General features: G+C 51.9%; 1 protein-coding gene and 2 long non-coding RNA genes across 7 annotated transcripts; all 3 read left to right on the top strand.

Moving 5' to 3' along the window:
* Positions 1-13,252: 13,252 nt before the first annotated feature.
* On the top strand, positions 13,253-121,434 carry LOC123350248 (deleted in malignant brain tumors 1 protein-like). 5 transcript variants are annotated; one of them, XM_044988733.1, is made up of 15 exons: positions 13,260-13,486; positions 20,861-20,887; positions 21,948-22,277; positions 23,011-23,340; positions 24,493-24,822; positions 25,598-25,927; positions 90,040-90,369; positions 92,947-93,276; positions 97,730-98,059; positions 98,865-99,194; positions 100,047-100,376; positions 100,992-101,321; positions 114,271-114,600; positions 115,533-115,646; positions 116,615-121,434. In XM_044988733.1, the coding sequence occupies exons 1-15, from the start codon at positions 13,366-13,368 to the stop codon at positions 116,743-116,745; spliced, it is 4,023 nt and encodes a 1,340-aa protein (XP_044844668.1). In that variant the 5' UTR covers positions 13,260-13,365; the 3' UTR covers positions 116,746-121,434. The 5 variants fall into 5 exon arrangements, with proteins under 5 accessions (XP_044844669.1, XP_044844671.1, XP_044844670.1 ...); XM_044988735.1 differs by lacking the exon at positions 100,047-100,376 and having other exon boundaries at positions 13,259-13,486; XM_044988734.1 differs by lacking the exons at positions 90,040-90,369; positions 92,947-93,276; positions 97,730-98,059; ... (4 more) ...; positions 115,533-115,646; positions 116,615-121,434 and adding exons at positions 26,635-26,964; positions 29,542-29,871; positions 34,340-34,669; ... (2 more) ...; positions 37,605-37,934; positions 46,818-47,811 and having other exon boundaries at positions 13,253-13,486.
* On the top strand, positions 55,701-58,966 carry LOC123350263. Its single transcript, XR_006573736.1, has 3 exons — positions 55,701-55,727; positions 57,037-57,150; positions 58,119-58,966. It is a non-coding gene; the product is annotated as an uncharacterized LOC123350263 (long non-coding RNA).
* On the top strand, positions 72,490-83,676 carry LOC123350266. The gene is made up of 3 exons (XR_006573739.1): positions 72,490-74,521; positions 82,530-82,556; positions 83,594-83,676. It is a non-coding gene; the product is annotated as an uncharacterized LOC123350266 (long non-coding RNA).
* Positions 121,435-124,890: the final 3,456 nt, after the last annotated feature.

Here is a 124,890-nt window from a genome sequence, read left to right as displayed (position 1 = left end):
CCCCCATCACATCGAGCCCTCAATGTGCCCCTCATCCACAAATCCCTCCTAGCCCCTCCCAGAATGTGCCCCCCACCCCCAGCCCCAAATCACCAACGGCCTTCATCATTGTCCATTTCCCCCATGACCCCTAGGTCCTCACTGTGATAACGCCCCAGATTGCCCTTCTCCCCCATCCCAGCGCCCTGCCCCCACCTCCAACTCACTCACAAAATAAGGTCTTTTGTCTCAGGTGTTTTATTCCTCACAAGGGGTTTGGATGAGCATTTGGGGCCAGCTCACAGTGACGGGGGACTCCCAGCCCCACACACCCCATGGGGGCGGCATGGCTCCTGCCAGGCTGGTGTGCCAGGGTGGCCATAGGGGCTGGAACTAGGGATGCTGGAGGGAGGGGCTGCTGCACCCCCTGGCTTGAAGTGCCTTGAGCCAAAATATCGGGACAAATGGCGTCCCAACCACTCACCCGTCGGGACGTGGGACAAACAACTAACAACTGATTATCGGGACGCCTGGTCACCCTAGTATCACTTACCTTGGTGTGGGCTGCGGCAGCTGAAAGCACTGGGCTGTACCGCTGGAATGACACCCACTCCCCATCCCCTGAAACAGCCAGTCCCCCATCTGAGGTGGGATCAGAGCCAGCGCCCCCTAGAAGGGAAAGGCTCCATGTCCCAGGGCCAGGGCTATATGGAACAGCTATGACCAGGGGCGGCTCTACAAATTTGGCCGCCCCAAGCAGTCATGCCCGGGAGGCGCCCCCGAGCCGCGGGAGCAGCGGACCTCTCGCGGGCATGACTGCGGAGGGTCCGCTGGTCGCGCGGCTCGGCTGGACCTCCCGCAGCTGCGGACGGTTCGCAGGTCCGGTGGCTCCGGTTGAGCTGCCGCAGGCATGCCTGCGGGAGGTCCAGCCGAGCCGCGGGACCAGCAAACCATCCGCAGTCATGCCTGCGGGAGGTCCACTGGAGCCGCCGGCCGAGCGTCCCCTCCGCAGTCATGCCTGCGGCAGGTCCGCTGCTCCCGGGGCTCCGGTGGACCTCCCGCAGGCATGACTGCGGCAGGTCCGCCGGCCCAGCCTGCCGCCCCCCCGGGAAAGGGCCGCCCCAGGCGGGTGCTTGCCCCGCTGGGCTCTGGAGCCGGCCCTGGCTATGACTGGAATGATTAATAACTATGGATTCCTTCTGGGCCTCTAAAATGAGAGCGGCTGCACAGCTCTGGTTATCACAAAACTGGATCCACCTATGACAACAATAATAGAATTGCTCATATCAGGTGAGATGCTTTGTCTAAGGCCTCACGGATCAGCCATGGTCAGGCGTGTCCCTCCCTCAGAACAGAAACCAGGGCCAGGTCTACATGACAGACGTCGTGTGAAACCCCCTGAGCGACATAGTTATACGGACTTAACCCCCTGTGTGGACAGCGCTGTGTGAATGGGAGGAGCTCACAGAAGGGGATTAACTAGACCAACAGGAGAAGCTCTCCAGTCAGCATAGTAGCATCTTCATTAAGCGCTACTGTGATGCAGCTGTGCCACTGTAGCGCGGTGTGTGAAAACAAGCCCTACAGCGGCTAAATGAGAGTATTGTTAATCCCCTGGGCCAGAATATCTCCTAATTAGTGTATGGATAAAACCTCTCTCCCTCTCAACCTAGCTAACAAGAACTCCAAGTTAGCAATGCTTTCCTATGCAAAGGGTCCCACTGCACATTGTGAGTGGATCAAGTGATGGGTGGGGATGCTGCCAGTTAAACAAACTCAAAATGCGACTGTAAAATTGAAGGTCAAATAGGGCAAACTACCCGTTCTCCTAGAAATCAAAGCCACGTGTTCCCACCCCAAATTATAAACTATACATAAATTCACCAGGAATCACAATCATAGAATATCAGGGTTGGAAGAGACCTCAGGAGTCCAACCCCCTGCTCAAAGCAGGACCAATCCTCAGACAAATTTTTGCCTCATATTCCTAAGTGGCCCCCTCAAGGATTGAACTCAGAACCCTGTGTTTAGCAGACTAATGCTCAAACCACTGAGCTATCCCTGATCTTTCACCTGAAATTTGAAGCTTCGCTTTTGTTTGCCTTGTGAGTCAGCGCAACATCCCTCGATATGTGGGAAAAGTCTCTTGCGCTGTTATAAATCCTAAATTATGTGAAATGCTTATGTATAATCAAAGAACACAGGGAGTCTGTCCTCCAGATTTAGAAGATTATAAGGATTTTCATTGATTTTCATTGTAAATAATTGTTGCATTCTAGAAGTAATAGGAATGGCCTGGCCACAGTCCTTGAAATTAGTCAAACTTAAAAAGCCTTCAATGCAAAAAAGATTGAAGAAATTTGTTATATGCCATCACCACCTCCTGGATACCAGTGGAAGCAGCAAAGAAACTGAAAGAACTAAAACCTAAGTACTCACTTGGCAAGTGTTCCAGAGGAATCCGAGGGGGCCCCCTTCTATGTGCCCTGAAACAAAGTCACCACGTGTTCAAGAGAATTGACTGAATGCAACACAAGAAGCTGCAGAATCCTAAATGCAATTGATGCTCGGATTAGCCATGTGAAAAGGATTCAGCCCCATCCCAGCATTAAAAGAATAAGAAGAAGTGGTGAGATTTCATTGCAAAGTTTGTATTTCCCCTTCTGTTCTTTAATATAAATAACTATAGTTATCTTGCTGAGTCTACACTCACTAGAGAGACCTCAAGTAACCACATTTCTGATGTAAGTCCAAGCAAATTGAAAGAGACTGAAAATAATTGTTTTAAGCAATTGCTTTTAATATGGCAAACTTGTCCCCTTTGGATAAGGATAAGTCCACTCAAAGAATAGTAGCCACTCTCTTAAAAGGTGTGTTAAAGACAAGTGCATCCTTGGAAGTGTGGTAAACGTATTAGGAATGGAAAATATATGATCATAAGTAAATGTAATAAGAAAACTTGGTAATTTGTATTGTTCCTTGATATAATTGCTGAGCCTCAGCTCTAGGGTGATGATTGCTTGCAAAACAATATGGTACTCACAATTGGTTGTGTCTACATTTGTGTGGTGAACAGTTGATTGTATACTAAGGTGGTTCTGGGTAAATGAATGAATTGTTGGTTGGTTAAGAATGAGCAAGAGTCCTGAGTAGAAAAATACTATTCAAGTTAAAAGTTGACCGGAAAATAACCCAGCATAAAATTAGTAAATTAATGCTCCCTGGACTCAAAAAAGGGGTGAGCCTATTGGGTTCTGTTATATATTGGCAAACCTAGTTTGATTTCAGTTTGAAAATCAAACTGGCATGATGGCAAATTCATAAATTGACCCCTTTTCATGCGTACAAAATTCCCCGCCCCCCCTTATCCAGCCAGTCCTCTACAAATTGGGGTGGATCAGAACTGGTGCTACCTGCAGGCAGGGGCAGAAACTGGCCTCAGCAGCTGGGCTCGGGTGACCAAATAGCAAGTGTGAAAAATCATGGCAGAGGTGGGGGGTAATAGGCACCTATATAAGAAAAAGGCCCAAATATCAGGACTGTCCCTATAAAATGGGGCCATCTGGGCACCCTAAGCTGGGCACCTCCATCCCCCACCCCAAGGAAATCAGTAACCGGGAAGTGATTCTGGGTTATTATGCAGGTGCTGTACCAGGGAAAGCCCCTCTGGATGAGCCTCCCCCATGAGCTGGGTCACATCTCCACCAGACCAGGGGGCAACAGGGGTCACCAGGATGCAGTGCCCATCTATTGAAGAGAAATGACCTGGGGACAGTGGGTTTGCTGGAGCGGAGAGAAGATACTGTCTGAAGGGAAGGGGCCATGGAGAACAGTGAGATGTAACCAACACAGGAAGAAGAGATGGAGCAAAGCAAACAGTTCTACAAGGATTCACAGGGGAAGACTCACGAGAGCCACCAGGGAACAGACAGCACTGGGGAGGAAAGAGGAAGGGACAGCTCAGGGCATAGCAGGCCAGCTGGGCTAGGGAAGGCCCTGTGTTTTAGATCACAAACCATGCATGGTGGCAGAAGGACCCTGGGCAGCTTCAGACAACTGTGGTTTAAGCATGGGCCTGCTAAACCCCAGGTTGTGAGTTCAATCCTTGAGGGAGCCACTTAGAAATCTGGGGCAAAAATCTGTCTGGGGATTAGTCCTGCTTTGAGCAGTGGGTTGGACTAGATGACCTCCTGAGGTCCCTTCCAACTCTGTGATTTATCCTTATTGTTGCAGTCACAGCGACTCTCTGCCCAGCTGTCCTGACCCCAGCATCCCCTGGAGCATCCCACCCTTTAGGTTGGAGCCTCAGAAACGAGTGAAATGCATCATGGTGACCACCCCCAACCACAGTAAAATAGCAATAAAGCAAACAAAATACCCTGGAGCCAATCTCATGACTTTGGGCACCCAACTTGTGACACCTTAAAGGGGCAGTTGCTCAGCACTTTAAAAGAGCCTGATCTTCAACAAGCACTAAGTGTTAGGCCTCTCAAGAGGTCATCCAAAATCCGTCATCACTTTTGAGACTCCTGGCCTGGATTTTTTTCCTTGGCCACAAGAGCACTTGTAAAGTACTGGTGTCTCCAAACAACACTGAATGCTCTGGCTCTGCTTTAGGCTTAACACTTTCCTCCCGTGGGGACAAATTCTCCTCCAGTTTACACCAGGGCAGCACAATGAGAAGAACTTGTCTTTAGCATCAAAACCCTCTAATTGCTCTCCTAACTAAGCTCTCACCATGACGCTGGCCATGGTACCAGTAGGTGTTTCTGTCTCTCACAGATTCCAGCAGCGTCAACGGAAAAGCTACAAGTGCAAATGCTTCCCTGCTTCTAACTGTCCTCGATGATCTGCATGGCCCACTCTGGTGCTCCGCTACTGACAGCTATGACCGGGACCACCAGTGGGTATTCTCTCCTGCCTGATGCAGGTGAAGGAGGAGAAGAGGCAATGGGACTTTGGCGCCACCTCAATGACTGCAATTGGATTCCATCCAGATTCTGATCCCAGTATTTATTACTAAGGCTAAGATTTTGTCATGCATATTTTTAATAAAAGTCACGGGCAATAAAGAAAAATTCATGGATGCCTGTGACCTAGCCATGACTTTTACTAAAAATATGCATGACAACGTGGGGAGCTACAAGCTCCCCACACCATCCGGGGGGGCCTGGCTCAGAGCTGCAGGGTCCCCTCACCACCTGTGGCGGCTAGGAGCTCTGGTGCACACTGGCAGCCCACAGTGGCTGGGATCTCTGGGGCACCCCTGCCACCCATGGAGGCTCCATGCTCCTGGGCACCCCTGCTGCCCACAGCGGTTGGAAGCTCCAGGGATCCCCTGTTCCCGGCTGCCTGGGAGCTCTGGGGCACTCCTGCCCCCCGCCCCAGCTCGGAGATGCAGGGCACCCCTGTAGCCCTCTGAAGCTGGGAGCTTGGCCCCACAGTTCCCAGCTGCCAGGGGTGGTGGGGGACCCTAAACTCCCAAGCACTGGGGGCTGAAGTCACTAATTCCATGACTTCTGTGACCAAATCGTAGCCTTATTTATTATTAGCATCACACTGAGATCAGGTCTCCATTGTACCAGGCGATCCACAACCCCAACCAAGATCAGGACCCCCTTTATGTCCAGTGCTGCACAGACCCTGAATTAGATCAGGATCTCAGTGGGCCCCGTTGTGCCGGGTGCTGCCCAGACCCCTACCGAGATCCAGGCCCCGTTGTGCCAGGCGCTGCCCAGATGCAGATTGAAAGACAGGTGATAGCTCAGAGAGCTCAAAGTTAAAATAGATGAACCAGATGAAGGACTGGAGGGGAAACTGAGGCACAGGGAAACAAAATGACTTACCCTGGTTTATAAAGCAAGTCATTATCTGAGAGATGTAAACCCCAGGTGTCCTTAATCCCAGACCAGAGCCCTAGTAACTGTTGCAAAGAAGGGACAGAAACTGGCAAAATTTAAAAATAAACCCTGAGGATCCTGACATTCTCCAGTCTCTGAAGATGTGACTCTTCCTCCAGCCCTGGCCCTGCCTGCTGCTAGAACAGGTTTATCAGCAGCCAGCTAAGGTTCTCTCTTGTCTTTTCCCCACTCCTCTCTTTTTTGTCTCTTTTTACATTTTCTGTATTTTCACAGGGTTTGTTTTCTATTTTCCATTCACAAGCCTGTTTACTCTCCCCCACACGATTCCCCCACCCTACAGCCCCTTCCACATGCACTCCATCCAGTCTTACCTCTAAAATGTGTTCTTTCTATTTGCTCCCCATTAAATCTGCTGCAGATGGTGTAACAGCACAACGATGTAACAGTTAATGATAGGAATGATTGTACCTGCCTAGGCTGGGAGATTCAGAAATGCCTCTGTGACTGAGATGTTCATGTCCCATGGAAAGTCACCTACCCTTGATTATTACAAACTCTCTGAAACTTCCTAAATTACCTCCTACCCACTGTGTAGCATGTACCAGACACAGAATGCTGGGGGTTGAAACTTTTGTCAGCATAAATTTACAATGGAAAACATTAACCCCTCCTTTTCCTTTCCGGAATAATGTAGCCAAATCAAACTCAGGTGCACTTGCTCTGTAACCTGGGGTTTCTGTAATGCTTTGCTGCTGTAGCTTGCAACCTGGCTCGCTCACAAACAGCCACCAACATGCAGATGCCCCTAAGTGTCTGTATGTAACTGCAGGCTGCCAGCCACACACTGGTTACACTCTGGCTTTCACCAGCTTCACTTACTACTGCAGGGTGAACCCACCTCACTCCCAGTCATGTATTTAGTCCCACAATGTGGGTTTGCATTGTGCAGCCCTCTCCTAGACAGTCCAGATGTACCAAGTCTATAAGAACATAATAACGGCCATACTGGGTCAGACCAAAGGTCCATCTAGCCCAGTATCCTGTCTGCCAACAGTGACCAATGTCCAGTACCCCAGAGGGAATGAGCCCGGAGACTATGTGATGCTGGGATGAGTTGTTGTCTGGTAGTTTGCTTGTTGTGTGCTTCCTGGATTGAAGTTCTAGTGTGGACTCTTTTGGGGGCAGCAAATGAGAGTTTTGCAAGGACATGTGACAGTCAGATACATCTAACAAAGTTGCTGTAAACATAGATCAATAGTCCCCCCCCCACACAAAAAAAATCCAAAAAACCAAAGAACTAACAAACAAAAAACCCTGCAGGAATCAAAATAATGCAGGCAGAAGTCCAGCAGCAGAGAGGGGACTATGCATCTTTTTGCACTGAATGCAGCATGTACGATGACCTGCCTGGTGGGCCCGGTGCCATACGCGTGCACTCAGTGCAAGCAACTCATGGCCCTCAAAAACCTAGTGTCAGCTCTTGAGGCCAGAGTGGCTGAACTGGGGAAGCTAAGGGGGAGAGAGAGAGAGAGAGGTAGATGGAGGAGACTTTCCGGGACACAATAGAATGGTCCCCTCCCAGTCTGAAACCCTATTTGCTGCTGAGGAGGATGAAAGTCTCAGGGAAGGAGGACATCAAGCTGGAGCTGAGGGAAAGAATCCCTTAGTTGAGACCCTCCTTTCAGATCTGAAGGTGTCCTCCCACACTAAGGATACCCCTCTGAGGGAAGGGACCCTAGTTATTAGGAAGAGACAGGCAGTAGTAATGGGGGATTTGATTATTAGAAATACAGATACTTGGGTTTGTGATAACTGAGAAAATCGCATGGTGAATTATGGGCCAAATGTGAAGGGTTTGGATGTACAAGACATCCAGAGAGAATTATCTGCAGTGCTGAGAAGGAGCTGCTGATGGTACATGTAACAACAATGACAAAATTAAATACATCAGAAGTGGAAGTCTGCCACATAAGCAGTGGGAACACTGAATGATTGAGGTGCTAAAGGTGCACTCAAGGAACACAAGGCCATTGTGAAGAAGCTAAATGAATTTGTTGCATCAGTCTTCACTGATAACCAATAACAATGAAAGTTGGTAGAAAGGGTAGGAAAAGGAGACAAAGACTGGATTAGTCCAAACAAAAATAGCTACTGATACAACCAAATGTCTGTGTTAGCGTAGTGACTGATAAATAAGGGAAGGATAGGGACTGGAAATCAATGGACCAAAGTTGGTGTCTCAGAAATTAGGCCTCATTGGTGAATGAAATAATGACTGGATGGGCTTGTAACATGGGCAATATCTTGGATAAACCTTACTGAAGTAAGTTACAGCTTATTGAATTAATTTTAATACCTTTGGGGTTCATTGTATTCCAAATGCAATTGTTTCATGTGTTGTAGAATTATATGTAACTTTTCTAGGAGACGTGACTAATGTAAACCTTGTGCAAATGTTAAACACTTCAAAGAACTGGCTGTAACAATATGTCTGAAGTGGGTTTCATAGCAGGCACATGGGAGGCCTTTTGAAGCTATGCCCTGGGGAGAAAAGCCCTCTCTCTGCTGATTACCTGCACCTGGGAACTCCAGAGCCAAGACCCCTGAACTGTATAAAGGATGGTCTAAACTTTGCATGAGTGTGATAGTTCTGATCTGAGGCTGTTAGGAACTTGTGACCACAGAAGTGATTCCTTGGTGGGTTTGAAAGACAAATCACCTGCCAGAGCCCACGCTGCAGTTGGGGTGATCTCAGGGAAGATTACTAGCATGTGTGTAGGTTCTGTTATTGTTTTAATATGTTTTCTCGGTAATGCTTTTACCCTGCGAGTTAATGTGCTTGCTTAGAAAGAGCTGGATGCTAACTTATCAGTGTGCAATGACACTGCTGTTAGTCTCCGAAGAGAAGGCAAAAAGCAGCAAAGGCAGCCTGGAAACACCCCAGTCCGGAGGGAGAGAGACATGGGAGATGACAGCTGGGGAGCTGGAGCCTTGATTGGGTGCCCTTGCTGGACAGTAGAGAGGGGAACACATGAGAGAATGCAGTTGCCCTGAACTGTGACAGGATTATTCCACTCTTCTATCTTTGCCTGTTTGGAGCTTTAAAAAGGGAGATTTGGGGTACCAAAATGGCAGAGCAGAGCCCTGGGATTCCCTGGGGAAAGTCTGACAGCTGCTGCTTCACTCCAGAGACTCTGACTTTGTTGGTGAGCTTCAGTCACTGGGATGTCCAGGCCAGCACTCCAGTGAAGAAAACCATCCTCAAAGCTGGATCATGAAGACCCCAGCTGCATGCACATGAGATCCTGCCCTGTCTTCCCTTCCCTCCTGTGCTCCTTTCCAGCCCTCACCATCTTCCTCCCATCCTCCCCCTCTCTCGCCGCTCTTTTCCTGAGCCGTTTTGCAAGAGCCACATTCCTAGATTGCAAGGCCAGCAGGGACTCTTGTGACCATCCAGTCTGACCTCCTGCATAGCACAGACCGGAGACCCTCCCCAGGCAAGCCCTGCATCTAACCCCTAGCTTGTGGCTGGGCTGGAGGCTGCCATAGAAACACATCCAAGATTGCCCAGTCCCCTGCAGGAAGCCGCCTTCTTGTGTCTCTGCATGGCCCTTCCTCAGCTTCCTCCCCACTGGGACCCTCCATCACTTGTGTGACCCTGTGACAAAGTAGGGGGTTTTCTTGGGTTTTCTGTGTTTTCCAGTGGGTTGCATGCAGAGGGAGGGGGAGTCAGTGTCCCCGGGTGTTACTGGTTTAACGAGGTGTGGGAGAGGGAGTTTATTGTTACAGAGGACCGGAGAGGGAACTTGGGACCCCAGCCGATGGCCTGGAGGATGGAGACCCTGACTGGTAACCTGGTGACCTGGAGATGCAGCTGAGGAGTCACAGCCGGTTGTGGCCAGTGGGAGGACAATGGGCTGTGAAGAGAGGACCCCGGTGACCTGACCAGCCGCTTCCAGCCAGAGGGGCCAGAGGAGGGCTGAGAGGAGAGGAGGTCCAGGCCACCCTGTTTACAACCCTGTTTACCTGGAGAGAAGACAACGGACAGAGGGGGTTTGGGGCCGGGGATATCGGAGGCCCAGCTGGGAAGCAGTGGGGATCTGGGCTGGAGAGGGGGAGCAGACAGAGCCCACCTGGATGCAGGGGGACTGGGATGTGCTGTGCTGAGGGAGGCCAGGTCTGAGGCCCTGAGAGTTTCCTGTGCTGTGTTCAACTCTCAATAAACCCTCCTGTTTTCTACTGGCTGAGAGTCACTCCGGTCTAGAGAACAGGGTTGCATCAACCCCTTCAGGGGTGAGGAGGCCCCGGGGGTCCAGAGTGCGTGGACTCCCTGAGGGGGCCCATGTTGAGAGACAGACGTGCTAAGGCTCAGAGAGGTGCGGCTCCAGGAGGTGGAGGGGCCTGACCCTGAGAGAGAGTGGACCCCCGAGAAGGGCTGTCGCACTGAAAGGGGCACCCTGCCCACGGACCGCACGGGGCCAAGAGTGGGCACGATCTGTGAGTCCGTGACAGACCCCAAACTGATACTGGCCATTCCTGGCCAGACAGACCCCAAACAGCCAATTCCATCCCCCAGCTCCCAAACCGCCAATCACATTCTGGCCATCCCCACAGCTCAGAGAATGGACGGCTGCACGCACCCAATGGGGGGCAGTAAGCAGAGCTGGGCAGTGTGGGGCTGAGCCCATCTCCTGCATGCAGCAGAGGAGCAGCTTGGTCAGTGGGTGGCACTGCAAAACTGTGCAAGGTCTCCTGCTCCCCATGCTGGCTCCTCTCCATCCCCCACCTACACAGGCTCCGGCTCTGTCCTATGCCTCCCCACTCCAGTTACCGCCTCCCTTGGTGGAGGGAGCCACCCGCCATCACTGCCAGGAGTGGGAGTTGCCCAGAATGGGGCTGGCTCCCAGCTCCAAACACTCAGTCAGTGAGGAGGTGTAACTGGAGCAGGGGGGAGGGGAGCTGGAGCCTGTGTTGATGGGGCGGCGGAGCCTGGGGAGCCCTATGAGGCAGCAGCTTTGCAAGCAGCCTGCACCCCTTGGTGACCTGGCTCACACACACACACTGTGAGCTCGGAGCAGCACGGCCCTGGCTGGGGTCACATGCCTGGCACAGACCAGGAGGAAAGATGCCTCCTGAGGGGGCTGAGCCAGCCAAACCAGCCTGGCCCATGTCACAGGGAGGGAAGAGAGAGTGAAGCAGCTCCCCCAGGCTGGGGTTTGGGACAGTCTGATTCGGCCCTCAGTACAGCTGCCCCCGCCTGACCCCTGGGTTATATGCAGGAGCCAGCTGGTTTGCAGGGACCTAGGGTCAGTGTGGATCTCCCCTTCTCTGCCTCATGGGAAGCACACGAGCTCCCATTTCTGTCCCAGCCGATGCTGCGGGTCCCTCTGGCCCATCCCACAGACCTGCCCCCTCCCTACAGTAACCAGCCCCAGCCGTTCAGTCCCCCCACAGAAGAGCCCCCTCCCCCAGCTCTAACCATCTTCACCCGCCGGCCCTGACCCCTCAGCTCTGCTGGAGATTATTGCTGATGGGAGCTCGGCACTGGTGGGGAGAGGGGGGCGCACTGTTCACCATCTCCAGGGGGCGCCCCATGGCTCTATCCAAAGACAGGGCAGGTTCTCACGGGGCCCCAGCCCGGCCTTGTGCACCCAGCGCTGTGCCCATGACCCTGCTAGGCACTGAGCCCTGGTTTCCATGGAGCTGCCCATGCGCCTGTCCCTGTGCTGTGACAGTTTGTGCAGACTCAGGGGATGAGGGTGACGGCTTCAGATGGCTCCCCCCAGCCTCAGGGCAACCGACCATTTACCAGCCTCCTGCCTCCCCGCCATTGTGCTGCCCATCCCCCAGCCCACTCCCATCCCTGGACTCCCTCAGTAGCTCTGTGTCATCTGCACCGATCTCCCCTTCCCCCACTCACCCTGCTCCCAGTGGGGGAATAAATGTGTGAAACACCCACCCCAGGGTGGGCCCAGCCCCGTATCTCCCAGCTGCCAGGGGCAGAGTCACCACTGGGGGCTCCTCTTTGGCCCTGTCCACACTAGGCCAGTAGCTGCGGTTGGAGGCTGGGCAGCTAAGACATTAACTAGCCCGGCTGTAAACCCTCGTGCAGGCCGCACAGAGCCCTTTAAACGTGTGTGAGCTGGGCGAGGCCAGGCCCGGGGGCAGCACATGCGGTGCAGGGTGAGTTGTCAGAGCGCTGCCTGCACCAGGCTTTGGAACGGGCTGGGTGGGGTGTTGGAGTGAACACCTCTGAACAGCCGCAGGCCCTGGCAGCCGCACACCTCGGCTACACAGACGGGCACCGGCTCCATTCAGACTGGGGGTAAAGCTCATATTAGCCCTTTTCCCCAGGGGAATGTTCTCAGTTCTTGTCACTTTTGTGAGCTGCTCCATGTGCAGGGGCAAGACCATATCAGCAGTGAGGACCTTGGAAGCCGAACCCAGCACCCGCCTCCATCAACTCTCGGTTCAGTTTCGGGACAGGAGACCAATGAATTACAAAGCGTGTTTACCAATGAAATCTGCTAGGCAGACAGTGATCACCAAGATACCAAACACTTCCCTGTTCTGCTGAGATCAGCAAGGATGGGCATAGACCAAAAATCCACCCCGAGCCTTCAGGAGCTAGCCAGAGACTGAGCCGCGTAATGCTCGATCTGCAAGGAGGCAGCATCCTTTCGGGATTTGCTGAGATGATAACATGGGAATGTGGCTTGGGCATAATCTCAGGTGCGAATGGACCTGCTCTAGGTACACGGGGGTGACCCCACGGGGAGAGGCCAGTGCAGTGATGCCCCTTCTTTGGGCAGACAAGTGCTGTGTCTACACCACAACTGCAGCAGTGGCACAGATCAGTGCTGCAGCTACGCCGCTGTGGTGTCGTGATGCAGATTTTACAGCAATGGAAGGGGCTTCGCCATTGCCATAGTTAATCCATCCCTCCAAGCTGGGTGAACCTAAGCTTTATGTGTCGACCAGACCAAGCCTCAGACTCGTTCAACTGGAGTAAAGACGTTCACATGGACCTCAGCTCACTTTAACTGCATGGGCTCATGCTCGCACGCTCAGTCCAACAAGTGCACCTGCCCTGTGTCCACCAGGCCTCCGTGGATCAGTTCTGCTGACTCCCTGTGCACCAGCTCCAGGAACAGCCCCTCCACCCCATGTGCCCCAGAACCAGCTATTCCGAGGGGGTTTGTTTGCTCATCATGTTCCAGGAACATATATTTCACAATCCAATGATTTCAATAAAGCCACAGCGCAGGGCACAAAGGTCACTTCTCCGCTGTGGGCTCAGTTGCACACACCCACTGGGTCGCTGCAGGGAAGCGAGGAGGGAGGGGTCTCTGCAGTGAGAGGCCCGTCACACATCCTGTCCCCTTGGGTCCCTGCCCCCTTGGGTGCCTGCCCCATCTCCCCAGCCTCCCAGCCTGTGACCATCATAGCTAGCTCAGCCTGCCACTCTCACAAGGACGATCGCCTGCCCTAACGCCTGGCCACACTGCCCCACAAGGACTGTGCTATGAACATGGCGTTTCCCGGGTGCCTCTTGCTCCCAGCAGGGCACCCCCTTGGCAGGAGCTCGGCTGCCTGCACTGGAGCTGGGAACACAAAGATCCCCATCCTCCTGGCCTGGTTTTGGGGTGAGTGGCCTTTTCCCTTTTCTCTGGCTTTGAATAGCCCTGGGGGCAATCTGTGATTCTCCAGCCCCACCCATCAGACACGGCATAGCTGTGTCCTGGGAGCCAGGACTCCTGGGGTCTAGTCTGTCTTGGGAAGTGGAATGGGGTCTAGTGGATAGAGCAGAGGGGCTGGGAGCCAGGACATCTAGGGTATATTGCTGCCTTGGGAATGAGAGTGGGGTCTAGTGGATAGAGCGGGGGGTGGGGGGGGTGATACCAGGATCTCTCTAGCTGGATGTATGATTTTACAATACAATTTATTTAACTTTTGTTAAGTGTTAAAAGAGTAAAAAGAAACTGGCATGTCTCTGAATCCTGGAGGTGTTTCCCAGCCACCCTGGGCTGGTCTCTTTAGGAACACGGGACACAGAGTGCGTCATATAATCCTAGTCACACACTTATCAAGCGCCATCTTCACATGAGTTAGCACATTCTCCCCTCACCCATTAGGAGGGGATTCCTGAACCTTCTTCTCATTTCCAGCCCCACTTGTTCTTGTGCCAACAATTTCCTTTGGCTTTATTTGGAATTAGTCCTGCTTTGAACAGGGGTCTGGACTAGATGACCTCCTGAGGTCTCTTCCAACCCTAATCTTCCATGTTTCTATGATTCCATGAGTAGCTCTTCTCACTCCCTGGGGTTCCCGTGATGGATTCATACAGAGCAACCAGATCCCTGCTCAGCCTCTGCTGTGCCAGCTAAACCAGCCAAGCCCCTCTTGTCTGACCAGCCTCCATGCCCTGACCGTCCTAGCAGCCCTTCTCTGCACCTGGTCCCATCTGAATCCATCTGTCTTGCATGCAGGTGACCAGAACTGCACACAGGATTCCAGATGATCGCCCGAAATGACCTAATTCCTGCCCTGCTCTCACTGTGTTTATTCAAAGTTTAAGGCTCCATTTCTTAAACATTATTTATTATGCAAACACAAGAATTCATGTTACGGCAGCACAGTAGGCCGAGCTCAGGGCCCTGTGGTGCTGGGCTCTGCACTGGCAGGCGACAGGCAGTCTCTGCGCCCAAGAGCTCAGTCTAAATGGACAGGAAAGAGAGGGGCAACAGGGGTACACAGAGGGGATGTGATAGCAGCTGTTGGGAACAGAGCCCTGGTCTCATCACTCCCAGCCCAGTGCCCCTCGGCACTGCCGCTGTGCTTGGTGCTGTACAACGCACAACCAGAGATAGCCATTGGGCTCACAGTCAGCTATGAAATGTGCTGTCCCCAGACACAGCCCGTCTCAGACTCAGGTAGGCACTGACAGAGCCTGTGGGACAAGGACAAGTTAATATTACAAATCTCAGCTCCCTCTCAGCATCCACCAGCATTTCCAGAGGGCCAGCAATCCACTTTGTAAGCCCCAATATAGAGACGATGGCTCTGTTGCCGGACACTAAAAGAAGAGCTCATCACTGAGAAAGTTTGCAGATGACACAATTGGGGGAGTGTTAAATAATGAAGAGGACACGTCATTGGTGAGAGATCTGGGCAATTTGTAAACTGGGTGCAAGTGAACAACATGCATTTTAATAGAGCTACATGCAAATGTATAAATCTAGGGACCAAGAACATGGGCCATACTTACATGGTGAACTCTCTCCTAGGAAGCAATGACTGTGAAAAAGATTTGGGGTCACAATGGATGAACATGAGCTCCCAGTGCGACACTGTGGCCAAAAGATCTGCTGTGATCATAGGATGCATGACCAAGGGAATTTCTAGGACAAGCAGATAGCTTATTTTACCTCCGCATTCGTCACTGGTGTGACCAATGCTGGAATCCTGTGTCCAGTTCTGGTGTCCCCAGTTCAAGAAAGAGGTTGAAGAATTGGAGGGCTCAGAGGAGAGCCATGAGAATGAGGGAAGGACTAGAAAACCTGCTTTATAATGATGGATTCAAAGAGCTCAATCTTAACAAAGAGATGGTTAAGGAGTGACTCTATCACAGTCTGTGAGTATCTACTCAGGGAACAAGTATTTCATAATGGGTTCTTCAATCTAGCAGAGAAAGGGAGAACAGGATCCAATACCTGGAAGTTGAAGCTAGACAAATTGAGGCTGGAAATGACTCATTTATCAAGGGTCGAGGTGGAGTCTCCATCACTGTCAGCTTTTAACTCACAATTGGATGTTTTTCTAAACAATCCGCTCTAGGAATGATTTCAGTGCAGGTCTCTGGCCTGTGCTATACAGGACTCAGACTAGATGATCACAGTGGTCCCTTTTGACCTTGGAATCTATGAATCTGTAAACCCCCCTGAGTCAGCCTGAAACTTTCTACCATCCTACCACACTGGGCTGGGTGTCGGGGGCTGGGGCAGGTTTTGTGGAGCCCATAGGATCTCACAAAGGCGCTGAAACACTTTGCATTCAAAGTTTCTCCCTTGATTTGAGAGGAGCGCTGCTGGGACCCCACTGGGATTACAAGTCTTGTAAAGAATTCATTCACTAGAATGAGTGTAGCACATCGGTTCATTACTTACTTATTAGCCATAATGGATCATAGAATCATAGAAGATTAGGGTTGTAAGAGAACTCAGAAGGTCCTGTAATCCAACCCTCTGCTCAAAGCAGGACCAACACCAACTAAATCATCCCAGCCAGGGCTTTGTGAAGCCGGGCCTTAAAAACCTCTAAGGATGGAGATTCCACCTCCTCCCTAGGTAACCCATTCCAGTGCTTCACCACCCTACTAGGAAAATATATTTCCTAATATCCAACCTCGACCTCCCACTGCAACTTGAGACCATTGCTCCTTGTTATATCATCTGCTACCATTGAGAACAGCCGAGCTCCATCCTCTTTGGAACCCCCCTTCAGGTAGTTGAAGGCTGTTATCAAATCCCCCCCTCCACACTCTTCTCTTCTGCAGACTAAATAAGACCTGTTCCCTCAGCCTCTCCTCATAAATCATATGTCCCAGCCCCCAAGCATTTCCGTTGACCTCCACTGGACTCTCTCCAATTTGTCCACATCCTTTCTGTAGTGGGGCCCCCAAAACTGGACACAATACTCCAGATGTGGCCTCACCAGTGCTGAAAAGAGGGGAATAATCACTTCCCTCAATATGGTAATTGGGTTGCAGCTTTAAACCCAATCCCAGGATGTTCTGGGCTCCCAGTGGGTAAATTGCTTGGTAACTTGGGGGAAGAAGGTCACCTGGAGTTACTAGTGTCCCTCCCCTTCCCAAAGAAAGTGCATCATGCCTAGCCTGTTCCTCAGGGCAACAGTAGGGTTGGTGAGAGATGGGTTGCTTCTTAACGAGATAACTTAGGGTGGAGTAGGGTCCCATTTTACAATAACCCGCCCCTAATGACATTACAATAAACTCAGTTTGTCCTTTTTATCAGATTTGGTGAATCTCTTCATGTCTGGCCCCTTCGGAGATAGGTTCTTTTCTAAATTTGGACTAGCCATCCTGAGTTGTTTTCCCATCAAGAGTTGTGCTATCAGTGTTGACCTGTAAGTCAGGAGAGCAAGGAATGGGTCTTCCTGCTGTAGGATTTTCTTGGCTGTCTGTAAAGATATTTCAGCTTCTCCGTTCACTTGGGGTTATGTGGGAGGCTCACGATAAGATCAAAATCATATTTAGTTTGGAATGACAAATTCTGCTGCAGTGAATTGTGTTCTGTTGTCTGTCACTAGTAGCTCTGGAATACCAAAGTGAGCAAAAGTGCACTTCAGTTTCTCTATAACACTGTGACATGTCTTTCAAGTACATTATCTCTATATACCTCGAAAAATAGTCCATGATGACCAGGTAATGACGGCCTCTGAATTTCCATAAATCTGCAGCTAGTCTCTTCAAGGTCTCTCTGGTAGAAATATTTGTACACTGTTCAGTACAGCAATGTCTCTTAAGTTGATTTGTACTGGATCTCCTTTCAAAAGCCCAATATCATAAGAACATAAGAACAGCCATACTAGATCAGAGCAATGGTCCATCTAGCCCAGAATCTTGTCTTCCAACAGTGGCCAGTGCCAGGTGCCCCAGAGAGAATGAATAGAACAGGTAATCATCAAGTGATCCTTCCCCTGTCACCAATTCCCAGCTTCTGGCAAAAAGAGGCTATGGATACCATCCCTCCCCATCCTGGCTAATAGTCTTTGGTGGACCTATCCTCCATGAACTTCTCTACCTCTCTTTTGAACCCTGTTATAGTTTGGGCCTTCACAACATCCCCTGGCAAAGAGTTCCGCAGGTTGATTTTGTGTTATATCATCAAATCTTCCAGTGAGTTCTTCCACCTTTCTCACTAGGCCCATCGTGGCTGACAGGCTGCTGCTGAGAAGATTGATGGTCTGTAGTTCTTTGATCACATGCACTCCGAATGCAAAGCTTTTGTCTTAGTAAGTTGTTTCTGTGGTGAACTGTCCCAAGCACTGAAGAGTACCTCCAGGGCTAGTCACAGCCCTCAGGTGACTTCAGCTATGGGAGGATGTGAAAGGCTGCACTCACCCTGAACTGGCTGGGGAAGGGTTAATTCCTCACTGTGGGCGGAAGAGGCCACGGCCCCATGTCCCTACCAGACATGCACCAAGAGTAGCACTTCTATAAAAGGGAACAGCACAGGTCAGTCAGGGCAGACCGCTGGAGAGGAAGGACTCACACCCAGGCTCCAGCCTGGGAGCTCTCAAAGCTCCAGACTGTGGGACCCTGAGTCAGTTTTACAGTCAAGTGTCTTGGCATGAACATTCAGTTTCACTCTCCAGCTAGGTTCCATGTCATCACAAGTGATGGATCCCAGAAACAACGGCTCTTGATTGTCTGTAATCTGAATCGGCTCCCTAACTGTTCTGGTGCTGCAAACAGCTGCAAAATGTCCATATTTCATGCAAATATTACCCCATGTGCCTCTGGCTGGACATGTATCAACTCTTGGGATAGGACCTTTTCCACATCTGATGTATCTAGTCTGTCCCTCTTAGCCTGGGTATTCTCTCTCCCTGCCTCAGGTGTTTTATGGTAATGACCTTTAATACTCAAGTATCTGTTTATAGCTTCTAAGAGCTACACCAGAGAGTTTACAGCAAGGTAAGGCAGCTGTGCCAAGCTCTCTAATGTAACCACTTTGAGCTGACGGGAGAGCTCTCCACTTGGCTTAACTACTCCAACCCCGTGAGCGGCAGTAGCTACATCGGTGGGAGAGCTTCTTCTGCCCACATAGCGCTGTCCACACCGGTGCTTAGGTCGGTGTAACTTACATCGCTCGGGGGGGGGCTTTTTACACCCCTAAGCGCCATAAGTTATACCACAGCAAGTGCTAGTGTAGATATTGCCTAAGCTAAGCCATAGCTAGTTTCAGGTTTATCAATTTGCTTCTGCCTTTGGTCCTGTTGTTTGACTAATTCAGACTGGTTTGCTATTTGAACAGCTGGGGCTAGAGTTAAATCTCTCTTCAGATGTAGCTGCTGTGAAATTTTTGTATCTGTTAGCCCACACAGGCAGGCTATTGGGTTATTTTCAACCTTTGCATCCCCAAAATCACAGTTTCACGCAATATATGTGGAGCTTTTATAAAACATTCCAAACTTGCCCCTGGTTCTTGAGTTCTCTGCTGGAAAGAAGCTTCCTCATAAGCCACATTTCTCCGAGGTATAAAGTATGAATCAAACAGCCAGACCCTTTCATAGTCACTTTTGTGACCATCTTCAGTAAAGTCAAAGGATTTAAAGATGTGCTTCGCCTCCTTCCTGTAGCCTACATTAAAGACAACACCTGCATGTCTCCAGTTTCCTCGTGCAGCTTGGCAGCAATGTGAAATCTTGTTTCCAGTGTGTCCATGGTGAAGTTTGTGAAAGCTGAAGTTCTCTGGGGCACTGAAGAGTGGCCTGGTGACGAGATCCTGCATCCTGTGTAGCTTTGTTCCTTCTGTTTATGTTCTTAATTTACTCCACTCGCCATGTCCTGTTCCTCTGTACCAGACATGGACTGGTCACAGAGCTTGCTTTTACACACCACGATCCTTCAATGCTCTGCCAGACATGGCTGATATCAGCTTAAAACAGGGGCAGGCAAACTTTTTGGCCTGAGGGCCACATCGGGTGGCGGAAATTGTATGGAGGGCCGGTAAGCGGAGGCTGTGCCTCCTCAAACAGCCAGACATAGCCCAGCCCCCGCCCCTATCTGCCCCCCCTCCCCCCGCTTCTCACACCCTGACGGCCCCCCTGGGACCCCTGCCCCATCCACACACACACCCACTCCCTCTCCCCTGACTGCCCCCGGAACCCCCACCCCTGACTGCCCCCTGCTGTCACATCCAGCCCCTCCTCACATTCCTGACTGCTCCCCCCCCGGCACCCCGCCCCATCCAACCACCCCTTTTCCCTGTCCCCTGATTGCCCCTGGAACCCCTGCCCCTGACTGCCCCTGCCACCTCATCCAACCCCACCCCTCCTTCCTGACTGCCCTCCGGGACCCCGTCCCCAAGCAACCCCGCTGTTCCCTGCTCTCTGACCGCCCCGACCCCTATCCTCACCCCTACCCTCTGCCCACCAGCCTGAGCTCCCCTGCCCTCTATCCAAACCCCCCACTCCCTGCCCCCTTACCCTGCTGCCCGGAGCACTGGAGGCTGCTCATGCCACCGCGCAGCACAAAGCACCGGGTCAGGCTGGGCTCTGCAGCTGCGCTGCCCCAGGAGCTCGCAGCCCCGCCACCCAGAGCATTGCGCTGCCGGCGGGGCGAGCTGAGGCTGCGGGGGAGGGGAAACAGCAGGGCAGGGGCCGGGGCAGGAGCTCAGGGGCCGGCAGGAGGGTCCCATGGGCCGGATGTGGCCTGCAGGCCGTAGTTTTCCCACCTCTGGCTTAAAATAAGGTATTTTATGCACAACACCACCTAGTGGCTGAGCAGCATAATACACTTTTGCATTCCATGACAGGGCTTGTGGGGCTGTCACACACCAGGGTGTGGGGAGACTAGCCCCAGCCAGGCCTGAGGGGAGCAGGGTGTGTGGGCCCTTCAGCGATGCAGGCAGTGTGAAAGCAGGTGGCTCGGTTTGGAAGGGCTGGTGCAGTGTCATTGGTTCTGATGTCATTCACCACGTCTTGTATTTTGCCGGCTACTTAGGGCTCATATGCACTGGAAACATTACAGTGTAGATGCTACCAATGCCGATGGGAGAGGTTCTCCCATTGGTGTAGGCAATGCAGCTCCCTGAGAGTCAGTAACTAGGGTCACTGAAATATGACCTGCAGCTGAGACCTTTTCTCCTAGTGCATCAACAGATGGCAGGGGAGAGCTCATTCAGGCCACTGCTTACGTCAGCCAGTGTTTGGAGATCCCTGAAGTGTCCAGTCATAGAGATAGAGACTTACCTCATGTCTTTGCTTTCTTTCAGCTTCCATGACAGGACTCCCCATGGCAGGTAAATACGAGCAGAGGGTGCGGGGTGTGTGTGGGGTGCACGTTGCAGAGTGCAGCTCTGTGTGCAGCTATCTCATAAATATGGGGTGGGGAAGGGCAGAGTTAAGATTATTTAAACTAGTGGTTCAAATGTAGAACTGGAGACCTGGGTTCAAATCCTGCCTCTGCCAGACTCACCCTGTGGACTCAGCCTCACTACGTGCCTCAGTTTTCCCCACCAGTGAATTGTTAGCAAGGCAGACTGTCACCACAGGAGGGTACTCAGTTCAGCACGGGGCCGGCCCTGTCCGTCTGGACGCTGTGGAATACAGAGGAGCCGAGTCAGCCCCAGTCAGGGCCAGTGGAGGCTTTGGGGGAGCACAACTACAGCTCTGTGAGGCTGCTGCTGTTGGCTCTGGCCAGGCAGGGTCATTGGAGTGCAAACGGGGAGGGAGCCCAGGCAGGGGCAAAGGGCAATTTGGTCTCCTGACCAGTTTTGCCCTTTGCCCCTCGGCTGGGAGCCGCTCAGACTGAGGGCTGGCCTGGCCTGCACACACCTGTCCTGTCATGGAGGGGAATTAACCCCAGCAGCTCATTTCACATTTTGGGCATCAGAGAGCTGCAGTGGCTGCAACTTCCACTCACTACCAGCTTGGACCCAGGGCCCCAGATGTGAAAGCCCAGTGCCTGTTCCCCCCACGCCAGCCACTGCCCCGGCCTGAGCTGGGGTCAAATGGGAACTGGTGCCCTCCAGGGGAAAAGCTCCAGGTCTCCTTCCCCCAGTGCACTGAATCAACTCATCCCCCTTGCACTAACTGTACTGGAGCCGGCGTCCCCTGGAGAGAAAGACCCTGTGTCCCATTCTCCATCCCATGAGTAAGCCATTCCCCCCTGCCTGGGGCTGGATCAGAGCTGCTGACCTCCCGAGAGGAACCCCGCAGTGTCCCATTCCCAGCCCCGCTGAGCCAGCCAGTCTGCCACACGGAAACTGAATGGGAGCCAGAGTAAATGGTAGGAGAAAAGCCCCATGTTCCTTTCCTCTAGCCCATCCCTGAGTGTTTATTCCCTTGGGGTGTTTGCAGACTCAGGCATCCCAGAACTAACTCAGCTCCAACTGGTGAACGGCCCGAGTCGCTGCGCTGGGAGAGTCGAGGTGCTTCACAACCAGCAGTGGGGAACCGTGTGTGATGACAACTGGGATTTAACTGAGGCCAGAGTCGTGTGCAGGCAGCTGGGCTGTGGGACGGCGTTATCAGCCCCACGTGAGTCTCGGTTTGGACAGGGAACTGACCGTATCTGGCTGCATGAGGTAAACTGCACAGGGACAGAAGCCGCCCTCTCCGAATGCAGAGCTAGGCCTTGGGGAGAGCATAAGTGTAATCACGTAGAAGATGCTGGTGTTGTGTGCTCAGGTAAGCCTCATGTCTTCTGTCACGGTGGGTGCTGTAGGGAGTGGATTGGGAAGCTTTCAGCTCAGTCCCTGCTTCCCCGTCTGAGATCCCGTGCCCCAGCATTGTGCCATGGGCCTGTACTGAAGGGAGCAGGTTGGGAACACAGTAGTGGGTGCAGTCTGGGCTCACCCCAGTCCACCTGCTGTCTGATAAAAGGTCTGTGCTGCAGGGTATGGGGCTCTCTCCTCACAGTCAGTGACACTCACAATTCTCCAGAGCTGAGCTAGGGAGCACGCGCTACAGAGGGTGCTGTGTGGGGCACGGTGAGAGGCCCTCTGCCTGCTCTGATCGCTCTGATCCCCCACCCCTCCCTGGCACAATGGGGCGCTGGGTAAGCATGGATCCCAGCTGTGGGACTTGGTGTTAAACCGAGCTTGTAGCTGCTCCTGGGGACTACAAACCCAGGTCACTTTGTTGGGCTCCTAGCTCAACCATGATGGATAATCTGCACCACAGATAATTACCCCTGAACCTACTTCCTGTCATGCACAGTCACCATATTTCTGTGCCCTGACTCTCAGCTGCCCTATCCCATTCCGAAGTGGCAGCATGTCAGTGATGGGGACTGAGCCCTTGACATGCAGTGGCTGTGGGAGGAGGCCAGTCACTCCCATCAGCGGTAGGTGATACAGTCATCAGAATTGCTTGTGATCAGCCGCACAGGAATCTTCTTGAGTGTTTACTGCATTTGCAGACTCCAACATTCCAGACCCAGGTCCTCTCCAGCTGGTGAACGGCCCCAATCGCTGTGCTGGGAGAGTCGAGGTGCTTCACAACCACCAGTGGGGAACCGTGTGTGATGATGGCTGGGACTTAACTGATGCTGGAGTCGTGTGCAGGCAGCTGGGCTGTGGGACGGCGTTATCAGCCCCGGGGGAGGCTCACTTTGGGAGAGGTTCTGACACCATCTGGCTGGATGAGGTTAACTGCACAGGGACAGAAGCTGCCCTCGCCGAATGCAGGGCTCGGCCTTGGGGAAAAAATAACTGTCACCATGGAGAAGATGCCGGTGTTGTGTGCTCAGGTAACCCTCCTCAATCACATCACTGGGACTGCTGCCTGGAACAGGCTGGGAAGCTTTCAGCACAGTCCCTGCTTTCCTGTCTGAGCCAGTGCTGACTATAATGTCTCAGTGAGGTGCTGGGTTGCTGTGCTGCAGGGAGAGGTGTATGTGTCCCTGTGAGAGTCCTTCCCCCATCTCTGCTTGCTCCAGTCCCAGTGACAAGCTATGGCACAGTCTGACACTCTGTGGCCATTGGTGCCACCGGTCACATTCAGTGTCAGCTGGAGCCTGTAGCTGTTCACTGGGAACCGTGGTCACTTTACCAAGCATCAGGCTCCTGACCCCAGTGTCCTGGGAAATTGGCAATTTAGCTATATGTTACCCTTGGCGTAGATGGGATTGGACAGTGTCAGGGCCAGTAAAACGGTGGTGTGGCCTAGTTGTCAAAGACAAGGTGGCACAGGATCACGGTTGGAAATCACAGAAAATATGAAAGACAGAAACAGAGTCTGAAGCCTTGTCCAAGGTCAAGCCACAGTCAGAGTTGGTCTCTGGAGTTAGGGTGAGGAAGCAGGAACGAGGGGCAGTAATGGGAGCAAGGAGCAGGCACAGGGCCAGGCAGCAGGAGCCAGGAACTAGGGGTGGTAACGTGAGCAAGGAGCAGGAACCGGGCGAGGAAGCAGGAACCTGGTCCCTGGGGTCTGGCCAGCAGCAGCCTTAACAACGAGTTGCTCAGACAAGGGGTAGGATGGGAACAGGAAGTTTTACACCTGGAGGTGTCCAATCAGCAGTTTGCTTCTAGTCATCTGCACATGGTGGGTGGGTCTCTGCTGGTGGGCGATTAGCTACTATTCCCTCATTTCACCGTGATGTGACAGGTAAGGCTGTAGTTCGGCAACCTCTCGTGGACCTGGGTTTGAGACCTGTAGTGCATGGGAGATAACTAATTCTTTCCCATTTCCTGCATAAACAGCTGGGCCAACTTTGCCTAGCATGTCTCTCAGCTGTCCTGATTCACCCCAGAGGTGGCAGCATGTCAGTGGTGGGGAGTGAGCCCTTGATGGGTATCTGTTATGCGGACCTGTAAGTGGGAAGCGCTACATTCTCCAGTGTCACTAGTGATCACATGCACAGGAACCTCCCTGAATGTTTATTCCCTTGGGGTGTTTGCAGACTCAGGCATTTCAGTAGTGACTCAACTCCGACTTGTGAATGGCCCAAGTCGCTGCGCTGGGAGAGTCGAAGTGCTTCACAACCAGCAATGGGGAACTGTGTGTGATGACAGCTGGGATTTAACTGAGGCCAGAGTCGTTTGCAGGCAGCTGGGCTGTGGGACGGCGTTATCAGCCCCACGTGGCTCTCGGTTTGGACAGGGAAATGACCGTATCTGGCTGCATAAGGTAAACTGCACAGGGACAGAAGCCATCCTCTCCGAATGCAGAGCTAGGCCTTGGGGAGAGCATAACTGTAACCACGTAGAAGATGCTGGTGTTGTGTGCTCAGGTAAGCTTCATGTTTTCTGTCACGGTGGGTGCTGCAGGGAGTGGACTGGGAAGCTTTCAGCATAGTCCCTGGTTCCCCATCTGAGTTCCCGTGCCCCAGCATTGTGCCATGGGCCTGTACTGAAGGAAGCAGGTTGGGAACACAGTAGTGGGTGCAGTCTGGGCTCACCCCAATCCTCCCGCTGGCTGACAAAAGGTCTGTGCTGCAGGGTATAGGGCTCTCTCCACACAGTCAGTGACACTCACAATTCCCCAGAGCTGAGCTAGGGAGCACGCGCTGCAGAGGGTGATGTGTGGGGTACAGTGAGAGGCCCTCTCCCCGCTCTGATCGCTCTGATCCCCCACCCCTCCCTGGCACAATGGGGCGCTGGGTAAGCATGGATCCCAGCTGTGGGACTTGGTGTCAAACCGAGCTTACAGCTGCTCCTGGGGGCTACAAACCCAGGTCATTTTGTTGGGCTCCTAGCTCAACCATGCTGGATAATCTGCACCACAGATAATTACCCCTGAACCTGTGATGTCCCCCACAGCTCTAACTGGATGAACATTTCCCCCTACTTCCTGTCATGCACAGTCACCATATTTCTGTGCCCTGACTCTCAGCTGCCCTGTCCCATCCTGAAGTGGCAGCATGTCAGTGGTGGGGACTGAGCCCTTGGCATGCAGTGGCTGTGGGAGGAGGCCAGTCACTCCCATCAGTGGTAGGTGATACAGTCATCAGCATCGCTTGTGATCAGATGCACAGGAATCTTCTTGAGTGTTTATTGCATTTGCAGACTCAAACATTCCAGACCCAGGTCCTCTCCAGCTGGTGAACGGCCCCAATCGCTGTGCTGGGAGAGTCGAGGTGCTTCACAACCATCAGTGGGGGACCGTGTGTGATGATGGCTGGGACTTAACTGATGCTGGAGTTGTGTGCAGGCAGCTGGGCTGTGGGACGGCGTTATCAGCCCTAGCGGGGGCTCACTTTGGGAGAGGATCTGACACCATCTGGATGGATGACATTAACTGCACAGGGACAGAAGCTGCCCTCGCCGATTGCCGGGCTCGGCCTTGGGGAAACAATAACTGTCACCATGGAGAAGATGCCGGTGTTGTTTGCTCAGGTAACCTGCCTCTCTCACATATCTGGGGGTGCTGCGTTGAACAGGCTGGGAAGCTTTCAGCACAGTCCCTGCTTTCCTGTTTGGGTCAGTGCTGACCCCAGTGTCCTAGTGAGGTGCTGGGGGGCTGTGCTGTTTCCCTGTGAGATATACAGGACTCCCTGGGCCAGGCAACAGGCGTCAGCAGCAAGGAACAGTAACTGGGCAAGGAAGCAGGAGTCAGGAACAAGAATCAGGAACTTAGGCAGGTCCCAGGGGTCTGGCCAGCAGCCGGCCTAGCAACTGGTTGTTCAGATAAGGGGTAAGACAGGACCAGGAATCTTTATACCTGGAGGTGTCCAATCAACAGTCTGCTGCTAGTCACCTGACCATGATGAGTCAGCAAGTGTGGCCTCTGGTGGTGGGACATTGACACTCTAGTTGGACAATCTCGTAGGCCTAAGTTTCAGACCGGCAGTATCTGAGAGAGACATAATTCTTCCCCACTTCCTGCCTAAACTACTAGGCCATCTTTCCGTAGCCTGTCTCTCGGCTGCACTGTTCCACCCCAGAAGTAGTAGCATGTCTGTGGTGAGGAGTGAGCCCTTGATGGTCAGTCACTGTGTGCTGAGGCTGTTTAGACCTGTCAGTGGGAGGCGTTGCATTTCCCAGCATTGCTAGTGATAAGATGCACAGGAATCTCTCTGTCTACTCCCTTGGGGTGTTTGCAGACTCAACCCTTCCACATCTGGCTCAGGTGCGATTGCTGAACAGCCCAAGTCGCTGCGCTGGGAGAGTCGAGGTGATTCGTAACCAGCAGTGGGGAACCGTGTGTGATGACGGCTGGGACTTACAGGACGCCGGAGTCGTGTGCAGGCAGCTGGGCTGTGGGACGGCGTTATCAGCCCCAGGAGGGGCTCGATTTGGACAAGGATATGGGCCAATTTTGCTGGATGAGGTTAACTGCACAGGGACCGAAGCTGCCCTCTCCGAATGCAGGGCTAAGCCTTGGGGGGATCATAATTGTCACCACAGAGAAGATGCCGGTGTTGTGTGCTCAGGTAACTCTCCTTCATCATGACCATGTGAAAAGCAGTTCGGGGATTCATTGGGGCGCTCTCCCCTCACAGTGAGTCCTGACCCTCCTGCACCATCTGATGCAAAAGACTGTGCTGCAGGGAGTGGGGCTGGGGAAAGCGGAGGCTGCTCTCCCTGCAGATTTACGCGTAACCACAAGGCCCCAGGTCACCTCTAAGGGCCTTGCTGCAGGGAGCAGGGTGGGGACCACAGGAGGGGGCTGCCCTCTCTCAGAGTCAGTGCTGATCCCAATGCCCCCGCGTGGTGCCAGGGCACCCTGCTGCAGGCTGAGATGTATACGCCACCTCTGCTCAATCTGATCCCCCCACCCAACTACAGCACTGTGGGCGCTCTGTGACCAGTGAGTTCTAGTCAGACTCGCTTGGTGTCTTATTCCGATGAGATGGGAGGGAATAGCCTTGATGTGCTTAGACATCTGCCATTTTTGTATGCAGTGTAGTTGCAGCCATGTCGGTCCCAGGATACGAGAGAGACAAGGTGGGTGAGGAAATGTCTATTATTGGACTAACTTCTGATGGTGAGAGAGACAAGCTTTCCAACCACACCGAGCCCAGACCTGAAGAAGAGCTCTGTGTGAGCTCCAAAGCTTGTCAGGAGAGGGGGTTGGGGTGCAGGTGGGGTGTGGGATGCAGCAGGGGGCTCAGCTCAGGGGGTTGGGGTGCAGGATGCAGGAGGGGTTCGGAGTGCGGGCTCTGGCCCGGCACTGCTTACCTGGAGCGGCTTCGGAGTGCCAGCGGCCTGGCACCACTAAGGCAGGTTCCTTGCCTGCCCTGGGCCCACACAGCTCCTGGGAATGGGGAACTGTGGCCAATGGGAGCTTTGGGTGTGGAACCCACAGGCCAGGGCTGCGCACGGAGCCCTCAGACCCCCTACCCTCACCTGGCCGCTTCGAGGAGCAGCACGGTACCCACGGCGCCACTGGGGTGGCAATCCCACAGGCCGGATCCAAAGCCCTGAGGGGACGGATCCTGCCTGCGGGCTGCAGTTTGCACACTACTGCTCTAGATTCCCGTAAGGCATTCAACTTGGCACTGCACAAGAACAATGCTAAATTGACATTGTACATGATAAATCAATTAAAAACTGGCCAACTTCCTGATCTCAAAATGTAATTGTGAATGGGGACTCATCATCAGTCAAATGTCTTTGATTGGGGTCCTGCAGGATCACTTCTTGCCTCTACACTATTTAACAATTTTATCAAGAGACTGGAGGAAAACATAAAAACATCACTTAGAAAGTTTGCTGATGACACAAAATTTGAGAGACTGGTAAATAGTGAAGAGGACCGGTCACTGACACAGAGTGATCTCAATCACTAGGTAATCTGGGTGCAAGCAAACAAGATGCCTTTTAACATGACCGAATGTAAAATTATACATCTAAAACCACAGAATGCAGGCCGTAGTTACAGGAGGGGGACTCTCTCCTGGGAAGCAGTGACTCTAGAAAGATTTCGGGGTGGGGGGGTGGATAATCATCTGAACAGGAGCTCTCAGTGTGACTCTGTGACCAAAATGGCTAATGCAGTCCTGGGATGCTCACACAGGGGAATCTCAAGTAGCTGTAGAAAGGTTATTTTACCTCTGTAGTTGGTGCTGGTGCGAACGCTGCTGGAATCTTGTGTCCAGTTCTGGTGCCCACAATTCAAGAAAGATGTCGATAAATTTAAGAAGGTTCAGCAAAGAGCCATGAGAATGATCAGAGGATTAGAAAACCTGCCTTGTGGTGATAGACCCAAGCAGCTCAGTCTGTTTAGTTTAACAAAGAAAAGGTGAAGGGGTCACTTGAGCACAGTCTGTAATTACCATCATGGGGAACAGAAATGTGATAATAAAGGACACTTCAATCTTACAGGCAAGTGATTAATAAGATCCAGTGGCTGGAAGTTCAAGAGAGACAAATTTAGATGACAGATAAAGTGCAAATTTGTATCGATGAGGATTCATAGCTGTTGGAACATCTTATCAAGGGCTGTGGGGGATCCTCCCTCACTGGCAATTTTTAAATCAAGATTGGACATTTCTGAAAGATCTGCCCTAGGAATTACCCTGGGGCAGGTCTCTGGCCCATGCTACACAGGAGGTCAGACTAGGTGGTCACAGTGGGCACTTTGGGCCTTGGGACTCTATGAATCCCGCTGATCAGATTCAGTGTCAGATGGAGCCTGCAGCCATTCCCAAGGAGTAGGGACCTTGGGTCACTTTGTCAAGCATCAGGCTCCTAAACCCATTGCCCCGGCCAATTAGCATCTTAGCTGATGAGCCATGAACCTTTAACATTTGGCACCGTTTTGACTGGCTGCAGAATTCTTCCCCCCGTCCTGCCTAAATAACTGGGCCAGATTTCTCTTCCCTGTTTTTCAGCTGCACCCTAGTGGTGGCTGCATATCAGTGGTGGGGAGTGAGACCCTGATAGGCGGTAGCTATGTGAGGAGGCTATTCAGACCCATCAGTGGTAGGTGCTACTTTCCCCGGCATCACAACTGATTAGATGCACAGGAACCTCCCTGAGTGTTTATTCCCTTGGGGTGTTTGCAGGCTCAGGCATCTCAGAAGTGGCTCAGCTCCGACTGGTGAATGGCCCAAGTCGCTGCGCTGGGAGAGTCGAGGTGCTTCACAACCAGCAGTGGGGAACCGTGTGTGATGACAACTGGGACATAATTGATGCTGGAATCGTGTGCAGGCAGCTGGGCTGTGGGACAGCGCTATCAGCCCCAGGAGCGGGTCGATTTGGGCGAGGATCAGACCCTATCTGGCTGGACGATGTTCAGTGCAAAGGGACAGAAATTGGCCTTTCCGAATGCAGGGCTCGGCCTTGGGGAGACAATAACTGTCACCACGGAGAAGATGCCGGTGTTATTTGCACAGGTAACCCTCATCCATCACTGTGCCTGTTGCAGGGAGCAGTGTGGGAAGCTCATTACAGGGCATTGTCTCCTCAAACCCATTACTAATCCCAGCACGGTGCTTAGGGCCTATGCTTCAGGGAGCTATATGGCGGTTCCAGTAGGGAGCGCTCTCCTCTCACAAGCCCTGGTGACCCTAATTCCCCTGTGCAGATCTATAGGCCTGTGCTGCAGGGAGCGGCATGGGGGCTCAGTAGGGGGCACTCTCCCCTTGAAGTCAATGCTGGCCCCTGCGCCCCAGTGTGGGGATGAGGGCCCTGTGCTGCAGGGAGGAGGGCTGGGTGTCAGTAGGGGGTGCTCTCCCCTTACAATTGTGGTGGTCCTAAGGCCCCAGTGCGGTGCCATGGGCCCCTAGTATGAGGAAGCCTTGTCTGTGCCCGCTGCGGGGCAGTTCTCCAACTCCCTCGGCCACAGGCCACACAAGCCATTCCCTCTAGGCCTCGTGGGGTGGCCTCTCTCCAGGTTGGCAATAGGCACACTCCAGCCCCCAGCCCTCCGAGTGTTCCCCTGCAGCTCCCAGCCCCTGTCCCACTGGGCATTCACAGCAGTCACAGATCTGCTGCTCCCAAAGGAACAGAGCCCTCAGCTGACCAGTTCCACCTCCCATCTCTGCCCTAATCGACACACATCCCTAGTTCACTTCATAGTCACACCAAGGACAAGTGATTTCACAGAGTGTAGAGATTCGAGGGGTAGCAAGGAGAAGGGTTGGAAAGAAATGGTTCCATGGCCAATAAAATCATACCACGCTGACTAGAGCCTAGACTCACTGAACAAGATACTTTTCTGTCTGGTAGAGCAACGCTCACCCCACAGTCCTTCCAGGGTTTTACTCCAGGCTTGGCTGTGATCTCCTGTTCCTGAGACAAACGCTGTCAGCTGCCTCCTGGGTGAAAGGGAGCTCTTGTCCCCTCTCCTCTTTCTTTGTAGGTACAGGCCATTGTCTCTTCCCAGAGAAGGTCTCTCTTCAGAGACTTATCCTGGGGGTCTTTATCCTTGTAAATTCTCAGGCCCCCACAGGGCCCAGACAGTGAATATAGCCTGTCTCCACGGCTGTGCTTTGTTCTATGTGCTGATTGGCCCAGCCGAAGGGATTGCCATGGCGCAGGTGACAAGCTTCACTTCAGCACTTCTGGAGCCTCATATTCTACATTTTACATCTCTCTTCAACTATGTCCCATCCAAACATCTTGCTCCCATTAGGTCGACCTCACATGCCACCTTTGGTGAACTATTGTGCATATATCTCACCCAGGGGATCCCGATATAAGTCTAAGTATCCCTGTGCCCTCTGCCAGTTGGCATTTAATTATCCCTGGGCCAGACCCCTCTGCTGCACAAGGAGGGGCTGGGTAACTATAACTTCCACTAGTTAGATTTGGTGTCAATGGAGCCTGCAGCCGCTCACTCAACTAAAAATCCAGGGCCAATTTCTCAAGAGTCCGGTTCCCAATCACCGTGTTCCGGCGGATTTGCATTTCAGGAAATTATCCCTGAACCTGTAACTTCCCCGACAGCTGGACATAGGACACTTCCTGTCCTACACAGCCTAAATATTTCCCTGTCCTGTTTCTCAGTTGCCCTGTCCTACCCCAGAAGTGGCTGCATCTCAGTGGGGGGAAATGTCGTCTTTTGCATATTTCACAAGTCGATATCTAGGTAACCCTTCTGGCAGGTGGAGTCGGCAGCGACCAGGGCTGGATTCAATATCTAGGATTCTAGGGGTCCTTTTCAGCAATACCACAGAACTTGCTCGAGCACCCACCCAGTAACTTGGGAAAATTACACACCACCCCCTGGGTGCTTCTACGAGGCAAAGCTTCCCCTCTTGGAAGCACAGAGTCTCAGTGCAGAAAAGAAACTTTTAAATAAAACCCAGCATTAACTTGGGAAAACACCGGAAATAGATAAAACCATGAGCAAAACACCTATCCCAGAGTACACTGGGCAGTGTCTTGCCTCAGCTTCTAGAGTCCAGCAACCCAAAGTTCCTTTAAGGTGCCTCTCCCTTCTTTCTCCACCACATCCCACTCACAGTGGTTGTCCTTGGTTAGTGAAGACCCAGAGTTCAGAGGTGCACCTGTGTGAGCTCAGCTCCCACCATGGGGGCAGGGAGGAGAGCGCCTGGCTCGCTCTTCCGCCTGCTCTGGTGGCAGCTGCCCTGAGAGCCACTCACTACCCTGCTCACTCTCACCTTCTGCTGCCCCCGGCCTCTACACTGTGACCTCTGCAGGTCGCTCTCCTGAAGCTCCACCCAGCTCTCAGTGACTGTCAGCTCCTAGTGGGGAACCCTCAGTGCTGAAGCAGCTGGGCAGAAACAGTGTCTCACAGCAGGTGTTTTCAGCTCTAGTGATCACTGAAACCAAAAAACCTCCTAATGGAGGTTCATTAACTCTATCTTTGAAGAGTGGTGAGGGGCAGATTGAACCATGGCTAAACCCCTTACACAGAGCCCACACCCCTCAGCAGGAACACCCATCTCCACCCCCTCTCACTCTTGATAGGGGTCTGGAGTCTGAGCGCCCTGGTTAGTGAGTTCAGTTCAGTTGTGGGTGACCCCCTCAGTCAGGGCAGGCTAAGCACAGTTCTGCTGCTCTTTACTCAGACAATCAGGACAACATTTCACTACCCTGCATTCAAGTACTACAGTGATTTGTAACCCACCACCAGCCAACACAGCTCTGTCTGCTGGACACCTGCTGGATACCTAGGTAGAGTGGGTGTGTTCATGTAAATAGTGTCTGGTCCTGAAGCCTTTTCCACTCCCCAGCTCATCACTCGCTGTCAGGGGAGAGCTCATTCCAACCTTACTCACCTCTAGTTCAGGGATCGGCAACCTTTGGCACATGGCCCATCAGTGAAATCCGCTGGCGGGCCAGAACACTTCGTTTACCCGCAGTGTCCACAGGTTCGACCAATTGCAGCTCCCACTGGCCGCGGTTCACCACTCCAGGCCAATGGGGGCTGTGGGAAGCACCGGCCAGCACATCCCTCAGTCTGTGCCACTTCCTGCAGCCCCCATATCAAAAGCTTTGTTAAAGTCAAGGAATAACATGTTCATTGCTTTCCTTTCTTCCACACAGCCAGTTATCTTATCATAGAAGGCAATTAGATTGGTCAGGCATGACTTGTCCTTGGTGAATCCATGCTGACTGTTCCTGACCACTTTCCTCTCCTCGAAGTGCTTCAAAATTGATTCTTTGAGGACCTGCTTCATGATTTTTCCAGGACTGAGGCGAGGCTGACTGGTCTGTAGTTCCCCAGATCCTCCTTCTTCGCTTTTTTAAAGATGGGCACTACAGTAGCCTTTTTCCAGTCATCCGGGACCTCTCCCAATCACCATGAGTTTTCAAAGATAATGGCCAATGGCTCTGCAATCATACCTGCCAATTCCTTTAGCACCCTGGGATGCAGCGCATCCGGCCCCATGGACTTCTGCTCGTCCAGCTTTTCTAAATAGTCCTGAACCACTTCTTTCTCCACAGAGGGCTGGTCACCGCCTTCCCATGCTGTGCTGCCCAGTTCAGCAGTCTGGGAGCTGGCCTTGTTCGTGAAGAAAGAGACAAAAAAGCATTGAGTACATTAGCTTTTTCCACATCCTCTTTCACTAGGTTGCCTCCCCCATTCAGTAAGGGGCCCACACTTTCCCTGACCTTCTTCTTGTTGCTAACATACCTGTAGAAACCTTTCTTGTTACTCTTAACATCCCTTGCTAGCTTCAACTCCAATTGTGATTTGGCCTTCCTGATTTCACTCCTGCGTGGTTGAGCAATATTTTGTACCTCTTCCTGGTTATTTGTCCAGTCTTCCACTTCTTGTAAGCTTCTTTTTTGTGTTTAAGATCAGCAAGGATTTCACTGTTAAGCCAAGCTGGTCGCCTGCCATATTTACTATTCTTACTACACATCGGAATGGTTTGTTCCTGGACTCTGGGTGACGTTTTCAAGGAGCTATGGAGCCAATACATGTAAATTCAGTGCTGATGTCAGGCTAAGGCAACCATTAATAACTGGGGTGACTGTGTTCAGCTGCCAATCACCAAGATGCTTATGCCAGCATCTGGCCTGCAGCACTGCACAGTATCGCACTGAAGTGAATACCAGCACCAGGAGTGAGGGTGTAAATCTCCTCCTCAGGAGGTTCCTGCCAGCAGTGCAGGGGGTGATCTTTTTAAGTGCTCTAGTGGAAGCAGTGGGTCAGACTGCCGTCCAATCTGCCTAACTAGGTGACAGCTGGCTGGGAGGGGAATGAACAGACTTCAACATTACCCAAGTGATTAGCCTGCTCAGTGGTGGGGAGCCCTTGACAGGCAGTTGCTGTGTGCAGAGACTGGTCAGACCCATCAGCGGGAGACGCTCCGTTCCCCAGTGACACGAGAGATCAGAGGCCCAGGAACCTCCCTGAGTGCTTATTCCGTTGGGTGTTTGCAGACACCAGCATCTCCGAAGTGACTCAGCTGCGACTGGTGAACGGTTCGAGTAGCTGCGCTGGGAGAGTCGAAGTGTTTCATAACAAGAAGTGGGGAACTGTGTGTAATGACAGCTGGGACCTACAGGATGCTGGAGTCGTGTGCAGGCAGCTGGGCTGTGGGACGGCACTATCAACCCCTACTGGAGCTCACTTTGGGCGAGGATCTGACCATATCTGGCTGGGTAATGTCAACTGCACAGGGACAGAAGCTGCCCTCTCCCAATGCAGGTCTAGGCCCTGGGGAGACAGTAACTGCACCCATGAAGAAGATGCCAGTGTTGTGTGCTCAGGTAACCCTCCTCCATCACTTCACTGTGGGTGGTGCAGAGATCGGGTGGGAAGCTTTCAGCACAGACCCAGCTCTCCTGTCTGAGTCAGCACTGACTCCAGTGCCCCAGCATGGAGCTAAGGGCCTGTACTGCAGGGAGCCCGTTGGGGATCACAGAAAATGTTGCTCTTCCCATGGTGTCAGCACTGACCCCATTTCCCCACACAGTTCTACAGGCCTGTGCTGCAGGGAGCGGGATGGGGGCTCAGTAGGGGACGCTCTCTCCTCGCAGTCAGTGCTGAGCCCAGTGCCCCAGCACAGCACTTAGGTCCTGCGCTGCAGGGAGCAGTAACATGCGCCTCTGTGAGAGACCCTCCCCATCGCTGATTGCTCTAATCCCCCTGCCCCACTACAGCACAATGGGGCTCTGGGTAACCGTAGATCCCATTTGTGGGATTTGGGGTTGAATGGATCCTGTAACAACTCAGGGATACCTTTATGAAGTGTGGGGTTCCTATCCCCATCACTCCGGGTGATTTACATCTCAACTAATTTGCCTGAACCTGTAACATCCCCCACAGCTGTGACTGGAGACAGGGTTCTTCCTCAATTCCTCTCCTACACAGCCCATGAATTTCTGTGTCCTGTCTCTCAGCTGCCTTGTTCCACCTCAGAGATGGCTGCATACCAGAGGTGGGGAGTGAGTCCTTGATAGGCAGGCGCTCTGTTCAGAGGCTGTTCAGACCTGTCAGTGGGAGGTGCTAAGTTCCCCAGTATTAGTAGCAATCAGATGTACAGGAACCTACCTGAGTGTTTATTCCATTGGGGTATTTGCAGACTCAGGCATTTCAGAGCAGACTTCGCTCCGTCTGGCGAATGGCCCAAGTCGCTGCGCTGGGAGGGTCGAGGTGTTTCACAACCAGCAGTGGGGAACCGTGTGTGATGACAGCTGGGACATAACTGATGCTGGAGTCGTGTGCAGGCAGCTCGGCTGTGGGACGGCGTCATCAGCCCCAGGAGGGGCTCGATTTGGGCGAGGATCTGACCCTATCTGGCTGGATGACGTTCACTGCACAGGGACAGAAGCTGCCCTCTCTGATTGCAGGGCTCGGCCTTGGGGAAACAGTAACTGTCACCATGGAGAAGATGCCGGTGTTGTGTGCTCAGGTAACCCTCCTCCATCCCGGTAGATGCTGCAGGGAGTGGGGTAGGAGATCACTAGGGGGCGGTCAGTTCAGAGCCCAATGTAACCGCACTGTGCTAGGGGCCCGTGCTGCAGTTACAGCGTGCGGGCTCCTGAGGAACTGCTCTGCCCTTGCAGTCAGTGCTGACCCCCATGTGGGTGAAGGGACTGTGCTGTAGGGAGCAGTTTGGGGACCACACAAGGGGCCTTTCCCCCTGCAGTTAGTGCTGACCCCAGTGTTCCAGGGTGGTGACGGCTGTAGGAGGCAGGGTGGTGGTTTCAATAATAATGCCCTCCCCTTGCAGGCAGGGCTGGCCCCAGCACAGCACTTAGGGCCTGCACTGCAGGGAGCAGTACGTGCGCCTCAGTGAGAGACCCTCCCCGTCGCTGATCGCTCTGATCCCCCTCCCCCACTACAACCCAATGGGATGCTGGGTAACCGTAGATCCCATTTGTGGGATTTGGGGTTGAATGGAGCCTGCAGCTGCTCAGGGGCAGTAGAAACCTGGGATCCCTTTATGAAGTGTGGGGCTTCTCCCCCACACACTCTGGGTGATTTCCATGTCAGCTAATTACCCTTGAACCTGTAATATCCCCAAAGCTGTGACTGTTGACAGGGTTCTTCCTCACTCCCTCTCCTGCACAGCCCATGAGTTTCTGGGCCTGGTCTCTCAGCTGCCCTGTCCTCCTCCAGAGGTGCCGGAATGTCAGTGGTGGGGAGTGAACCCCTGAGAGGCTGTTCACAGCCATTAATGGCAGGTGCTACTTTCCCCAGGGTCACTAGTGATCAGATGCAGTGAGTGTTTATTTCCTTGGGGCATTTGCAGACTCAGGCATTTCAGAGCAGACTCAGCTTCGACTGGTGAACGGCCCGAATCGCTGCACTGGGAGAGTCGAGGTGCTTCACAGCCAGCTGTGGGGAACTGTGTGTGATGACAGCTGGGATTTAGCTGAGGCCAGAGTCGTGTGCAGGCAGCTGGGCTGTGGGACAGCGTTATCAGCCCCAGGAGGGGCTCGATTTGGACGAGGCACTGATCCCATCTGGCTGGATAACCTTCACTGCACAGGGGCAGAAGCTGCCCTCTCCGACTGCAGGGCTCGGCCTTGGGGAATCCATAACTGTAACCACGGAGAAGATGCCAGTGTTGTGTGCTCAGGTAACGCTCCTCCATCACTGTGGGTGTTGTGCGAAGCAGGAAGGGGGCTCAGTAGGGGGCGCTCTCCCCTTGCAGTCAGTGCTGAGCCCAGTGCCCCAGCACAGCACTTAGGGCCTGCGCTGCAGGGAGCAGTACGTGCGCCTCAGTGAGAGACCCTCCCCCATCACTGATCGCTCTGATCCCCCTGCCCCACTACAGCACAATGGGGCGCAGGGTAACTGTAGATCCCCTTTGTGGGATTTGGGGTCAAATGGAGCCTGCAGCCGCTCAGAGGCAATATAAACCCTGGGTCCCTTTATGAAGTGTGGGGCTCCTACCCCATTATAGTGATTTTAATCTCAGCTAATTACCCCGGAACCTGTAACATCCCCCACTGCTGTGACTGGAGACGGGGTTCTTCCTCACTTCCCCTCCTACACAGCCTGCGTGTTTTCATGGCCTGTCTCTCAGCTGCCCCTTCACACCCCAGAGGTTGCCGTATATTAGCAGGGGGGAATGAACCTGTGTCAGGCAATTGTAGAGACTGATCAGATCTGAGGTGCTATGTTCCCCAATGTCACTAGTGATCAGAGGCAAAGGAATTTCCCTGAGTGTTTATTCCCTTGGCGCATTTGCAGACTCATCCATTCCAGAGCGGGCTTCAATCCGACTGGTTGATGGTTCGAGTCGCTGCGCTGGGAGAGTCGAGGTGTTTCACAACCAGCAGTGGGGAACCGTGTGTGATGACAGCTGGGACATAACAGATGCTGGAGTTGTGTGCAGGGAGCTGGGCTGTGGGACGGCGTTATCAGCCCTAGCGGGGGCTCACTTTGGGCAAGGATCTGACAATATCTGGCTGGATGATGTTCAGTGCACAGGGACAGAAGCTGCCCTCGCCGAATGCAGGGCTCTGCCTTGGGGAGACAATAACTGTCACCATGGAGAAGATGCCGGTGTTGTGTGCTCAGGTAACCCTCTTCCATCACGTCACTGTGGGTGGTGCTGGGAAGCTTTCAGCACAGACCCAGCTCTCCTGTCTGAGTCAGCACTGACCCCAGTGCCCCAGCATGGTGCTAAGGGCCTGTACTGCAGGGATCCAGCTCGGGGTCACAGTAAGTGTCCCTCTTCCCGTGGTATCAGCACTGACCCCATTTCCCCACGCAGTTCTACATTCCTGTGCTGCAGGGAGCAGGATGGGGGCTCAGTAGGGGTCGATCTTCCCTCACAGTCAGTGCTGAGCCCAGTGCCCCAGCACAGCACTTAGGGCCTGCGCTGCAGGGAGCAGTACGTGCGCCTCTGTGAGAGACCCTCCCCGTCGCTGATCGCTCTGATCCCCCTGCCCCACAACAGCACAATGGGGGATCCCATTTGCAGGATTTGGGGTCGAATGTAGTCTGCAGCCACTCAGAGGCAGTAGAAACCTGGGATCCCTTTATGAAGTGTGGGGCTCCTCCCCCCGTCATTCCGGGTGATTTCCATCTCAGCTAATTACTCCTGAACCTGTAACATCCCCTAGAGCTGTGACTGGAGACACGGTTCTTCCTCACTCCCTCTCCTACACAGCCCATGAGTTTCTGTGCCTGTTCTCTCAGCTGCCTTGTTCCACCCCAGAGGTGGCTGCATGTCAGGGGTGGGGAGTGAGTCCTTGATAGGCAGGTGCTGTGTTTAGAGGCTGTTCAGACCTGTCAGCGGGAGGCGGTAAATTCCCCAGCGTCACTAGCGATCAGAGATTACCAATTTGGTTGATAAAGGTAATAGTGTGGATGAAATAGACTGAGACTTCTGTAAGGTACCGCACAACATTTTGATTAAAAAAACTATAACCGTATAAAATTAACATGGCACACGTGGCAGGGAGTGATTCTTGGACCTATGATATTTAACATTTTTATCAATGACTTAAAATAAAATATAAATTCATAGGTGTTAAAATTTGCAGATGATACAAAGATTGGGGGAGTGGTAAATAATGAAGTTCACAGGTCACTGAATCAGCCTGATCTGGATTGCTTGGTAAACTAGGTGCAAGCAAACAATGTACATTTAAATGTAAATATCTACGTCTAGGAACAAAGAATGCAGATCATGTTTACATGATGGGGGATTATTGTTGCATCTCAGTGCGTCTCGTGCGGGCATGGACAAAGCCCAACAACCAATGTGATTGGTAGCAGAGTCGTTTATTTCTCTCCAGCATACTTCTTATATACAATTATGGCAAGCAATCAAGCAGTTGCTAATTGGTTAATAAGGTACACACAGGCACAGCTGTAACTTCATTGGATAATTGTCATCCTGTACAACTTTCTGATTTATTATCCTGTTTACTGCCTACTAGCAGATGAGAACGAAGCCAAGGCCAGCATCTCACTACACAGCTCACAGCCTAATTAGCCCGTCCTTGAAGCCTAAACACCTCAGCTTCTCACATTCCCATCTGCCGAGTTAGCAAAACATTCCCACATCTCCCCCCTCTTCTCAAAATCAAAAAAGGGAAGGCATAGCAAAACATTCCCAGCTCTTAGCATTACATTATATAAACTTCTCCATATTAGCAAACGTCAGACACACCAACATCACATTGCTGCTGATTGGTTCTTTGTCTAATACACACACTTTTCACACGCATGGCCATTTGCTTACTGATTTCCCATTTCCCCAACTTATCTAATCCCAGCTAGGCCACCTGGCATTTGCCTCCCTCTGGCAGTTCCCTGCTTTCTCATAGCAACTTATCTCATCCCTCTGTTCTTGTGACCACGCTGCTGTAACTTTCCACCAAGGCAGCATAGGGAAGATGCAACCCCACATCTCCCCCCTATTCTTAAAAAACAAGACATCCAATAAACTGCTCCAGACTTCATAGCAAAAGGCATGCAAAACAGAGCAAAAAAAACCAACAGTGACCGGTTAAACAAAACCAAACCAGAAACAAATAGTATTTCCTTAAGCTATAGGGCTCACCTATAACCATGCAATTCTTAACATAAAACACCAACAGCACCAAACAAAACAAACATAAAATAACAAGGGTAAAACAGATAGATGGTGTAAATTCTGCAGGATTCCCCCATTCTCTATTGCTCACCAAACTGTGACAAAATTTCTGTTACCAATTCATCCCTCATATGTCAGGTGATCAAACTGACACTGAGGGGGGCGGGGGAATAGAGAAAACACACCATGTAACCACAATATAAATCTTCATTAAAATAATACAACAACAATTCTGGCCACAAGACAAACACCACAAGACAGAACATAAAACACAAAACATAAATTGTACTCTGTTAGTAAATGCATGGTACATTAAATGCTATGCAGCTAGCATCAATTTTCTTTAATATCTAAAAAACAAAAACAAATCTACCCCTACTGGGCAATCAATCATTACTTAAAATATACAAATACCCTTATTAATTTCAGGCAAAACAGGGGAATCACTTCATCAGTTAAATCATTTACATTAATGCAATCGCTTCCTGGCTTGCTTCTGGATTCAAAGCTATTCACAGCTTAAAATTTCTTACTTTCAACTTCTGCATTTAAACACTGAAGGAAAACATCACCACTTATATGCCCATAGGACCTAATACAATCTCAATCACATAGCACTATATACATTCTTCAGCTAATGCAACAAAATTATTTATAGCCAAACAATTGCAAACTAATTTCTTTGCCTAAATTATTACAAACATTTCAAAGACACCAAGAACTTTTCTCTTAGCATCTTTACAAAATTCAACTGCTATTTTCTTAAAATCACTTGCTGTCTTTCAACAGCCACTTGCCAATTCAAATCACCATTTCAAATATCCTCCCGAATATTTGAAATTCCCAAGCTTGTGCGTAATTACCTTTTCTATCCACTACACCCTCAAAAGTTTCCAACCTGCTTTCCAAGCCTCTCCGTCTGTTACCTGTCCGCCTGGGCCCGATCCTTTTTTCCTCTTGCTAAACCGTTCCTATCATGGACACTAACTTATTCCACTATCAATTTAGCTAGGAGGGTGTACTTTTTAACTAGCCCTTACCCTTCTGGTATTCTGTGAACAGTTATCTGTACTTTCCCACCGTGGGGGCTACATTCTCATGCATATAACTTTAATTACATCATCTGCATTCAGCCTATCTATGTTAATATAGGATACATCTAGTATCAAGCAGTCTTACAACTGCCAATAATCAGCACATAACACAAAATTTACAAAAATCTAATAAGGCTAACAAAAGCACTTTACATAAAGGTACTTTGGGTCACATAGGCCCAAAGCCATTCTTCCAAATTACCTAAATTTATGCCTAGTAACACCATCAACTCCCCCCTTTGAGAATACTCAACAAACTTTTTGGCTGAGTTTTCTCAAACCTTGAAAACAAGTAAGGGGGGGGTAATATCACTTACAATCCAATTAGGGAGGGCAATACATGCTAAAAAAAAAATTTTATCCAAAACACAGGGCGCAGCCTGTAGAATAAATCCCAAAATCCAATTAATATCACATTTCTCAGCAGGAGTCCCAAATTTCTTCCTGCCAGTGTACAATTCTTTGTTTCTTCACCAGGGTCAGTTCTTAATGGTCTTTTAGTCAGGAATTTCTGGACTTTGGCAATGTCAATGATGTAAGTGTTTTTTCTTCTTTTTTCACCACCGTCGTGGTTCAGCTTCTACGGAGAAAATTACCAGGACATCATCCTATAGATGGCTTTGCGTCTTCAAAAAAAAAAAAATCCAATAACACAATGGGGGCTGCAGCGGACTAGCACGTCACCTTGTCCCTTTTTCCTGCTGTTTAGAAGCACAATGGAGCTAAAAAAAAAAATAGGCCAATCATCAGTAGGAAAATTCTCCTGATGTGAAGGGGTCTTTGTGCAATAAGAATCATGGGTCCAGGCAGTCAGTCTCCTGGTTTCAAGAAGCGGCAGGGCTGCTAGGATCTTTGGGCAGCTCTTCCATACCTGTGAGAAGAGACAGCTAACACATTCCGTTAGTGCCTGGCAGGGTTTTGCAGCTCTCACAGCTTTTTGGGCCCAGTCAAGCCTCCCTTTTCCTTGGCTGTCCACCAAGTCTTAGCTGTGAGTGGTGTGTCCTTGACCGGGGCGAGAAAAGAATGAGCTTTCTTCGGTTAACTCATTCTGTTCTTTTTCCTTCCCTGCTTGGCTTCTTTTAATCTGTGAATCCTGTGTCAGAACACCCAGCTGTTGCTGCTCATACCGGAGAAGCATAACGGTTTTCTCGGCATTGTCCCAGGCTTAGACCAGCCAGCGTAGGACGCCTTCTCCAGGCTCCTGCCAAAACAACTTACTTGCTTGTAGGTCCAAACAACCTCTGGGGCCACGGCACGAGCCTCTGCCTGCACCGTGCACTCCAACGTCTTCCCGTCCAGGGCTCGCTTCCAGCAGAGCACCTCCTCGTCCTGTGCCCGAAGGGCGGTCAGGAGGAGCCTCCCCAGCTCCCCCTCTTTTCCTAATAAGTGAGTCAGTGCAGCAGGGGAGATTCTTTCCCCCTGTCGGTTCATAATGTTCAATAAAGGCTTCTGTGTTATCTTTTCTTCAGCTGATACAGCGGTACTCATAACTTAGCCAGCCGTTTTCCTGTGAGCTCAAACACCTGTGAGCTCAAACACGCCTGTCTCGGAGGGCCGCCTGCACTCCTGCCTCGGCTGCGAGAGTTTCTACTATCTTCCTTGTTTTATTCCATACTTGACTCAGGGAGAAGGCTTCCTTATCGCCCTGAGTCACCGACTCCCAAAGCTCGGAGCCTAGCCGCTCCCAGACAGTTTTATCAAAAATTGTACTCGGCTTAACGAAAAGTCCCCTTCTCTGTCCCCACCATAGCAGGCGGGGTAACGTATCAGAGGGGAGCTTTTCTCCCTGCCGTTCCGCGATGCGTATCAAATATTCATGCACCGTTTTTTCTTCCGCTGATGCAGCGGTACCCATATTAGCCGCTCACCTCTGAGCTCAGATGCGCCTCTCTCGGACGCCCGGGGGCTGGCCCTTCTCCAGCACTCCCGGCCGCGGCTCTTCCGCCTGGGTCAGGCCAACGACACAATTCGATTCGAATCACGTCGGGGTCACCATTTGTTGCATCTCAGTGCGTCTCGTGCGGGCATGGACAAAGCCCAACAAACAATGTGATTGGTAGCAGAGTCATTTATTTCTCTCCAGCACACTTCTTATATACAATTATGGCAAGCAATCAAGCAGTTGCTAATTGGTTAATAAGGTACACACAGGCACAGCTGTAACTTTCCACCAAGGCAGCATAGGGAAGATGCAACCCCACAGATTATATCCTGGGAAACAGTGACTCCGAAACAGATTTCCAGGTTGAGGTAGACAATCCAGCATGAGCTCCCACTGAGACTCTGTGGTCAAAAGGGCTAATGCAATCCTGGGATGTATAAAGAGAGGAATCATGAGCAGGAGCAGAGAGGATATTTTACCTCTATGTTTGACACTGCTGTGGCCATTGCAGGAAAACTGTATTCAGTTCTGCTGCCCACAATCCAGGAAGGATGTTGATAAATTGGAGAGGGTCATAGAAGAGCCACAAGAATGATTAAAGGATAAGAAAACCTGCCTTACAGCGATAGGCTCAAGGAGCTCAATCTGTTAACAAAGAGAAGGGTGAGAGGTGACGTGATCACAGTCTACAAGAATCTACCTGGGGAATAAATATTTAATACTGGGCTCTTCAGTCTAGCAGAGGACGGTAGATCAGCATCCAATGGCTGAAGGTTGAAGCTAGACATATTCAGAATGGAAATGAGGCATACATTTAGAATGGTGAGGGTAATTCACCATGGCACAAATGACCATGGGTGGTGGTGCTTGAGTCAAGAATGGATGTTTCTGTAAAAGCTCTGCTCTAGGATCAAACTAGATGCTCAAAAAGGTACGTTCTAGCCTTGGAGTCGATGACTCTATGATCACCTGCCCTGCTATGGCACAATGGGGCACGGTGTAATCACAGGCCCCACTGGTTTGGTATGGTGTTCAATTGAGCCCGTAGCCAATTACATGGACTAGAAATGAGGGTCACTTTGTCAAGAGAGGTCTGGTATCCCCATTCTTGTGGCCAACTTGCATCTTAGTTAATTAATCCTGAACATGTAATGTTCTTTGGGAGCTATGATTGGACACAGGCTGCTTCCTCGCTTCCTGTTCTAAACAGCTGGGCCATATTTCCCTGTCCTGTTTCTCAGCTGCCTGGCCCACCCAAGAGGTGGCTTCATTTCAATGGTGAGAAGAGATCCTGTTCTCCCATTCTCATGCAGTTTCTGTGTCTGGAGCCTGTTCAGACTAACAGAGTTTAAGGCTGGAAGGGAGCGTTTTGAGCATTGAGTCAGGCCATCAGCAAAACTTGGCGAGAGACTCTCTCTTGTGCCAAGGCCACAACTTCTGTTTGAGTTATCACAGATTTTTAAGAAAAACGCCCAGTCTTCTTCTTCCTGTATAGACTTAAAGTGTCAGAGGATCTCACGTGTCCCTAGATACCTTGTTCCAGTAATTAATTAACCTCACTGGTATCAATGCCCTGATATTTCTGAAGATATCTAGCTTCAGTCACTGGATCGCGTTCTGTTTTTGCCTGCTGGATTCGAGAGCCCTCTGTGTCCTCTGATAGGTACTGATAGAGTGTAATCAAGTCATCTCTTAACTTTCTCTAAATTAAACTAAATAGGATGAATGGACTAAAAGGTGGATGAAAGAAAGCTGTCTAGATCGACGGGCTCAACGGGTAGTGATCAACAGCTCAATGTCTAGTTGGCAGCTGGAATCAAGAGGACAACAAGGCATCCGGTGGCACCTTAAAGACTAACAGTTTTATTTGGGCATAAGGTTTTGTGGGTAAAAAAACCACTTCTTCAGATGCATGGAGTGAAAATTACAGATTCAGGCATTATATACTGACACATGAAGAGAAGGGAGTTACCTCACAAGTGGAGAACCAGTGTTGACAGGGCCAATTCCATCAGGGTGGATGTAGTCCACTCCCAATAATTGATGAGGAGGTGTCAATTCCAGGAGGGGGAAAGCTGCTTTTGTAGTGAGCCAGCCACTCCCAGTCCCTATTCAAGCCCTAATTAACGGTGTTAAATTTGAAAATCAAGAAGAAGACATCAGGACATCAGGAATGGCCACATACAAAAGCCAGTAGGAGAACACTTCAGTCTTCTATAGACATTCTAGAACAGATTTAAAAGTAGCCATACTTGGACAAAAAAAACTTCAGAAACAGACTTCAAAAAGAAACTGCAGAACTAAAATTCATTTGCAAATTTTCAGTGGATTGTTTCTGTTCAAAGGAGAGATTGAAGATGCTGTCGCTAAGTGGGCAAACATGATCCTGCAATGTATAAGTGGGGGTGTCATGGGATCTCACCCCCACTTTGAGCTTGTGGGTTCAAAGATGGGGACCCGCATGTATTCTGCCACCACCCTAACCCTTAGGGTGGGGTTCCTTCTCGCTGCCACCACTCAATCAAGAAATGTGGATTGAGACACAGTCCTTCCCCAAAATCCTAGGGGATTCCAAAAGCCCCAAATCCATGGAGTTCTCACACCCATGAGAAACAAACCATTCCCCCTGCTTCCTCCCCCCCCCTCCCTTTTCCTAGGAGAGATACTACAGAGGGATACCTCCCCCTCCCCCTCCCCTTTCCCTGAGAATCCACCCAAGGAAAGACCAACAAGTCCTTAATAGAAAAGAATTTATTAAAGAATAAAAAGAAAATACAGAATCTCTATGAGCCCAAGCTGGACACTCATAGGGTATAACCTTATCAATCTCTGGAGAGAATCCCCTCTCCCCCTTTTCTCAGTAAAAGCAATATCAGCAAACAGGAATAAAGCATTTCCTTTAGCAAACACACAATTGCAAATATAGAAATCAAATCATAAGACTAATTCGCCTTTCTAATTAATACTCACTATTAATTAGTAGAAACTACTCCAGGAGAACTTGGAGACATGACTGTCCTCTGTTAGATCCAAAAACAGTTCTCACACAGACAAAGGCTTCCCTCCACAGAGATTTGAAAAAATCTTATCTCTGATTGGTCCTCTGGTCAGGTGGTCACCAGGTACTACATGTTAACCCTTTACAGGTAAAACAGACCTTAACTCTTAACTATCTGTTTATGACAGGGGGAATATCAAGTAAGAGGAGGGAGACAGTTATTGACATTGCTGGATTTCTGCAACGCAGTCCTGGTTATTTACAAAGCACGTACAAAGTCCCGTCTGGCTGAACACAGCAGAAATCAAACAAAAGGAGAGAGTTTCGTTGCTCACAGTTCAAAGTCTCTTTCAGCCCATCCTGACCCCAAAGCGCTTAGCATTTTTCCGAAGCTCACATGATCAGCGATTCTCTGGCTGTGTCTGGACTTCTTTGCTCCTTCTCTGAATCACTCTCTGTAGCTTAAGACTAAGATAAAGATTCAGCATCAGCCCCGTCTGTTGGTATTGGTGCTGTCTGCACTGATCACTAGAGCTTTCCCCTCCCCCCTGCCAGTTAAATGAGAATTTAAAACAATAACTTCCTAGGAACCCAGGTACTCTGCCACCCACACAGGTTTCCTTGTCACTCTGCATGCTCGAGTCCTATATTCACTCATGGAGACATCAGTGGTAGTTGGATCTAGATTATCAGTGAGTTCAGGGTTCATGCCCTGTCGGTGAGGCCTATCTGTTGTGGACAGGCTGTCTGTAGAAGATGGCAATGTGGCGAGGGAAGCTGCATGCACTTGCTTTTGGTATCAGCAAGGATAAGTTGTTCAGCTTTTAATGACCATGTAAAGTCCCCTCCAAAAAGGAGTAAGTTTGGGATTCTTTTCCAGGATGCTTTTTCCAGTTGTGTAGCCGCTGCTGCAGCTTCTGTCCTTCCTGCACGGGCATTCCATTCTCCTCTCTCCTGGCGTCTCGTGTCTGGCAAGCTCCCTTCCGGCTCATCTTTTCCTCCACCTGCTGGAATGCTGTCCTCAGGCCACTGAGATACGGCCAGGGTTACGCTACACAATTACTTTGGTATAGCCACGTTGCTCAGGGCTGTGAAAAATCCACACCCCTGAGTGACGTAGTTATACCGACCTCAACTCCTCATGTAGAAAGTGCTATGCTGGCAGGAGAGCGTCTCCCGTGGACACAGCTACTGCCTCTCATGGAGATAATAAGCTGACCAGAGAGCTCTCCCCTCAGCTTAGAGCAGTGGTTTTCAATCTGTGGTCCGCGAGCCCCGGGGGTTTGCAGACTATGCCTAAGGGGTCAATAAAAGGTTGTCGTTACCATAGAACCGTGGTTTTCAGTCTGTGGTTCCTGAACCCCTGGGGGTCCACAAACTATGTCTGAGATTTTCACCTCCATTTGAAACATTTCAAGGTCCGCAAATGAAAAAAATTCGAAACCCCCTGGCTTAGAGCATCTTCATCAGAAGAGCTACAGCAGCTGGTGCAAGTTTGTAATGTCGACCTGCCCTAAGAGTCCACTGTATTTCTGACCTGTATGGGTGCCAGGGACCTGGCCAGTTCTTGCTGCTGAACATCAAGTCACTGGGAGGCCTGGGTTTGCAGGGTCCACAAATTATCCCAGAAGCAGAGTAAGGGATAGTTGCTTGGTGGCTGTGCTAAGATAACAAACAATACCTTCGTTTCCCAGTCTTGTTGGTCTTCATCGACTCAGGCTGTAAGAATGGAACCAATGCTATGGTTTACTCTCTCCACTGCCCCTTTACTCACAGTACAGGCAACACTGGTTCTCACCTTGGTTATCTGGAGTTCTCAGCAAACCTCGTGTAGTAACCGTGATACAAATTCATTCTCCTCATAACTGCAGACGTAGCCTGGTGGGATGAATTGCAACCCTACCTGTCTCATCAATGCAGTCATAACTGTTTCAGTCATTTTACTCTTCAGTCACTGCAGCACCACATGCTTTGGGAAAGTGTACTCACCTTGTACTGGAAGGGGACGGGTTAACTCCCTGCTGTGAGCTGAGGAAGTCACAACCCCACTTCCCTACTGGGCATGCTCCAGGTGCAGCACTAGTATAAAAGGGAGCAGCCAGGCTCAGTTTGGGCTGACCACCGAGGAGGAAAGATGTTGTTTGCTGGCTCCTGCCCAGGAGCAGCTGGAACCCCTGACTGTGGATGCCGGAGGCACCGAGACCTAGAGATATGCCCAAGTGCATGCGGACGCACAAGAGGGATCAGAGTCACTGGGAACCACATGCACCGAGAAGCCTGGAGATCTCAACGGCAGCTCCAAGAGACATGGTAGGAAGTGGCCCATGGGGAACTAGCTATAGTCCTGTGGGAAGTTGATGAGTTTCAGTTGAAGCCCCGCTGACTCTGTGGCAGAGAACTCCGCCACTGATAGGGCCCTGGGCTGGGACCCATTGGAGCAGGGTGGGCCTGGGTCCCCCTACCATGGCCGCCACATACGCACACCACAGATGGCGGCCCATTGGCACTGACTGCAAGGCTTTACTGCCCTGAAGATTAGGGTGACTCTACTGCCCTGCGAGTGAGGGCAACTCTGCTGACTCTGGCCATTGGGCCACACAGCCCTGAGACATGGGCAGTCCTATTGGCTCTGGCCTTTGGGTCATCCAGCCCTGAGGGAGAGGGCCTCTGTATAGGCCCTTACCTTTAGGTTTTCTACCCCTGAGGACAAGGGCAGACTAATTGACTCTGACCACTAGGCCATACCATCCCAGAGGCAGAGGCAGTTATATCGACTGTAGCCATTTGGCCACACTGTGCTGAGGCTGAGGGCAGCTCAAAGTATGGGGTGCACTCACCCTGCACTGGTTGTTGTTCCCCCACCCCATCACACATGGTACAGAATGTGGGCACCGATCGAAGCCTGCTGATAGGCTTACACTAGGAAACCTGACAGAGGGACGGGTTTTCCCCCTGTTTGTTGTAGTGATTTGCATTGGGAGAATATTAGAATGAGAAGTGGAGTCTGATAAAGTCTCGCAGTGGTTACTTGAGAGCCAGCAACAACAAGCACCTCAGCAACTGCAGCACCAGGCGGAGCTGATGCAACCGATTGCTCACTAGCAACAGCAATTGATGAGTGAACTATCCATGCAGCAACAGGCCCAGCAGGAAAGGCTGGTTCAGCAGATGGCAATGTTACTATGGCCTGGAGGGGCTTTGAGTGTCACCCCAACAGAGTCCAACCCAGGGTCCGTCCATGCTGCCTGGCCTCCCACTGCAGCTTGCCAAGATGTGGCCTTCCATGGCCACTCAGTGACCTCCAGAACACTGGGCTACCCATCTAGCCCCATACCTGATGGGGCCAGCCCAGCTGGCTTACCGAAAATTGGATCACCAGGATGCCTTGGATTATGTCAAGGTGAAGGCGGCCATCCTTGACCAGACCGGTATTAGCCCAGAAACATACCAACAGTGGTCCCGTCGTGAGCGGTACCCCACCGGGGCTGGACTGAGGGCAGTAGCCCAGTGCCTCAGAGCTTATGCCTGGAGGTGGCTGGAGCCCAACAAGGGGTCTGGAGCCCAGGTGGCAGAGGCTGTAACCCTCGAGCAGTTCACCCAAGTCCTCCTGTCTGGAGGGAAGGAATGGGTACAGTGATACCAGCCTGTGACACTTGTGGATGCCATTGTACTGCTGGAAGATGACTTAGCGGCCGAAAGTGTGGAGCAATTTCACACGACTGATGAGTTGGGGGGAAGAGATAAGCCAGTCAGGGGAAGTACACACCAGACTGAACCTGGAGGGCCATGACATTTGTCTGGGGGCTCAGGCATTACCTCAGACCTGACCCGGAGTTTGATGGCCACCCGAGTCTCAACTCGGCAGGAGGAAGACCCCTGAACAGAGACCAGCTTGGTAAAAGCAGATCCATCAGCTGAGGAAGCCTGGGATGGTTCTTGTAAGTGCAGCCAAGAGGGACATTTCCTGTGGGATTGTCACTATATGGATAGTAACTATGGACAGGTATGGGTATCCAGCCCATGCACTTGAAAGAGGACCCCGGAAAAGCTACCAAGCTGTGACACTGGTTCCAACAGATGATTTCCTAACAAAGAAGGATCGAGGGGTCCCAGCACACCCCAGTGCTGCCCCCTTTTCTCGAGAAACTTCCACTCCAATGTGATCACCAGGATTCGCTATTCACAAGGATTTGAATCTGTGGCCCCTGTCGTAGTCCCTCTTCTGCTGAGTTTTCTATTCATCTTCCTTCTCCTGAACTCTCTGGAACTCAGGCCAGCAACTTTCTGGTTAGGATCATTTTGGGGTCGTTCTGATAGTTGGCTGACCCTCAGCCCTACCAGGAGCCTCTCTCTGATACGTTCTTCGCTCACCTCCCCATAGCCACAGTGTTCGATTAGGTTCTACTGGGCTCTTATAACTCATTCCCTGGCTCCCCCTTCTCTGGCTGGCATAAGTGAAATCGTACCTGCTCAGACACCACAGTGCAGCGTGGCACGAAATGCTCATCCCGTTCTTCTTTCACTGTCTTGAACGGTTTCATCTGAGCAGCCGTGAGGCTTCTGGGAGGGACAACGACTCTGCTGCAGGCCCATTGTACAGTGCAGGGCATTCCCTTGTTTCTCCTCTGATTGCTGAGCTCAGAAAGACTTCCACCCGAGGGAACTTCTGCAATCTGCCTACCCTGAGTGGGCACCCCGCAGGATGCTGTCAATCACATTCTGCAGGGTTGGCATTTGGAAAAGGCTGGGTCAGAATGAGCCATTTCTGCTGTTTTACCAGACTATAGACTCCTCCCCTTTTTCTGTGTTGCCTTTGTGTAGCCTAAGGTGATGTGGCCCAGTAAGGAAGCAGACAGATGTGGCTGTGGGTCTCATCTAGGGTTGCCAACAGTCCCGTATTACAAGGTATGTCCCTTATTTAAACAGAAATTTGCCTGTTCCGTACTGAGTCAGCGCAGGACACCTTTTATCCCATATTTCAACAGCAGGGCTAGTACTCATGGGTGCATCTTTCCACTCCCCTCCTGACCCTTCAGTGCTTCTCAGAGAAAGCAGATGGGGCTGCGCTCAGGGGCCGGAGAGGAGTGGAAAGAGGCACCTGTGAATACTGGCCCCCTGCTGCTCAGGGCCCCCCGCTGACTCCAGCCCTTGAGCACGGCCCCAGCACAGGCTCCGTCTGGCAGGGGAAGTGGACGGGGCTGTGTGCCCTGGAGCTGCGCTGAAGGGCCAGGCTCAGGAAGGGGCTCTGTCTGGCAGGGGGGTCAGTACTCCCGGGAAGTACCGTAGCCTCCCAACTCGCACAGTCTCTGCCGACGCCCCCTGTAGGGTGCACAGCCTTGCAGCAGGCAAAGACTAGCAACTGCAGCCTCCAGCTCGGCTCCTGGCGCCCACCTGCAGCAGCTGCCGACCCAGCAACTGAGCCCCTGGGTTCTCCGCAGCATCTGGAGCTGGAGAGAGAGAAGATGATCTCCTGAGGTACCTTCCAACCCTGATATTCTATGATTCTAAGCCCTAGGAAGTGTGGGGGGGAGGGACTTGCCCCCAGGGTTTCAAGTCAAGACTGGGGACATCTGAGGTCTGGCCTGTGTTTTTTAAATACCATGTTGGCAACCCTCATCTTAGCTTCTGCATCTCTTACTCGCCCACCCTCACTCCCTGCTGCAGCCTGGACCCACCACAGCCCGTCTCTCTGGGCCCTCTGTGCATTTAGGCCTCTTCTCCGTCTGCTCAGCTGCTACCTCTGCAGCTTTTGGCTGTTCTGGCTGGGCTGGCCGGCCAGCTGGGCTGTTTTCCTTTCCCCCTGAGGGGGTGCTCTGTGATCTGTTGGGCTCTTCTTCCATCCCACCCCTCACACCCTGTAGAGATGACACAGACCCAGGGCTGTCTTCAGTTCCTGGTTACACACAGAGACTCTTACCTCTTTGCTCTGTGCCCCTAGTGACCGCTCTGAACACTGCAACCCCCACCAGCCCCAGCATAACCGTACTGACGTGCACTGGCCATAGGTTATATACACTTGGAACCCTTCTGCCCCTCTGAGTTGGCAGCAACAAGGGCTGGGTTTGGTATCTAGGGGTTCTGTTTCAATAACTCAATGCAAAATGGGCTCGAGCCCCCACCCCCCCAGTGACCTGGGAAAATTACATACCACCCCCCAGGCACCTCTAAGAGGCAATGCTTCCCCTCTCGCAAGCACAGACTCTGAGTATAGCAAAATCCTTTTAATAAAGGAGGGAAACAATGCGGCATTATGTTGGGGAAACACCACAAACAGGATTCATAACACAAACCATGAGCAAAAGCCCCACCCCCAAGTAAGTTTGGCAGTGTCCTTTTCCCCTCGGGGTCTTAAGTCCAAAAACCCAAAAATCTCTGTCCCTGGTCAGTGCAGCCCCAAAGTTCAAAAGTTTATCTGCAGAGTTTTACCTGCCCAGCCTGGGTGGAAATGTGTGGGGGGGGGTGCACGGGGTGTTAAGGGGCAACTTACGTGGTCCGAGGGGGTTCTGCTGCTGCCTTCACCATGAGCCGCTCCACTCCACCAGCCGTCCGTCCCGTGAGCCGCTCCAGCCGTCCCATGAACTGCTCCGCTCTGCCCCGCTTCACTCCACTCACCATCCTGTGGGCTGCTCCAACCACCCTACAAACTGCTCTCCTTTGCCAGCCACTTAGCAATAGTTCTTCAGGCTCCCCCCACTAGTTAACACAGCACTCGCTGATTCTGCCTGCAGCTGATTGTGGAAGACCCCTCGAGGCAACCCCTGGCGGTCTGAACTCAGTGCTCTTCTCTTCCAGCAGGGCAGTCTGTTAGGGCAGGGGGTGCTGAAGAGCTGGGGCATCCAGCAGTGGGCAGCAAACCTCTGGTTCACCCCATCACTTCTGTCAGGGCAGTTTTGTGTTTGCACATAGCCCGTGTAATCAGGTCCAGATCACTTGCACCTCTGCACCTTCCCATTTCTAATTCTGTGATAAATTCTCCTTTATCCATCAGTCTCCTGTAGGCCCAGCCTGAGTCAGGGGCCATGCTTGTTGTGTTAGGAAATTATCACTGATCATTCTTAGAAACTCCAGGGATGTTTTTTCTCATGGCAGCAGGAGACCCCTGCAGGCTCCCATAGACTGATCCCCCAGAGCAATGTAGAGTGTCTTTCTGCACATTGCAGCAAGCGTTCAAAGTGCTGTTCACCCTGGTCTTTGATTTGGGGGACGCTGCAGACCCCTCTTGCCATGTCTAAGTGGGAACAGTGTTCCCTACACTTTTCTTGTCCAGCACTGTTGAGTGTCCACTAACTGTAAAGCAAGTCAGGGTGCCACCCCCCACTGCCGTGTGCCCACTGTACTCTTCCTAAATGAGGAATGTTGCCTGTTTCTTGCCATAGTGAGGCCTTGAAGGGTATTTCTGGAACGAGGAGAAATTGATTTCACAAGTCAAGTGTTTCTTTGGTTCAATCTGGTTTATTTACAAAGTTCTGTTTCCCTGAACACAGTAAAAAAACAAAAAGCAGCCGGCATTTTCCTTGCTCTCAATTTCCAGTCTGCCTCTCCAGCCAGTCCTGTTTCTCAAGGCGCTACATTCCCTGTGTCACTAGAGATCAGATGCACAGGAACCTCCCTGAGTCTTTACTCCCTTGGGTGTTTGCAGACGCTGGCATCTCAGAAGTGGCTCCGCTCCGACTGGTGAATGGCTCGAGTCGCTGCACTGGGAGAGTCGAGGTGCTTCATAACCAGCAGTGGGGAACGTGTGTGATGGCAGCTGGGGCTTCTCTGAGGCTGAAGTCGTGTGCAGGCAGCTGGGCTGTGGGACGGCATTATCAGCGCCACATGGGGCTCAATTTGGGCAAGGATCTGACCGTGTGTGGCTGGCAGGGCCGGCTCCAGACCCCAGCCTGCCAAGCGCGCACTTGGGGAGGTGTGCCGCAGAAGGGCGGCAGGCGGCTCCGGTGGACCTCCCGCAGACGTACCTGCGGAGGGTCTGCTGGTCCCGCGGCTTCGGTGGAGCATCCGCAGATGTGCCTGCGGAAGGGCCACCAGAGCCGCGGGACCAGCGGACCCTCCGCAGGCACGTCTGCAGGAGGTCCACCGGAGCCGCGGGACCAGCGACCGCCAGAGCGCCCCCCGCGGCGTGCCGCCCTGCTTGGGGCGGCACAAATCCTAGAGCCGCCCCTGGTGGGTGGATGAGGTTCAGTGCACAGGGGCAGAAACTGCCCTCACCAAATGCAGGGCTAAGCCTTGGGGAGAGCATGGCCGTAACCCCGGAGAAGATGCCAGTGTTGTGTGCTCAGGTAACACTGAGGGCGGTAGGAGCCTGTGCTGCTGGAAGTGGGGTGGAGGCTCTGCAGAGGGTGCTAACCCTGGGAGTCAGGCTAGGTATGTTGGTGTGTGTGTGCATTTCGGGGTTTGTGTGTGATTGTCTCTGTACCTGTTTGTGGCAGCGTGTGTGTGTGTGTCTATGTGTGTGAAGGGGTGTGCACAGGACAGTCTATGAATATTTGCATACATGTGTGGCAGTTAGGGTTGCCATCCCTCCTAGATTGGCCGGGAGTCTCCTGGAATCAGCCTCAATCTCCCAGAGGCTACTGAAACCAATCCGGGAGATTTTAGGCACTAAAAGTCCAGCAGCGCAGCAGGGCTAAGGCAGGCAGCCTACCTGCCCTGGCTCTGCATGGCTCCCGGAAACGACCAGCACGTCCCTCTGGCTGCTAGGCGCAGGGGTGGCCAGGTGGTCTCTGCGCACTGCCCTGTCCTGAGCACCAACTCCGCAGCTCCCATTGGCCACAGCTCCCATCCCCCTCCTGCACTCCAACTGCCTGCCCCAGCCCTAAGACCCCTCCCGCACCCAAACTCCCTCCCGGATCCTGCACACTGCACCCCCTCCTCCATCCCAGCCGCCTGCCCCAACCGGATGAAAGTGAGGGTGAGGGAGAGCCAGCAACAGAGGGAGGGAGGATGGAGTGAGCGGGGCGGGGCCTTGGAGAAGGGGGCGGGGCAGGGGAGCAAGAGTGTTTGGGTTTGTGCGATTAGACAGTTGGCAACCCTAATGGCAGTATGTGTGCGTGTGACAGTGTGTGTATTTGAGGCAATGTGTGTGTGTGCATAAGGACGTATGGGGGTTGTGCATGGGACTCTGTGTATGTGTCTGCTTGTTCAGCAGCATGTGTAAGGGGGTGCAGTATGTATGTGTGTTTGAGGCAATGTGTATATGTGTGCACAGGGCCATATAGCAGTTGTGCATGGGACTCTGTGTGTGTGTGTGTGTGTCTGCTTGTATAGCAGCATATCGTATAGGGGGATGCAGTGTGTGTGCGTGAGTGAGCGCACACACACATGCACACAGGTGGAGTGATATAGAAATGGCTCCTCTCTGCTCTGTGCAGTCACTCACACCCCATCCGGGAGCCGTGCCGGGTATCCGGGCACCTGGCGGCAGGGAACAGCCTCTCACGGCCTGTGCTTTGTGTTTCAGATCAGGACCAGCTGAGGCTGCGGCTGACGAGTGGCCCAAGCCCCTGCTCTGGGCGAGTGGAGGTGCTGATTAACAACACCTGGAGTGCCGTGTGTGACCCCGGCTGGGGCCTGCCGGAGGCGGGGGTGGTGTGCAAGCAGCTGGGCTGCGGCCCGGCGCTGTCAGCCCCGGGGGTTGCTCAGTTCGGCCACGGGGCCGGCGACGTCTGGCTGGAGGGTGTGAACTGCTCGGGCCAGGAGTCTCTCATCAGCGAGTGCCAGCTGAGCCGGCTGGATCCCGGGCAGTGTGGCCATGGCTTCGAGGCCAGCGTGGTGTGTGCCGGGCAGGCTGGTGAGTGACCAGCGCCGTAGCCATGCCCACGTTCCTGCAGACACGGGGTGGGCGGGAGTGACACTCTGGCCATGCCAGGGGGAGGCCGGTCCCAGGGGGGCAGCGCCAGGGCTCCTGCCCACCACACCGAGGTTACTGGCTGTCCCAGAGATTCCCACAGCCCAGCTCAGCCTGGGGCACCACTCCTGGGTCTCTGAGCAGCCTCCTCCGCCATGGGGCTCCCACTCCTGCCAGCCCTGGCTCCGGCGCTGGAGGCTGCTACCCCTGCAGGCAGACCCAGAGCACAGATCTGGGGGGCAGGGCCTGAGGAGGAGTATGAGGGACAGGGCTTGTGGGAAAAGCTGGGAAGAGGCCTCTGGGAGCTAGTGCCCCCAACCCTCTCTAACACCCCCCTCTCCCCCGGACTTCATGGGCTGGGAATGGTCCCTGGGGGCAACTCAGCCCTGAGCCTCCACCCATACCCCAACTCCCGGCCCCGGCCCTGAGCCCCCTCCTGCACCCAAACTCCCTCCCAGAGCCCGCAACCCCTCCTGAACCCCAACCCCCAGCCCCCTCTTGCACCCAAACTCCCTCCCAGAGCCCACATTCCCTCCTGAACCTCAGCCCCGAGCCCCCTCCTGCACCCAAACTCCCGCCCAGAGCCCACAACCCCTCCTGAACCCCAACCCCCAGCCCCCTCCTGCACCCAAACTCCCTCCCAGAGCCCACATCCCCTCCCGCACCAACCCCCTGTCTCAGCCTGGCAAAAGTGAGTGAGGGTGGGGGAGACCCAGCAAGGGGAGGGAGAGGGGATGGAGTGAGAAGGGGCGTGGCCTTGGGGAAGGGGCAGGGGACAGGGGTGGGGCAAGGGTGCTTGGGTTAGTGTGATTAGACAGTTGGCAACCCTACCCCTTAGCCACCCCCCGTGCAGGGCCCTGCACTGCCCCACACTCCGCTCTCCTCCCCGGGCCCTGTGGCAGAGGGGGTGGGGTTGGCCAGCCAAGGTTCTGAAGGCAAGAAACTCAATCCCAGGTGGGGCTGTGGGGTGGTGCAGGGAGGTCACCTCAGGATAGGGGCTATGGAGCGGGGGACAGAGTCAGACCCATAGGGACTGTGGTGCAGGGGAGGGAGTCAGCCGTGGGGGGTCCTGTGGGGTGGGGACAGAGTAGGGCCATGTGGGGTTGTAGGGGAGGGGATGGAGTCAGCCTTGGCAGGGGGCTGTGGGTGGGGAGAGAGTCGGTCTCAGGGGCTGTGGGGCAGAGGCAGGTTCAGCCCCATGGTTGTGGCAGGTCTTTGCGGGGGGAACAACTCACTGCCTGGCTCTCCCCAGGCTCTGGGCAGCTCTTGTCCCTGCTCCTCGGCCTGGGTGCTCTCGTGGTGCTGATCTTCGTGGCCCTGCTCTGCTGGAGGATGCGGCGGGACAGAGCCGCTGGGAACCCCCTGGGTAAGAGCCCTGGACCTCGAGCACAGCGCTGCAAGGAAGCGGGGCTGGGATGAGGGTTGCCATCCTAACCCAGGAGTCCAGCCCCAGCTGGCACCCAGTGCCCCTGGGCTGCCTCCCTGCATGGGGACCTGCTGCTCTCACAGTTACTGGGATCCCTGCTCTGGCTGCCACGCACAGGCCCAGTGTCCCGGCCTGCGGGTGCCCCATCCCTACAGCCCAGCCCTGGCAGTGGTGTAGGGTTGCCAGGCATCCAGTTTTTGACCAGAACCCCCGTTCAAAAAATGACCATGGCAGCTCCGGTCAATGGCACAGCAGGGGCCTGAGGCTATGGCAGGCTCCATGTGCTGCCTCCGCCCTGAGTGCTGGCTCCACAGCTCCCATTGGCTGGGAACCACGACCAATGGGAGCTGTGAGGGCAGTGCCTGCAGATGCAAAGGCAGCACACAGAGGCTCCCCGGCCACCCATGCACCTAGGTTCCCCAAGGGCCTGGTGGCCACTTCCTGGGAGCCATGGTAACAGCGCCGGGACCTCGAACCCCTAACCCCCTCCCAGACCCTCACCCTCTGCTCCAACCTGCTCCCACACCCAAACTCCCTCCTGGAGCCTGTACCCCCAACACATCCCAACCCCCTGCCCCAGCCCCCTCCTGCACCCCATACCCTTATCCCCAGCCCCGCCCCAGAGCCCAGATCCCAGCTGGATCCCACACCCCCTCCTGCACCCCAACCCCCTGGTCCAGACAGGTGAAAGTGTGGGAGGGTGTGGGAGAGCGAGCAATGGAGAAAGGGGTCATGGATGAAGTGGGGGTGGAGCCTTGGAGGGGCAGGGGTGTTCAGCTTTGTGTGATTCAACAGTTGGCAACCCTACAGTGGGGTCCCATTCACAAGGCGCCCTGGCACCTGGGTGAGGTTGGGCCGGGGGCAAAGGTCAGTGTCCCGGGTGCTTCACCCTGTCCTCTTGCTTGCAGGCCATGTGCACCTGAAGGAGCTGAGGGCTCCAGGGACCCCACCCCGGTCCCAGGGAGCGGCAAATCCAGAGCCCTCCGAGGAGCCCGACAGCGAGATGACCTGGCTGGTGAGGGAAGACGTGGTGCTGTGAGAGCCGCGTGCCAGCCGGGCTGGGCTGGGCTCAGCCTGCAGTGAGAGACGGGCCCGTGGGATCCTGCTCAGAGCAGCCCCAGAGCTACCAGCTGCCTGGACTGTGGGGATGCTGATGGGGCTCGTCTGGGGGCTGGGGGTCTCCACTTCCACTGTGGGGCCCCGGCACCATTGTCCCCCCAGCTGACTTGGAAGGCTCCCCTGCTCCACCCCACCCCCAGCTTTCCCTGCTGTAGCTCCCAGCAGCTCCCACGCCCATCCCTGAGCAGCCTGTGCCCAGCCATGCAGACAGCAGGTGGTGCACCCGGCAGAACCATTGTCAGGTGCACAGAGACAGCCGGCTCCTTCCCCACCCAGCGACCATCCCAACATTTAAATGAGCTATGGGGAGAGACTGACTATGGGTGTCTGCCTGTGCCCGATGTGCCAGGCCCTGGTACAGCCTGGTGTTCTCATATGTATGTGCCCAGTACAGCCTGATCTCGAGGCACCAGGCCCCGTCTGTCTGTCTGTGCCCAAAGCACCGTGAACTCAGGCCACCAGGCCCCGTCTGTCTGTCTGTGCCCAATGCACCCTGAGCTCAGGGCACCAGGCCCCGTCTGTCTGTCTGTGCCCAATGCACCCTGAGCTTGGGGCACCAGGACCCGTCTGTCTGTCTGTGCCCAATGCACCCTGAGCTTGGGGCACCAGGACCCGTCTCCTCTCTCTGTGCCCAATGCACCCTGAGCTCAGGCCACCAGGCCCCATCTGTCTGTGCAGCAGCCTGCCCAGGCCCCCAGTAAATGATCATTACAGCTTCTAGTGTGTAGATAAGGTGCAGAACTACGTGCAGCTGCATGATGGTGCCTTGCTTAATGGAAAGGGATGGGCCGGGTTACAGATACAGATACAAAGAGCTTGTCTCTAACCTTCCCTCCCCCACTCCATCCTTGTGCTGTATAAATACCCTGTGGTAATATTACACAGCTAGACACGGAGACAGCAGCTGCGTCCAGACACGAGCCCTGTTGCACATTTCCCAGGGGAAGATGTTGGGGAACAACCACATTATTCCCCCTTTTCTTTGCATTAGTAGCATATTGGCAGCTGAAACCTTTCTGATTTCTTGTAATTCCCAAAAGCTTCCACAAGGTGTCAATGGCTCCCCACTCCTCAAAGTGCCCCACAATCACCCCCTCTGTAGTAGGGTGACCACATGTCCTGTTTTGGCAGGGACAGTCCCTTTTTCAGCTCTGTTCAGGCCGTCCCTACTTTTTTTCAGTAAAACTGGACATTTGCCCTGATTTGTGAAGGCAGCGCTGCCTTCAAAGCTGTCCCCCCGGGCAGCAGTCCCCGATCTCCGCTGCACACTACAGGCAGTTCTTATGTCTGGGTCAACCTAGGACAGCTGTTCACTGCTTGCATTACAGGATAGTGAGGAGTGTACTTAGAGGATTGTACCTCAGAGATGTATAATCCCTTCCCGAGCAGCCTGGTGTTCTGGTAAAATGAGTGTGCTGCACACATTACAGTGGGGCATTCCACCCTGAGCTCAGTGAGTGCAGTCATGACTTGTAGGACGCACAGAGAGTAGGGTGACAGAGTGGAGAGCAGAGAGATGTGGCTGCTGCCAGGGGGATCAGCTCTGAAGGCAGTGATGCCCGCCTGCAGCAGCAGAGAAAGTTGCTGCTGTCAGACAGTGCTAATTTCAGAACTGACCCCAAGGAAGCAGCCCCGCTTGCTGGCCGCAGGGCAGAGCAGAGAAGTAAGGGTGACATGGTATTGCCACCCTCACTTCTGCGCTGCCTCAGAGTCTGAGCTTCCCTTACTGTAAGGCTCAGAATAAAATGCTTTGAGCAACTTAACCTGAGACTGTATAGAAGCACTAAATTAATTTTCCCGTCAGCTCAGTGCGAGGTCAGCAACGAGAAAGTAGAAACTGATGGGCACAGATCATAGCTAAATGGATTGTCAGCATCAGCAGGGTTGAAGGATGCCGCACGCAGGTAATCCGATGGGAGTTAGTGGCAGTGCTCTGATTTGTAAATGCTGTTTTTTTTCTGGTTAGTTGAGTTGCAGCTGCAGGCTGAAAGCAGCATGATGTTCTCTTCCCAGCTCCAAGGTTTGCCTCGCTTGAGAGCCTGAGTGTTGAGACAGTGTGAAATAGGAAGGGTTTTTAATTGCACATTTTGTTTTATTTAAGAGTCTCCCTGAGCCAAACAGGCTGCCTGCCGTAGAGGCAGAGGGCTGTGCCCAGATGCTGGGCTGGGCCAGTGTTCCGAGAAAGCCTTGTGAAGGAACACTTGCAAATCAGTTCTCCCCTGTTGGTTCAGTAGCAGATTTACCAGGCCATAGAGATCTCTGGTGTAAACCCTTCGACTTGGAGATTAACTTGGCTCATAGCAAGAAATTGGTTCAGCAAAACAGAGGCTGTTAGGAGCAGGGTCCCAGCTGGAGGCAGACTGACATCATGGATCCAAAACATGTTCTCCTTTGACAAGGGCTGGTTGTGTTACAAGTAAAGGTGGCAATACCACCATGCTACTCTTACTTCTGTGCTGCTGCTGGCAGGGGCGCTATCTTCAGAGCCAGGCAGGCCAGCAAGCAGCCGATGCTCTCCATTGGCAAGCTGTGAAGGCAATGCTGCCCCCAGTCACAGGATGTTGCCAGGTGATGCTTTTGTTCTTTTTTGGGGTGGGGGGGGAGCCTTGTGCACACCTGTGTCCTTAGAAGAATCAATTGTTTGTGTGTGGTCATTTTTTGCTATAAAAATGTCTAGGAAACATCTGTGTAATTGTAATGAAGACCTCCAAAAACAGTTCAAGTTTTTTAAAAAAGACACTTCAACACTGGACAACAGCAAAGTTGTATGTGAAACGTGGAGCACATTCCTCCATTGCCAACGGTTGAAATGACATTACCCAGCACCTTCAAAGCAAGAAACACAGAGATGCTGGTAAAAATAAGTGTTTAACACTAAGTGTTTCAGGATTTTTTCTGAGGCAAGACACAGAAGCTGAAAAAGTTTTTGCCAGTGAGGGAGTGTTTGCTTACCACTCAGTGCAGCACGGACACAGTTTCTGCTCTAGTGACTGTACATCACAATTGATTAGGAAACTAGGCTAGTCTATATTTTCATCTGCTCGCACAAAATCCGAGGCAATCGCTTGCAACGTCTTAGCCCCTTTCTCCATTGAAAAAATGCAGCTTGAGTTGGACAGGGGTTCCTTTATTGCACTTAGTGTGGATGTATCGAACAAAAAGGAGCAAAAACTATTTACTGTTCTTATATGGTATTTTCTCCCACTGGGTGGAGTTTGCACAAAAATGACTGACTATTCATCTCTACTCAAGGAAATATCAGATTTGCAAGTATCAGAGGGGTAGCCGTGTTGGTCTGGATCTGTAAAAGCAGCAAAGAATCCTGTGGCACCTTTTAGACTAATAGACATCAGATTTGCAGTGTGCATCCATCCAGCAAGTGGTTGAGAAGCCAACACCAACACTAACTTTGGGGGTGCCAGACGTTGTGGGAAAAACAATTTGTGGTGAAATCTCCAGGCCAATGTAGGAAAAGAGATCTTCAGTATTGGGTGCGGGGCACATATTGTGCATAACTCCAAACTGATTGTCTTCCTTTAGATGTAGAGATCTTTGCTGGAAAGGTTTACAAATACTTTCATATCTACACAGAGCATGTTGAAGAGCTGAAAGGTTTCTGTGGATTTATTGAAATTGAGTATACCAAATTACTAGAGCATGGCAGCACACAATTCCTCTCATTGAAACCAGCAACACAGGATTCTGTCAATTTTGATGGGCTTAAAGCGTATTTTCTTTCTCAAGATAAATGCCCGACACTGCTACAGAAGCTGTTCCATGCTCCTGCCACTCAACTGTGTCTTCTATTTGTCAGCAGACAAACTGCCATGTTTCAAAACATAATGGAGATGATTGACAAAGCATTTTTCTCTATGACAGAAGTGGCACTTCAAATACATTCCCTGCAGGTTAACTTATTGGAGAGGCTTGGAGAAAGATGTGTCTCCACAGAAGTGAAGAACCTACTGCACACTTTTGTAGAATGCAGGCAAATGAAAGAAAAGGAGTTTTACAATGTAGTTGACAATTTTTACACAACAGGCCTATCCTACTTAGAGACTGAGAGCACTGGAGACCTGCCTTTGAGTGCACCGAAAAGTTTGAGTGGGCTTTGCTAAGGAATATGCAAGACAGCCTCCCTGCATGCCACATCAGAATTCCCACCTTCTATATGTTGAATGAGAATCGTCTCTTTGACAAGTGGTCTAGTGCCAAATCAATTGTCTCCAGTTGTCTTTCAGACTGGAACCCTCAAAGAACGCCCATCACCGAAAGGTGGCAGAAGATTTTTCAAGAGAGATTGACCGTAATGCAGTCCAATACACAGATCTAGCCAAGGCTGTGGAATTTGTGCTGTGTCTGCCTGGTACTACAGTGCCTGTTGAATGTGTCTTTTCAATTATGAATGATGTGTGGTCTCCTGAAAAATCGCATCTGAATATCTCCACCACGAAGGCTGTCTTGTGTGTGCGAGTTCACTTTTCTCTAGACTGCACTGCATTCTACGACAAGTTGCTGAAAGACGAGCAAACCCTCAGCCAAATAGCATCGTCAGAGAAATACAACAGGCATCAAGCAGCTTCACACCCTGAAGAACGGCAAGGCAAGGAACAATCCCAGTAACAACTGAGTTTTAAATAAAATATATGAACATAGATATAAAATATATGAAACGGCCTTATCTTGTTTGCATACTGTAAACTCCCCTGAGCACTGGCCATCTCTTACCCGGTGTCCCGTTTTCAGAGTAGGGAAATATGTTCACCCTACTCTGTAGTCACTGCTCGGAGCTGCTCACCTGGCAAAGAGGGCGCTGTGGGGATGTCAGGCTTCACCCCATGAAGGGCCAGCAGGTCCCTTTGCACAGACTGAAGCCCCTGCTGGCCGGGTCCCCTTCCTGTCCCCAGTGTGGCCCCAAGGCATGGGAGAGACCCAAAGGAGGGGCCTTGCGGGAAGCTGAGAGCCCCCTGTATGACTGGCTCCCTCCCGTCCCTGGGTCAGGCCTGCACAGTCTATTCAGTGCTGAGTGTGTGCGGGGGATGGGGGGACCCAGTTTGTACAGGCTTGGGGGTTGGAGAGGGGTGCTGAGGGGCTGCCAGGGCAGGATGGGCTCAGCTGCTGGCTGGATGAGTCCCAGAGAAGGCCTGATCCAGAGAGTTGAGAACCAGCTCCCACCACACACAGAGGCGCCAAATGGGGACAATTTCCCAAACTTTTCCAGTACCTTCCAGTGGCCTGGCTTAAGAGAGGGGCAACACATACAGATTTGTTATTGTAGGCTCTCTCCTTAGAGCTGGGCTGTATACACTTCTTTGTTATTGTAGGGTCTCTCCTTAGGGCTGGGGCTGCATAGGCTGCTTTGTTATTGGAGGGTCTCTTGCAAACACTGCTCTGCCAGGCAGAAGCTTCATTCCCATGCTGGGGGGAGGGGTTGCAAGGACACTGGGCAGTGTTCAGGATGGCGGGAGGGAGCAGAGCTGGAGGGTGAGTGTGACAGAACATACCTGTGCCCACACCCTACACTGTTCTGTAATAATCTCTGTACAAGGTATGCCTGGTAAGGTATAATTTGAAAACTCCTAGTTTGCTGATTGAGAATATCATGGCAAAAGGCTCGCAGCAGCATTAGGTGTGAGTTATAAATGTGCTTGGAGCCAAAGGGCAAACTGACGCCTCAGCCAGGCGTAAACACGGCTGATGGTCCAGGGCTCGCTAAGTAGCCATTTTTTGGCAAGAAAGGGGCCGGTGCAAAAATCTGCATCTTAGCAAAGAAACAGCCTGGAGCTCCCTTCCACACAGACTACTTCACCCAGCTCCCAGCTGGAAATGGTTCCCAAGAGCGGAGAGGACTATAACGAGAAGGGGCAGACACACCAAGGCACCCCCTCTCTGTCCCAGTCTGTCTCTGGCATTGCACCTAAAAAAACAAAGGAAACCGTCATTGGATTCAGGGACAGGGGGTCTTGACCTGAGAGTTTTTTCAGTAATCTGCTGAAAGCATGAGGTGAGAACTCTTTGCTTTGACTCTGATATAGTTAGTAAAGTTAGGCACCAGTAAGTATTTTATCTTTAGTTTTCTTGTAACAATTTCTGGCTTTTATGCCTTATTTCTTGCACTCACTTAAAATCTCTCTCTTTGTAGTGTGACAAAGTTCCTCCTCTACCTTGGTGGGTCCTGCGCTTATTGGCAGATTTGCTCACCTCAGTGATCTTCCCCACAGTCTGGGTCAACTTCTCCTGTGTCTGATCAGGAGTTGGGAGGTTTTGGGGGAACCTGGGCCCGCCCTCTACTCCGGGTTCCAGCCCAGGGCCCTGTGGATCGCAGCTGTCTATAGTCCCTCCTGTAACAGCTGCATGACAGCTACAACTCCCTGGGCTACTTCCCCATGGCCTCCTCCAAACACCTTCTTTATCCTCACCACAGGACCTTCCTCCTGGTGTCTGATAACACTTATACTCCTCAGTCCTCCAGCAACACACCCTCACCCTCTCAGCTCCTTGCGCCTCTTGCTCCCAGCTCCTCACACACACTTCCTCTCCTCTGGCTCCCCCTCCCTGACTAGAGTGAGCTCCTTTTTAAACCCAGGTGCCTTGATTAGCCTGCCTTGATTGGCTGCAGGTGATCTAATCAGCCTGTCTGTCTTAATTGGTTCTAGCAGGTTCCTGATTATTCTAGTGCAGCCCCTGCTCCGGTCACTCAGGGAACAGAAAACTACTCATCCAGTGACCAGTATATTTGCCCTCTACCAGACTCCTGTACCCCACTGGCCTGGGTTTGTCACAGTAGTTAATAAACTTGTTTTATTTTTTATCTAATCCAGTGGGTTCAAGTTGAAGCATCTGAGTAACTCCATTTGCGGTAACAAGTTGTGTGCATATTATTCCCTTAAAGGAATAACGGACTGTAAGCGGGGTGGTACTCACCCCTGCCGCGCCTCCTGCTGGTCGGTCCCGGAATGTCCCTCGGTCTGGCCCTGGAGCGCCCCCGGCAGGCTGGTGACCCGCCTGTTCTCTGGCCCCGGCGTCCCTCCCTGAACCCGGTGCCCGCTATCTATAATTGGGTCTCCCCCTCCCAGGGGAACCCCACGCTACTATCCCCGCCTTGCCTCAGTAGTGGCTACTGACAGTCATGGTCTAGCCCCACACCCTGGGGCAGACTGCAGTATCAGCCCACTCATCACAGGCAAAGGGGGTTTGGACCTGCTGCTTCGTCCTACCCCTGGGCTGCCCTCTGCAACCCACAGTACCTATGGCCCTTCGCTAGGCCGCAGCCTGGGGCTGTCCTGGCTAGAGCTTCCCTGGCTCCTCAGCCTATCCCCCAGCTCTGCTTCCCTCAGGTATCTAGCCTCCAGCTAAGCAGCCAGGCCCATCCCTCTCTGCAGGCAGAGAGAGACTCTGCCTGGGCTCTGGCTTTCCTGCCTCTTATAAGCCCCAGGGCTTCAGTTTGGGGCGTGGCCTCCAGCTGTAGCCACTTTCCCCATCAGCCCAGCTCTGTCAGGGCCGCTTTTAACCCCTCTCAAGCCCTGTCAGGCAGCATTACAAAGCCCTCAGGGCCGGAGCAGGGTCCATCCTGCTACACGGACTCAATATACTTGCACTGGCTGGGCAGTACAGGACACGTTTCTGGGGGGAAATCTGGGACTGGGAGTGTAGAGGGGGTCACCCTGTGGTAATCTTTAATGCTGATAGGAGCCAAGGCATGGCTGGCTGGCTGCAGCCCACACAGACATAGCTGGGAACAACTTGTGTGTTGGGGGCTGTTTGTGAGCAGTCCAGACTGGAGGCTACAGCAACAAGGAATTGTAAAGGGCACACCAGGCTGCAGGGCCGGGGTGACACAGCCCCCCACCAGCCTGGATTGTTCCCCGGGATGTCACAATGGTGCGGCAAATTAGGGGTTATGCACAGCTTGTTATTTTGAATGAGGTTTACACTTTAAGCACTGGTAGAGCAATTTGAACTGAGTCTCAAGTGCGGTGGCTGGGAACACTCAAAGCGAGGTTACAGTTTGGTGTTTTCTGTTTGCTTATTTCGGGCAAGGAAAATAGAAACAGTAAAGCATGACTATGACTGCCAGCGAAACAACTGCAAAGCTAGAACTGGCCAGGCTGGAGAAAGAAGAAAGAGGAGAAGTCTACATTAGAAAATTAAGTCAACCTAAGTTACCTCAGTGTACAGTTGCCACAGTAATTAAATCGCTTTTGCATATCCATACTACACTCCTTGTGTCGTCGATGTGCATCCTCACTAGGAGTTCTTGCATTGATACACAGAGCAGTGCACCCACTGTGCAACTTGCCACCATCTAGCACAAGGTGTTTTGGGAAGGATCTTCAATGTCTCATGGGGACAAATAAGTCACACAGAGGTGACTGGGAACATGATTTCAATGTCTCATGATGCAGTTTTCTCCATCCCATGTTTTTATCTGCATCCCATAATGTTATGCACCTTTTTACAAAAGCCCCACAAGCCTGCACATCTGCCATCTCTGTGAGAAGACTGGATCCTGCACAGATCTGCACTGTTGTGATGAGCATTGTGAGCGCAACATGCCTGATCCTGCAGTATTTCCAGAGCCATGTGGAATATGACAATTCCTTGCAGACTGGCTTGCCATGCATCATGGAAAGAAACAATGCACGTTTATCGTTGGCAGTCACGGAGCAGCTGCAAACAGTGGAGCACTGGTTCTGGACCTGAGAAAGAAGCACTGGCTGGTGGGATCACATTCTTATGCAGGTATAGGATAACGAGCTGTGGCTGCAGAACTTTTGGATGCACAAGGCCACATTCCTGGAAGTGTGTGTGGAGCTCGCCCCAGCCCTCTGGCTCAGCAACACCAAAATCAGAGCTGCCCTCACAGTGGAGAAGCAAGTGGCGATTGCTGTGGGGAAGCCTGCAATGCCAGATTACTACTGATCAGTCAGGAACCATTTTGAAGTTGGGAAATCCACCTTATGGGGTTGCTATGATCAAGTGTGTAGGGCCATTAACCGTGTCCTGCTATGAGGGACTGTGATTCTGGGCAATGTGCAGGACATACTGGGTGGCTTTTTCAGCATTGGGGTCCCCGAACTGCGGTGGGGTGATAGCTGACATGCATATCCCCATTTTGGCACTAGACCACCTTGCCTTCATCAACAGAAAGGACTGCTTTTCTACAGTATTGCAAGTGCTGGTGGGTCACCATGAACATTTTACTGACATCAGTGTGGGATGGTCAGGGAAGGTGCATGACACAAGCATCTTTAAGAACACAGGCCTGTTCAGAAAGCTGCAACAGGGACTTTTTTTCCAGACAAGAGGATACCATTAGGGATGTTGAAATGCCAGTAGTGATCCTGGGAGACCCAGTTTACCCCTTAATCCCGTGGTTCATGAAGGCGTACCCTGGCCACCTCAACAGCAGCAAGGAGCACTTCAACTACAGGCTCATCGGGGCAGAATAACGACTGAATGTGTCTTTGGCTGCTTGGAAGTCCAGTGGCTCTGACGACTCACTAGGTTATACCCCCATGAAAATAAATAGCCCAGTAGTTATAGCTGCCTGCTGTGTGCTTCATTCTATCTGTGAAGCAAAGGGGGAAATGTTTTCACCAGGGTGGAGAGTGGAGGTGGGAAGGCTGTCTGTTGATTTGAGCAGTCAGATCCCAGGACTGTAAGAATCGCTCAGTGGGGAGCTATAGGACTCAGGGAGGCATTGAAGCGTTGTTTTAATAACAAGCCACAGTAACTTGTGTTGCTATTGTGTGGTGTGCCTGACATTGATTTTTTTGCACCCCACTATGGACTTTGTAATGAGTGCCGTGTGTGTACTACTGTAACATTGCAAATGCACCTATTGCTATTATCTATGAATGATGTCAGCCCCAGCTACCATATGCTGCGAACTAGTAAAGATTAATTGTTTCTGTAAATAGACTTTATTCCAAACAGAAGGAACCAGACATATTAATAACTGGATTAAACTTTATAAATACAAGGTGTAACCGGGGTCCTAGTGGGAGCCAGCTATGGTCAGTCAATCAGGGTGAACTGCAAAGAATGGGGCAGACAATCCCCATAAAGCTGGTGGATATTCCAATACTTAGATTCACCAAAACAGCCTAAAACAGCTTCTCTATTACCTTACTGTTACTCAGAAGTCAAAACAACACAGTTCCCTTAAAGTGACCCAGCCTCAGGCCTCCATCCAGGTACCCACGTCAAATATGATGAAAATTTCTCTAAATCTTATTTAATCATATAAAGGAAAAGGTTCTACCACTCCCAAAGGACAGGACATATTACCTCCCAGGTTAATGAATGTTAATGACTGTTTCAGATCTTACCCAAATACACGCTACAGCCATCTCTTATTAACTAAGCATAACTGGGACCTCAGTCTTGTGACTCAAACTTCCCCTGATGAAGCCTAAGCAGATTTGGGATGACAGAATCAGGACCCAAGGGCCTTTTTATACAGAGTTCTAGCAACCACTTGACCACACAGTCCTGACTGAACAATAGGCCTTTGATGTAACCTTTTCCTTTCTAAACACCATCAGTAATTAGTTACACAAATTAACATAGGGCAATTTATCCATTAGGCAGTCTATTACAGACTTCAAAGAGACATATAGACAATGACATTATTTTACCCAAGATTCATCCAAATGTTAATATTCCCTTTTGATCCCTGAATCAATAGTTATAGGGACAGGCAGGAACTGTCTGTTTCTGGGTAGCATCTAAGATACACACAATGAGTATTACTTCTAACAATATAGGTTTGCATTTCAAAGTTCTAGTCTATTTAGCATGAATCGCCCTAATTCTAATGTCACTAGGTTTCCTCCCTCATTCAGTAAGGGGCCCACACTTTTCTTGACCTTCTTCTTGTTGCTAACATACCTGAAGAAACCCTTCTTGTTATTCTTAACATCCTTTGCTAGCTGAAACTCCGAGTGTGATTTGGTCTTCCTGATTTCACTCCTGCATGCCTGAGCAATATTTTTATACTCCTCCCTGGTCATTTGTCCAATCTTCCTCTTCTTTAAATTGTTTTTTGTGTTTAAGACCATCAAGGATTTCACTGTTAAGCCAAGCTGGTCGCCTGCCGTATTTACTATTCTTTCTACACATTGGAATGTTTTGTTCCTGCAACCTCAATAAGACTTCTTTAAAATACAGCCAGCTCTGCTGGACTCCTTTCCCCTTCATATTCGCTTCCCAGGGGATCCTGCCCATCAGTTCCCTAAGGGAGTCAAAGTTTGCTTTTCTCAAGTCCAGGGTCCATATTTTGCTACTCTTCTTTCTTTCTTTCTTTCTTTCTTTCTTTCTTTCTTTCTTTCTTTCTTGTGTCAGGATCCTGAACTCGACCATCTCATGGTCACTGCCTCCCAGTTCCCATCCACTTTTGCTTTCCCTGCTAATTCTTCCCTGACTGTGAGCAGCAGATCTAGAAGAGCTCTGCCCCTATCTGGTTCCTCCAGCACTTGCACCGGGAAATTGTCCCCTACAGTTTCCAAAAACTTCCTGGATTGACTGTGCACTGCTGTATTACTCTCCCAGCAGATACTGGGATGATTGAAGACCCCATGAGAACCAGGGCCTGTGATCTAGTAACTTCTGTTAGTTGCCAGAAGAAAGCCTCATCCACCTCATCCCCCTGATCTGGTGGTCTATAGCAGATTCCCACCACGACATCACTCCTGTTGCTCACACTTCAAAATTTAATCCAGAGATTCTCAGGTTTTTCTGCAGTTTCATACCAGAGCTCTGAGCAGTCATACTGCTCTCTTACATACAATGCAACTTCCCCACATTTTCTGCCCTGCCTGTCCTTCCTGAAAAGTTTATATCCACCGATGACAGTACTCCAGTCATGTGAGTTATCCCACCCAGTCTCTGTTAGTCCAATCATATCATAATTCCTTGACTGTGCCAGGACTTCCAATTCTCCCTGCCTGTTTTCCAGGCTTCTTCCATTTGTGTATAGGCCACATTGTGTATAGGTATCTTCTACCATTTTAAGATAACTCGCTGCTCATCCTCCCCTCTTGCTTTTTTTGCCTCTGTCTTCACAAACAAGATGAGCTCCCAGACTACTGCACTGGGCAGCACAGCATGGGGAGGAGGTGACCAGCCCTCTGTGGAGAAAGAAGTGGTTCAGGACTATTTAGAAAAGCTTGACGAGCACAAGTCCATGGGGCCAGATGCACTGTTCCCGAGGGTGCTAAGGAAGTTGGTGGATGTGATTGCAGAGCTATTGGCCATTGTCTTTGAAAACTCATGGCAATCCAGGGAGATCCCGGATGATTGGAAAAAGGCTAATGTAGTGCCTATATTTTAAAAAGGGAAGAAGGAGGATCTTGGGAACTACAGGCCAGTCAGCCTCACCTCAGTTCCTGGAAAAATCATAAGCAGGTCCTCAAGCAGTAAATACTGAAGCACTTTGAGGAGAGGAAAGTGATCGGGAACAGTCAGCATGGATTCACCAAGGGCAAGTCATGCCCGACTAACCTAGTTGCCTTCTATGATGAGATAACCGGCTCTGTGGATGAGGGGAAAGCAGTGGATGTGTTATTCCTTGACTTTAGCAAAGCTTTTGATACGGTCTCCCACAGTATTCTTGCCAGCAAGTTAAAGAAGTATGGGCTGGATGAATGGACTATAAGGTGGATAGAAAGCTGGCTAGATCGTCGGGCTCAATGGGTAGTGATCAGTGGCTCCATGTCTAGTTGGCAGCTGGTATTAAGCGGAGTGCCCCAAGGGTCGGTCCTGGGGCTGGTTTTGGTCAATACCTTCATTAATGATCTGGAGGATGGCGTGGACTGCACTCTTAGCAAGTTTGCAGATGACACTAAACTAGGAGGAGTGGTAGATACACTGGAGGGTAGGGATAGGATACAGAGGGATGCAGACAAATTAGAGGATTGGCCCAAAAGAAACCTGATGAGGTTCAACAAGGACAAGTGCAGAGACATGCACTTTGGACGGAAGACTCCCATTCAATATTACAGACTAGGGACCGAATGGCTAGGCAGCAGTTCTGCAGAAAAGGACCTAGGGGTTACAGTGGATGAGAAGCTGGATATGAGTCGACAGTGTGCCCTTATTGCCAAGAAGGCTAATGGAATTTTGGGCTGTATAAGTAGGGGCATTGCCAGCAGATCGAGGGACGTCATCATTCCCCTCTATTCGACATTGGTGAGGCCTCATCTGGTGTACTGTGTCCAGTTTTGGGCCCCACATTACAAGAAGGATGTGGAAAAATTGGAAAGAGTCCAGCGGAGGACAATAAAAACGATTAGGGGGCTGGAGCACATGACTTCTGAGGAGAGGCTGAGGGAACTGGGATTGTTTAGTTTGCAGAAGAGAAGAATGAGGGGGGATTTGATAGCTGCTTTCAACTACCTGAAAGGGGGTTCCAAAGAGGATGGATCTAGACTGTTCTCAGTGGTAGCAGATGACAGAACAAAGAGTAATGGTCTCTAGTTGCAATGGGGGAGGTTTAGGTTGGATATTAGGAAAAACTTTTTCACTATGAGAGTGATGAAGCACTGGACTGGGTTACCTTGGGAGGTGGTGGAATCTCCTTCCTTAGAGGTTTTTAAGGTCAGGCTTGACAAAGCCCTGGCTGGGATGATTTAGTTGGTAACTGTTCCTGGTTTGAGCAGGGGGTTGGACTAGATGAACTCCTGAGGTCCCTGCCAACCTGATATTCTATGATTCTATGAAATACGATGACCACCCTCTTTCCAAATTATTTTGTTGCTCTGTGCATACTTCTAACACTTCCGATAACAGCTGTCAGTGGAAAATGCAGCTTCTCCAAGCTGAAGTTAATAAAACACATCTATGCTCCACAATGACACAGGAGAGGCTGGTCAGCCTTGCAACCGTCTCACTGGAGCATGAGCTGGCCCAGACTGTGGATCTTCAGGAAGCAACTCAAATCTTTGCAACCGAAAAGGCACAGAAAGCACCACTTTGATTATTCAAACAGCTAAAAATGCCAGTATTTACTCTGCAGACAAGACAAGTCACATTTGCTTCAGGTGTTTGAAAGTTAAGTGTTACTTAACATTTTTGAACAAGGCATTTTAAGTTGTTAGTTCTCCTTTATTGGGGTAGGTAGCAGAGAAGAACCATGAGAAGAGTAGAACAGGAAGAAGGCAGAATTGAGACCTTTCAAAGTTTTAGCACAAGCGAGGGGGAATGGCTCCCAGCCTCAGGTGCCAAAATTTTGTGGGCCAGCCCTGGTCCCACCCAACTCTGTGGGTCCCTCTGTCCCATCCCCCAGAACTGCCCCATCACTATAGTAACCAGTCCCAGCTGTTCAGTCCTACCACAAAGGAGCTCCCTCCCGCAGCATTCTCCCCTGGCCCTGACCCCTCAGCTCTGGTGGACACTTTTGCAGATAGGAGTTCAGCACTGGGGCGGAGAGGGGGGCACACTTTTCACCATCTCCAGGGGGCGCCCCACGGCTCTATCCAAACATAGGGCAGATTCTCACAGGGGCCCCAGCCCGGCCCTCGTGCACCCAGCGCTGTGCCAGTGACCCAGCTACGCACTGAGCCCTGGTGTCCATCGAGCTGCTCATGGGCCTGTCCCTGTGCTGTGACAGTTCGTGCAGACTCAGGGGATGAGGGTGAGGGGTTCGCACGGCTCCCCCCAGCCTCAGGCCACCTGACCATTTACCAGCATCCTGGCTCACCACCATTGTGCTGCCCATCCCCCAGCTTGCTCCCATCCCTGGACTTCCTCGGTAGCTCTGTGTCATCTGCACCAGTCTCCCCCTCCCCTGCTCACCCTGCTCCCAGGGGGGGAATAAATGTGTGAAACACCCACCCCAAGGCAGGCCCAGCCCCGTATCTCCCTGCTGCCAGGGGGAGAGTCACCACTGGGGGCTCCTCTTTGGCCTTGTCCACACCAGGCCAGTAGCCTCGGTTGGAGGCTGGGCAGCTAAGACGTTAACTAGCCTGGCTGTAAACCCTCGTGCAGGCCAAGTGCAGACTTTTAAACGTGTATGAGCTTGGGACAGGAGACCAATGAATTACAAAGCGTGTTTACCAATGAAATCTGCTAGGCAGACAGTGATCACCAAGATACCAAACACTTCCCTGTTCTGCTGAGATCAGCAAGGATGGGCATAGACCAAACATCCACCCCGAGCCTTCAGAAGCTAGCCAGAGACTGAGCTGCGTAATGCTCGATCTGCAAGGAGGCAGCATCCTTTCGGGATTTGTGGAGATGATAACATGGGAACGTGGCTTGGGCATAATCTCAGGTGCGAATGGACCTGCTCTAGGTACACGGGGGTGTCCCCATGGGGTGAGGCCAGTGCAGTGATGCCCTTTCCCTGGGCAGACAAAAGCTGTGTCTACACCACAACTGCAGCAGTGGCACAGATCAGTGCTGCAGCTACGCCGCTGTGGTGTCGTGATGCAGATTCTACAGCAATGGAAGGGGCTTCGCCATTGCCGTAGTTAATCCATCCCTCCAAGCTGGGTGAACCTAAGCTTTCCGTGTCGACCAGACCAAGCCTCAGCCTCGTTCAACTGGAGTAAGCATGTCCACATGGCCCTCAGCTCACTTTAACTGCATGGGCTCATGCTCGCACGCTCAGTCCAACCTGTGCACCTGCCCTGTGTCCACCAGGCCTCCGTGGATCAGTTCTGCTGACTCCCTGTGAACCAGCTCCAGGAACAACTCCTCTGCCCCATGTGCCCCAGAACCAGCTGTGCCAAGAGGGGTTTGTTTGCTCAGCGTCTTCCAGGAACACATATTTCACAATCCAATGATTTCAATAAAGCCACAGCGCAGGGCACACGGGTCACTTCTCCTCTGTGGGCTCAGTCGCACACACCCACTGCGTCACTTCAGGGGGGGCACGGAGGGAGGGGTCTCTGCAGTGAGAGGCCTGTCACACATCCTGCCCCCTTGGGTGCCTGCCTCCTTGGTGCCTGCCCCATCTCCCCAGCCTCCCAGCCTGTGACCATCACACGGAGCTCAGCCTGCCACTCTCACAAGGACGATCGCCTGCCCTAACGCCTGGCCACACTGCGCCACAAGGACTGTGCTATGAACATGGGGTTTGCCGGGTGCCTCCTGCTCCCAGCTGGACACCCCCTTGGCAGGAGCTCGGCTGCCTGCACGGGAGCTAGGAACGCAAGGATCCCCATCCTCCTGGCCTGGTTTTGGGGTGAGTGGCCTTTTCCCTTTTCTCTGGCTTTGAATAGCCCTGGGGGCATCCTGTGATTCTCCAGCCCCACCCATCAGACACGGCATAGCTGTGTCCTGGGAGCCAGGACTCCTGGAGTCTAGTCTGTCTTGGGAAGTGGAATGGGGTCTAGTGGATAGAGCAGAGGGGCTGGGAGCCAGGACATGTGGGGTATATTCCTGCCTTGGGAAGGAGAATGGGGTCTAGTGGATAGAGTGGGGGGGGGATGATACCAGGATCTATCTAGCCGGATGTATGATTTTACAATACAATTCGTTTAACTTTTGTTAAGTGTTAAAAGAGTAAAAAGAAACTGGCATGTCTCTGACTCCTGGAGGTATTTCCCAGCCACCCTGTGCTGGTGTCTTTAGGAACACGGGACACAGAGTGCGTCATATAATCCTAGTCACATACTTATCCAGCGCCATCTTCACGTGAGTTAGCGCGTTCTCCCCTCACCCATTAGGAGGCTGTTCCCGAACCTTCTTCTCTCAGCCTAACATGACTCCTGGACAGTTTATTCCCACTTGTTCTTGTGCCAACAATTTCCTTTGGCTTTATTTGGAATTAATCCTGCTTTGAACAGGGATTGGACCAGATGATCTCCTGAGGTCTCTTCCAACCCTAATCTTCTATGATTCCATGAGTAGCTCTTCTCACTCCCTGGGGGTCCCATGATGGATTCATACAGAGCGACCAGATCCCTGCTCAGCCTCTGCTGTGCCAGCTAAACTGGCCAATCCCCTCTTGTCTGACCTGCCTCCATTCCCCAACCGTCCTAGCAGCCCTTCTCTGCACCTGGTCCCATCTGAATCCATCTGTCTTGCATGCAGGTGACCAGAACTGCACACAGGATTCCAAATAATCGCCCCAAATGACCTAACTCCTGTCCTGCTCTCACTGTGTTTGTTCAGATTTTGACGCTTCATTTCTTAACCATTATTTATTATGCAAACACAAGAATTCATGTTATGGCAGCACAGTATGCCGAGCTCAGGGCCCTGTGGTGCTGGGCTCTGCACTGGCAGGCGACAGGCAGTCTCTGTGCCCAAGAGCTCAGTCTAAATGGAGAGGATAGAGAGGGGCAGTAGGGGCACAGAGAGGGGCTGTGATAGCAGCTGTTGGGAACGGAGCCCTGGTCTCATCACTCCCAGCCCGGTGCCCCTCGGCACTGCCGCTGTGCTTGGTGCTGTACAACGCGCAACCAGAGACAGCCACTGGGCTCACAGTCAGCCATGAAATGTGCTGTCCCCAGACACAGCCCGTCTCAGACTCAGGTAGGCATTGACAGAGCCTGTGGGACAAGGACAAGTTAATATTACAAATCTCAGCTCCCTCTCAGCATCCACCAGCATTTCCAGAAGGCCAGCAATCCACTTTGTAAGCCCAAATATAGAGACGATGGCTCTGTTGCTGGACACTAAAAGAAGAGCTCATCACTGAGAAAGTTTGCAGATGACACAATTGGGGGAGTGGTAAATAATGAAGAGGACAGGTCCTTGGTTGAGAGATCTGGGCACTTTGTAAACTGGGTGCAAGCAAACAACATGCATTTTAATGGAGCTACATGCAAATGTATACATCTAGGGACCAAGAACATGGGCCATACTTACATGTTGAACTCTCTCCTTGGAAGCAATTACTGTGAAAAAGGTTTGGGATCACGGTGGATGAGCATGAGCTCCCAGTGTGACACTGTGTCCAAAAGATCTGCTGTGATCATAGGATGTATGACCAAGGGAATTTCTAGGACAAGCAGATAGCTTATTTTACCTCCGCATTTGGCACTGATGTGACCGATGCTGGAATCCTGTGTCCAGTTCTGGTGTCCCCAGTTCAAGAAAGAGGTTGAAGAATTGGAGAGGGCTCAGAGAAGAGCCATGAGAATGAGGAGAGGACTAGAAAACCTGCTTTATAACGTTGGATTTAAAGAGCTCGATCTTAATGAAGAGAACGTTAGGAGATGACTTGATCACAGTCTGTGAGTATCTACTCAGGGAACAAGTATTTCATAATGGGCTCTTCAATCTAGCAGAGAAACTTCCAATACCTGGAAGCTGAAGCTAGACAAATTGAGGCTGGAAATGACTCATTTATCAAGGGTCGTGGTGGATTCTCCATCACTGTCAGCTTTTAACTCATGATTGGATGTTTTTCTAAACAATCCTCTCTAGGAATGATTTCAAGACAGGTCTCTGGCCGGTGCTATACAGGACTCAGACTAGATGACCACAGTGGTCCCTTTTGACTTAGGAATCTATTAATTTGTAAAACCCAAGTCAGACTGAAACTTTCTACCCTCCTATCACACTGTGCTGGGTGTGGGGGGCTGGGGCAGGTTTTGTGGTGCCCATAGGATCTTACAAAGGTGCTGAAACACTTTGCATTCAAAGTTTCTCCCTTGATTTGAGAGGAGCACCACTGGGACCCCACTGGGATTCCAAGTCTTGTAAAGAATTCATTCACTAGAATGAGCGTAGCACATCGGTTCATTACATACTTATTAGCCATAATGTATCATAGAATCATAGAAGATTAGAGCTGTAAGAGAATTCAGGAGGTCATGTAATCCAATCCTCTGCTCAAAGCAGGACCAACACTAACTAATCATCCCAGCCAGGGCTTTGTGAAGCCGGGCCTTAAAAACCTCTAAGGATGGAGATTCCACCACCTCCCTAGGTAACCCATTCCAGTGCTTCACCACCCTACTAGGAAAATATATTTCCTAATATCCTCCCACTGCAACTTGAGACCATTGCTCCTTGTTCTATCATCTGCCACCACTAAGAACAGCCGAGCTCCATCCTCTTTGGAACCCCCCTTCAGGTAGTTGAAGGCTGCTATCAAATCTCCCCACACGCACACTCTTCTCTTCTGCAGACTAAATAAGACCTGTTCCCTCAGCCTTTCCTCATAAATCATATGCCTCAGCCCCCAATCATTTCCATTGACCTCCACTGGACTCTTTCCAATTTGTCCACATCCTTTCTGTAGTGGAGGCCCCAAAACTGGACACAATATTCCAGATGTGGCATCACCAGTGCTGAACAGAGGGGAATTATCACTTCCCTCAATCTGGTAACTGGGTTGCAGCCTTAAACCCAATCCCAGGATGTTCTGGGCTCTCAGTAGGCAAATTGCTAGGTAACTTGGGGGAAGAAGGTCACCTGGAGTTACTAGTGTCCCTCCCCTTCCCAAAGACAGTGCATCATGCCTAGCCTGTTCCTCAGGGCAACAGTAGGGTTGGTGAGAGATGGGTTGCTTCTTAACGAGATAACTTAGGGTGGAGTAGGATCCCATCTTACAATACCCCGCCCCTAATGCCATTACAATAAGCTCAGTTTGGCCTTCTTATCCGATTTGGTGAATCTCTTCATGTCTAGCCCCTTTGGAGATAGGTTCTTTTCCAAATTTGGACTAGTCATTCTGAGCTATTTTCCCACCAAGAGTTGTGCAGGACTATATCCAGCAGCTGCTATCACTGTTGATCTGTAACTCATTAGAGCAAGGAATGGGTCTTCCTGATGTAGGATTTTCTCGGCTGTCTGTACAGCTATTTCAGTTTCTCCGTTTGCTTGGGGTAATGTGGGAGGCTCACAATAAGATCAAAATCATATTCAATTTGGAATGACAAATTCTGCTGTGGTAAATTGTGGTCCGTTGTCTGTCATTAGTTGCTCTGGAATACCAAAGTGAGCAAAAGTGCACTTCAGTTTCTCCATAACCCTGTGACATGTCTTTCAAGTACATTATCTCTAGATACCTCGAAAAATAGTCCAGGATGACTGGGTAATGATGGCCTCTGAATTTCCATAAATCTTCAGCTAGTCTCTGCAAGGTCTCTCTGGTAGAAATATTTGTACACTGTACGGTTCAGCGATGTCTCTTAAGTTGATTTGTATTGGATTTCCTTTCAAAAGCCTAAGAACATAAGAACATAAGAACAGCCATACTAGATCAGAGCAATGGTCCATCTAGCCCGGTATCTTGTCTTCCAACAGTGTCCAATGCCAGGTGCCCCTGAGGGAATGAACAGAACAGGTAGTCATCGAATGATCCATCCCCTGTCACCCATTCCCAGCTTCTGGCAAAAAGAGGCTATGGATACCATCTCTGCCCATCCTGGCTAATAGTCTTTGGTGGACCTATCCTCCACGAACTTATCTAGTTCTCTTTTGATCCCTGTTATGGTTTGGTCCTTCACAACATACTCTGGCAAAGAGTTCAGATTTTGTGTTATATCATCAACTCTTCCAGTGAGTTCTTCCACCTTTCTCACTAGGCCCATCGTGGCTGACAAGCTGCTGCTGAGATGGTTGACGGTCTGTGGTTCTTTGATCCCATGCACTCTGAATGCAAAGCTTTTGTCTTAGTAAGTTGTTTCTGTGGTGAACTGGCCCATGCATTTAAGAGTACCTCCAGGGCTAGGCACAGCCCTCAGGTGACTTCAGCTATGGGAGGATGTGACAGGGTGCACTCACCCTGAACTGGATGGGGAAGGGTTAATTCCTCACCGTGGGCGGAAGAGGCCACGCCCCCATGTCCCTACCAGGCATGTGCCAAGTGTAGTGCTTCTATAAAAGGGAGCAGCACAGCTCAGTCAGGGCAGACCGCTGGAGAGGAAGGACTCACCCCTCTCAAAGTCCCAGGCTGCAGGACCCAGAGGTACCAAGATGCTTAGGTACTTGAGGACACCACTCGAAGGTAGGAGCCACTGGGAGCAGCACAGCCTAGGGAGACCAGAGACCCAGAGGATGTCTACAACAAGACTGCAGGAGTAACAGTAGGAAGTAGCCCAGGAAAGGACTAGCCATTGTCCCTACGGTAGTCAGCGTGTATTAAGCGGATCCCAAATGATGAAGTGGCGAGCCTATTCGCTACTACCAGTGTCCTGGGCTGGGACCCAGTGGAGCAGGGAGGGCCAAGGTCCCCCTACAATGGCCGCCACTCACTTCTGGGAGGCAGCCAAATCCCCACTCCAGCCAATAAGCCTTCCTGCCCTGAGGATTAGGACAAGCCATTGGCTCTGGCCTCAAGGCCTTACAGCCCCATGGACCAGGGCAAACCTTATTGTCTCAGGCCACTAGACCTTTCTGTCCTGCAACTCAGGGCAATCCTATGGGCTCAGGTCACTGGGCCTCACTATCCTACCGACAAGGGCAACCTTATTGACTTTATCCACTGGGCCACATTGTCTTGAGACAACAGACAGCTTGAAGACTGGGGTGCACTGACCCGCGCTAGATGGGAACACCCCACCCTGTCACAGAGAGGTTGAAGAGGATTCTAAGTCCCTTCTGAGATGCCTGAAACATTAACTCCTGAGTCGGTTTTATAGTCAAGTGTCTTGCCATGAACATTCAGTTTCACACTCCAGACAGGCTCCATGTCAACACAAGCGATGGATCCCAGAAACAACGGCTCTGGATTGTCTGTAATCTGAAGTGGCTCCCTAACTGCTCTGGTGCTGCAAACAGCTGCAAAATGTCCATATTTCATGCAAATATTACCCATGTGCCTCTGGCTGGACATGTATCAACTCTTGGGATAGGACCTTTTCCACACCTGACGTATGTAGTCTCTCCCTCTTAGCCTGGGTATTCTCTCTCCCTGCCTCAGACCTTTTACGGTAATGACCTTTAATACTCAAGTATCTGTTTATAGCTTCTAAGAGCTACACCAGAGTTTACAGCAAGGTAAGGCAGCTGTGCCAAGCTCTCTAATGTAACCACTTGAGCTGACGGGAGAACTCTCCACTTGGCTTAACTACTCCAGCCCCATAAGCGGCAGTAGCTACATCGGTGGGAAAGCTTCTTCTGCCCACATAGTGCTGTCCACAATGGTGCTTAGGTCAGTGTAACTTACATCGCTCGGGGGGTGGGGGGTTTCACATCCCTAAGCGCCATAAGTTATACCACAGCAAGTGCTAGTGTAGACGTAGCCTAAGCTAAGCCATAGCTAGTTTCCGGTTTATCAATTTGCTCCTGGCTTTTGTTCTGTTGTTTGACTAATTCAGACTGGTTTGTTATTTGAACAGCTGGAGCTAGAGTTAAATCTCTTTTCAGATGTAGCTGCTGTGAAATTTTTTTATCTGTTAGCCCACACAGGCTGGTTATTGGGTTATTTCAACCTTTACATTCCTGAAATCACAGTTTTCACCCAATATATGTGGAGCTTTTATAAAACATTCGAAACTTTCCCCTGGTTCTTGAGTTCTCTGGTTGAAAGAAGCTTCTGCATAAGCCGCATTTCTCTGAAGTATGCATCAAACATAGCCAGACCCCTTTCATAGTCACCTTTGTGACTGTCTTCAGTAAAGTCAAAGGATTTAAAGATATGCTCTGCCTCCTTCCCATAGCCTACATTAAAGACGATACCTGCATGTCTCCAGTTTCCTTGTGCAGCTTGGCAGCAATGTGAAATCTTGTTTCCAGTGTGTCCATGGTGAAGTTTGTGAAAGCTGAAGTTCTCTGGGGCACTGAAGAGTGGCCTGGTGATGAGATCCTGCATCCTGTGTAGCTTTGTTCCTTCTGTTTATGTTCTTAATTTACTCCACACGCCATGTCCTGTTCTTCTGTACCAGACATGGACTGGTCACAGAGCTTGCTTTTACACACCACGATCCTTTAATGCTCTGTCAGGCATGGCTGATATCAACTTAAAACAGGGGCAGGCAAACTTTTTGGCCTTAGGGCCACATCTGGTGTCAGAAATTATATGGAGGGCCGGTAAGCGGAGGCTGAGCCTCCTCAAACAGCCAGACATGGCCCAGCCCCCGCCCCTATCTGCCCCCCCACTTCTCGCACCCTGACGGCCCCCCTGTAACCTCTGCCCCATCCACACACACACCTGCTCCCTCTCGCCTGACTGCCCCCGGAACCCCCACCCCTGACTGCCCCCCGCTGTCACATCCAACCCCTCCTCACATTCCTGACTGCCCCCCTGGCACCTCTGCCCCATCCAACCACCCCTTTTCCCTGTCCCCTGTTTGCCTCTGGAACCCCTACCCCTGACTGCCCCCGCCACCTCATCCAACCCCACCCCTCCTTCCTGACTGCCCTCCGGGACTCCTGTCCCCAAGCAACCCCCCTGTTCCCTGCTCTCTGACCGCACCGACCCCTATCCACACACCTACCTTCTGCCCACCAGCCTGGGCTCCCCTGTCCTCTATCCAACCCCCCCCCTGCCCCCTGCCCCCTTATCGTGCTGCCCAGAGCACTGGAGGCTGCTCACGCCACCGCGCAGCACAAAGCACCGGCTCAGGCTGGGATCTGCAGCTGCGCTGCCCCAGGAGCTCGCAGCCCCGCCACCCAGAGCATTGCGCTGCCGGCGGGACGAGCTGAGGCTGCAGGGGAGGGGGAACAGCAGGGGAGGGGCCGGGGCAGGAGCTCAGGGGCCGGCAGGAGGGTCCCATGGGCCGGATGTGGCCTGCAGGCCGTAGTTTTCCCACCTCTGGCTTAACATAAGGTATTTTACGCACATCACCACCTAGTGGCTGAGCAGCATAATACACTTTTGCATCCCATGACAGGGCTTGTGGGGCTGTCACACTCCAGGGTGGGTGGAGACTAGCCCCAGCCAGGCCTGAGGGGAGCAGGGTGTGTGGGCCCTTCAGCGATGCAGGCAGTGTGAAAGCAGGTGGCTCGGTTTGGAAGGGCTGGTGCAGTGTCACTGGTTCTGATGTCGCTCACCACGTCTTGTATTTTGCCGGCTACTTAGGGCTCACATGCACTGGAAACATTACAGTGTAGATGCTACCAATGCCGATGGGAGAGGTTCTCCCATTGGTGTAGGCAATCCAGCTCCCTGAGAGTCAGTAACTAGAATCACTGAAATATGACCTGTAGCTGAGACCTTTTCTCCTAGTGCATCAACAGATGGCAGGGGAGAGCTCACTCCGGCCACTGCTTACGTCAGCCAGTGTTTGGAGATCCCTGAAGTGTCCAGTCATAGAGATAGAGACTTACCTCATGTCTTTGCTTTCTTTCAGCTTCCATGACAGGACTCCCCATGGCAGGTAAATACGAACATACGCAGAGGGTGCGGGGTGCATGTTGCAGGGTGCAGCTCTGTATGCAGCTATCTCATAAATATGGGGTGGGAAAGAGCAGAGTTAAGTTTATTTAAACTAGTGGTTCAAATGTAGAGTTGGAGATCTGGGTTCAAATCCTGCCTCTGCCAGACTCACCCTGTGGACTCAGCCTCACTACGTGCCTCAGTTTTCCCCATCAGTGAATTGTTAGCAAGGCAGACTGTCGCCACAGGACAGTGCTCAGTTCAGCATGGGGCCGGCCCTGTCTGTGTGTGGAATATAGAGGAGCCGAGTCAGGGCCAGTGGAGGCTTTGGGGGAGCAGAACTACAGCCCCGTGAGGCTGCTGCTGTTGGCTCTGGCCAGGCAGGGTCATTGGGGCGCAAACGGGGAGGGAGCCCAGTAAGGGGCAAAGGGCAGTTCAGTCTCCTGACCAGTTTTGCCCTTTGCCCCTCGGCTGGGAGCCGCTCAGACTGAGGGTTGGCCTGGCTTGCGCACACTTGTCCTGTCATGGAGGGGAATTAACCCCAGCAGCTCATTTCACATTTTGGGCATCAGAGAGCTGCAGTGGCTGCAACTTCCACTCACTACCAGCTTGGACCCAGGGCTCCAGATGTGAAAGCTCAAGTGCCTTTTCCCCCCACGCCAGCCGCTGCCCCAGCCTGAGCTGGAGCCAAATGGGAACTCGTGCCCTCCAGGGGAAAAGCTCCAGGTCTCCTTCCCCCAGTGCACTGCATCAGCTCATCCCCCTCGCACAGACTGCACTGGCCAGTGTCCCCTCGGAGAAAAGACCCTGTTTCCCATTCTCCATCCCACGAGTCAGCCATTCCCCCCTGCCTGGGGCTGGATCACAGCTGCTGACCTCTCGAGAGGAACCCCGCAGTGTCCCAGTCCCAGCCCCGCTGAGCCAGCCAATCTGCCACACTGAAACTGAATGGGAGCCAGAGTAAATGGTACGAGAAAAACCACATGTTCCTTTCCTCTAGCCCATCCCTGAGTGTTTATCCCCTTCGGGTGTTTGCAGACTCAGGCATCCCCGAACTAACTCAGCTCCGACTGGTGAATGGCCCGAGTCGCTGCGCTGGGAGGGTCGAGGTGCTTCACAACAAGCAGTGGGGAACCGTGTGTGATGATGGCTGGGACTTAACTGATGCTGGAGTCGTGTGCAGGCAGCTGGTCTGTGGGACGGCGTTATTAGCCTCGGGGAGGGCTCACTTTGGGAGAGGTTCTGACACCATCTGGATGGATGAGGTTAACTGCACAGGGACAGAAGCTGCCCTCGCCGAATGCAGGGCTCGGCCTTGGGGAAACAATAACTCTCACCATGGAGAAGATGCCAGTGTTGTGTGCTCAGGTAACCCTCCTCAGTCACATCAATGGGACTGCTTCCTGGAACAGGCTGGGAAGCTTTTCAGCACAGTCCCTGCTTTCCTGTCTGAGCCAGTGCTGACTCCAGTGTCCCAGAGAGGGGCTGGGGGGCTGTGCTGCAGGGAGAGGTGTATGTGTCCCTGTGAGAGACCTTCCCCCATCTCTGCTGGCTCCAGTCCCAGTGCCAAGCTATGGCACAGCCTGGCACTCTGTGGCCATTGGTGCCACCAGTCACAATCAGTCTCAGCTGGAGCCTGTAGCTGTTCACTGGGAACCGTGGTCACTTTACCAAGCATCAGGCTCCTGAACCCAGTGTCCCGGGAAATTGGCAACTTAGCTATATGTTGCCCTTGGCGTAGAGGAGATTGGACACTGTCAGAGCCAGTAACACGGTGGTGTGGCCTAGTTGTCAAAGACAAGGTGGCATCGGGATCACGGTTGGAAATCACAGAAAATATGAAAGCCAGAAACAGAGTCTGAAGCCTTGTCCAAAGTCAAGCCACAGTCAGAGTTGGTCTCTGGAGTTAGGGTGAGGAAGCAGGAACAAGGGGCAGTAATGGGAGCAAGGAGCAGGCACAGGGCCAGGCAGCAGGAGCCAGGAACTAGGGGTGGTAACGGGAGCAAGGAGCAGGAACCGGGCGAGGAAGCAGGAACCTGGTCCCTGGGGTCTGGCCAGCAGCAGTCTTAACAATGAATTGCTCAGACAAGGCTTAGGATGGGAATAGGAAGTTTTACACCTGAAGGTGTCCAATCAGCAGTTTGCTTCTAGTCATCTGCACATGGTGGGTGGGCCTCTGCTGCTGGGCCATTAGCTACTATTCCCTCATTTCACCATGATGTGACAGGTAAGGCTGTAGTTCGGCAACCTCTCGTGGATCTGGGTTTGAGACCTGTAGTGCATGGGAGATGCCTAATTCTTTCCCATTTCCTGCATAAACAGCTGGGCCAACTTTGCCTACCATGTCTCTCAGCTGTCCTGATTCACCCCAGAGGTGGCAGCATGTCAGTGGTGGGGAGTGAGCCCTTGATGGGTATCTGTTATGCGGACCTGTAAGTGGGAAGCGCTATATTCTCCAGTGTCACTAATGATCACATGCACAGGAACTTCCCTGAATGTTTATTCCCTTGGGGTGTTTGCAGACTCAGGCATTTCAGCAGTGGCTCAACTCCGACTTGTGAATGGCCCAAGTCGCTGCGCTGGGAGAGTCGAGGTGCTTCACAACCAGCAATGGGGAACCGTGTGTGATGACAGCTGGGATTTAACTGAGGCCAGAGTCGTGTGCAGGCAGCTGGGCTGTGGAACGGCATTATCAGCCCCACGTGGGTCTCAGTTTGGACAGGGAACTGACCGTATCTGGCTGCATAAGGTAAACTGCACAGGGACAGAAGCTGCCCTCTCCGAATGCAGGGCTAGGCCTTGGGGAGAGCATAACTGTAACCACGTAGAAGATGCTGGTGTTGTGTGCTCAGGTAAGCCTCATGTCTTCTGTCACGGTGGGTGCTGAAGGGAGTGGATTAGGAAGCTTTCAGCACAGTCCCTGGTTCCCCATTTGAGTTCCTGTGCCCCAGGATTGTGCCATGGGCCTGTACTAAAGGGAGCAGGTTGGGAACACAGTAGGGGGTGCTGTCCCCTAGCAGTCTGGGCTCACCCCAGTCCTCTTGTTGTTTGATAAAAGGATTGTGCTGCAGGGTACAGGACTCTCTCCTCACAGTCAGAGACACTCACAATACCTCAGAGCTGAGCTAGGCACCTCGAGCTGCAGAGGGTGATGTGTGGGGCACAGTGAGAGGCCCTCTCCCTGCTCCGATCGCTCTGATCCCCCACCCCTCCCTGGTACAGTGGGGCGCTGGTAAGCATGGATCCCAGATGTGGGACTTGGTGTCAAACCGAGCTTGTAGCTGCTCCTGGGGACTACAAACCCAGGTCACTTTGTTGGGCTCCTAGCTCAACCATGCTGGATAATCTGCACCACAGATAATTACCCCTGAACCTGTGATGTCCCCCACAGCTCTAACCGGATGAACATTTCCCCCTACTTCCTGTCATGCACAGTCACCATATTTCTGAGCCGTGACTTTCAGCTGTCCTGTCCCATCCCGAAGTGGCAGCATGTCAGTGGTGGGGACTGAGCCCTTGGCATGCAGTGGCTGTGGGAGGAGGCCAGTCACACCCATCAGCGGTAGGTGATACAGTCATCAGCATCGCTTGTGATCAGATGCACAGGAATCTTTTTGAGTTTTTATTGCATTTGCAGACTCCAACATTCCAGACCCAGGTCCTCTCCAACTGGTGAACGGCCCCAATCGCTGCGCTGGGAGAGTTGAGGTGCTTCATAACCACCAGTGGGGAACCGTGTGTGATGATGGCTGGGACTTAACTGATGCTGGAGTCGTGTGCAGGCAGCTGGGCTGTGGGACAGCGTTATTAGCCCCGGGGGAGGCTCACTTTGGGAGAGGTTCTGACACCATCTGGATGGATGAAGTTAACTGCACAGGGACAGAAGCTGTCCTCGCCGATTGCAGGGCTCGGCCTTTGGAAGATAATGACTGTCACCATGGAGAAGATGCCAGTGTTGTGTGCTCAGGTAACCCTCCTCAGTCACATCACTGGGACTGCTGCCTGGAACAGGCTGGGAAGCTTTCAGCACAGTCCCTGCTTTCCTGTCTGAGCCAGTGCTGACTCCAGTGTCCCAGAGAGGTGCTGGGGGGCTGTGCTGCAGGGAGAGGTGTATGTATCCCTGTGAGAGACCTTCCCCCATCTCTGCTTGCTCCAGTCCCAGTGCCAAGCTATGGCACAATCTGACACTCTGTGGCCATTGGTGCCACAAGTCACATTCAGTGTCAGCTGGAGCCAGTAGCTGTTCACTGGGAACCGTGGTCACTTTACCAAGCATCACGCTCCTGAACCCAGTGTCCCGGGAAATTGGCAACTTAGCTATATGTTACCCTTGGCGTAGATGGGATTGGACACTGTCAGGGCCAGTAACACGGTGGTGTGGCCTAGTTGTCAAAGACAAGGTGGCATCAGGATCACGGTTGGAAATCACAGAAAATATGAAAGCCAGAAACAGAGTCTGAAGCCTTGTCCAAAGTCAAGCCACAGTCAGAGTTGGTCTCTGGAGTTAGGGTGAGGAAGCAGGAACAAGGGGCAGTAATGGGAGCAAGGAGCAGGCACAGGGCCAGGCAGCAGGAGCCAGGAACTAGGGGTGGTAACGGGAGCAAGGAGCAGGAATCGGACGAGGAAGCAGGAACCTGGTCCCTGGGGTCTGGCCAGCAGCAGCCTTAACAACAAGTTGCTCAGACAAGGGGTAGGATGGGAACAGGAAGCTTTACACCTGGAGGTGTCCAATCAGCAGTTTGCTTCTAGTCATCTGCACATAGTGGGTGGGTCTCTGCTGGTGGGCGATTAGCTACTATTCCCTCATTTCACCATGACGTGACAGGTAAGGCTGTAGTTCGGCAACCTCTCGTGGACCTGGGTTTGAGACCTGTAGTGCATGGGAGATGCCTAATTCTTTCCCATTTCCTGCATAAACAGCTGGGCCAACTTTGCCTAGCATGTCTCTCAGCTGTCCTGATTCACCCCAGAGGTGGCAGTATGTCAGTGGTGGGGAGTGAGCCCTTCATGGGTATCTGTTATGCGGACCTCTAAGTGGGAAGCGCTACATTCTCCAGTGTCAGTAGTGATCACATGCACAGGAACCTCCCTGAATGTTTATTCCCTTGGGATGTTTGCACACTCAGGCATTTCAGTAGTGACTCAACTCCGACTTGTGAATGGCCCAAATCGCTGCGCTGGGAGAGTCGAGGTGCTTCACAACCAGCAATGGGGAACCGTGTGTGATGACAGCTGGGATTTAACTGAGGCCAGAGTCGTGTGCAGGCAGCTGGGCTGTGGAACGGCGTTATCAGCCCCACATGGGTCTCGGTTTGGACAGGGAACTGACCGTATCTGGCTGCATGAGGTACACTGCACAGGGACAGAAGCCGCCCTCTCCGTATGCACAGCTAGGCCTTGGGGAGAGCATAACTGTAACCACGTAGAAGATGCTGGTGTTGTGTGCTCAGGTAAGCCTCATGTCTTCTGTCACGGTGGGTGCTGCAGGGAGTGGATTAGGAAGCTTTCAGCACAGTCCCTGGTTCCCCATCTGAGTTCCTGTGCCCCAGCATTATGCCATGGGCCTGTACTGAAGGGAGCAGGTTGGGAACACAGTAGTAGGTGCAGTCTGGGCTCACCCCAGTCCTCCCGCTGGCTGACAAAAGGTCTGTACTGCAGGGTATGGGGCTCTCTCCACACAGTCAGTGACTCTCACAATTCCCCAGAGCTGAGCTAGGGAGCACGCGCTGCAGAGGGTGATGTGTGTCGTACAGTGAGAGGCCCTCTCCCCACTCTGATCGCTCTGATCCCCCACCCCTCCCTTGCACAATGGGGCACTGGGTAAGCATGGATCCCAGCTGTGGGACTTGGTGTCAAACCGAACTTGTAGCTGCTCCCGAGGACTACAAACCCAGGTCACTTTGTTGGGCTCCTAGCTCAACCATGCTGGATAATCTGCACCGCAGATAATTACCCCTGAACCTGTGATGTCCCCCACAGCTCTGACTGGATGAGCATTTCCCCCTACTTCCTGTCATGCACAGTCACCATGTTTCTGTGCCCTGACTCTCAGCTGCAATGTCCGACCCCGAAGTGTCAGCATGTCAGTGGTGGGGACTGAGCCCTTGACATGCAGTGGCTGTGGGAGGAGGCCAGTCACTCCCATCAGTGGTAGGTGATACAGTCATCAGCATCACTTGTGATCAGTATCAGAGGGGTAGCCGTGTTAGTCTGGTTCTGTAGAAGCAGCAAAGAGTCCTGTGGCACCTTATAGACTAACAGACGTTTTACAGCATGAGCTTTCGTGGGTGAATACCCACTTCTTCAGATGCAAGTCTTGCATCTGAAGAAGTGGGTATTCACCCACGAAAGCTCATGCTGTAAAACGTCTGTTAATCTATAAGGTGCCACAGGACTCTTTGCTACTTGTGATCAGATGCACAGGAATCTTTTTGAGTTTTTATTGCATTTGCAGACTCCAACATTCCAGACCCAGGTCCTCTCCAGCTGGTGAACGGCCCCAATCGCTGCGCTGGGAGAGTCGAGGTGCTTCACAACCATCAGTGGGGAACCGTGTGTGATGATGGCTGGGACTTAACTGATGCTGGAGTCGTGTGCAGGCAGCTGGGCTGTGGGATGGCGTTATCAGCCCTAGCGGGGGCTCGATTTGGGAGAGGATCTGACACCATCTGGATGGATGAGGTTAACTGCACAGGGACAGAAGCTGCCCTTGCCGATTGCAGGGCTCGGCCTTGGGGAAACAATAAATGTCACCATGGAGAAGATGCCGGTGTTGTTTGCTCAGGTAACCTGCCTCTCTCACGTATCTGGGGGTGCTGCGTGGAACAGGCTGGGAAGCTTTCAGCACAGTCCCTGCTTTCCTGTTTGAGTCAGTGCTGACCCCAGTGTCCTAGTGAGGTGCTGGGGGGCTGTGCTGTTTCCCTGTGAGATATACAGCACTCCCTGGGCCAGGCAACAGGCGTCAGGAGCAAGGAACAGTAACTGGGCAAGAAAGCAGGAGTCAGGAACAAGAATGAGGAACTTGGGCAGGTCCGATGGGTCTGGCCAGCAGCTGGCCTAGCAACTGGTTGTTCAGATAAGGGGTAAGACAGGCCCAGGAATACCTGGAGGTGTCCAATCAACAGTCTGCAGCTAGTCACCTGACCATGATGAGTCAGCAAGTGTGGCCTCTGGTGGTGGGACATTGACACTCTAGTTGGGCAATCTCATAGGCCTAAGTTTCAGACCGGCACTATCTGAGAGAGACATAATTCTTCCCCACTTCCTGCCTAAACTACTAGGCCATCTTTCCGTAGCCTGTCTCTCGGCTGCACTGTTCCACCCAGAAGTAGTAGCATGTCTGTGGTGAGGAGTGAGCCCTTGATGGTCAGTCACTGTGTGCTGAGGCTGTTTAGACCTGTCAGTGGGAGGCGTTGCATTTCCCAGCATTGCTAGTGATAAGATGCACAGGAATCTCTCTGTCTACTCCCTTGGGGAATTTGCAGACTCAGCCCTTCCACATCTGGCTCAGGTGCGATTGCTGAACAGCCCAAGTCGCTGCGCTGGGAGAGTCGAGGTGATTCGTAACCAGCAGTGGGGAACCGTGTGTGATGACGGCTGGGACTTACAGGATGCCGGAGTCGTGTGCAGGCAGCTGGGCTGTGGGACGGCGTTATCAGCCCCAGGAGGGGCTCGATTTGGACAAGGATCTGGGCCAATTTTGCTGGATGAGGTTAACTGCACAGGGACCGAAGCTGCCCTCTCCGAATGCAGGGCTAAGCCTTGGGGGGATCATAATTGTCACCACAGAGAAGATGTCGGTGTTGTGTGCTCAGGTAACTCTCCTTCATCATGCCCATGTGAAAAGCAGTTCGGGGATTCATTGGGGCGCTCTCCCCTCACAGTGAGTCCTGACCCTACTGCACAATCTGATGCAAAAACTGTGCTGCAGGGAGTGGGGCTGGGCTCAGCGGAGGCTGCTCTCCCTGCAGATTTATGCGTAACCAAAAGGCCCCAGGTCACATCTAAGGGCCTTGCTGCAGGGAGCAGGGTGGGGACCACAGGAGGGGGCTGCCCTCTCTCAGAGTCAGTGCTGATCCCAATGCCCCCGCGTGGTGCCAGGGCACCCTGCTGCAGGCTGAGATGTATACGCCACCTCTGCTCACTCTGATCCCCCCACCCAACTACAGCACTGTGGGCGCTCTGTGACCAGTGAGTTCTAGTCAGACTCGCTTGGTGTCTTATTCCGACGAGATGGGAGGGAATAGCCTTGATGTGCTTAGACAGCTGCCATTTTTGTGTGCAGTGTAGTTGCAGCCATGTCGGTCCCAGGATACGAGAGAGACAAGGTGGGTGTGGAAATGTCTTTTATTGGACCAACTTCTGTTGGTGAGAGAGACAAGCTTTCCAACCATACCAAGCCCAGACCTGAAGAAGAGCTCTGTGTGAGCTCCAAAGCTTGTCAGGAGAGGGGGTTGGGGTGCAGGTGGGGTGTGGGATGCAGCAGGGGGCTCAGCACAGGGGGTTGGGGTGCAGGATGCAGGAGGGGTTCGGAGTGCGGGCTCTGGCCTGGCACTGCTTACCTGGAGTGGCTTCGGCGTGCCAGCGGCGTGGCACCACTAAGGCAGGTTCCTTGCCTGCCCTGGGCCCACACCGCTCCTGGGAATGGGGAACTGTGGCCAATGGGAGCTTTGGGTGTGGAACCCACAGGCAAGGGCTGCGCACGGAGCCCTCAGACCCCCTACCCTCACCTGGCCGCTTCGAGGAGCAGCACGGTACCCACGGCGCCACTGGGGTGGCAATCCCACAGGCCGGATCCAAAGCCCTGAGGGGCTGCATCCTGCCTGTGGGCTGCAGTTTGCCCACTACTGCTCTAGATTCCTGTAAGGCATTCAACTTGGACTGCATGAGAACAATGCAAAATTGACATTATACATGATAAATCAATTAAAAACTGGCCAACTTCCTGGTCTCAAAATGTAATTGTGAATGGGGACTCATCATCAGTCAAATGTCTTTGATTGGGGTCCTGCAGGATCACTTCTTGCCTCTACACTATTTAACAATTTTATCAAGGGACTGGAGGAAAACATAAAAACATCACTTAGAAAGTTTGCAGATGACACAAAATTTGAGAGACTGGTAAATAGTGAAGAGGACCGGTCACTGATACAGAATGATCTCAATCACTAGGTAATCTGGGTGCAAGCAAACAAGATGCCTTTTAACATGACCGAATGTAAAATTATACATCTAAAACCACAGAATGCAGGCTGTACTTACAGGAGGGGGGACTCTTTCCTGGGAAGCAGTAACTCTGAGAAAGATTTGGGGATGGGGGGGGTGGATAATCATCTGAACAGGAGCTCCCAGTGTGACTCTGTGACCAAAATGGCTAATGCAGTCCTGGGATGCACACACAGGGGAATCTCGAGTAGCTGTAGAGAGGTTATTTTACCTCTGTAGTTGGTGCTGGTGCGAACGCTGCTGGAATCTTGTGTCCAGTTCTGGTGCCCACAATTCAATAAGGATGTTGATAAATTTAAGAAGGTTCAGCAAAGAGCCATGAGAATGATCAGAGGATTAGAAAACCTGCCTTGTGGTGATAGACCCAAGCAGCTCAGTCTGTTTAGTTTAACAAAGAGAAGGTGAAGGGGTCACTTGAACACAGTCTGTAATTACCATCATGGGGAACAGAAATGTGATAATAAAGGACACTTCAATCTTACAGGCAAGTGATTAATAAGATCCAATGGCTGGAAGTTCAAGAGAGACAAATTTAGATGATAGATAAAGTGCAAATTTGTATCGATGAAGATTCATAGCTCTTGGAACATCTTATCAAGGGTTGTGGGGGATCCTCCCTTACTGGCAATTTTTAAATCAAGATTGGACGTTTCTGATAGATCTGCCCTAGGAATTACCCTGGGGCAGGTCTCTGGCCCATGCTACACAGGAGGTCAGACGAGGTGGTCACAGTGGGCACTTTGGGCCTTGGGACTCTCTGAATCCTGCTGATCAGATTCAGTGTCAGATGGAGCCTGCAGCCATTCCCAAGGAGTAGGGACCTTGGGTCACTTTGTCAAGCATCAGGCTCCTAAACCCATTGCCCTGGCCAATTAGCATCTTAGCTGATGAGCCATGAACCTTTAACATTTGGCACCGTTCTGACTGGCTGCAGAATTCTTCCCCCCATCCTGCCTAAATAACTGGTCCAGATTTCCTTCCCTGTTTCTCAGCTGCACCCTAGTGGTGGCTGCATATCAGTGGTGGGGAGTGAGACCCTGAGAGGCGGTAGCTGTGTGAGGAGGCTCTTCAGACCCATAAGTGGGAGGTGCTACTTTCCCCGGAATCACCACTGATTAGATGCACAGGAACCTCCCTGAGTGTTTATTCCCTTGGGGTGTTTGCAGGCACAGGCATCTCACAAGTGGCTCAGCTCCGACTGGTGAACGGCCCGAGTCGCTGTGCTGGGAGAGTCGAGGTGCTTCACAACCAGCAGTGGGGAACCGTGTGTGATGACAACTGGGACATAATTGATGCTGGAATCGTGTGCAGGCAACTGGGCTGTGGGACAGCGCTATCAGCCCCAGGAGCGGGTCGATTTGGGCAAGGATCTGACCTGATCTGGCTGGACGATGTTCAGTGTAAAGGGACAGAAATTGCCCTTTCCGAATGCAGGGCTCGGCCTTGGGGAGACAATAACTGTCACCACAGAGAAGATGCCAGTGTTGTGTGCTCAGGTAACCCGCATCCATCACTATGCTGTTGCAGGGAGCAGGGTGGGAAGCTCATTACAGGGCATTGTCTCCTCACACCCATTACTAACCCCAGCACGGTGCTTAGGGCCTGTGCTTCAGTGAGCAATATGGCGGTTCCAGTAGGGAGCGCTCTCCTCTCACAAGCCCTGGTGACCCTAATTCCCCTGTGCAGATCTATAGGCCTGTGCTGCAGGGAGCGGCATGGGGGCTCAGTAGGGGGCACTCTCCCCTTGAAGTCAATGCTGGCCCCTGCGCCCCAGTGTGGGGACGAGGGGCCTGTGGTGCAGGGAGGAGGGCTGGGTGTCAGTAGGGGGTGCTCTCCCCTTGCAGTTGTGCTAGTCCTAAGGCCCCAGTGCGGTGCCATGGGCCCCTAGTATGAGGAAGCCTTGTCTGTGCCCACTGGGGGGCAGTTCTCCAACTCCCTCAGCCACAGGCCACACAAGCCATTTCCTCTAGGCCTCGTGGGGTGGCCTCTCTCCAGGTTGGCAATAGGCACACTCCAGCCCCCTGCCCTCCAAGTGTCCCCCTATAGCTCCCAGCCCCTGCCCCACTGGGCATTCACAGCAGTCACAGATCTGCTGCTCCCAAAGGAACAGGGCCCTCAGCTGACCAGTTCCACCTCCCATCTCTGCCCCAATCGACACACATCCCTAGTTCACTTCATAGTCACACCAAGGACAAGTGATTTCACAGAGTGTAGAGATTCGAGGGGTAGCAAGGAGAAGGGTTGGAATGAAATGGTTCCATGGCCAATAAAATCATACCACGCTGACTAGAGCCTAGACTCATTGAATGAGATACTTTTCTGTCTGGTAGAGCAACGCTCACCCCACAGTCCTTCCTGGGTTTTACTCCAGGCTTGGCTGTGATCTCCTGTTCCTGAGACAAATGCTGTCAGCTGCCTCCTGGGTGAAAGGGAGCTCTTGTCCCCTCTCCTCTTTCTTTCTACGTACAGACCATTGTCTCTTCCTAGAGGAGGTCTCTCTTCAGACACTTATTCTGGGGGTCTTTGTCCTTGTAAATTCTCAGGCCCCCACAGGGCCCAGACAGTGAATATAGCCTGTCTCCACGGCTGTGCTTTGTTCTATGTGCTGATTGGCTCAGCCGAAGGGATTGCCATGGCGCAGGTGACAAGCTTCACTTCAGCACTTCTGGAGCCTCATATTGCGTATTTCACAAGTTGATATCTAGGTAACCCTTCTGCCAGGTGGAGTCAGCAGCAACCAGGGCTGGCTTCAATATCTAGGATTCTAGGGGTCCTTTTCATCAATACCACAGAACCTGCTTGAGCACCCACCCAGTAACCTGAGACAATTACACACCACCACCTGGGTGCTTCTATGAGGCAAAGCTTCCCTTCTTGGAAGCACAGAGTCTCAGCCCTGGTCTACACTTACCTTGAAGTCCGACGCGGCGAGTTCGACTTCTCGGAGTTCGAACTATCGCGTCTGATCTAGACGCGATAGTTCGAACTCCGGAAGCGCTAGGTCGAACTCCGGTACTCCACCGCGTCAGGAGGAGTTGCCGGAGTCGACCCTGGAGCCGTGGACTTCGCTTCCCCGCCGTCTGGACGGGTAAGTTTTCGAACTAGGGTAGTTCGAATTCAGCTACGTTATTCACGTAGCTGAATTCGCGTACCCTAGTTCGAATTAGTGGGTGTGTGTAGACCAGGGCTCAGGGCAGAAAAGAATCTTTTTAAGAAAACCCAGCATTAGCTTGGGAAAACACCGGAAATAGATAAAACCATGAACAAAACACCTATCCCAGAGTACACTGGGCAGTATCTTGCCTCAGTTTCTAGAGTCCAGCAACCCAAAGTTCCTTTAAGGTGCCCCTCCCTTCCTTCTCCACCACATCCCACTCACTGTGGTTGTCCTTGGTTAGTGAAGACCCAGAGTTCAGAGGTGCACCTGTGTGAGTTCAGCTCCCACCATGGGGCGGGGAGGAGAGCGCCTGGCTGATCTGCTGTCTGGGTGCTTGCTCTGGTGGCAGCTGCCCTGCCAGCCACTCACCACTCTGCTCACCCTCACCTTCTGCTGCCCCCGGCCTCTCTGCTGTGACCTCTGCAGGTCGCTCTCTTGAGGCTCCATCCAGCTCTCAGTGACTGTCAGCTCCTAGTGGGGAAACCTCAGTGCTGAAGCAGGCTGGGCAGAAACACTGTCTCCCAGCAGGTGATTTCAGCTCTAGTGATCACTGAAACCAAAAAACCTCCTAATGGAACTTTAATTAACTGGGCAGATTGAACCATGGCTAGACCTCATACACAGAGCCCACACCCCTCAGCAGGAACACCCATCTCCACCCCCTCTCACTCTTGATAGGGGTCTGGTGTCTGAGCCCCCTGGTTAGTGAGTTCAGTTCAGTTGTGGGTGATTCCCTCAGTCAGGGCAGGCTAAGCACAGTTCTGCTGCCCTTTACTCAGACAATCAGGACAACAACATTTCACTACCCCTGTATTCAGTACTACAGTGATTTGTAACCCAACACCAGCCAACACAGCTCTGTCTGCTGGATACCTGCTGGATACTAGGCAGAATGGGTGTGTTTATATAAACACAGTCTGGTCCTGAAGCCTTTTCCCCTCCCCAGCTCATCACTCGCTGTCAGGGGAGAGCTCATTCCAACCGTACTCACCTCTAGTTCAGGGATCGGCAACCTTTGGCACAAGGCCCATCAGTGAAATCTGCTGGCGGGCCCGGATGGTTTGTTTACCTGCAGCGTCCACAGGTTCGACCAATTGCACTTCCCACTGGCCGCGGTTCGCCACTCCACTCCAATGGGGGCTGTGGGAAGCAGCGGCCAGCACATCCCTCAGTCCGTGCCACTTCCTGCAGCCCCCAGATCAAAAGCTTTGTTAAAGTCAAGGAATAACATGTTCACTGCTTTCCCTTCTTCCACACAGCCAGTTATCTTATCATAGAAGGCAATTAGGTTAGTCAGGCATGACTTGTCCTTGGTGAATCCATGCTGACTGTTCCTGACCACTTTCCTCTCCTCGAAGTGCTTCAAAATTGATTCTTTGAGGACCTGCTTCATGATTTTTCCAGGACTGAGGCGAGGCTGACTGGTCTGTAGTTCCCCAGATCCTCCTTCTTCACTTTTTTAAAGATGGACACTACAGTAGCCTTTTTCCAGTCATCCGGGACCTCTCCCAATCGCCATGAGTTTTCGAAGATAATGGCCAATGGCTCTGCAATCACACCTGCCAATTCCTTTAGCACCCTGGGATGTAATGCATCCTGTCCCATGGACTTGTGCTCATCCAGCTTTTCTAAATAGTCCTGAAGCACTTCTTTCTCCATAGAGGGCTGGTCACCGCCTCCCCATGCTGTGTTGCCCAGTGCAGTAGTCTGGGAGCTGGCCTTGTTTGTGAAGACAGAGACAAAAGAAGCATTGAGTACATTAGCTTTTTCCACATCCTCTTTCACTAGGTTCCTCCCCCATTCAGTAAGGGGCCCACTCTTTCCCTGACTACCTTCTTGTTGCTAACATACCTGTAGAAACCTTTCTTGTTACTCTTAACATCCCTTGCTAGCTTCAACTCCAATTTGGCCTTCCTGATTTCACTCCCGCATGCTTGAGCAATATTTAGTACCTCTTCCTGGTTATTTGTCCAATCTTCCACTTCTTGTAAGCTTCTTTTTTTGTGTTTAAGATCAGCAAGGATTTCACTGTTAAGCCAAGCTGGTCACCTGCCATATTTACTATTCTTACTACACATCGGAATGGTTTGTTCCTGGACTCTGGGTGACGTTTTCAGGGAGCTATGGAACCAATATATGTAAATTCAATGCTGATGTCAGGCTAAGGCAACCACTAATAACAGGGGTGACTGTGTTCAGCTGCCAATCACCAAGATGCTTATGCCAGCATCTGCCCCGCAGCACTGCACAGTATCACACTGAAGTGAATACCAGCGCCAGGAGTGAGGGTGTAAATCTCCTCCTCAGGAGGTTCCTGCCAGCTGCACGGGGATAATCTTTTTAAGTGCTCTAGTGGAAGCAGTAGGTCAAGGGGGAGGGATAGCTCAGTGGTTTGAGCATTGGCCTGTTAAATCCAGGGTTGTGAATTCAATCCTTGAGGGGGCCACTTAGAGATCTAGAACAAAAAATTGGTCCTGCTAGTGAAAGCAGGGGGCTGGACTAGATGACCTTTCAAGGTCCCTTTCAGTTCTAGGAGATTGGTATATCCCCAATTATTACTTTTTTTATTACCAATCTGCCTAACTAGGTGACAGCTGGCTGGGAGGGGAATGAACAGACTTCAACATTACCCAAGTGATTAGCCTGCTCAGTGGTGGGGAGCCTTTGAAAGGCAGTTGCTGTGTGCAGAGACCGGTCAGACCCATCAGCAGGAGACGCTCCGTTCCCCAGTGACACGAGAGATCAGAGGCCCAGGAACCTCCCTGAGTGCTTATTCCCTTGGGTGTTTGCAGACACCAGCATCTCCGAAGTGACTCAGCTGCGACTGGTGAACGGTTCGAGTCGCTGCGCTGGGAGAGTCGAAGTGTTTCATAACAAGAAGTGGGGAACTGTGTGTAATGACAGCTGGGACCTACAGGATGCTCGAGTCGTGTGCAGGCAGCTGGGCTGTGGGACGGCGTTATCAACCCCTACTGGAGCTCACTTTGGGCGAGGATCTGACCATATCTGGCTGGGTAATGTCAACTGCACGGGGACAGAAGCTGCCCTCTCCCAATGCAGGGCTAGGCCCTGGGGAGACAGTAACTGCACCCATGAAGAAGATGCCAGTGTTGTGTGCTCAGGTAACCCTCCTCCATCACTTCACTGTGGGTGGTGCAGGGATCGGGTGGGAAGCTTTCAGCACAGACCCAGCTCTCCTGTCTGAGTCAGCACTGACTCCAGTGCCCCAGCATGGGGCTAAGGGCCTGTACTGCAGGGAGCCCGTTGGGGGTCACAGAAAATGTTGCTCTTCCCATGGTGTCAGCACTGACCCCATTTCCCCACACAGTTCTACAGGCCTGTGCTGCAGGGAGCGGGCTGGGGGCTCAGTAGGGGGCGCTCTCCCCTCGCAGTCAATGCTGAGCCCAGTGCCCCAGCACAGCACTTAGGGCCTGTGCTGCAGGGAGCAGTACGTGCGCCTCTGTGAGAGACGCTCCCCATCGCTGATCCCCCTGCCCCACAACAGCACAATGGGGTGCTAGGTAACCGTAGCTCCCATTTCTGGGGTTTGGGGTTGAATGGATCCTGCAGCAACTCAGGGATCCCTTTATGAAGTGTGGGGTTCCTATCCCCGTCACTCAGGGTGATTTACATCTCAACTAATTTGCCTGAACCTGTAACATCCCCCACAGCTGTGTCTGGAGACAGGGTTCTTCCTCAATTCCTCTCCTACACAGCCCATGAATTTCTATGTCCTGTCTCTCAGCTGCCTTGTTCCACCCCAGAAGTGACTGCATATCAGAGGTGTGGGGTATGTCCTTGACAGGCAGGCGCTCTGTTTAGAGGCTGTTCAGACCTGTCAGAGGGAGGTGCTAAGTTCCCCAGCATTAGTAGCAATCACATGTACAGGAACCTACCTGAGAGTTTATTCCATTGGGGTATTTGCAGACTCAGGCATTTCAGAGCAGACTTCGCTCCGTCTGGTGAACGGCCCGAGTCGCTGCGCTGGGAGGGTCGAGGTGCTTCACAACCAGCAATGGGGAACCGTGTGTGATGACAGCTGGAACCTACAGGATGCCGATGTTGTGTGCAGACAGCTGGGCTGTGGGCTGGCGTCAACAGCCCCAGGCGCGGCTCACTTTGGGCGAGGAACTGACTCCATCTGGCTGGATGATGTTCACTGCACAGGGACAGAAGCTGTCCTCACTGATTGCAGGGCTCGGCCTTGGGGAGAGAATAACTGTCACCATGGAGAAGATGCCGGTGTTGTGTGCTCAGGTAACCCTCCTCCATCCCGGTGGATGCTGCAGGGAGTGGGGTAGAGATCAATAGGGGGCGGTCGGTTCAGAGCCCAATGTAACCGCACTGTGCTGGGGCCCGTGCTACAGGGACAGCGTGCGGGCTCCTGAGGGACTGCTCTGCCCTTGCAGTCAGTGCTGACCCCCATGTGGGTGAAGGGACTGTGCTGTAGGGAGCAGTTTGGGGACCACACAAGGGGCCTTTCCCCCTGCAGTTAGTGCTGACCCCAGTGTTCCAGAGTGGTGACGGCTGTAGGAGGCAGGGTGGTGGTTTCAATAATAATGCCCTCCCCTTGCAGGCAGGGCTGGCCCCAGTACAGCTCTTAGGGCCTGCGCTGCAGGGAGCAGTACGTGCGTTTCTGTGAGAGACCCTCCCATCGCTGATAGCTCTGATCCCCCTGCCCCACTACAGCACAATGGGGCGCTGGGTAACCGTAGATCCCATTTGTGGGATTTGGGGTTGAATGGAGCCTGCAGCTGCTCAGGGGCAGTAGAAACCTGGGATCCCTTTATGAAGTGTGGGGCTTCTCCTCCCCACACTCTGGGTGATTTGCATGTCAGCTAATTACCCTTGAACCTGTAATATCCCCAAAGCTGTGACTGTTGACAGGGTTCTTCCTCACTCCCTCTCCTGTACAGCCCATGAGTTTCTGGGCCTGGTCTCTCAGCTGCCCTGTCCTACTCCAGAGGTGGCTGAATGTCAGTGGTGGGGAGTGAACCCCTGACAGGCAGTTGCACAGGCTGTTCACAGCCATTAATGGGAGGTACTACTTTCCCCAGGGTCACTAGTGATCAGATGCAGTGAGTGTTTATTTCCTTGGGGCATTTGCAGACTCAGGCATTTCAGAGCAGACTCAGCTCCGACTGGTGAACGGCCCAAGTCGCTGCACTGGGAGAGTCGAGGTGCTTCACAACCTGCTATGGGGAACCGTGTGTGATGACAGCTGGGACATAACAGATGCTGAAGTTGTGTGCAGGCAGCTGGGCTGTGGGACGGCATTATCAGCCCCAGGAGGGGCTCGATTTGGACGAGGCACTGATCCCATCTGGCTGGATAACATCAACTGCACAGGGACAGAAGCTGCCCTCTCCGATTGCAGGGTTCTGCCTTGGGGAATCCATAACTGTAACCACGGAGAAGATGCCGGTGTTGTGTGCTCAGGTAACCCTCCTCCATCACTGTGGGTGTTGTGGGGAGCAGGATGGGGGCTCAGTAGGGGGCGTTCTCCCATCACAGTCAGTGCTGAGCCCAGTGCCCCAGCACAGCACTTAGGGCCTGCGCTGCAGGGAGCAGTACGTGCGCCTCAGTGAGAGACCCTCCCCGTCGCTGATCGCTCTGATCCCCCTGCCCCACTACAGCACAATGGGGCGCAGGGTAACTGTAAATCCCCTTTGTGGGATTTGGGGTCAAATGGAGCCTGCAGCTGCTCAGAGGCAATATAAACCCTGGGTCCCTTTATGAAGTGTGGGGCTCTTACCCCATTATAGTGATTTTAATCTCAGCCAATTACCCCGAACCTGTAACATCCCCCACTGCTGTGACTGGAGACGGGGTTCTTCCTCACTCCCTCTCCTACACAGCCTGCGTGTTTTCATGGCCTGTCTCTCAGCTGCCCCTTCACGCCCCAGAGGTTGCTGTATATTAGTAGGGGGGAATGAACCTGTGTCAGGCAATTGTAGAGACTGATCAGATCTGAGTTGCTATGTTCCCCAATGTCACTAGTGATCAGAGGCAAAGGAATTTCCCTGAGTGTTTATTCCCTTGGCACATTTGCAGACTCATCCGTTCCAGAGAGGGCTTCAATCCGACTGGTTGATGGTTCGAGTCGCTGTGCTGGGAGAGTCGAGGTGTTTCACAACCAGCAGTGGGGAACCGTGTGTCATGACAGCTGGGACATAACAGATGCTGGAGTTGTGTGCAGGGAGCTGGGCTGTGGGATGGCGTTATCAGCCCTAGCGGGGGCTCACTTTGGGCAAGGATCTGACCCCATCTGGCTGGATGATGTTCAGTGCACAGGGACAGAAGCTGCCCTCGCCGAATGCAGGGCTCTGCCTTGGGGAGACAATAACTGTCACCATGGAGAAGATGCCGGTGTTGTGTGCTCAGGTAACCCTCTTCCATCACGTCGCTGTGGGTGGTGCTGGGAAGCTTTCAGCACAGACCCAGCTCTCCTGTTTGAGTCAGCACTGACCCCAGTGCCCCAGCATGGCGCTAAGGGCCTGTATTGCAGGGATCCAGTTTGGGGTCACAGTAAGTGTCTCTCTTCCCGTGGTATCAGTGCTGACCCCATTTCCCTTGCCTGTGCTGCAGGGAGTAGGGTGGGGGCTCAGTACGGGGCGCTCTTCCCTCGCAGTCAGTGCTGAGCCCAGTGCCCCAGCACAGCACTTAGGGCCAGCGCTGCAGGGAGCAGTACGTGCACCTCAGTGAGAGACCCTCCCTGTCGCTGATCGCTCTGATCCCCCTGTCCTGCTACAGCACAACGTGGCGCTGGGTAACCGTAGATCCCATTTGCAGGATTTGGGATCGAATGGAGTCTGCAGCCACTCAGAGGCAGTAGAAACCTGGGATCCCTTTATGAAGTGTGGGATTCCTCCTCCCGTCATTCCGGGTGATTTCCATCTCAGCTAATTACTCCTGAACCTGTAACATCCCCTAGAGCTGTGACTGGAGACACGGTTCTTCCTCACTCCCTCTCCTATGCAGCCCATGAGTTTCTGTGCCTGTTCTCTCAGCTGCCTTGTTCCACCCCAGAGATGGCTGCATGTCAGGGGTGGGGCGTGAGTCCTTGATAGGCAGGTGCTGTGTTTAGGGCTGTTCAGACCTGTCAGCGGCAGCCGGTAAGTTCCCCAGCGTCACTAGTGATCAGAGGCACAGGAATTTCTCTGAGTCATTATTCCCTTGGGGTATTTGCAGGCTCAGTCAGTCTAGGTTTTGATCCACTCCAACTGGTGAATGGCCCAAATCCCTGTGCTGGGAGAGTTGAAGTGCTTCATAATCAGCAGGGGGGGAACCTTTGTGATGATAACTGGCAGTCACCTGACACTGACGTCCTGTGAAGGCAGCTGGGCTGTGGGACGGCATTATCAGCCCTGGCAGAGCTTGATTTTGGTGAGGGTCTGATCCCATCTGACTGGATGATGTTCACTGCAGAGCATCAGAAGCTTCCCTCAGTGAATGCAGGGCTTAGCCTTGGGGAAACCATAACTTTCACCACAGAAAAGATGCCGGTGTTATGTGCTCAGGTAACCCACATCCATCACCATGGTGCAGGGAGTGGGAGGGGGACTCAGCAGGGGGCACTCTGCGCTCACAGTCAGTGCTGACGCCAACACTCCAGTGTGGTGCTAAGGGCCTGTGCTGCAGGGAGCAGCTCAGGGACTACCATGAGGGCTGGATGTCAGTGGTGGTAATTCAGCCCGAGACAGGCAATCGCTGTGTGTGGAGCCCATTCAGACCCCTCAGTGCTATGTTCCCCAGCGTCTCTAGCAATCAGAGGCACAGAAATCTCTCAGAGTGTTTATTCCCTTCGGTGTTTGAAGACTCAGGCATCTCAGAAGTGTCTTTGCTCCAGCTAGTGAATGGCCACACTCGTTGCACTGGGAGAATTGTGGAGTTTCATAACCAGAAGTGAGGAACTGGGTGTGATGGCAACTGGGACTTACATGATGCTGGAGTTGTGTGCTGAGCAGTGAGACGCCATTATCAGCGCCTCATGGGGCTTGGTTTGGACATGGATCTAACTGTCCCTGGCTGGATGATGTTAACTGCACAGGGACAGAAGCTGCCATCTCCAAATGCAGGGCTCGGCCTCTACTGCAGAGGGGTATGTGTGCTGTGTGGAGAGGCCTTCAGCCCCATTTGATTGTTCTAGTTAGGAAAGCAAAGGGACAGAATAAGAAATCTATGACGAGCATAGTTATATTTATTTTTAAAATATATTAAGAACCAAAAGAATCCTAACAATGATATCGGTCCATGCTTAGATGGAAATGGTAGAAATATCAATAACAATGCAGAAAGAGCAGATGTGTTCAATACATATTTTTGTTCTGTATTTGGGAAAAAGAGATCATATAGTCTCACCATATGGTGATGGTAATGCTCTGTCCATTCCACTAATGTATCAGGAGGATGTTAAACAGAAGCCACGAAAGATAGATAGTTTAAAAGCAGCAGATCCAGATAATTTGCATCCAAGGGTTTTAAAACAGTACGGAGCATGCTGGACTGTTATTATTGATTTTCAGTAAGTCTTGGAGCGCTTGGAAAGCTCCAGCAGCCTGGAAGAAAGCTAATGTTGTGCCAATTTTTAAAAAGAGTAAAAGAGATAACTCGGGTAATTACAGGCCTGTCAGCCTAACGTCAATCCCAGGCAAGATAATGGAGTAGCTGATATGAGAGTCGAACAATAAAGAATTAAAGGAGGGTAATGCAATTAATGGAAATGAACATGGGTTTATGGGAAATATATCTTGTCAAACTGACCTGATTTTTTTTTTGGATGAGATTACCAATTTCGTTGATAAAGGTAATAGTGTGGATGAAATAGACGGAGACTTCTGTAAGGTACCGCACAACATTTTGATTAAAAAAACTATAGCAGTATAAAATTAACATGGCACACGTGGCAGGGAGCGGTTCTTGCACCTATGATATTTAACATTTTTATCAATGACTTAAAATAAAATATAAAATCATAGGTGTTAAAATTTGCAGATGATACAAAAATTGGGGGAGTGGTAAATAATGAAGTGCACAGGTCACTGATTCAGCCTGATCTGGATTGCTTGGTAAACTAGGTGCAAGCAAACAATGTACATTTAAATGTAAATATCTACATCTAGGAACAAAGAATGCAGATCATGTTTACATGATGGGGGATTATATCCTGGGAAACAGTGACTCCAAAACAGATTTCCAGGTTGAGGTAGACAATCCAGCATGAGCTCCCACTGAGACTCTGTGGTAAAAATGGCTAATGCAATCCTGGGATGCATAAAGAGAGGAATCATGAGCAGGAGCAGAGAGGATATTTTACCTCTGTGTTTGACACTGCTGTGGCCATTGCAGGAATACTGTATTCAGTTCTGCTGCCCACAATCCAGGAATGATGTTGATAAATTGGAGAGGGTCATAGAAGAGCCACAAGAATGATTAAAGGATAAGAAAACCTGCCTTACAGCGACAGTCTCAAAGAGCTCAATCTGTTAACAAAGAGAAGGGTGAGAGGTGACTTGATCACAGTGTACAAGAATCTACCTGGGGAATAAATATTTAATAATGGGCTCTTCAATCTAGCAGAGGAAGGTAGAACAGCATCTAATTGTTGAAGGTTGAAGCTAGACATATTTAGAATGGTGAGGGTAATTAACCATGGCACAAATGACCATGGGTGGTGGTGGTTGAGTCAAGAATGGATGTTTCTGTAAAAGCTCTGCTTTAGGATCAGACTAGGTGCTCAAAAAGGTACGTTCTAGACTTGGAGTCGATGACTCTATGATCCCCTGCCCTGCTATGGCACAATGGGGCACTGTGTAATCACAGGCCCCACTGGTTTGGTATGGTGTTAAATTGAGCCCGTAGCCAATTACATGGACTAGAAATGAGAACATAAGAACATAAGAAAGGCCGTACCGGGTCAGACCAAAGGTCCATCTAGCCCAGTATCTGTCTACAGACAGTGGCCAATGCCAGGTGCCCCAGAGGGAGTGAACCTAACAGGCAATGATCAAGTGATCTCTCTCCTGCCATCCATCTCCATCCTCTGACGAACAGAGGCTAGGGACACCATTCTTACCCATCCTGGCTAATAGCCATTTATGGACTTAGCCACCATGAATTTATCCAGTCCCCTTTTAAACATTGTTATAGTCCTAGCCTTCACAACCTCCTCAGGTAAGGAGTTCCACAAGTTGACTGTGCGCTGCGTGAAGAAGAACTTCCTTTTATTTGTTTTAAACCTGCTGCCTATTAATTTCATTTGGTGACCCCTAGTTCTTGTATTATGGGAATAAGTAAATAACTTTTCCTTATCCACTTTCTCAACATCACTCATGATTTTATATACCTCTATCATGTCCCCCCTTAGTCTTCTCTTTTCCAAGCTGAAGAGTCCTAGCCTCTTTAATCTTTCCTCGTATGGGACCCTCTCTAAACCCCTAATCATTTTAGTTGCCCTTTTCTGAACCTTTTCTAGTGCTAGAATATCTTTTTTGAGGTGAGGAGATGTGGGCGTACCACATCTCCTCACAGCATTGGAGATGTGGGCGTACCATTGATTTATATAAGGGCAATAATATATTCTCAGTCTTATTCTCTATCCCCTTTTTAATGATTCCTAACATCCTGTTTGCTTTTTTGACCGCCTCTGCACACTGCGTGGACATCTTTAGAGAACTATCCAAGATAACGCCAAGATCCTTTTCCTGACTCGTTGTAGCTAAATTAGCCCCCATCATGTTGTATGTATAGTTGGGGTTATTTCTTCCAATGTGCATTACTTTACATTTATCCACATTAAATTTCATTTGCCATTAAGTTGCCCAATCACTTAGTTTTGTGAGATCTTTTTGAAGTTCTTCACAATCTGCTTTGGTCTTAACTATCTTGAGTAGTTTAGTATCATCTGCAAACTTTGCCACCTCACTGTTTACCCCTTTCTCCAGATCATTTATGAATAAATTGAATAGGATTGGTCCTAGGACTGACCCTTGGGGAACACCACTAGTTACCCCTCTCCATTCTGAGAATTTACCATTAATTCCTACCCTTTGTTCCCTGTCCTTTAACCAGTTCTCAATCCATGAAAGGACCTTCCCCTTTATCCCATGACAGCTTAATTTACGTAAGAGCCTTTGGTGAGGGACCTTGTCAAAGGCTTTCTGGAAATCTAAGTACACTATGTCCACCTGTCATAGGTCTCACCCCCACTTAGAGCTGTTGGGTTCCAAAATGGGGACCTGCCTTGGTTTCCCTCTAAACTAAAATCCTAGTTTAGATCTGGTAAAAGCTGCCACCACCCAATAAGGTACATGTATTGGGACACAGTCCTTCCCCAAAATCCTTGGGGATCCCAAGAGCCCCAAATCCATGGAGTTCTTACACCCAGGAGAAATAAACCATTCCCCCCTGCTTCCTCCCCCATCCCTTTTCCTAGGAGACATACCGGGATCCACTACAGAGGGATGCTTCCCTCCTCCCCTTTCCCTGAGAATCCACCCAAGGAAAGATCAACCAAGTCCTTTATAGAAAAGATTTATTAAAGAATAAAAAAGAAAGTCACTGTCTCTGTAACCAAGATGGAACAATACACAGGGTCTAAACTTATCAATCTCTGGAGAGAATTCCCCCTCCCCTTCTTTCTCAGTAAATAACAGTACAGAATTAAATAAATTATATAGCAAAACACAGAGTTGCAAATACAGAAATAAAAGTATAAGAATACTAGTTCCTTGCTAATACTCACTAGCTTGAATAGAAGAATTTATTGCAGAAACCTGGGAGGACTTGATTAAGATGTCTGGACTCCCTTAATTCCCAAGAGAGACTCTCTAAAAACACAAAGAACAGAAAAAAAAAACTTCCCTTCACAGGGATTTGAAATTATCTTGTCCCTGATTGGTCCTCTGGTCAGGTGTCCGCAGGTACTGCTTGTTAACCCTTTACAGGTCGAAAACAAAACCTTAACCCTTAACTAACTGTTTATGACACCACCGGATCCCCCTTGTCCACATGTTTGTTGACCCCTTCAAAGAACTCTAATAGATTAGTAAGACACGATTTCCCTTTACAGAAACAATGTTGACTATTGCTCAAGAGTTTATGTTTTTCTATGTGTCTGACAATTTTATTCTTTACTATTGTTTCAACTAATTTGCCCGGTACCGACGTTAGACTTACCAGTCTGTAATTGCCGGGATCACCCCTAGAGCCCTTTTTAAATATTGGCATTACATTAGCTAACTTCCAGTCATTGGGTACCGAAGCCGATTTAAAGGACAGGTTACAAACCTTAGTTAATATTTCCGCAACTTCACATTTGAGTTCTTTCAGAACTCTTGGGTGAATGCCATCTGGTCCCGGTGACTTGTTAATGTTGAGTTTATCAATTAATTCCAAAACCTCCTCTAGTGACACTTCAATCTGTGACAGTTCCTCAGATTTGTCACCTACAAAAGCCAGCTCAGGTTTGAGGGTCACTTTGTCAAGAGAGGTCTGGTATCCCCATTCTTGTGGCCAATTTGCATCTTAGTTAATTAATCCTGAACCTGTAATGTTCTTTAGGAGCTATGATTGGACACAGGCTGCTTCCTCGCTTCCTGTTCTAAACAGCTGGGCCATATTTCCCTGTCCTGTTTCTCAGCTGCCTGGCCCACCCAATAGGTGGCTTCATTTCAATGGTGAGAAGAGATCCTGTTCTCCCATTCTCATGCAGTTTCTGTGTCTGGAGCCTGTTCAGACTAACAGAGTTTAAGGCTGGAAGGGAGCGTTTTGAGCATTGAATCAGGCCATCGGCAAAACTCGGCGAGAGAATCTCTCTTGTGCCAAGGCCACATCTTTTGTTTGAGTTATCACAGATTTTTAAGAAAAACTCCCAATCTTCTTCTTCCTGTATAGATTTAAAGTGCCAGAGGATCTCACGTGTCCCTAGATACATTGTTCCAGTAATTAATTAACCTCACTGGTATCAATGCCCTGATATTTCTGAATATATCTAGCTTCAGTCACTGGATCTCGTTCTGTTTTTGCCTGCTGGATTCGAGAGCCCTCTGTGTCCTCTGATAGGTACTGATAGAGTGTAATCAAGTCATCTCTTAACTTTCTCTAGATTAAACTAAATAGGATGAATGGACTAAAAGGTGGATGAAAGAAAGCTGTCTAGATTGCTGGGCTCAACGGGTAGTGATCAACAGCTCAATGTCTAGCTGGCAGCTGGTATCAAGAGGACAACAAGGCATCCGGTGGCACCTTAAAGACTAACAGATTTATTTGGGCATAAGATTTTGTGGGTAAAAAAACCACTTCTTCAGATGCATGGAGTGAAAATTACAGATTCAGGCATTATATACTGACACATGAAGAGAAGGGAGTTATCTCACAAGTGGAGAACCAGGGCCAATTCCATCAGGGTGGATGTAGTCCACTCCCAATAATTGATGAGGAGGTGTCAATTCCAGGAGCGGGAAAGCTGCTTTTGTAGTGAGCCAGCCACTCCCAGTCCCTATTCAAGCCCTAATTAACGGTGTTAAATTTGAAAATCAAGAAGAAGACATCAGGACATCAGGAATGGCCACATACAAAAGCCAGTAGGAGAACACTTCAGTCTTCTATAGACATTCTAGAACAGATTTAAAAGTAGCCATACTTGGACAAAAAAAACTTCAGAAACAGACTGCAGAACTAAAATTCATTTGCAAATTTTCAGTGGATTGTTTCTGTTCAAAGGAGAGATTGAAGATTCTATAACTAAGCGGGCAAACATGATCCTGCAATGTATAAGTGGAGGAATATCAAGTAAGAGGAGAGAGACAGTTATTGACATTGCTGGATTTCTGGTTATTTACAAAGCACGTACAAAGTCCCGTCTGGCTGAACACAGCAGAAATCAAACAAAAGGAGAGAGTTTCGTTGCTCACAGTTCAAAGTCTCTTTCAGCCCATCCTGACCCCAAAGCGCTTAGCATTTTTCTGAAGGTCACATGATCAGCGATTCTTTGGCTGTGTCTGGGCTTCTTTGCTCCTTCTCTGAATCACTCTCTGTAGCTTAAGACTAAGATAAAAATTCAGCATCATCCCCATCTGTTGGTATTGGTGCTGTCTGCACTGATCACTAGAGCTTTCCCCTCCCCCTTGCCAGTTAAATGAGAATTTAAAACAATAACTTCCTAGGAACCCAGGTACTCTGCCATCCACACAGGTTTCCTTGTCACTCTGCATGCGCGAGTCCTATATTCACTCATGGAGACATCAGTCATAGTTGGATCTAGGTTATCAGTGAGTTCAGGGTTCATGAACTCTGTCGGTGAGGCCTATCTGTTGTGGACAGGCTGTCTGTAGAAGATGGCAATGTGGCGAGGGAAGCTGCATGCACTTGCTTTTGGTATCAGCAAGGATAAGTTGTTCAGCTTTTAATGACCATGTAAAGTCCCCTCCAAAAAGGAGTAAGTTTGGGATTCTTTTTCAGGATGCTTTTTCCAGTTGTGTAGCCGCTGCTGCAGCTTCTGTCCTTCCTGCACGGGTATTCCATTCTCCTCTCTCCTGGCGTCTCATGTCTGGCACGCTCCCTTCCGGCTCATCTTTTCCTCCACCTGCTGGAATGCTGTCCTCAAGCACTGAGATACGGCCAGGGTTACGCTACACAATTACTTTGGTATAACCACGTTGCTCAGGTCTGTGAAAAATCCGCACCCCTGAGTGACGTAGTTATACTGACCTCAATTCCCCATGTAGAAAGTGCTATGCTGGCAGGAGAGTGTCTCCCGTGGACACAGCTACTGCCTCTCATGGAGATGGGGTTAATAAGCTGACCAGAGAGCTCTCCCCTCAGCTTAGAGCAGTGGTTTTCAATCTGTGGTCTGCGGGCCCCAGGGGTTTGCAGACTATGCCTAAGGGGTCAATAAAAGGTTGTCATTACCATAGAACCGTGGTTTTCAGCCTGTGGTTCCTGAACCCCTGGGGGTCCACAGACTATGTCTGAGATTTTCACCTCCATTCAAAATATTTCAAGGTCTGCAAATGAAAAAAGTTCGAAACCCCCTGGCTTAGAGCATCTTCATCAGAAGAGCTACAGCAGCTGGCGCAAGTTTGCAGTGTCGGCCTGCCCTAAGGGTCCACTGTATCTCTGACCTGTATGGGTGCAAGGGACCTGGCCAGTTCTTGCTGCTGAACATCAAGTCACTGGGAGGCCTGGGTTTGCAGGGTCCACAAATTATCCCAGAAGCAGAGTAAGGGATAGTTGCTTGATGGCTGTGCTAAGATAACAAACAATACCTTCATTTCCCCGTCTTGTTAGTCTTCATCGACTCAGGCTGTAAGAATGGAACCAATGGTGTGGTTTACTCTCTCCACTGCCCCTTTACTCACAGTACAGGCAACACTGGTACTTACCTTGGTTATCTGGAGTTCTCAGCAAACCTCGTGTAGTAACCGTGATACAAATTCGTTCTCCTCATAACTGCAGACGCAGCCTGGTGGGATGAATTGCAACCCTACCTGTCTCATCAATGCAGTCATAGCTGTTTCAGTCATTTTACTCTTCAGTCGCTGCAGCACCACATGCTTTGGGAAAGTGTACTCACCCCCTTCTGGAAGAGAAAGGGTTAACTCCCTGCTGTGAGGTGAGGAAGTCACAACCCCACGTCCCTACTGGGCATGCTCCAGGTGCAGCACTAGTATAAAAGGGAGCAGCCAGGCTCAGATTGGGCTGAACACCGAGGAGGAAAGATGTTGTTTGCTGGCTCCTGCCCAGGAGCAGCTGGAACCCCTGACTGTGGATGCCGGAGGCACCGAGACCTAGAGATATGCCCAAGTGCATGCGGATGCCCAAGGGGGATCAGAGTCACTGGGAACCACGTGCACCGAGAAGCCTGGACATCTGAACGGCAGCTCCAAGAGACATGGTAGGAAGTGGCACGCAGGGAACTAGCTATAGTCCTGTGGGAAGCTGATGTGTTTCGGTTGAAGCTCCGCTGACTCTGTGGCAGAGAACTCCGCCACTGATAGGGCCCTGGGCTGGGACCCAGTGGAGCACATACGCACACCACAGATGGTGGCCCATTGGCACTGACTGCAAGGCCTTACTGCCCTGAGGATTAGGGTGACTCTACTGCCCTGCGAGTGAGGGCAACTCTGCTGACTCTGGCCATTGGGCCACATAGCCCTGAGACATGGGCAGTCCTATTGGCTCTGGCCTTTGGGCCATCCAGCCCTGAGGGAGAGGGCATCTGTATAGGCCCTTACCTTTAGGTTTTCTACCCCTGAGGACAAGGGCAGACTAATTGACTCTGACCACTAGGCCATACCATCCCAGAGGCAGAGACAGTTATATTGACTGTAGCCATTTGGCCACACTGTGCTGAGGCTGAGGGCAGCTCAAAGTATGGGGTGCACTCACCCGGCACTGGTTGTGGTTCCCCCACCCCATCACACATGGTACAGAATGTGGGCACCGATCGAAACCTGCTGATAGACTTACACTAGGAAACCTGACAGAGGGACGGGTTTTCCCCGTTTGTTGTAGTGATTTGCATTGGGAGAATATTAGAATGAGAAGTGGAGTCTGATAAAGTCTCGCAGTGGTTACTTGAGAGCCAGCAACAACAAGCACCTCAGCAACAGCAGCACCAGGCGGAGCTGTTGCAACCGATCGCTCACTAGCAACAGCAATTGATGAGTGAACTATCCATGCAGCCACAGGCCCAGCAGGAAAGGCTGGTTCAGCAGATGGCAATGTTACTATGCCCTGGAGGGGCTTTGAGTGTCACCCCAACAGAGTCCAACCCAGGGTCCGTCCATGCTGCCTGGCCTCCCACTGCAGCTTGCCAAGATGGGGCCTTCCATGGCCACTCAGTGACCTCTAGAACACTGGGCTACCCTTCTAGCCCCATACCTGATAGGGCCAGCCCAGCTGGCTTCCCGAAAATCAGATCACCAGGATGCCTTGGATTATGTCAAGGTGAAGGCGGCCATCCTTGACCAGACCGGAAACATACCAACAGTGGTCCCGTCGTGAGCGGTACCCCACCGGGGCTGGACTGAGGGCAGTAGCCCAGTGCCTCAGAGCTTATGCCTGGAGGTGGCTGGAGCCCAACAAGGGGTCTGGAGCCCAGGTGGCAGAGGCTGTAACCCTCGAGCAGTTCACCCAAGTCCTCCTGGCTAGAGGAAGGAATGAGTACAGTGACACCAGCCTGTGACACTTGTGGATGCCATTGTACTGCTGGAAGATGACTTAGCGGCCGAAAGTGTGGAGCAATCTCACACGACTGATGAGTTGGGGGGAAGAGAGAAGCCAGTCAGGGGAAGTACACACCAGACTGAACCTGGAGGGCTGTGACATTTGTCTGGGGGCTCAGGCATTACCTCAGACCTGACCCGGAGATTGATGGCCACCCGAGTCTCAACTCGGAAGGAGGAAGTGTGTGTGAGGGGCGGGAAGGGACTTGCCCCCAGGGGTTCAAGTCAAGACTGGGGACATCTGAGGTCTGGCCTGTATTTTTAAATACCATGTTGGCAACCCTCATCTTAGCTTCTGCATCCCTTACTCGCCCACCCTCACTCCCTGCTGCAGCCTGGACCCACCACAGCCCGTCTCTCTGGGCCCTCTGTGCATTTAGGCCTCTTCTCCGTCTGCTCGGCTGCTACCTCTGCAGCTTTTGGCTGTTCTGGCTGGGCTGGCCGGCCAGCTGGGCTGTTTTCCTTTCCCCCTGAGGGGGTGCTCTGTGATCTGTTGGGCTCTTCTTCCATCCCACCCCTCACACCCTGTAGAGATGACACAGACCCAGGGCTGTCTTCAGTTCCTGGTTACACACAGAGACTCTTACCTCTTTGCTCTGTGCCCCTAGTGACCGCTCTGAACACTGCAACCCCCACCAGCCCCAGCATAACCGTACTGACGTGCACTGGCCATAGGTTATATACACTTGGAACCCTTCTGCCTGTCTGAGTTGGCAGCAACAAGGGCTGGGTTCAGTATCCAGGGGTTCCTTTTCAATAACGCAATGCAAAACCGGCTCGAGCCCCCACCCAGTGACCTGGGACAATTACATACCACCCCCCCAGGCGCCTCTAGAAGGCAATACTTCCCCTCTCGCAAGCACAGAGTCTGAGTGTAGCAAAATCCTTTCAATAAAGGAGGGAAACAATGCGTCATTATGTTGGGGAAACACCACAAACAGGATTCATAACACAAACCATGAGCAAAAGCCCCACCCCCAAGTAAGTCTGGCAGTGTCCTTTTCCCCTCGGGGTCTTAAGTCCAACAACCCAAAAATCTCTGTCCCTGGTCAGTGCAGCCCCAAAGTTCAAAAGTTTATCTGCAGTTTTACCTGCCCAGCCTGGGTGGAAATGGGGGGGGGGGTGCACGGGGTGTTAAGGGGCAGCTTACGTGGTCCGAGGGGGTTCTGCTGCTGCCTTCACCACGAGCCACTCCACTCCACCAGCCGTCCCGTGAGCCGCTCCAGCCGTCCCACGGACTGCTCCGCTCTGCCCCGCTTCACTCCACTCACCATCCTGTGGGCTGCTCCAACCACCCTACAAACTGCTCTGCTTTGCCAGCCACTTAGCAATAGATCTTCAGGCTCCCCCCACTAGTTAACACGGCACTCGCTGATTCTGCCTGCAGCTGATTGTGGAAGACCCCTCGAGGCAACCCCTGGCAGTCTGAACTCACTGCTCTTCTCTTCCAGCAGGGCAGTCTGTTAGGGCAGGGGGTGCTGAAGAGCTGGGGCATCCAGCAGTGGGAAGCAAACATCTGGTTCACCCCATCACTTCTGTCAGGGCAGGTTTGTGTTCGCACATAGCCAGTGTAATCAGGTCCAGATCACTTGCACCTCTGCACCTTCCCATTTCTAATTCTGTGATAAATTCTCCTTTATCCATCAGTCTCCTGGAATCAGCCTCAATCTCCCAGAGGCTACTGAAACCAATCCAGGAGATTTTAGGCACTAAAATTCCAGCAGCACAGCAGGGCTAAGGCAGGCAGCCTACCTGCCCTGGCTCTGCACAGCTCTGTGTATGTGTCTACTTTTTAGCAGCGTGTGTAAGGGGGTGCAGTATGTATGTGTGTTTGAGGCAATGTGTATATGTGTGCACAGGGCCATATAGCAGTTGTGCATGGGACTCTGTGTGGGTGTGTCTGCTTGTATAGCAGCATATCGTATAGGGGGATGCAGTGTGTGTGAGTGAGGGACCGCACGCACACATGCACACAGGTGGAGTGATATAGAAATGGCTCCTCTCTGCTCTGTGCAGACACTCACACCCCATCCACGAGCCGTGCCGGGTATCCGGGCGCCTGGCGGCAGGGAACAGCCTCTCACGGCCTGGGCTTTGTGTTTCAGATCAGGGCCAGCTGAGTCTGCGGCTGACGAGTGGCCCAAGCCCCTGCTCTGGGCGAGTGGAGGTGCTGATTAACAACACCTGGAGTGCCGTGTGTGACGCCGGCTGGGGCCTGCCGGAGGCGGGGGTGGTGTGCAAGCAGCTGGGCTGCGGCACAGCGCTGTCAGCCCCAGAGGTGGCTCAGTTCGGCCACGGGGCCGGTGACGTCTGGCTGGAGGGCGTGAGCTGCTCGGGCCAGGAGTCTCACATCAGCGAGTGCCAGCTGAGCCGGCTGGGTCCCGGGCTGTGTGGCCATGGCTCCGAGGCCAGCGTGGTGTGTGCCGGGCAGGCCGGTGAGTGACCAGCGCCGTAGCCATGCCCATGTTCCTGCAGACACGGGGTGGGCGGGAGTGACACTCTGGCCATGCCAGGGGGAGGCCAGTCTCCAAGGGGCAGCGCCAGGGCTCCTGCCCACCACACCGAGGTTACTGGTAGTCCCAGAGATTCCACCAGCCCTGCTCAGCCTGGGGCACCACTCCTGGGTCTCTGAGCAGCCTCCTCTGCCATGGGGCTCCCACTCCTGCCAGCCCTGGCTCCGGCGCTGGAGGCTGCTACTCCTGCAGGCAAACCCAGAGCACAGATCTGGGGGGCAGAGTCTGGGGGGCAGGTCCTGAGGAGGAGTATGAGGGACAGGGATTGTGGGAAAAGCTGGGAAGAGGCCTCTGGGAGCTAGTGCCCCCAACCCCCTCTAACACTCCCCCGGACTTCATGGGCTGGGAATGGTCCCTGGGGGCAGCCCAGCCCTGGGCCTGCTCCCATATCCCAACTCCCTGCCCCAGCCCCGAGCCCCCTCCTGCACCCAAACTCCCTCCCAGAGCCCGCAACCCCTCCTGAACCCGAACCCCCAGCCCCAAGCCCCGGGCCCTGTGGCAGAGGGGGTGGGGTTGGCCAGCCAAGGTTCTGAAGGCAAGAAACTCAATCCCGGGTGGGGCTGTGGGGTGGGGCAGGGAGGTCACCTCAGGATAGGGGCTGTGGAGGGGGGGACAGAGTCAGACCCATAGGGACTGTGGTGCAGGGGAGGGAGTCAGCCGTGGGGGGTCCTGTGGGGTGGGGACAGAGTTGGGCCATCTGGGGTTGTAGGGGAGGGGATGGAGTCAGCCTTGGCAGGAGGCTGTGGTGGGGGAGAGAGTCAGTCTCAGGGGCTGTGGGGCAGAGGCAGGGTCAGCCCCATGGTTGTTGCAGGTCTGTGCGGGGGGAACAACTCACTGCCTGGCTCTCTCCCCAGGCTCTGGGCTGCTCTTGTCCCTGCTCCTCGGCCTGGGGGCTGTCGTGGTGCTGATCTTCGTGGCCCTGCTCTGCTGGAGGATGCGGCGGGACGGAGCCGCTGGGAACCCCCTGGGTAAGAGCCCTGGACCTCGAGCACAGCGCTGCAAGGAAGCGGGGCTGGGATGAGGGTTGCCGTCCTAACCCAGGAGTCCAGCCCCAGCTGGCACCCAGTGCCCCTGGGCTGCCTCCCTGCATGGGAACCTGCTGCTCTCACAGTTACTGGGATCCCTGCTCTGGCTGCCATGCACAGGCCCAGTGTCCCGGCCTGCGGGTGCCCCATCCCTACAGCCCAGCCCTGGCAGTGGTGTAGGGTTGCCAGGCATCCAGTTTTTGACCAGAACCCCCGTTCAAAAAATGACCATGGCAGCTCCGGTCAATGGCACAGCAGGGGCCCTAGGCTATGGCAGGCTCCGTGCGCTGCCTCCGCCCTGAGTGCTGGCTCCACAGCTCCCATTGACTGGGAACCATGACCAATGGGAGCTGTGAGGGAAGTGCCTGCAGATGCAAAGGCAGTACACGGAGGCTCCCCGGCCACCCATGCACCTAGGTTCCGCAAGGGCCTGGTGGCCGCTTCCTGGGAGCCATGGTAAGCGGCGCCGGGACCTTGAACCCCTAACCCCCTCCCAGACCCTCACCCTCTGCTCCAACCTGCTCCCACACCCAAACTCCCTCCTGGAGCCTGTACCCCCCACACATCCCAACCCCCTGCCCCAGCCCCCTCCTCCACCCCAAACCCTTATCCCCAGCCCCACCCCAGAGCCCAGATCCCAGCCGGATCCCACACCCCCTCCTGCACCCCACCCCCTGGTCCAGACAAGTGAAAGTGTGGGAGGGTGTGGGAGAGCGAGCAATGGAGAAAGGGGTCATGGGGCGAGGGGGGGCGGAGCCTTAGAGGGGCAGGGGTGTTCAGCTTTGTGTGATTCAAAAGTTGGCAACCCTACAGTGGGGTCCCATTCACAAGGCGCCCTGGCACCTGGGTGAGGTTGGGCCGGGGGCAAAGGTCAGTGGCCCGGGTGCTTCACCCTGTCCTCTTGCTTGCAGGCCATGTGCACCTGAAGGAGCTGGGGGCTCCAGGGACCCCACCCCGGTCCCAGGGAGCGGCAAATCCAGAGCCCTCCGAGGAGCCCGACAGCCAGATGACCTGGCTGGTGAGGGAAGACGTGGTGCTGTGAGAGCCGCGTGCCAGCCGGGCTGGGCTGGGCTCAGCCTGCAGTGAGAGACGGGCCGGTGGGATCCTGCTCAGAGCAGCCCCAGAGCTGCCAGCTGCCTGGACTGTGGGGATGCTGATGGGGCTCATCTGGGGGCTGGGGGTCTCCACTCCCACTGTGGGGCCCCTGGCACCATTGTCCCCCCAGCTGACTTGGAAAACTCCCCTGCTCCGCCCCACCCCCAGCTTTCCCTGCTGTAGCTCCCAGCAGCTCCCACGCCCATCCCTGAGCAGCCTGTGCCCAGCCATGCAGACAGCAGGTGGTGCGCCCGGCAGAACCATTGTCAGGTGCACAGAGACAGCCGGCTCCTTCCCCACCCAGCGACCATCCCAACATTTAAATGAGCTATGGGGAGAGACTGACTATGGGTGTCTGCCTGTGCCCGATGTGCCAGGCCCTGGTAAAGCCTGGTGTTCTCATATGTATGTGCCCAGTACAGCCTGATCTCGAGGCACCAGGCCCCGTCTGTCTGTCTGTCTGTACCCAATGCACCCTGAACTCAGGGCACCAGGCCCCGTCTGTCTGTCTGTGCCCAATGCACCCTGAGCTTGGGGCACCAGGGCCCGTCTGTCTGTCTGTGCCCAATGCACCCTGAGCTCAGGGCACCAGGCCCCGTCTGTCTGTCTGTGCCCAATGCACCCTGAGCTCAGGGCACCAGGGCCCGTCTCCTCTCTCTGTGCCCAATGCACCCTGAGCTCAGGCCACCAGGCCCCGTCTGTCTGTGCAGCAGCCTGCCCGGGCCCCCAGTAAATGATCATTACAGCTTCTAGTGTGTAGATAAGGTGCAGAACTACGTGCAGCTGCATGATGGTGCCTTGCTTAATGGAAAGGGATGGGCCGGGTTACAGATACAGATACAAAGAGCTTGTCTCTAACCTTCCCTCCCCCACCCCATCCTTGTGCTGTATAAGTACCCGGTGGTAATATTACACAGCTAGACACGGAGACAGCAGCTGCGTCCAGACATGAGCCCTGTTGCACATTTCCCAGGGGAAGATGTTGGGGAACAACCACATTATTCCCCCTTTTCTTTGCATTAGTAGCATATTGGCAGCTGAAACCTTTCTGATTTCTTGTAATTCCCAAAAGCTTCCACAAGGTGTCAATGGCTCCCCACTCCTCAAAGTGCCCCACTCTCACCCCCTCTGTAGTGGGGTGACCATATGTCCTGTTTTGGCAGGGACAGTCCCTTTTTCAGCTCTGTTCAGGCCGTCCCTACTTTTTTTCAGTAAAACTGGACATTTGCCCTGATTTGTGAAGGCAGCGCTGCCTTCAGAGCTGTCCCCCCGGGCAGCAGTCCCCGATCTCCGCTGCACACTACAGGCAGTTCTTATGTCTGGGTCAACCTAGGACAGCTGTTCACTGCTTGCATTACAGGATAGTGAGGAGTGTACTTAGAGGATTGTACCTCAGAGATGTATAATCCCTTCCCGAGCAGCCTGGTGTTCTGGTAAAATGAGTGTGCTGCACACATTACAATGGTGCATTCCTCCCTGAGCTCAGTGAGTACAGTCGTGACTGGTAGGACGCACAGAGAGTAGGGTGACAGAGTGGAGAGCAGAGAGATGTGGCTGCTGCCAGGGGATCAGCTCTGAAGGCAGCGATGCCTGCCAGCAGCAGCAGAGAAAGTTGCTGCTGTCAGACAGTGCTAATTTCAGAACTGACCCCAAGGAAGCAGCCCCGCTTGCTGGCCGCAGGGCAGAGCAGAGAAGTAAGGGTGACATGGTATTGCCACCCTCACTTCTGCGCTGCCTCAGAGTCTGAGCTTCCCTTACTGTAAGGCTCAGAATAAAATGCTTTGAGCAACTTAACCGGAGGCTGTATAGAAGCACTAAATTAATTTTCCCGTCAGCTTAGTGCGAGGTCAGCAACGAGAATGTAGAAACTGATGGGCACAGATCATAGCTAAATGGATTGTCAGCATCAGCAGGGTTGAAGGATGCCGCAGGCAGGTAATCCGATGGTGGTTAGTGGCAGTGCTCTGATTTGTAAATGCTGGGGGGTTTTCTGGTTAGTTGAGTTGCAGCTGCAGGCTGAAAGCAGCATGATGTTCTCTTCCCAGCTCCAAGGTTTGCCTTGCTTGGGAGCCTGAGTGTTGAGACAGTGTGAAACAGGAAGGATTTTTAATTGCACATTTTGTTTTATCTAAGAGTCTCCCTGAGCCAAACAGGCTGCCTGCCGTAGAGGCAGAGGGCCGTGCCCAGATGCTGGGCTGGGCCAGTGTTCCGAGAAAGCCTTGTGAAGGAACACTTGCAAATCAGTTCTTCCCTGGTGTTTCAGTAGCAGATTTACCAGGCCATAGAGATCTCTGGTATAAACCCTTCGACTTGGAGATTAACTTGGCTCATAGCAAGAAATTGGTTCAGCAAAACAGGCTGTTAGGAGCAGGGTCCCAGCTGGAGGCAGACTGATATCATGGATCCAAAACATCCCTACAAGGAGCACACACAGTTCATTGACACACATGTTCTCCTTTGACAAGGGCTGGTTGTGTTACAAGTAAGGGTGGCAATACCACCATGCTACTCTTACTTCTGTGCTGCTGCTGGCGGGGGCGCTGTCTTCAGAGCCAGGCAGGCCAGCAAGCAGCCGATGCTCTCCATTGGCAAGCTGTGAAGGTAATGCTGCCCCCAGTCACAGGATGTTGCCAGGTGATGCTTTTGTTCTTTTTGGGGTGGGGGGTGGGGGGGAGCCTTGTGCATACCTGTACCCTTGGAAGAATCAATTGTTTGTGTGTGGTCATTTTTTGCTATAAAAATGTCTAGGAAACAGCTGTGTAATTGTAATGAAGACCTCCAAAAACAGTTCAAGTTTTTTAAAAAAGACACTTCAACACTGGACAACAGCAAAGTTGTATGTGAGACATGTGGAGCACATTCCTCCATTGCCAACGGTTGAAATGACATTACCCAGCACCCACAAAGCAAGAAACACATATATGCTGGTAAAAATAAGTCTTTAACACTAAGTGTTTCAGGATTTTTTTTGAGGCAAGACACAGAAGCTGAAAAAGTTTTTGCCAGTGAGGGAGTGTTTGCTTACCACTCAGTGCGGCACGCACACAGGTTCCGCTCTAGTGACTGTACATCACAATTAATTAGGAAACTAGGCCAGTCTACGTTTTCATCTGCTCGCACAAAATCCGAGGCAATCGCTTGCAACGTCTTAGCCCCTTTATCCATTGAAAAAATGCAGCTTGAGTTGGACAGGGGTTCCTTTATTGTGCTTAGTGTGGATGTATTGAATAAAAAGGAACAAAAACTATTTCCTGTTCTTATATGGTATTTTCTCCCACTGGGTGGAGTTTGCACAAAAATTACTGACTATTCATCTCTACTCAGGGAAACATCAGTTTTGCAGTGTGCATTCATCCAGCAAGTGATTGAGAAGCCAACACCAACACTAACTTTGGGGGTGCCAGACTTTGTGGGAAAAACAATTTGTGGTGAAATCTCCAGGCCAACTTAGGAAAAGTGATCTTCAGTATTGGGTGTGGGGCACATATTGTGCATAACTCCAAACTGATTGTCTTCCTTTAGATGTAGAGATCTTTGCTGGAAAGGTTTACAAATACTTTCATATCTACACAGAGCATGTTGAAGAGCTGAAAGGTTTCTGTGGATTTATTGAAATTGAGTATACCAAATTACTAGAGCATGGCAGCACACAATTCCTCTCATTGAGACCAGCAACACAGGATTCTGTCAATTTTGATGGGCTTAAAGCGTATTTTCTTTCTCAAGATAAATGCCCGACACTGCTACAGAAGCTGTTCAATGCTCCTGCCACTCAACTGTGTCTTCGATTTGTCAGCAGACAAACTGCCATGTTTCAAAACCTAATGGAGATGATAGAGAAAAATGCTTTGTCAGTGGCACTTCAAATACATTCCCTGCAGGTTAACTTATTGGAGAGGCTTGGAGAAAGATGTGTCACCACAGAAGTGAAGAACCTACTGCACACTTTTGTAGAATGCAGGCAAATGAAAGAAAAGGAGTTATACAACATAGCTGACAATTTTTACAGGCCTATCCTACTTAGAGACTGAGAGCACTGGAGACCTGCCTTTGAGTGCACTGAAAAGTTTGAGTGGGCTTTGCTAAGGAATATGCAAGACAGCCTCCCTGCATGCCACATCAGAATTCCCACCTTATATATGTTGAATGAGAATCGTCTCTTTGACAAGTGGTCTAGTGCCAAATCAATTGTCTCCAGTTGTCTTTCAGACTGGAACCATCAAAGAACGCCCATCACCGAAAGGTGGCAGAAGGTTTTTCAAGAGCGATTGTCCGTAATGCAGTACAATACACAGATCTAGCCAAGGCTGTGGAATTTGTGCTGTGTCTGCCTGGTACTACAGTGCCTGTTGAATGTGTCTTTTAAATTATGAATGATGTGTGGTCTCCTGAAAAATCACATCTGAGTATCTCCACCACAAAGGCGGTCTTGTGTGTGCGAGTTCACTTTTCTCTAGACTGCACTGCATTCTATGACAAGTTGCTGAAAGACGAGCAAACCCTCAGCCAAATAGCATCGTCAGAGAGATACAACGGGCATCAAGCAGCTTCACACCCTGAAGAACGGCAAGGCAAGGAACAATCCCAGTAACTACTGAGTTTTAAATAAAATATATGAACACAGATATAAAATATATGAAACGGCCTAATCTTGTTTGCATACTGTATACTCGCCTGAGCACTGGCCATCTCTTACTCGGTGTCCCGTTTTCAGAGTAGGGAAATATGGTCACCCTACTCTGTAGTCACTGCTCGGAGCTGCTCGCCTGGCAAAGGGGGCGCTGTGGGGATGTCAGGCTTCACCCCATGAAGGGCCAGCAGGCCCCTTTGCACAGACTGAAGCCCCCCGCCCCCCCAGGCTGGGGCTCCTTCCTGTCCCCAGTGTGGCCCCAAGGAGGGACATGGCAGGGGAAAGACCCAAAGGAGGGGCCTTGTGGGAAGCTGCGAGCCCCCTGTGTGACTGGCTCCCTCCCGTCCCTGGGCCAGGCCTGCACAGTCTATTCAGTGCTGAGTGTGTGCGGGGGATGGGGGGGACCCCGTGTGTACGGGCTTGCGGGTTGGAGAGGGGTGCTGAGGGGCTGCCAGGGAAGGACGGGCTCAGCTGCTGGCTGGATGAGTCCCAGAGAAGGCCTGGTCCAGAGAGTTGAGAACCAGGTCCCACCGCACACAGAGGCCCCAAATGGGTACAATTTCCCAAACTTTTCCAGTACCTTCCAGTGGCCTGGCTTAAGAGAGGGGCAACACATACAGATTTGTTATTGTAGGGTCTCTCCTTAAAGCTGTACTGCACACACTGCTTTGTTATTGTAGGGTCTCTCCTTAGGGTTGGGCTGCACCCACTGTTTTGTTATTGTAGGGGGTCTCACGATAGGGCTGAGCTGCACACACTGCTTTGTTATTGTAGGGCAGTGGTCCCCAACCTTTTTGTGTCCAGTAGCACATTCATGGGTTCAGAAGAATGTGGCAGGCGCCAACAATTTTTCAAGGCTTATTTTGTATTTTTACATTAAATAATATGAAAAATATCATATTTAATATGCATAAAATATGAATCCATACGATAAAAAGGGTAATTTTACATGTAAAAGGTATTAATTAAATTATTTGGCAATTGCTCTTTCACCCGACCATGTGAATTTGCTCTTTTTTATCTACCTGTAAGAAAAATTAAGGAGTTTTTACAAAATAAATATCATAAACAGATTTCATCTTATTTATTTTTAAAAAGTTAAAAATTGTTGAGCTGCTGGTCCAAATATATTTATTATTCTTATTTTAACATAGAATGAAGCCTGCAGCCCTGGAATTCTCTGTCCCTGGCAGGCGCGGGGCCCCAACTTCTCTCCGGCTTACGCCGCGGCCCCGCGCCTGCCGGGGACCAAGAACACCGGCGCCCGCAGCCCCAGAGAAGCTGGAGAGAAGCTGCAGCCCTGCGCCTGCCAGGGACAGAGAACACCGTTGCCCACAGCCTGCAGCCCCGGAGTTCCCTGTACCTGGCAGGTGCGGGGCCGCGGCTTCTCTCCCCTGCTGGGCACTAGGCGAGTGCACATAAATGCCCCGGTGGGCCCCATGGCACCTGCAGGCACTGTGTTGAGGACCACTGTTCTAGGGTCTCCCCTTAGGGCTGGGCTGCATAGGCTGCTTTGTTATTGGAGGGTTTGTCCATAGGGCCGAGCTGCACACACTGTTTTGTTATTGTAGGGGGTCTCACAATAGGGCTGGGCTGCACACACTGCTTTGTTATTGTAGGGTCTCTCCTTAGGGCTGGGGCTTCAGAGGCTGCTTTGTTAATGGAGGGTCTCTTGCAAACACTGCTCTGCCAGGCAGAAGCTTCATTCCCATGCTGGGGGGAGGGGCTGCAAGGACACTGGGCAGTGTTCAGGATGGCGGGAGGGAGCAGAGCTGGAGGGTGAGTGTGATAGAACATGACAGAACAGTCCACACCCTACACTGTTCTGTAATAATCTCTGTGCAAGGTATGCCTGGTGAGGTATCATTTGAAAACTCCTAGTTTGCTGATTGAGAATATCATGGCAAAGGGCTCGCAGCAGCATTAGGTGTGAGTTATAAATGGAAGCTGAGACCATGACTAAAAGTATATTTTCCAGAGTGGTCTAGGGAGTGGCCAAACTAGTTCCTTGGAGCCAAAGGGCAAGCTGATGCCTCAGCCAGGCGTAAACACGGCTGATGGGCCAGGACTCGCTAAGCAACCATATTTTGGCAAGAAAGGGGCAGGTGCAAAAATCTGCATATTAGCAAAGAAACAGCCTGGAGCTCCCTTCCACACAGACTCCCTGTCACCCAGCTCCCAGCTGGAAATGCTTCCCAAGAGCGGAGAGGATTATAACGAGAAGGGGCAGACACACCAAGGCACCCCCTCTCTGTCCCGGTCTCTCTCTGTCATTGGATCTAAAAAGACAAAGGAAAACGGTCACTGGATTCTAGGACAGGGGGTCTTGACCTGAGAGTTTGTTCAGTAATCTGCTGAAAGCAAGCGGTGAGAACTCTTTGCTTTGACTCTGATATAGTTAGTTAAGTTAGGCACCAGTAAGTGTTCTATCTTTATTTTTCTTGTAACCATTTCTGGCTTTTATACCTTATTTCTTGCACTCACTTAAAATCTCTCTCTTTGTAGTGTGACAAAGTTCTTCCTCTACCTTGGTGGGTCCTGCGCTTATTTGGCAGATTTGCTCACCTCAGTGATCTTCCCCACAGTCTGAGTCAACTTCTCCTGTGTCTGATCAGGCGTTGGGAGGTTTGGGGGGAACCTGGGTCCACCCTCTACTCCGGGTTCCATCCCAGGGCCCTGTGGATTGCAGCTGTTTATAGTGCCTCCTATACCAGCTGTATGACAGCTACAACTCCCTGGGCTACTTCCCCATGGCCTCCTCCAAACACCTTCTTTATCCTCACCACAGGACCTTCCTCCTGGTGTCTGATATCGCTTGTACTCCTCAGTTCTCCAGCAACACACCCTCTCACTCTCAGCTCCTTGCGCCTCTTGCTCCCAGCTCCTCACACGCACTTCCTCTCCTCTGGCTCCCCCTCCCTGACTGGAGTGAGCTCCTTTTTAAACCCAGGTGCCCTGATTAGCCTGCCTTGATTGGCTGCAGGTGTTCTAATCAGCCTGGCTCCTTAATTGGTTCTAGCAGGTTCCTGATTACTCTAGTGCAGCCCCTGCTCTGGTCACTCAGGGAACAGAAAACTACTCATCCAGTGACCAGTATATTTGCCCTCTACCAGACTCCTGTACCCCACTGGCCTGGGTCTGTCATAGTAGTTAATAAACTTGTTTTATTTTTTATCTAATCCAGTGGGTTCAAATTGAAGCATCTGAGTAACTCCATTTGCGGTAACAAGTTGTGTGCATATTATTCCCTTAAAGGAATAACGGACTCAATATACTTGCATTGGCTGGGCAGTACAGGACACGTTTCTGGGGGGAAATCTGGGACTGGGAGTGCAGGGGGGTCACCCTGTGGTAATCTTTAATGCTGATAGGAGCCAAGGCGTGTCTGGCTGGCTGCAGCCCACACAGACATAGCTGGGAACAACTTGTGTGTTGGGGGCTGTTTGTGAGCTGTCCAAACTG

Source organism: Mauremys mutica, chromosome 15, assembly GCF_020497125.1.
Source record: "Mauremys mutica isolate MM-2020 ecotype Southern chromosome 15, ASM2049712v1, whole genome shotgun sequence".
Lineage (NCBI taxonomy): Eukaryota > Metazoa > Chordata > Testudines > Geoemydidae > Mauremys > Mauremys mutica.
Note: the sequence above shows the minus strand (reverse complement) of the source record. Positions and strands in the feature narration are given on the sequence as shown.

Coding starts and splice junctions, on each gene's coding strand:
- LOC123350248 (XM_044988733.1), top strand. CDS start 13,366: ATGAACATGGCGTTTCCCGGGTGCCTCTTGCTCCCAGCAGGGCACCCC. Junction 25,928..90,039: donor TGCCGGTGTTGTTTGCTCAG/GTAACCTGCCTC, acceptor GGGAATTTGCAG/ACTCAGCCCTTCCACATCTG. Junction 99,195..100,046: donor TGCCGGTGTTGTGTGCTCAG/GTAACCCTCCTC, acceptor GGGCATTTGCAG/ACTCAGGCATTTCAGAGCAG.